Source organism: Phaseolus vulgaris, chromosome 2, assembly GCF_000499845.2.
Source record: "Phaseolus vulgaris cultivar G19833 chromosome 2, P. vulgaris v2.0, whole genome shotgun sequence".
NCBI lineage: Eukaryota > Viridiplantae > Streptophyta > Magnoliopsida > Fabales > Fabaceae > Phaseolus > Phaseolus vulgaris.
In genome coordinates, this window is record NC_023758.2 from 4,026,648 (window position 1) to 4,154,703 (window position 128,056).

Sequence of the window (128,056 nt, forward strand, 5' to 3'; positions counted from 1 at the left end):
AAACAATGTTTTTGTGGGAAAGGGATATTGTGATCAATGCCTTTTTGTATTAAACATTTCTGAAATTATGAATGAATCTAAATCTTCTGCTTATATTGTCGACTCGTATGATATATGGCATGCTAGATTAGGACATGTGAATTCTTCGTATGTTATAAAATTGCAACGACTAGGATTAATCAACATGCATGACAAACAAAGTAGTAAATGTGATGTATGCGTAGAATCTAAAATAACGAAGAAAACATGTCACTCTGTAGAACGTCAAATTGAAATTCTTGGTTTAATTCATACCGATCTTGCTGATTTAAAACAAACCATGTCTAGAGGTGGTAAAAATTATTTTGTAACCTTTATAGATGATTTTTCTAGATACACCAAAGTGTATTTAATTAAACTTAAGGATGAAGCTTTTGACATGTTTTTAACTTATAAAGTAGAAGTAGAAAATCAACTAAATAAGAAAATTAAGAGAATTAGATCAGATAGAGGTGATGAATATGTTTTATTTAATGATTATTGTGTAAAAGAAGGTATTATTCATGAAGTAACCCCACCATATTCACCTGAGTCTAATGGAGTAGCTGAAAGGAAAAATAGGACTCTTAAAGAAATGATGAATGCCATGCTTATTAGTTCTAATGCTCCTGATAATTTATGGGGTGAATCTTTGCTTACTGCGTGTTTTTTACAAAATAGGATACCACATAGGAAAACTGGTAAAACACCCTATGAGTTGTGGAAAGGTTATCAACCTAATCTGAAATACCTAAGAGTGTGGGGGAGTTTAGCTAAAGTGATGTTACCTGATCCTAAGAAAAGGAAAATAGGCTCTAAAACATCTGATTGTATGTTCTTAGGATATGCAGAACATAGTGCTGCCTATAGGTTTCTAGTTCTTAATAGTGATATAATTGAACGCAACACTATAGTAGAGACAAAAAATGTTGAGTTCTTTGAACACATCTTTCCTCTAAAGAGTAGTGGTACATCTGAACAACATATAGATAGTGTTAGTGATACCTTGAGTGAAGATGTTAGGAGAAGTAAAAGACAGAGGAAGGAAACATCTTTTGGATATGACTTTTTTACTTATCTAGTTGAGAATGATCCAATAAGTTTTGTAGAAGCTACTAGTGCTCCTGATGCTAAACATTGGGATAAGGCCATTAAAACTGAGCTTGATTCAATAAAGAAAAATAATACGTGGACCTTAGTAGATATGCCTAAAGGAGTAAAACCCATTGGTTGTAAGTGGATCTTTAAGAAGAAGTACCATCCTGATGGATCCATAGAGAAATATAAGGCAAGGTTAGTTGCTAAAGGGTTTACTCAAAAACATAACATAGATTACTTTGATACTTTTGCACCTGTTACTAGGATTTCCTCTATCCGTGTATTGTTAGCCTTAACATCTATCCATAAGTTAGTAATTCACCAAAGGGATGTTAAAACAGCTTTTCTGAATGGTGAATTAGAAGAGGAAATTTATATGACTCAACCTGAAGGTTGTGTAGTCTCAGGTCAAAAGGAAAAGGTATGCAAACTTTTAAAATCTTTGTATGGTTTGAAACAAGCACCAAAACAATGGCATGAAAAACTTGATAATGTTTTACTTTGTGAAGGTTTTTCTACCAATGATGCTGATAAATGTGTGTATTCTAGATCTGAAAATGGTGAATATGTCATTATATGTTTGTATGTGGATGACATGCTAATATTTGGTACATGCAATGATATAGTTTTTAAAACAAAATTGTTTCTTGGATCTAAGTTTGAGATGAAAGACATGGGTGAAGCAAGTGTGATTCTAGGAGTTAAAATCATAAGGAAGGGAAATAGTATATTACTATCCCAAGAAAAATACACTGAGAAACTTCTAAAGAAGTTTGGTTACTATGACTTTAAGTTAGTGAGTACCCCTTATGATGCTAACTCTAAATTAAAGAAGAACAAAGGAGAATCTATTTCTCAAACTCAGTATGCTAAGATAATTGGGAGCTTATTGCATTTAATGAGCTTTTCTAGACCAGATATTGCTTATGCAGTAGGTAGATTGAGTAGACACACTCAATGTCCTAGTCAGGATCATTGGGAAGCACTTGCGAGACTCATGAAATACTTGAGAGGTACAATGGATTATGCCATTGAATATAGTGGATTTCCCGCTGTGCTAGAAGGGTAAAATGATGCTAACTGGATCTCTGATTCAGATGAGACAAAATCCACTAGTGGTTATGTATTTACACTTGGGGGTGGTGCAGTTACATGGAGATCAGCCAGGCAAACTATTATTGCAAGATCAACAATGGAATCTGAGTTTGTTGCTCTAGAAATGGCTGGTAGTGAAGCTGAGTGGTTGAAAAACTTCTTAGCAAACATTCCTTTAGGAATGAAACCAACCCCATCTGTATCAATGCATTGTGATTGCCAATCGGCAATAGCTATAGCTAAAAATAAAAGCTATAATGGAAAGAATAGACATATACAATTGAGACACAATTTGGTGAAACAGCTGTTAAAGAGTGGAATGATTTCTATTGACTATGTCAAGTCAGAACGGAATTTGGCAGATCCTCTAACAAAACCCCTAGGGAGAAAAATGATTTTAGAAACATCAAGGGGAATGGAACTTAAGCCACTTGCAAACAAACAAGTGATGGAAACCCAACCTTTGTGATTGGAGATCCCATGAATAAGGTTCATATGGGTAAAAACAAGTCACTTGTTAGTTTTGCTAGCACTAATATTGATTTTAAATCAATTTTGTCCATTCCTATGGTGTGTGTGAAAGTGCTAGATACTGCATTATCGAGAGGATAAACTTTGTGGTTAAAATTCAGAGGTAAAAGAGTTTTAACGATTTACAAAGTTTTAATGATTTTCATATCCCTTATGGGTGGTGTATAATTTGCAGTATACACTTGATGAAATCACCTATATGAGTGTCAAGTGGGGCCGCTTGCATGAGATATTGGCAAGATCTCTATAGCACTCATGAATACCGGGCACGCGCATGGTCTAGTAGCGCAACACAGCGATAACAGCAAGTAATGTGGGGGTGTATTGTGATTGATAAACCTCTAACACATACTAAGTGTCTTGGTTCATATAGCTTGCTATACCAACTACACTATGTGTTACGTTCATCAATCTAAGACTGGTTCATATAGCTTGCTATACCAGATTTGATGCATTACATCTTAGATGAACCCAATTTTTTTTCTTTTTCTCTTTATCTTTATCTTTTGCAATATGTGGGGGATTGTTGCAAAACAGATCCATGATATTGCAAAATAAAAAACATAAAAAAACAGAGTATGTGCAGATCTTTCGGAGGTAGTGGAAAATGTTACCGTTGCAGAGTTTCTCGGAGGTAGTGGAAGGGAGGTTGTGGAAGAGGTTGTGGAAATGCAACAACTCTGCGAAATATCCGAAATCCCTTACCGTTGCGAGATAGGGTTTCCCTTTTTCGTTTGCAAGTTGGGTCTTCCACCTTTACCGGCACGTCTCCGGCGTCACCTCCACCTGAACCGCACTCTCCTCTTCTAGTGGGTTGTTGAGCTTCTCACCTTGCCTATAAATAAGAGGCACGAGAATCTTTACCTCTCCTTTTTCAGCAACTAAAAGCTGCAACCTTTCCTCTTCCTCCCCTTATTCACACTTTTCTCTTTCTCTCTCTTCATTCATTATTTTACTTTATTATATATTTTTTTTCTGGATACATTGGGTTCTTACTCTATCAGGAGTAACCTGCTAGTTCTGATCTTCGGAAATCTCCGAGAAGTTCCTGTTGAATTCTGGGAGACTTGCGCAATACACCGCGAATAAGTCCTTACGGACAGTGATTACTCACGCTTCGGGAAACCAATTTTGTTCGTTTTTAAGCCTATATTACTACAATTTGTTTATAGTTGATTTTTATTATGTAAATTGTCTAACATCATCTAACATGTAGTTCGTCTATAAATTGTTCGTATAAATCTTTAGTAGATTTTTTAACATTTAGACTATCTATTCCTGATTTTTCTTTCTTGTGTTTTATGGTTTGGTGGTTACCAATTTTTTAATGATTATAGGTTTTTTATGGTGTCATTATTATTCTTTAATACCATATTACGCAATAACACGTGTTTTCACTGTACTTTATTTTCTTCTTTTCTATGTTTTCTGAATTTTAATTTCTTCTCGTTTTTAAATCAAGTTTTCAAATTATTTTACCATTTTTCTTTGCTATCAATGTTGTTAATGTTTCATTAGTTTTTTCCTTGGCAATCCTTATTCCTCTAATGCAAAGAAACATGTTAAGTAGCTTTTCAGACAAAAATGGACAATATCATTCATTAACAAATTATTAAAAATGTTATAAAAATTTGTTATCAATGCATCATTTCAATATTTTTTCGATTATAAATATTAATATTTATTGTAATTGTAGTTTGAGGATATATACCTTTGAAACATGGAAAGCCATTGAAGCCTTTCTTGTTTGTTAATGATCTCAAAGACACCTTTATCGGTGAAATCATTAATCATGTGCCAAGAGTCAGAAATTGAGGAGTGGAGGCTTAACAATAATTAACTAAACTTTCTTTTTCCTTTGTAATTACAATTTCTTTTTCATCACTTTTGCAATCAGTGTAAGAAGTATACATCGAAATTCATTGTTCTCTGCACTCGAAACAAAAAAGTTATACCCTAATGATTATGTTGAGGAACTTTTCAACTTAGTTATACATCATGAATATTCTCCAAAAACAACTAAAGAATCATTAATCAAATAAAAAAGGGTCTCTTTGGGCCTCCTGCACAACAAAAAAGCAAGAACAAAAGCTTTGGTCATGAGTATGCGTGCGGCGTGCGTATCACTAGTAATTTATAGAAACAGAAGGCAACAATAACAAGAAAAGAATAATGCAGTACCCAATCATTGTGCAGGAGACACTGTAAAGTTGTGTGTTTGTTAATTGGCTATCAAATAATTAGTACTTAAGTTGATGTGAGATGCTACCGAGATGATGATTAATGTAGCACAGATACTCTTACGATACATAGATATAAACACGGAGATACGTATTTAAGAGTTCTTTAGCTGTATACTGTGCAACAAAATTACATGTTAGCACCTCACAATAATGAAAAAGTAAAGTTGAAAATTAAACAAAAAGAGGTTGAGAACAAAAGCAGAAGCAAGAAAAGCATTAAAGAGAAAAACAGACTACACTGACCTTTTTCGGTATGTGGGAAATGGTTTGTTTTATCAATCTCCATGAATAGAGTTCTTCAAACTGAAGTGACTCCCTTTTGTTGACCAAGTTCTGAACAGTGATAGGTGCATGCATGTAAGATTTTGGATTCTTAAGGGGTAAATAATTGTGATGATGACAATGACAAGAGAGAAGGGGGAAGAACATAAAACCAGAAAAGGTTGAGAGAGACTCATCATACAATGCAGTGAACGTATTCTGATTATTTTGTGTTCCAGAAATCTGTAGGCAATCTTAGACTTAGAATATTCAAGGTGGTCCAGAAGAAGTGCTCTTAACCTAGTGTATTATCTGTCTCCTCTTTATCTTCTTTTATATATATATATATATGTTATCGCTGAATCTGGCTTTGTTTACGTGATAAATACTCTTCTTTACTCTTCTGTTGATAATTCAGAATTTTCTTAATTTGCTTTATAAAACCTCTTTAATACCAAGATCTGTGGACCATCGTTCTGCCTTTTACCTCGGACCAGATCCAATACTCTACATTTTGGCTAATGGGTTGATGAAATCAGTTTGTGTATGTTCAAAAGAAGGGTGAAACTAGTAGCATTGAACATATCAAGCAAGAATCTTGTATTTTGGAATTGAGAATGTACCTGAAATCCCATATTCAGTCCTTCTAACATCAGAAAAAACTTAGTTCGGTATATCCATGGGAATATGGCAAGAGTTCCTCCACCTCGATTCTGTTCTTAGAACAACAACTCATACTTTTCTTCAACCTTCCATGACTTGTCTCAACCTCTGCAGAAAATATGCCATAAACAGGCTTGTGATCCGAAAACCTTGATTCTCCACGGACATAAGATAATTGATGGAGACCTTCTCCATACCACAGTATACGATCACACCTATACAAAGGAAAATATCCACAATGGAATAAGTTGCAACACTTAAAAAAAATCTTTTCATAATTGCTAAATTTCAAATGGGATTGGGATCTTTCTGCTTAATTCTTATGACTGAAGATGATCTTACCAAGCAGGTGTTCTCTTTTTCTCCTTTGGGTGCATGTCATCTCCTGCATATCTATCTGAATTAGTTGAATATTTGTATGTTGGAGGGAAATAAATCTTCCCTTCATTCCATCCCACGAATGCACGACCTCTCTTTTGCTCTATTCTCAACTGCCATGAATAACAATATAGATAATATAGATGATATAGATAATATAGATAAACTGTTTTTTTTTAAGATTTAGAGTTTAAGGTTTAAGATAAAAGAGAGAATTATAAATTATAGTTATATCAGCATACCTGGTCGTTTTCCAATAATGCTCTCCAGTTCTGCATCTCAACAAGAGCCTTAGCAGAACGGTAGGAGAGGACAATTCGATAATTCAAGTCTCCAAGCCATATAATTCGACTGAGGAAATGAATCCAAAGTTAAAACATGATGCAAAATTAGGCAAATGGAAGAAGGGTATCAAATTACATAAGCATGCTATGCTACTATTATTAGTCATACTACTATATGTAACAAGACACAAACACTGATACGGACACACTATTTAAAAGGCGTGTTTGAGTTTCATATTGTATACAAGCAAGTTCTTACTCATGCTGGAGGATTGTCTCCAGAGACTTCTCATTGTCAGCACCATGGACACGAGGAAACCTTGTCTTCTTAAGAATCTCAATCACATCAGAGTTTCTTCTTAGTTCATCACCTTCCTTCTGTCCTGAGGTTAAGTGGCTACAAATGAAGCAAAAGCTTGTTTCATGCAGAGACATGCTAATTGAGATGGATCCCTGAAAACACACAGGCAGATTAATAACTCTCATGTGAACCAACAATTTCAATCATTCAACAAATTTTCCATGAATATATGAAACCAAAAGTTAAAACATTACCTTGTTTCCAAGATAACCCATCAATCCTCTGCCAACACATGATACTTTAATGTTTTTAACATGATCCTTCAATTCACTCCTCACCCATATGGTAAGAAATATTCCCACCATTTGCTTACTTGCAACAAGGCAGTGCCTGCCATGTCCATCTTCAGTAGTGGCAGGTCCACCATGAGACAAGGGTGAAAACAAGACTGTGTTTGGGGAATCTCTAAGGGCATTATCATCATCAGATAAACTCCATCTTGAATAGTCACTGGGTCTGGAGTAGTCACTTGCTCTGGAGTAGTCACTTGGCCTATAACCCCATCTGAAGCCTGGATCGAAATCACTTTTCCTATGACCAAAAATTACACGATCACAAACGCTGAATCTTCGATCTAGTTGAGGTTGCATGCTTGAAGGATCATCGTCAGTTCCCCAGCTGCTAGAACTTGTCTGGAACGATAGACGATGGAAGAATGATGGATTCTTCTGCCTAGACGATCCCTCAAAATCTGCATTTAACTCTACCACTGGCTGAGTGAGTGGAGAGGGTGTGTAATACCCTCCACCTCCACTAGAACCAGGAAGATTGTTTAAGGTCCTTCCAATGAGAGCAAGCCATTTTTTTGCAGGGTTGTTGTCTTCAGAGCCTAAGATATTACCAACATTCAAGGGAACTACCTCTTGAAATCTGTAACACAAATGTGTCGTTACTCATTAGCAACCAACCACTAGTGTTTGCTTGGAAAAAACATGACATTAACTAGTACAAAATGGTACCTAAGAAGAATTGTATAGTGATGACAGTGATGTCGAACATGAAAGCTTTATAAAAAGAAATCCTACCCAAGAACATAAATATCTGCAGGTGGTGAGGCATGAAGCCAATCATCTATACTCAAATTACTTGGTGGAGATCTTCCAGCCACATTCCATGTAGCAACAAAAACACTGCTCATAAGGTAAGTGAAGTGAGAAATTGGACTCATCAAAGCAAGATTTGTTTTCATGGTGAAAAAGTAAGGTCAAAGAAAAAGCATACCTGTAGTTATGGACATCGACAATTCGAGGATGGTCAAGACTAGCTCTGCCTCGCCTGACCTGCTCCGTGTTCCTCCCAATCTTCTCTGCACAATACAATGAGGATTGTAATTTGTAAACAGCTAAACACTTTGTAAAAATGTTAAGCTAAAAAGAACAAGACAAAAGAAAGAGGAAATTTCAAATGGGTAATTGTAGTGGGTAATTCATAAATAATTGTGTACCTGTTTTGCTCTTTTTGATTGTGCAAGGCTCTCTCTCAGAGAAGCTTTTCCTGCTTCTGTATTCTACTTCACCTCCTGGAGAAGGAATTAAGTTACAATGCATCAAATTACAATGCACTGAGTAATTTTTTTTCAAGAAAACAAAACGAGAAACCAACCTCCATAAGCAACACCATTTGATTGGAAGGAGTCCTCCTCTTTGCTTCTGATATTGAAGAACTTTCTGGCCATTCTCTTCGACCATGAGAGCTTCACAAGGCCCAAACACACAAAACAATCAACAAGTTGCCAAAAATTGAAAGATGCAAACGACAACATGATCAAAACGATGAATTCCATTTCCCAAAGAACATAAAAACAAAACCGACAAGGACAACAAGAGTGTAAAAAACCTTGCTTTTTTTGGAATTCTGGTCTCCCATTGTTAATCTTGTACCTCACACAGCCCCTTATGCTAAATTCTCTTCCTGTGAAATCCCTTTTTCGGATTTCCACCCTCTTTCTTTCTTTGAGAGAATAGAAGAAAAGGAGAGACAACAAAATAGGTAGGTGAGTGTGGTGTTGTGTTTTGCTCTCTTGTGATGGCACAACCACACTCTTAAAAATGCAAGAACAAGGAAACAAGGTCCCAGTAAATATGCCACCAACTAGAAGCTTTTAGTATTTAATGCCTTTAACTGAGACGAGGAACAACACAATGCGACAAGCAAAGCAATAGAGAGAGTTGTGTTTCTCTCTCTTGGAAAAAACAGAGTTTCCTCATTCTCTGCAAAAACAACAATAGCATAAAATTTGAACAAAATAAAGCAGTGTGAGAGTTAAATATATATATTTATTGAAATGGTAACGATTGGGTCAGATGAACAAAGGCTGCCCCTGGTCAACAAAGTGAGTTTTTTTCTTTTCTTTACAGTCTTAGGCACCGTCCAAGCTGCTTTTGAATTCCTAGACCGTTCTTGGATACGGCTCTTAAATGGTATGTTAGTATTGAACGCACGTTTCAGACACCGACACTTATAGGACAAGTGTATTTGTATCTGTGTCGTATCAGTATTTAACACACATTTTAGACACAGACACTTATAGAACACGTGTATTTGTATCAGTGTTTAAGCTACATCTTAAGCTACGTCTTAGACACCGACACTTATAGAACACGTGTATTTGTATCCGTGTCGTATAGTGTTTAAGTTTCGAAAATTGTCAATTTCTTCGGGAAGTTGATGCGATAACAGACAAAATGGGAGGGCAATTGGAATCCCTTTTTTGCCTCGTGAACTTTTCAAAGACATGAGTAATGAGTGAACTTCCTGAGTGATCAAATCAAGTGTCCTTATCAAGAAGCACAATCTTCTCTTTACGTCAATATGGTAATTGCACATATCTAATGTCTAAAGCAAAAAAGAAGTGGTCCCAAAGTTTCTCTTCTGTCTTTGAGTATTGTTGGCAACCTAAAACAATATCTTCTTCGGTGCTATCTAACCTTCAAACAACGTTTTTGGATTTAAAAGGATATGATGAAAAAGGGTGCATCATATTTGGATGTGCAATTCATCGATGCATCATTCTCAGGAGAAGAGACAGCTTTTTTTTTCTATACCATTATAAGTTGATTGATTTTAGGAGTAAGATAGAATTTGTGTTAGTCTTTTGTCCAAAAGAGAGCAAAAATATGTGTTAGTGGACTTAGCATGTATTTGGTTCTGTTGTCTGGTGAAGGAAATTAGAATAAATTTTCGTGTTTACAGTAAAAGCAATTTCTTATGAGTTTTTTTTTTCTCTTGCAGAGTCGAGCATACACTCGGTCTAAGTGACATATATGTTTTTGACACTTGTTCATGATCTTCTTGTTTAACCTCCTCATCCCTATATATTAACCTTTGTTTTGTATAACGTGACTCTTTTATAAACATTGTTGTAATGATCGAAAACATATGCTAATAACACATGCTAGTATATATGGTATGTGCTCGACATTATCAAGATAAAATATATATCACTTGCTAAATAAGTCCTTTGTTATTCTTAATTTTTCAATATTTTAAAAGTACTTTAACTATACACCTATAGGTCGGTAATAATATATAATTTGGGATGATCTCCACTTCCAAACTGAATTGTTACTCCACATTAATGATCACCATGAATAAAATGATCTAATTAATTAATCTTAAATGATAAGCAGCTATTTATGGAGAAATAGATTGTAGTTACGTGACTAATCTAAGGGACTCATAACAGTCCACTTAAAGGATATCATCTCATTAACCTACAAATATTCACTCAATCTATCTTATCTAATATTTTAAACTCTCATAGTACAGAAAACTTAGTTGTACTCCTACTGACCTAAGCATTGCAGAATTATTTTCAAATAAATCTTTCATTTACTGTTGAAGACTAACTGGAACTCAATCTCAAAAGACAATGCATACTCTTCGAGTTACACTTCCTAACTCATTTATAATAAGAACAAATACAATATCCAACTAATTTATATCCATCCAATTTCATGAAAAACTCAAACTTAGTTAAGAAACATTAAATATATTTTGTATTAAAAAAAATAATCTTGAAAATTAATACATAAGATATTTTTAAAAATAATATATTATATTATAATAAAATAATAATTTATTAAGTGTGAAAATGAATGTAATGGGTAAATTTTATTTAACAAAAATGTTTCTTTGTTAAACTAGTTTAATCTTGAATTCATTGTCGTGTGTATGATTGATCATTTACAGGTGATTCAGTAGTTGGAATATGTTATTAGTTACTTGATTTTAGCGTCCCATCAGTACCTTTTGGCCATATTTCTTATTTTGGCTCAAGTATAATAAGGTTCCAAAACTATTTTTAACCCAATAATCAAAAAGAGAAAGTTGTTTATGCAATGATTGTCTTCTTCATTTTAGATTAATGATACTCACATTTTTTTTACATAACCACTTTATAACCTTAATATTATTAATATATATTTTTCATAAATTTATTTTTAAGATAATAATAAGTTTTCCATTTTTTATACAATCAAAAATACAACTCTTCAATATATTATTTTAATATTTTTTCATATAATTTAATTTCAAATTTATCATTTATTATATATTTATTTTTAAATCATCACATCAAAATTTTTTATACAACTTTAAAAATTGTAAAAGTATTATTTTATTTTTTTAATATATATTTATATCTAAATTTATCACATTAGTGATATATAACTCAACTCTAAAGAATCATGATATTTTGACAATCGTATTTCATCCCACAACTGTAATAAATAAATAAAAACCTTAAGAAAAATACACGTAAATAATTAAAATATAATATTTATTGATAACATTTTCTTAAAAAAAAAAGTAGGAGTGTTGCAAATCAATTCAAAGAACAAAGGTGGGAGAGTGTTGCAAAAACAGGTGGCAGAGTGTTTGCCCCCGGATCCAGCGACATGATTACAACAATAATAGCTACACATGCTAAATCACCTAACATCTGTGAACTGGATCCAAAGCCTAACACAGAAGTAGCTCAAGAATATCAATGAAAATCTGACCAACCAAATTGCAAATTGCAAATAGCAAGGAATTGAGGTTACAGTAAAAGCCCTAGGATTCTACACTGTTGGATTCTTCATCAAGAAAAGGGTAGTCACTGTACCCAACAAGAGGATCAGAATTCAGGTGATAGAATGTGAGGCGATTATACTTGTTGAGAGGAGCATTGAGAGCAAATCTCTTTGGCAAATCTGGATTAGCCAAGAACAAACGACCATAGGCAATGAGATCAGCTCTGTTTTCAGCAATGGCTCTGTTCCCATCTTCACGGTCATACCCTCCAGCAGCAATAAAAGTGCCATTGAAAGCCTTCCTCATAGGCGTCAAGTTTTCATCTGGACCTCCAACACTTCCTACTCTGGGTTCCACCGCGTGACAGTACACAATGTTGAACTTGTTCAGTGCATTCACCATGTAAAGCCCCAGTTGCAGGGGATTTGAGTCTCCAGACTCCGAAAAGTCTGCAAAAGGTGATAACCTGATTCCAACTCTATCAGCCCCTACCTCATCCACAACAGCTTCAACAACCTCCAGAGGAAGCCGGCACCGGTTCTCCAGAGATCCACCGTATTGATCTGTTCGGTCATTCACCTTGTCTTTCAAAAATTGATCAAGTAGATAGCCATGTGCCCCATGGACCTCAACCCCATCAAAACCTACAATTTGCACAACCACAGACTTTGTGAAATAATGATAAGAGGATGTTCTGAATCATTTTGCTGCTAATAAAATCTAGCAACTATAAACATTGACACTGACACTCTGATACGACCTAAATACAGTATACATGAATACATGTATAATCTCTTAAATATAGAATATTAGATACAGATCTATATATTATATAACTATGAATATAATTATGAATGATCTAAATTGGTAATAAAGATTTATGTGTCTAAGTATATTTCAATTTTTTTAAACACAGATAAATGTTTTTCATTGGTTTAAAATATTTATTTTTTATTTTTATAATTATACTAAAAATTTATACGATAAATTTAAGTTTTTAAAAAATTAATATATTTTTTATTTTTAAAATTATAATAAAATTATTAGAAATCTAACAAATATTTATTAAATTTTACACATCACATATACAAGTCCGACAAATGTGTATTATGTTACCGATATGTGTATTATGGTATCCGAGTCACGTCACTTAAGAGAAGTGTTTAAGAGAAAGAGAAGTGTTTAAGAGAAGTGTTTGAGCATTATAGAATGAAATAACTTACCAGCTTCGATGGCATTCCTCGCAGCAAGTCTGAAGTCATTGATAATACCAGGAATTTCATCGGTCCTGAGTCGGCGTGGGGGCGTATGTTCGGTATGTCCAAGGCCGTCAACTCGAGGTGTTGGCGAGATTCCCTTGTCCGTAGAGGAAATGGGTGCTTGCCCATTTGGCTGATAACCTGCACAAAAACCACAATGCTAAGTAATCAATCAACAACCCAACCGTGTTAAGCTTGAAATCAATTACAGAAAAAAAATGAATCTGAATAGGGAAAACAATACCTGTATTTGAAACCCTTCCGACGTGCCAAATCTGGCAGAAGAAGATACCGCCTTTGGCGTGGACGGCATCGACGATGGGTTTCCATGCTTCGACTTGCTCTTTCGTCCATATCCCGGGCGTTTCCGGGTAGCCTTGAGCGGTGTCGGAAACTCCGGTAGCTTCGGCGATGAGAAGGCCGCCGTTGGAGGTTCTCTGAGAGTAATAGAGGACGGCGTGGGGCTGCGGAACGTTCTTGTAGGACCTCTCTCTGGTGAGCGGAGCCAAGACAACTCTGAAAAAAGGATGAAAAATTAGGAATGAATTGAAAAAGGAAGGGGAGAATGGAGAGAGACAGAGACAGAGAAAGAGATACCTGTGAGATAGATTGAATTTTCCCATCTTGTAGGGAGTGAGAAGAGGGGTTGGTTGGTGAGAAGGAGCGGTGGCGGCGGCGGTGGCGGCCATGTGGTGGTGCTAGGGTTGAGGTTGATTCCGATTGGATTTGAAGTGGGAAGGAGTGGTGGTGAAGGTAGAGTTATAAATAGAAGAGAATTGAATAAGAGGAAGAAGGTGACGTGTGCCATTGCGTAGCAGAGGTCACCTTCTTCGTCACGGCAAACCCCATTTTATTCTGATTTCCCTGTCCTACTAGAAGACAGTTACGCATTAATGTAACTGATTTATGCTAGGGTACACACATTACTGAATCCTTTCAAAGGACACATGTGTTAGGAGTTGTTTTTTTTTACCACCATGTTTTTTTTTTTTACTAAAATGTGGCTAAATTTTTTTAAATTTAGATAAGTCCTATCATGTTGGTATTATTTCATATGAACAAAATGTGTTAATTTGATATGATTTTAACCATGTTAACCTAAAATTGTATTAACTTGATACGAGTTTTATGGTTTATATTGAATTTAAGATAATTTGAACATTGATTTTAGGAAAACCTTTGCTAGATCTGTATTGTATTCAAATATAGGTTTACGTAATTTTGTATCAATTTGGTGAAATCATCTTACATTGACAATATTTTATTAATTTTTTTTTAAAAGCAGTTATCCTTTGATAAAAAAAAATCATCGTGTTAAAAAATTCTAAGGAGTCTGAGTGACAATTTTTATTAAAATTATCCTAATTTTTTGCCCACATTATCTTAAAATTACATAAATATCTTTTGAGTTTAAATAATTAGAGTTGATAAATGGGTAAAACAAAACAGACCGTTGAAATGAAGCTGTTCAATTGAGTTTGACTGAAACCCAAACCTTTTTAAAAAGTAAAATGAAAGTTTGATAATTTTTGGAGTTTTACATAATTAAAATTATGCAATAAATTTAAAAATAAATATATATAATAAAAAATAAATTTGTAATTAAATTATATAAAAAAATATTAAAATAATAATATTGAAATTGAAATTATCGATGTAGTATTACCTTTAAAAATACCCAAATTCTTTTCTTTTACACTTGTGTATATTTTCCATACATACATGTTTCTTTCTCTCAATGTGAACCACGTGTGTGATGTCATTCATGTCTTTTCTGCACCCTTCATATCTTTTTTTAAGCTTGAAAAGGCAAAACAAATACTGTTACAATTTTATTTACGCTTTGTTTCGATGATTGCGACCAATAAAATTTTTAGGTACGGATAATCAATTATCAATTATGCATCTATTTAAATATTTTCTGAATTTATTGAATTTAAATTTTACTTAATAATATAAGTTGGAAATTCATTTTTATCATTCATTTACTTCTATGTTCAATAATGAATTAGTATTAACTTAAACGACACGATTAGAGTTAACCTTTTTAATAAATTAGTACATATAATTTTAAAATTAACTTTATGTTCGAATATAAACGTGATGGTATGCTGATAAAAATAATAATAAATAAATAAATAAATAAATAAACGTGATGGTATTGGTTAATTAACATAAACTTTTAACGTACCTTAAATACTTGTAGAAATTTTTTCTTTATTTGAATACAGAAACCACGTGACTTCACAGACACTACTTAAAGTTAGCCTCTGACAATAGAAATTAACATATAATTTTTTTGAATCTACTCCATGTGCAATGTAGATCTAACCTTATTGTTTAATTAGCATCATTTTTTTACTAACTAGGGTTAACTTCCGATTTACATCGATTTACGCTAAATATTTATTTTTTATATTTTTTTATAGAATTTTTTCTTTATTGGATGATGAACCGACTTTAGGGGTTCATGGAATAAATATTCTAATACTAAATATATTTTCCTTAATACTAAAGATCTTAGCTTAGTACAAGATCTTGTAAAATACTGATTTCTGATTTAAGATCTCACCTCAAAATTTTGCATCAAAAGTGTTGTTATAATATAGTTACTTGATTTTTCTTCCCACGCGTGCTAAAGATCTTGTTAACTTATTATAACAAGATCTTGTTAACTTTCCATTAGCCTACATTTATCACTCCATTGAAGTGCATGGAAGTTGTTTAAATTTATTTTCGTACGAGTAAAATAGTTTCACATCGCTTAGCAATCAAAGTCAATGATGATTTTAAATATAACTTCCTTCCTTCACTTACAAATTTGTTTTGGTACTGTCAAAATATAATCTCACATTGTTTGAGAGTCGAGATCAATGACAGTTTAAATACACTTTTCTTCTTTCACCCACAAATTTGTCCTGATAACACCAAAATATAGTCTTATATAGCTTAGGAGTCGAGGTCAATGACAATTTCATTCCCTCACCCACGGAGACGCCGACAAAACCGTCACAGAGCATCAACCACCAAAACAAACAATACCTCAAATGCAATGATTGACTCTAGCGATCGATGTTATCTCTCAAACTTTTACCAGACTGGGTTAAAATTAACACTGATGGGACTGTTAGGGGTATCTTGGTCTTGCTACTCTTGGAGGGATTTTCCGTGGTAGTATGGAGGAATTTATTGGTGCTTTTTTAGGTTTCTTGAAGTTTAGACTGCTTTGGTTGTTGAGTTGTGTAGAGTTATACATGCTATGAAGGAAACTCAAAAGATGGGGCTTACTAATGTTTGGCTTGAATATGATTCTGCCCTTAGTTTGTGTTGCGTTTAGTGTTAAGACTAATGTTCCGTGGATGTTTCGTAATCAATGGAATACTTATCTTAATTTTTGTTGAACAATTAGGTTTAGGATTACTCATATTTTTCGTGAAGGGAACACGTGTGCTGGTTAGTTTAGGATTTATTCAGAGAGAATCATTTTATTTCATTGGTATAATAGATATAATAGAATTCCATATAGTTTGTTATTATAATTCTTTAAGAATAGTATAGTCTACTTATGTGTATCGCTTTTGTTAACATACGGGCTTGGTCTACTCCCCTCATATTTTTGTTTTTTCTTTTTTTTTCTTCTTTTTTTATTAATATTTTTTTTCATGGGGGTGACAAATAATGATATTTTTTATTAATATGTCAAGTTGCATAATGATATTTAACATGAAAACTTTTATAAAAAAAATAGTAAAAAGAAATCATAACAAAATTATTATTGATTTAATTATTAAAGCACTAATCAAACCCCTCGAAGTACGATTAAGAATAAGATGAAATAAGATGTGCTTCATTTCGAAGAACAAAGCCATATTATTACAACAATAAAAGTTCCAAAACACTACATTGCCTAACAACTTAGAACATAATTGTGTTAAACTGAACTAATTCTTTGCAGAGAAGTATCTGAAGAATATTATGTGGATGAAATGACCAGCCAAATAGCAAATCAGGTAGAAATTTGCAGGATAAACCCTAGGATCTTACAGTGTTGGATTCATCATCATCAAGAAAAGGGTAATCATTGTACCCAACAAGCGGATCAGGATGCCCTCCGATGTAGAATGTGGGACGATGATACTTGTTCAGAGGAGCATTCAGAGCAAACCTCTTGGGCAAATCTGGATTAGCCAAAAACCAACGACCATAAGCAACAAGATCAGCTCTGTTTTCACCAATGGCTTTGATCCCATCTTCCCTGTCGTAACCTCCAGCAACCATAAAACTCCCATTGAAGGCATTTCTCAGAATCACCATGCTCTCAGGGTTTTGAACTTTCCCTCCAATGCTTCCCATTCTGGGCGCCACCACGTGACAGTAAGCAATGTTGTACCTGTTCAGGGCATTCACCATGTAAAGCCCCAGTTGCAGGGGATTTGAGTCTCCAGACTCTGAGTAGTCTATGAAAGGTGATAGCCTTATTCCAACTCTGTCAGCTCCTATCTCGTTAACAATGGCTTCAACAACCTCCAAAGGAAACCGGCAACGGTTCTCAAGGGATCCGCCGTATTGATCTGTTCTGTCATTCACCTGGTCTTTCATGAATTGATCCAGTAGGAAGCCGTGTGCCCCATGGATCTCAACCCCATCAAAACCTACAATTTCCACAATCACAAGATAAAGCATTTGTAAGACTGGACACTGTGCGAAACACGTGTCAGAGACCGATATTCGTACGAGAACAGATGAGTGTCGAATTCAAGAATTTATTTTTTTATTTCTAATAATTATAAGAGAGTTTTAACACAATTATAAAAATCTAACCTACAATTTTGACAATCACAAGATAAAGTATGTTTTGAAGAATTTGTAAGAGTAAAATCTATGAGGTTCAACATGTGTAGACACTTGAAAATCACTTTTATTTGTTGGATTTCTAATAATTCTAGTTCAAACATAAAGAGTTCTAACATAAGTTTTTTTTTTAAAAAGATATTAATCTTCTAAAAATTTAAATTTATTATAAATTTTGATAAATTTTTATTGTAAATTTACTATATTTCTTCGTGTCTGTATCATGTGGTAACAATTTCTGATTCAGTGTTTATGTTATATGAAACAAAATGTGAAGGAAATTAATTACCAGCTTCAATGGCATTCCTTGCAGCAATTCTGAAGTCATTGACAACATTAGGAATTTCATCGGTCCTGAGACGCCGTGGTTGCGTGTATTCCGTGGATTTGAGTGCCTTGTCCGTTGAGGAAATCGGTTGTTGGCCATTCGGCTGATAACCTGTTCCAAAATCAGAATGCAGAGTAAGTAATGAATGAAGCGTGATGAATATGAATATGAAGATGGAAGAAGAAGATATATACCTGTATTTGAAACCCTTCCAACGTGCCAAATCTGACAGAAGAAGATGCCGCCTTTGGCGTGAACGGCGTCGACGATGGGTTTCCATGCTTCCACGTGCTCTCTGGTCCATATGCCGGGCGTGTCCGGGTAGCCTTGAGCGGTGTCGGAGACTCCGGTGGCTTCGGCGATGAGAAGGCCGCCGTTGGAGGTTCTCTGAGAATAATAGAGGACGGCGTGCGGCTGCGGAACGTTGTTGTAGGACCTCTCTCTGGTGAGTGGCGCCAACACCACTCTGTGAGAGAGGTTGAATCTCCCCATCTTGTAGGGAGTGATCAGAGGATTCGGTGGGTGAGTGGAAGAGGGTGCAGCCATGGTGGTGTGAGAGTTGAATTTGATTCGATTTGGATTTGGATTTGAATTGAATTTGAATTTGAAGTGGGAAAAATGGAGGTGCAGATATAAACAGAAAGATTCGAAGGAAGAAGAAGAAGATTGACGTGTGCAATTGCGTAACAGTAGAGAAGTTGACCTCTTATTCATCACGTTTTCTTTGTAACTTCCCTGCTCTACCTACATTCAATATAAAATCACTTAAATCGGAAAGAATCACTTCACAAGTGCAGCGTTGTGATGGGTAAATGTATCACTGCAGATGTTTCCGTCACGAGACACGGTCCCATGCCACAATAAACAGATTACCTGTCACAAAAACAAATGAACCTGTCCCAAAAACAGGTCACAATTGAGTTTGCATTTTCTGTTTTAATATTACTAGCCGTCTACAGCACGGGTATTTTATTAAAAAAAAAATTACAATACCTAACTGACTATATATTTATTCATAAATGAAATAATTTATGCAATCTTTTATGTTTTAATACAAAAATTATATTTTCAAATATGTTATTATAAAAACATTATAAATATTATATTATTGTAAATTTAATTATTATTAAAACATGATAAGAAATAAAAATATGTAAAATAAATTGTTTAATGGGTAGTTTGTCTATAGATTGTTTAACATATAGTATATTACCGGATAGCTGAGAAGGCTGACATGACCGAATGGTCAAGAAGGTCAAATGACTCTCTTAGTCTAAACATAGTCCGTAAACCTATAATTAACCACAATTAATTCAATTTAGTGTAAATCGTGATTAAGGTATGATTTAATCATCTTTTGATCCCACAAGCATACCCATTATAGTTGAGGTCCATCGAAAAAGTATAAATACCAGAGGAAATCAGCCAAGACCAAGGTAATTTTTTTCATCTCAACTCACCTGTACATTTTACTCATACTAACTTGATTGTCAAGTGCCTTTGCATGTGCTCCCCACTCATCTCGGTGAAAAGAATAACCAATTGGAGAACACTGCATCTAGTGCCTATGAAGATTGGAAAAAGAAGACAAAAGGAGTCACTCTAGAAACAACCCAACCTTATAAGAACATATAACTTGTCTATTTATCGTCCATACCTAATTTTTATATATGCTTTAGGTTAGATTTCTAACATGGAAATAAATTTTTTGAAATATAATGGACATTCAATGATGAAAACACCAAAAACTTGTGATATCTTTCTTGGTTATTATTTCACGCATGACATGCATCAAATTCTTCACTGAATTCATTGATATATGAAAGAAAATGTGACTCCAATTATTAGAGTTCGTCTTATCTATTTCCTGTTGAGAATAAAAGAATGAAAGATAATACAACACAAAATTTAGGAAGAACAATATGGAGAATATAAAAAGGGTACAACTTGTACAAAAATCCAAAGCTAGCATAGAAGTGATGAAAAGTTTCACTTGTTATGTTTGCACATAGTTGATATTTAGTGCAAACACCTTCGTCAGAATCAGAACATTTACATGAATATGGTTTGCAAAATTGAACAACTTCATGAATTTATTTTTGTTCCCTTTAGACACTTTTTGGAACAATTATATGTACTATCATCACAATTAATTATGAGACTCCATAAAAACTGTATTTGTTTCAGGCTAGTGTTCATAGAAAAAGTACAAATTGTGTTATTTTGGATCTAATGATTAGAGTTACCTTTTTTTCAGAATAGTATTCAAAATGTTACAAAGTCATCTTCATCTGTCACTATCTTTTGCATTAAAGAAGATGACATACACAACCCATTTGTACAATACAATAATATATTTGTTTAATGGTAGAATTTACTTCTCTTTATCACTTCAGTCAAACATCTACATGACTCAGTACACAAATCATGAACATATATTTTAATCACAAAAGTTATGAAAACCCATGTGTCTTTGTGATGAAAATTAATGATGTGGTAAAAAGTATTAAATAATTTGGATGACTTTATACATTAGTTTTTATTATTTTTAATAGTCATTATAAATAAAACGACTTATTTAATATTTTAATGATGAATGATTATTTGTGATGCAATGAAAATTATATGGTCAAACCAAAAGTCATCACTTAGAATATGTGTAAATATTATTTTTTAGAAAATACAATTTATCTTATTTTTATACTCTTAACTTTAGTATATTTTTAAAAATTTATTATTTTTATATTTTTATTGACTTAAATATCAAAAAGTTTTTTTATGTGAACAATTTTTTTCACCGAGATCAACTGAAAACTTATTTCTTAAAAAACTCGTTGTCCTCATCGAGTTACATACATTTCGATAGAAATGCGTATATATATTATTTCTGACTAGACTGTAATAGAATTTTCACTACAAGAAAACTATTAAATAAAAATCAATTTTAGAGACAAAAAATAATTAATTGTTATATTGACTAAATTAGATATTATTTTAGAGACTAAAAAAAATTTTGATTTCTAAATTAGTTTCTATTCTTGATAAATAATTTTTAAATTGGTATCTAATTACCTACCAAGGTTTTAACTACCTAATATTTAGATTCTAAATTTGGTAGCAAAAACTTTAGTAGCAAATAATATACCAATTTATAAACTATTTATCAATAATAGAAACTAATTTAGAAACCAATAATTTTTTAGTATATAAAATAATATCTAATTTAGTCACTATAACAACTAATTATTATTTTTCTCTAAAATTAATTTTTATTTAATCAGTGTATAATTACATAAAAATAAGAATAGATCATCATAATTAGTTTTTGGTTGCAATTTTATTAGGTAGTTGAACAGCATATCCCATTTGCCAACATGGTTTTCTTTGATTATTTAAATGAATCTATAACAATAACAAATATTACGAGAAAAACATTAAATAAAAAATAATTTTAAATATATAATTAAATTAAAATTTATTTTATAAATTAAAAAAATTATTGGTATATAAAATAATTTTTATTATTGATAACATTTATAAAATAATTTCTAATTATGTATTTATACCAAATTTTTAACTACTAACTACTTTATATTTTAAATTAGTTTTTATTATTAGTTTTTTAAAAATTAATTTATAATATAAAATATTAGTAATTAAAATCTTGGTAACTAATTTATAGATTATTTATAATTTTTATTAATAATAAAATCAACTATCAGTTTATTATTCGTATTATCTGCACAATAAATGGATCGTGTTTCCTATGCACAAACCTTGCATATGACAAGTTTTAAAAATTATGAGAGTAATCATGTGTTACAACGTTTCTATCATCTACCTAAAAGGAAGCTAGAAAAGAGAAGGAAAAAAAGGAAAAAAATAATAATATTTAACTCTTCTATGAAAATTCTAAAAAACCATGTATAACTTTTCTCTTAAAAATTATGTAAAAAGGCTCCACTATTAGCTAAATTTAGAATGATATATTTAAATTTTTTATTGATAAAAAATAAATTAAATAAAAATAAATATTTAAACGATATTCGAACTCTATTACACAAAAAATATTCCAATAGTCCAATAATGTCTAACCCATGCTAAAAAGGTATAGCGTGACCTATTTTTATTTATTTGCTTATTTTCCAAACAGAATATACACTTGATAATGTATGTTGTATTTGTCTTTTATGGGACTTTTTATTACTCTCATAACTACACTTTATTTATTTGTTGCTTCTTTGAGTTAAGAATATGCACTTCTTTTGCCATATGTTGTGTTCTGGTAATTTTCCAAGCATTGAAGTTGTAATTCAGCTTAAATTATGATTGTATACAATTTAATACAGGAGCAAATTAAATAAAAAGTATAATTTATTTTAGTTAGTGCATTAATAAGAAATGTCACAAATAGCAACCGAAATGAGATTATTATTTCTGTTCTAAAATTGTGATTTTAAGTTATAGAATAAACTAGTTTAATTATTTCTTTCTACAGCTGATTTAAGTGATGAAAATATGTTAGTTAATTTATAACTCACAATTTTATACTACCACATTATAACCTTTAATATTATTATTTTGGATTCAGTGTTTTGGAGGTGCTTCTATGGTGGAGGAATGAATAACTTTCATTTTTCATTCTTCTTTCATATGGAGAGATTGAAGATGATGTCCCGCAAGATCAAAATAATTTACTCACATATCTTTACAGATGTTATCTCTAAGACGAGACATTGTCATTGCATGCATGAGAAAGAAGAAGAAAAAAAGATTGGAAAAACATTAAGGCACTAAGAAAGAGGAAAAAGAGAATCGATTGTCATGCATGTGTTACTTGAGGGAGAATAAATTCTCGTGCATGTGTTATTCATGAAAGAATCGATTTTCATTCCTGTGTTATTCAAGGGAGAATCGATTCTCATTCATGTGTTATTCAAGAAAATTGATTCTCATTCATATGTTATTAAAGAAAGAATAGATTCTCACTCATGTGTTAATCAAGATTCTCATATACTTAAAATTAATTTTATTGGCATTGAGAATCTATTCTCATATTAAATATTATATAATTTTATGTAACAAAAATATTTAATTATACTATTAATAACAATATATAATTATAAATAATGATAATAATAAAATAAAATTATAATATAAACAAAATATATATAGTTATATAGAATGACAAATGTAGGCTCAATTCCCTATCTAGTACCATTTACATCTTTATTTCCCTATCTAGCACCCTTTTGTTTTTATTTCCCTATCTAGCACTCTTTTATTTTTTATTTCCCTATCTAGCAACATTTAAAAAATAAATAAATAAATAATAAATTATTATTTTTTTATAATTTTAATTTTGAATGCATTAAAAAATAAATATTTTTAATGTTTAAAATAATTAGAAATATAATTAATGAATAAATAAATGAGTTTTTACAAAATAAAAATAAAAAAGTAATAAATTAAAAATGTTTAGTTTAAAATTATTTTTTTTAAAAATGAAGAAAATAAAAAATTAAACTCTACAACAACATAAAAGTTGAATCTATAAACATAAATTAGTATTTATTTATATTATTATTTATTATGTAATCATGTTAATTTCAAGTAAAAAATACATGACATATTTATAAAAAAACCAAAGTCAATTAGTATTAATTAATAGTGGACACATAAATAATATTGAAGTGTTTACCTAAATGCAAAATTCTAAAAAAAACTAATACAAACGTTACACTTAATGCTTAAAAATGAGAAGAAAAAAATTCAAAAATAAATAAGTCTAGAAAATAAAAACAACAACAATAAAATAAAAACAAAAACCATAAATAAATAAAGATTGACAGAAAAAATAATAATAACTAAAAACATAAAAGGTATAAAATAAAGGAAAAACAAAATAAGATAAAGATAAAAGATATAAAAAAAATCAAATAAATCAAAACAAGATAAATATAAGAGATATAAGGCGATATTAAATAAGTATATGTTGATCATAAAAAGGAAAATAAATGAGAGATGATCATTCATTTAATATGTTATTCAATGGTACATTAAATAGTTTGTGCAAAATGAAACATAATTAATGACGAAAAGTAGACGGTCTACTAATGTTGGGACACGTTCTTTTTGTAGACCGTCTACTTTTCGTCATTAATTATGTTTCATTTTGCACAAACTATTTAATGTATCACTTAAGAAAATATCAAATGAATGATCATCTTTTATTTATTTTCCTTTTTATGATCAACATATACTTATTTAATATCGCCTTATATCTCTTATTTTTATTTTGTTTGAATTTTTTTTATATCTTTTATCTTTATCTTATTTTGTTTTGCCTTTATTTTATATCTTTTATGTTTTTAGTTGTTATTTTTTTTATGTCATTCTTTATTTATATTTATTTTTTGTTTTTATTTTATTGTTGTTGTTTTTATTTTCTATACTTATTTAGTTTTGCATTTTTTTGGTCTCATTTTTAAGCATTAAGTGTAGCATTTGCATTAGCTTTTTTTTAGAATTTTGCATTTAGGGTAGACACTTCAATATTATTTATGTGTTCACTATTAATTAATACTAATTTACTTTAGTTTTTTTATAATTATGTCCTGTATTTTTTACTTGAAATTAACATGATTATATCATCAATAATAATAAAAATAAATGTTAATTTATGTTTATAGATTCAACTTTTATGTTGTTGTATAGTTTAATTTTTTATTTTCTTCATTTAAAAAAAAAATAATTTTAAACTAAACATTTTTAATTTATTACTTTTTTATTTTTATTTTGTAAAAACTCATTTATTTATTCATTCATTATATTTTTAATTATTTTAAACATTAAAAATATTTATTTTTTAATGCATTCAAAATTAAAATTATAAAAAAAAATTATTATTTATTTATTTATTTTTAAAATGGTGCTAGATAGGGAAATAAAAAATAAAAGAGTGCTAGATAGGGAAATAAAAACAAAAGGGAACTAGATAGGGAAATAAAAACAAAAGGGTGCTAGATAGGAAAATAAAGATGTAAATGGTGCTAGATAGGGATTTGAACCGACAAATGTATATAATAATAATTATTATTATTATTTTCATAAATGATAATATATTTAATAATATTTTTAAGTTTAATACAAAATTATTTTGTATCGTATGTTTTTTTCAACATTTTTCAATTTGTACAAAAATTTTCGATCCAAAAATATCAAAAACAATATTTTTATTACAATCAATAAACTATATATTTTTTTTCATGTAATTGCTTTTGATAAATTTATTTTGATATAATTAATTTAAATCTAAAAATAAAAATAGATCATAATTTATTGTTCAAATATTTTTTAATAACAAATGAAAAATTATAAACTTATATTTTACAACTTTAACAAAAAATTCTAGATTTTCTCTAACCATTATATCATGCAAAATTTTTAATAAATCATTATCTATTCTTTAATTCAAACAACCTCAAAACAACTTCTTATATCCTTACATATTCAATCCTCAAATCTCCATAAATCCTCTCTCCAATTCAATGAAACTTAAAAAAGCTATGATGCTACACCCCATTGGATACCTGATCAAGAAAAGGGTAATCAGTGTAGCCAAGAACCGGATCATTGTCGTAGAATGTCTCCCTGTTATACTTGTTCAGAGCAGCATTCAGAGCAAATCTCTTTGCCAAATCTGGATTAGCCAAGAACAAACGACCATAAGCAACAAGATCAGCTCTGTTTTCACCAATGGCTCTGTTCCCATCTTCCCTGTCATACCCTCCAGCAGCAATAAAAGTGCCATTGAAAGCCTTTCTCATAGGCACCAAGCTCTGAGACCCCTCAACCTTTTCTGCAACCCTTCCAATTCTGGGTTCCACCATGTGACAGTACAGAACACCATACTTGTTCAGAGCATTCACCATGTAAAGCCCCAGTTCTTGGGGATTCGAGTCTCCACATTCTGCATACTCTGCAAATGGTGATAACCTAATTCCAACTCTATCACCCCCAATCTCATCAACAACAGCTTCAACAACCTCCAATGGAAACCGGCACCTGTTCTCCAAGGATCCACCGTATTCATCTCTTCTGTCATTCACCTTGTCTTTCATAAACTGCTCAAGCAGGTACCCGTGCGCCCCGTGGATCTCTACCCCATCAAAACCAGCTTCCACGGCATTCCTTGCTGCAACTCTGAAATCGTTCACAATAGGAGCAATCTCATCGCTGCTCAAGCGCCGCGGCGGCGTGTGATGCACTTCATCAATGCCGTTACTTCGAATTTGCGGCGAGAGTGGCTTGTCCGTGGACGACACCGGCGCTTGCCCGTTTGGCTGGTAAGCTGAATTGGAAACCCTTCCCGCGTGCCAAATCTGAGAGAAGAAGATGCCGCCTTTGGCGTGAACGGCGTCGACGATGGGTTTCCATGCTTCGACTTGCTCTCTGGTCCATATGCCGGGCGTGTTCGGGTAGCCTTGAGCGGTGTCGGAAACTCCGGTGGCTTCGGCGATGAGAAGGCCTCCGTTGGAGGCTCTCTGAGAGTAATAGAGAACGGCGTGGGGTTGTGGAACGTTGTTGTAGGACCTCTGTCTGGTGAGCGGTGCCAAGACAACTCTGTGGGATAGATTGAATTTTCCCATCTTGTAGGGAGTGATGAGAGGATTTGATTCGTGGGAAGTGGCGGGTGTGAGGGTTGAAAGTGGTTGGGTTTGAAATTGAAGCGGCGGAGGGTGGTGGCGTTATATAGAGAGTGGAGTGAGCAGAGGAAGGAGAAGGATCGCAGAGAGTTGAAGGTGACGTGTGCCATTGCGTAGAATGAGTGAGCTTTGTTTGACCTATATCATACCATTTTTGACCTACACCCAAAACACTGTCTCAAATGTTCTTAACTATGTGAAGTGTTTATTGTATTTCTAATGAAATAAAAATTAAGTTTTCACTCCTCTAATGCATCTTCTACATTAGTGAGTTTAACTCCTCTAATGTCACGGAGGATGAGAAGATATGTGGTTGTGGGAACTGACATGCATTATAGTAAGTTTTCGTAAATTCTGTGATTTCTAGATATCTATATCTAAAAGTGTTTTTTTCATAGTTGGGATTGGACCGAATACTTGTATTCAAAAGATTATAGTTAATCTTTTTCTGGATATGGATATCCATAGTTAAAGAGTACGATTTTGGATGAGAGTATCTATACAAGTATGACACTTTCGGATATCAATATCTACAGATAAAATTGACATTTTTGAATGTTAATATCTATAGATGAATATGTGACGAAAAACGAGTTGAATCTAAAAATTTATGTTGGTTGCATATAATATAGGAGAAATAGTCTAATTCACAACTTTTTTTTTGAATTAATAAATATTGAATAACCAATATCTGTACATAAGTTTACAATATATTTTAGTAAGGAAAAGTAATTTCACTAATTATCTAGTTAATAAATATTTCAATGATTTTAATAAAAGATGATTAAATTATTGTTTTTGACATAATAATGAAATAGCCGTCGACGTTAATCAATTAAAACACAATACAAACACTTTATCTCCAAAAAGCCGTCTTCATTCATTCATCTTTTTCTATTGATGTGATTAGTTGTCACCACAGTACTTAAGAGGGAAAATGTAGGTAGCAAGTGTAATTTTGATCAATTATTGTGAAAATGGATAAAAAAAATTATTTTAAAAGGTACGTAAATTATGTCAATAAAATACAACTTTATCATATTGAAATTAAATTGTGTAAAACTGAAATAACTTTGCTTTAACAATTAAGTTGTGTGAGGATAAATCAATTTTGATTAATATTTAAGTGAGATCCTGATATTGTGTGAGGATAAATCAATTTTGATTAATATTTAAGTGAGATTCTGAGAGGTAAAAACGATTTTAGTGTATTGAATAATTGAAAAAGTCACTGTACTATCACACTGCTTTCAGTAATTTTTTTTTATATAAGAGTCGTGGATGGTAGCAACGACTTTGGTACTTCTTTGAATTGCTTTAACATATGTTCCAATATATTTGACTCACTTCATGCCATTAAATATAAAAAAAAAACATACAAAATTTAATAAATTTGTGTTAGTGATGAGTGAGGAAGACAGTACCAATTTAATTGCTAATAATGTGGTAATTTAAGTTGTCAATTTTTTAAACATATTAAATATTATTTGACTAATTTAATTGAAATTATAACTATAATTGAAAATATAATTAAAACCGTGTAGTAACGTGAATGATTATTATCTGTGTGCATTAAAATGTTTTTATCAATGTCCAACAATTCTCATTATTCTTTGTTTTTTCAGATCAACACCTCTTTAGTGTGAATGCACAAGTGTTTCACTTTTTGGTGATCTTTAGATAATTTATTTTCTCTTGTCAAAATTATTGGTACCTTCCACGATTTTTATATAAATATTTTTGAACTAAAATAGTATAATTCAATACACTGAATTTGTATTTTTTTTCTCATAATTTAACTATTTTACTTAAATATTAATTAAAGTCGTTTTAATCCTGTACGACTTCATTATGTAACCAAAGTCATCACACCCTCACACAACTTTATTCTCGTCAAAATAAAGTCGTTTCAGTTCTACACGATTTTAATGTATTTTAATGTGAAAGAGTTGTGTCTTGTTAACATGACTTACCTATATTCAAAAATAATATTTGCAATATATATTTTTAGAGTCAATTTAAGTTGAAAGTAGTATATTAAAGAAATAGTAAAATAAATAATATATATAAAATATTTATTGTTCTTACTGAATTTGAGATTTGAATATTTCGAGTTGTTAATTACATATGATTTCGTACTTAATGAATTGTCGAGTTTTAACACCAAAATTGAGTGATTTTTAGAAAAAATTTCAACATTCTATTAGACCATTAGTTACAACTGTTAGCTGTTCTAACGACGATTTACTGTTTCTCTCCACCTCCATTCTTCTCACTCTGTATATAACTCCTTCTTGGTGTTTCATCAAGAAGATTTTCTTTCTCTTTCTGTTATTCTAATATGGTATCCTGAGCCAATTTTTTTTCTCCATGGCCTCTTCCTCTTCCTCTTCCTCGTCTTCTTCAACCTCTGTCCGGACCACCTCTGTTGTGGCTACGTCTCTCCTGGCTCATCAGTTCAATACCCCTATCTCTCTCAAATTAAATGATGAGAACTTCCTCATATGGAAGCAACAAGTCCTCGCCACCTTGCGCGGTCTTGATCTCATGCATTTTCTGGATAGCAGTCATACTCCATTGGAGTTCCTACAAACTTCCGAAACCCCACCTACGGAAAATCCAGTGTTTCACTCTTACCACAAACAAGATCAGTTGATCGTTGCATGGCTTCTCGCTGCCATGACTTCTCCGCTTCTGACAAAAATGGTGGGTCTGGAAACCTCCGCACAGATCTGGCATCGTCTTCTCACTCACTACGCTTCCCACACTCGTGCCATGGTCAAGAAGTTTCGAATGCTTCTAAAGACGCCCAAGAACGACAAATCCATCTATGCGTATCTCAATGACATCAAGAAAGTTGTTGATTCTTTGGCTGCAGTGGGTTCTCCGCTATCAACTGCCGATCACATTGATGCCATTCTTGATGGTCTGTCTGCGGATTTTGATGGGTTCATCACGTCTGTTCTTTCCCGCAGTGACCCATACAGTGTTGACGATCTAGAAGCACTCTTGCTGGCTCAAGAAGCACGGTTTGATAAACACAAACTATCGCATGATACTCTTCTTCAGGTAAATACTGTCTCTACTCCTACTCCTTGGCAATTCAAAACTCAAAATAAAAAGAAGTTCCATTCCTATACTTCGCGTGGAGGCAGCTCTACAAATTCTTCTGGACCTAGCTTTTCTAGTTCGCGCACTCGTCCTTCCTCACCTCAACTGATGGCAAATTTCATGAAGGTCTTCTTGAATCATGTAAGAAAATGGTGCGGAAGCTATGGAGGTGTGTGTGCAAGATCCTCCTAAGAGTGATGTTGATCTTGAAGGTGCATGATAAGTATGAACATTGGGAGGTTCGGCCAGCCCAAGGAAAGATGAAGGATGTGAAGTTTAGAGCCTAGAGTTCTAGGGAGAAGCAAAGCTTGGCACAAAATGGCAGCATAACTTTACTCACAATAAACTTGAAAATACAAGGTGTAGGCTCCTCCTTTTATAGGCTAAGGAGGACCATAATGCAACCCTAATGCTAGCAAAATGAAATGTAAATGTGAAGCACATGGGTGCACATGGCACATGGGTGCACAAATGAGCACATGGGGAGGGGTGTGTCTAGTTTTTATGCTCATCCCCTCCATGGGCTTTCTAGACCGGCCTTGGTAAATTTAAAGGTTTTTTTAGAAACTCTAAGTTTACCTAGGTTGGTGTTTTAGGTGCCAAAATTAATTCTAAGAAAATTACAAATAAAGTTCCTATGCTAATTTTGACAAGAAATTAAAGTCTACTCTACACTAGAGTTTATGGCATTTGAACATGTAAAAGAACGTCTTCTTGGATCCTCTTGGCCATAACTCTATGGTTGGCCCAAATCTACCCTTTGGTGAGCTTGCATGTGGGCTTGTGCTTGGGCCTCTTCCATCATTAACCCTCTCCCTGGACTTCTATCAAGTTATCCTGTCAGATTTGTCATAAACCAGGTCATACTGCAGACACTTGCTGGCACCGTTATGAACCACCTGCTACACATCACTTTCATGCCAACGTCTCACAGTATGCACCTTCTTTTGACCAAGATTCCACTCTATCCATTCTTGGCGCTCCTTCTACCATTGACGACCCTCTATGGTACCCTGATACTGGTGCCACCCACCACGTCACAAAAGACTCAAAGATTTTCTTACAGAAACTGATGGAGGAGGGCCAAGCACATCTAGCCATGGGAGCCAAAGCCCAAACCATGAAGAGCGTCTAGACCAAGGAGAGCGTCTAGCTCCAAGGAATGAGCGTCTAGGACGTGAAGAAGGGAAGCTACCCATGGAGCGTCTAGATGTGGAACTAGACCGTCTAGGTCCTCTCACAAGATCAATGGCTAAGCATGTACAAGCACAAGTGGAAGAAGCCACGGATGGAAGAGAGAAAGCCTTGTATATGTTGCATAAAGGCCCAATAGGGGTACTTAGTAGATAGGGTAGTGTAGAAAGCACATTTGAAGGAAACATTCTAGAACCTTGCTAGGTGTGACCGGTCATAGCACATGGCCTATGCTTTGCATTTCATTTGGTTTACATTTCATTATGTATTAGCTTAGTTCCTACGTCCAAATAGCCTATAAATAGGGAGGCTATCTCATGTATTTTCCAAGTTTATTGTGAGTAAAGTTATGCTGTCAATTTGTGCTCAACTTTGCTTCTCCCTAGAATCCTAGGCTCTAAACTTCAATTCCTTCATCTTTTCCCTTGGGCTGGCCGAACCACCCAATACCCACACTTATCATGCACCTACAAGATCAACACCACTCTTAGGAGGATCTTGCTCACTCTCATTCATTGCTTCCGCCCCATACTCTACATTGATTCAAGAAGACCTTCATGAAAATGCCATCATTTGGTATCATGAGCTTTGGTTCTTCAAGATGAGTAGCTCTTTGTCTTTTCAATTTTAGTTCTTCTTTATTTCATATTGTCATTTAATTTCCATACTTGTCTTGCTATTTTTTTACATTTTAATTTGTTCTTGGTGTGCTTTGTGGAAGATCCAACCGAAGCACTCTTGTTCAATTGATCTTGAACAAGTTCTTGTGCAATTTGTGATAGGATTCCATACACCTTTGAGTTGCTATTTTCTTTTAGGCTTTTGAGTCTTTATTGCTTTCATTATTTGGTTCATATTATGCTTTGAGTCTTTAATTTTCTGAATCTATACATGTTTTGTCAAGTCATGTTCATCCATATTGTCAACAATTCATAGTAGTCCTTTTATTTGGCTTGATTGTTTCTTGATTTTGGGTCTCTTTTTTTTGTTTGAATCTGCTGTTCTTTGCTCCTTTGGTGCCTTTTTAATTTTAGTTTGAGTTCATATTGTGTTTAGATTCTACACAATTCTATTTCACAAATTTCCATTGTGTCTAAACTTTGGTATCTTGCTGTTTTTGTTTCCAGTTTTCAGATTCCCCTGTTTTCACCTTCTCTGTTTTGGCTGTTTTAACCCAGAAAAATATTTCCACTCATAGGAAAATTTTGATTCTCTGGAAAATGCAAGTTTAAAGTGTTATAGAAAGGACAAAAAAAGAATTAGGTCAAAAGAAGCAACAGAAAAAAAATGATAAATCTTTTAAAATCAGAGTGCAAATCTGAAGCGCTCCAGCTGGCCTAACCGAACACCAAAATTGCAAAATTTATTAAAAAAAAATGGTGCATGCGTTTTGAGTGATTCCAAAGCCAGATTTTAGATAAGATCCTAAATATCTTGCATAACAAATTTCAGAGTCAAATTTTAAAAATACAGCTCAGCATAAATCGGGGAACAAACACGTTTCTGGCCCACAACATTTTCCAGTGGTGCTGTTTTTTTTATTTGGTCATCTAATCTAGTGCTTTTCTTTAGGAATTCTTTTGTGTGCCAACCTTTAATTGAGTACCTTTATTTGTTTGCTTTAATTACTTGACTCTCTTTCTAGTTGTCATAATCTAAATCCTTTTGGTGGTACTGTTTTATTCAATTAAATTTGTTTCTTGCTTTTGTTCTTTGACCTCTAATTTGGGTGCTGAAATTTATTCTTCTTTGGTGCTTATGTGAATGGGAACTTGATTTGGTTAAGGTTTAGCCCTTTGTTAGGTGCTGGAAATTGGAGAATTAAAGACCATCATTCTAAGGAGAAGACAAGGCCAAAGCCGAAACAAGCATTCTTGAAAAACACTACAAACACTTGGAAGATCAACAAGCAAAGACAACAAGGAAGTGTACTAACCAAAAAGAGGATCAACAAAGGGAGTTCTCTTATTTCCTTTGCAACTTGGTTTATTGTTAATTACCTTTTTAATTACGTTTTAGACGGTGAGTGTGTCTTCAAGGGCTCTAAGTGTCCAAGAAGCCTCACCTAGGGCCGAATAGTATAGCATTCTTGTTTAGTAATTGTTACTTGTTTGAAATTGCTATTCTATTGCTTTAGTAGAAGCGCTTTGCATGTTTAATTTTGTTTAAATTTTGTGCTAAACCGACTAGCTTTGTTGCATAGTTAGCTTACATTGTTTTCTTGCATTTATTTCTCAACTTATTTGTGTTCTAAGTGTTTCACTAAGAGAAAGTCTTGTGTGAAGATATTGGGGGATAGTTTTTGGCAAGGAAAAGGCTTGGTACTTAAGTAGTCCTTTGTGACTCACCTCCCTTACCTGGAAAACTACCTTCTTTAACTTTCCTAAACTTTCTCAAAGTAAAACACCTATATACACAAAGTTTTAGCCATGTCTTCTTCTTCTCACTCTCCAAAGTCTATAGAAAGTGAAGTAAAATCTTTGAAAACTATTTTAAAAGAAGTATCCCAAGCGGTACAATTGATATCTTTTAGACAATTGGAGAATGAGAACAAAATCAATGAGTTGGCTAAAGCTCAAGAAGAGAAATCACAAAAAACACAAAAATAAAAAAAAACGCTTACTCATGCATCTCAAAGTATTGAGTCTCTAGGGGAGGGAAGCCGTAGAATCAATGATTATTACCAACCACCCCCTAGAAGAACTAGGCAAAGGGAACAAGAGGTGCCAAGGGAAACTAGAGTAGACCTACCTCATTTTCATGGAAAGGAAAATGTAGAAATATATCTAGATTGGGAGATGAAGGTAGAGCAACTCTTTGCTTGCCATAGGGTAAGTGAGGAACGTAAGGTACCCTTAGCCACCCTTAGTTTCCAAGGGAACGCCATGTATTGGTGGACCTCTCTCGAAAGAGAAAGACGTCTTCATAGGGAACCTTCCATTACATATCGGAATGACCTTAGGGGAGCCCTAAGACGTCGACATATACCTTCCTACTACCATAGAGAGTTGATGGATAAGCTCCAAAGACTCCAACAAAAGAACATGAGTGTGGAAGAGTATAGGCAAAAAATGGAGCTCTACATGATGAGAGCATCCATTAGAGAAGAGGAGGAAACCACCATAGCTAGGTTCCTTAGTGGCCTATCACTTGAGATAAGAGATAGAGTAGAGCTCTTACCTTATCAAGACTTGAATGATTTGGTTCAACTTTGCATTAAAGTTGAGCAACAAAACTTGCGCAAAACATCAAGTCAAAAGGTGAGCCCCTATTCTAGCTTTTATCCCAAGAAAGAGTTTAGAAGGGAGGGTAGTACATCCAAGGAAAAACCAAAAGAGCCTACCAAGCCCTTCACCAAAGAAACCTCAACCCCACCCATCCGAGCTAGAGATGTTAAGTGTTTCAAGTGCTATGGTAGGGGGCATGTGCAAGCACAATGTCCAAACCAAAGGACTTTGTTTCTTAAAGGTGTAGATGAGTACACTAGTGGCGAGGATGAGCCTAGTGAGAGAGAGGAAGGGGGAGAGGATGAGAGGGTAGCTCCACTAGAGGGAGAATTGCTTATGATTAGGAGAACCCTCAACAATCACCCTAGCACATCCATTGAAACACAAAGAGAGAACATATTTCATACAAGATGCAATGTTTTAGAAAACATATGCTCTCTCATTGTGGATAGTGGATCTAGTTGTAATTGTTGTAGTGCTAGGATGGTTGAAAAGCTTAAGCTACAAGTGGTTCCTCACCCAAAACCTTACAAACTTCAATGGCTTAATGAAAATGGGGAACTACATGTAGACAAGCAAGTGGAAATCAAGTTTTCCATTGGGAACTACAAGGACAAAGTTTTATGTGATGTAGTGCCTATGGAAGCTTGTCATATTTTATTAGGGAGACCATGACAATTTGATAAGAAAACCTTGCATGATGGTCTCACTAACGAAATTTCCTTCACCCATAAGTATAAAAAGTTTGTACTTAGTCCTTTACCACATTCTCAAGTGGTAAAAGACCAAATACAAATGAAGCAAAAGAGGGATGAGGAAAACAAAAAAAAAAGAGCGCTAGAAAAAGAGAAAATCCTTAGGGATAGGAAGGCGTGGGAGAAGAGTGTTCCTTCCCACAAGGTTGGTCAACAAGAAAAGCCTCTTGAAAACGTTTTTGAAAATTTGCTTCTTGTTGAACAACCAAGTCTTATCTTTTGTAAAGGAGCACTTACATGCACTGCCACAAGTAGTGAACTTATGAATTTACCTCCTCAAATCGAAAATCTTTTGAGTGAATTTGAAGATCTATTCTCACAAGAGGGACCAATTGGGCTTCCTCCTCTAAGGGGAATAGAACATCAAATTGACTTTATCCCGGGGGCAAGCCTACCAAATAGGCCTGCTTATAGAACCAACCCCGAGGAAACTAAGGAGATAGAATCACAAGTTCAAGACTTGTTGGAGAAGGGTTGGGTTCAAAAGAGCCTAAGCCCTTGTGCTGTACCTGTCTTGTTGGTGCCAAAAAAAGATGGAAAATGGCGCATGTGTTGTGACGGTCGAGCAATCAACAACATCACCATCAAGTATAGGCATCCAATTCCAAGGCTTGATGATATGCTTGATGAATTGCATGGGTCAACTCTATTCTCCAAAATTGATCTTAAAAGTGGATATCACCAAATTCGAATCAAGGAGGGTGATGAGTGGAAAACCGCTTTTAAGACCAAATTTGGATTATACGAGTGGTTGGTGATGCCCTTTGGGCTTACTAATGCCCCAAGTACATTCATGAGGCTTATGAATCACACCTTGAGGGATTGTATAGGTAAATATGTAGTAGTTTACTTTGATGATATTTTAGTATATAGTAAAACCCTAGAAGACCATCTAAGTCACCTTAGGGAAGTTCTTCTAGTTCTTAGGAAAAATAGTCCTTTTGCAAATAGGGATAAGTGTACCTTTAGTGTAGATAGTGTAGTCTTCTTAGGCATCATAGTAAACAATAAGGGGGTGCATGTAGATCCCGAAAAAATCAAAGCCATCCGAGAGTGGCCAACTCCACAAAATGTAAGTGATGTAAGAAGTTTTCATGGTTTAGCTAGCTTCTATAGAAGGTTTGTGCCTAATTTTTATAGCCTAGCATCTCCTTTGAATGAACTTGTTAAAAAAGATGTTGCATTTTGTTGGAATGAAAAGCATGAGCAAGCCTTTCAAAGGCTAAAAGCTCAACTCACCAATGCACCCATCCTATCTCTTCCAAATTTTTCCAAAACTTTTGAGATAGAGTGTGATGCATCGGGAGTAGGCATAGGTGCGGTTTTGTTGCAAGGTGGACACCCCATTGCTTATTTTAGTGAAAAACTCCATGGTGCCACCCTCAACTACCCCACATATGACAAAGAGCTCTATGCTCTTGTGCGAGCCCTAAAAACTTGGGAACACTACCTTGTGTCCAAAGAATTTGTCATCCATAGTGATCACGAGTCTTTAAAATATTTAAAGGGCCAACACAAGCTCAACAAGAGACATGCTAAATGGATGGAATTTCTTGAACAATTTCCTTATGTAATAAAATACAAGAAAGGAAGCACCAATATAGTGGCCGATGCTCTTTCAAGACGGCATACACTCCTTTCAAAATTGGGTGCCCAAATTCTTGGATTTGACCACATAAGAGAGCTTTACCAAGACGATCAAGAACTCTCATCCATCTATGCCCAATGTCTACATAGAGCGCAAGGAGGTTACTATGTGTCCGAGGGATATCTTTTTAAAGAGGGAAAACTTTGCATTCCCCAAGGAACACATAGGAAACTCCTTGTCAAAGAATCACATGAGGGGGGACTCATGGGCCACTTTGGAGTTGATAAAACTCTAGATCTTTTAAAAGCAAAATTTTGTTGGCCACACATGAGGAAAGATGTCCAACGACATTGTTCTAGATGCATCTCATGTTTAAAAGCAAAGTCTAGAACAATGCCGCATGGACTCTACACCCCTTTGCCGATTGCAAATGCTCCTTGGGAAGACATTAGCATGGATTTCATTTTAGGACTTCCTAGGACTGCAAGAGGCCATGACTCTATCTTTGTGGTAGTGGACCGTTTTAGCAAAATGTCCCATTTTATTCCATGCCACAAAGTAGATGATGCTCAAAATATTTCTAAACTCTTCTTTAGAGAAGTGGTGAGACTCCATGGTCTCCCTAGAAGTATAGTGTCCGATAGAGATCCCAAGTTTATCAGCCACTTTTGGAAAACTCTTTGGTGTAAACTTGGAACACGACTACAATTTTCAACTTCTTGTCATCCTCAAACGGATGGACAAACCGAAGTAGTCAATAGATCTCTTGGAACTATGCTTAGGGCTATCATGAAGGGCAACCACAAATCTTGGGATGAGTACCTTCCCCATATTGAATTTGCTTACAATAGAGTAGTTCACAAGACTACTAATGCTTCTCCTTTTGAAGTAGTATATGGCTTTAATCCTCTCACACCCATGGATTTGATACCCCTTCCTAATCCACAAGATTTTGTGCATAAGGAAGGCGTAATCAAAGCTGATTTTGTAAAGAAAATGCATGAGAAGATTAAACTCCAAATACAACAACAAAATGAGAAGTACACAAAATACAACAATAAAGGGAAGAGAGAAATAATTTTTGAGGAGGGAGACTTAGTTTGGCTTCACCTTCGCAAAGATAGATTTCCAACTCAAAGGAAGTCCAAACTAAGTCCCCGAGGAGATGGACCTTTCCAAGTTCTCAAGCGAGTCAACAACAATGCATATAAATTGGACCTACCTCTTGAATATGGAGTACATGACACTTTTAATGTAATTGATCTTTCTCCATTTGTAGGTACCAATGACGATGACGAGCTGGATTTGAGGACAAATCCTTTCCAAGGGGGAGGGGATGATGGAGGAGGGCCAAACACATCTAGCCATGGGAGCCAAAGCCCAAACCATGAAGAGCGTCTAGACCAAGGAGAGCGTCTAGCTCCAAGGAATGAGCGTCTAGGACGTGAAGAAGGGAAGCTACCCATGGAGCGTCTAGATGTGGAACTAGACCGTCTAGGTCCTCTCACAAGATCAATGGCTAAGCATGTACAAGCACAAGTGGAAGAAGCCACGGATGGAAGAGAGAAAGCCTTGTATATGTTGCATAAAGGCCCAATAGGGGTACTTAGTAGATAGGGTAGTGTAGAAAGCACATTTGAAGGAAACATTCTAGAACCTTGCTAGGAGTGACCGGTCATAGCACATGGCCTATGCTTTGCATTTCATTTGGTTTACATTTCATTATGTATTAGCTTAGTTCCTACGTCCAAATAGCCTATAAATAGGGAGGCTATCTCATGTATTTTCCAAGTTTATTGTGAGTAAAGTTATGCTGTCAATTTGTGCTCAACTTTGCTTCTCCCTAGAATCCTAGGCTCTAAACTTCAATTCCTTCATCTTTTCCCTTGGGCTGGCCGAACCACCCAATACCCACACTTATCATGCACCTACAAGATCAACACCACTCTTAGGAGGATCTTGCTCACTCTCATTCATTGCTTCCGCCCCATACTCTACATTGATTCAAGAAGACCTTCATGAAAATGCCATCAGAAACAACCCTACTATGGCCCAGATGATCTTAAACTAGGTAATGGTCAAGGTACGCACATCTTACACACTGGCTCTGCTGTTTATACTTCTCCACATACGCACACTGCTTTTACTCTTAATAACTTGCTTCATGTTCCTGCTATAACTAAAAATCTCATAAGTGTTGCTTAGTTTGCCAAGGATAACCATGTCTATTTTGAGTTTTTCCCTAACGTTTGCTATGTTAAAAATCAGGCCACTCATCAGATTTTTCTTCAAGGATTTCTTAAAGATGGTCTGTATGTGTTCCCACCATCACCCTCTGATTCCAATCACTACACTGCTAACTCTGCTTCTTACAAACCTTCTATTCCGCAATTACAACTATGGCACAACAGGCTTGGTCACTGTAATATGTCTATTGTTAAACGTATATTGAATACCTGCAACATTTCTTTTAAGTCAAACAATCATTTATGTGATCCTTGTATTCGCGGGAAGCACCATCAACTTCCTTTTCATAAATCTGATACACATTACACACACCCTTTACAGCTTGTTTTCATTGACATTTGGGGTCCTGCCCCCGTGTGCGCATCTAATGGTGCAAAATACTATATGTTGTTTTTAGATGCTACTACCAGATATACGTGGTTATTTTTGTTGCATCAAAAGTCTCAAGCTTTAGATACGCTTATTTGCTTTAAACAGTTTGCTGAAAATCAAACAGGCTTTAAACTTTGTGCTATTCAATCCGATAATGCAAAAGAATTCATTTGTTTTAAACCTTTCACTCAAAAATTTGGAATCCTTCATCGCTTTACTTGTCCTCACACACATGAACAAAATGGTTCTATTGAACGTAAGTACAGGCACATCACTGATATGGGGCTAACCCTTCTTGTTGCTGCATCTCTCCCCATTAAATTCTGGGGTGAAGCTTTCACTACTGCTGTGCATATCATAAATATTATGCCTACTCCTGTTCTATCAAATAAAACACCACATGCACCACCGTTTAACACTGAACCTGATTATCGCACGTTAAAAACTTTTGGTTGTGCATGCTATCCATTACTGAGACCTTATAATCAACACAAACTTGATTTCAAGTTTACATGCTGTCTCTTTCTTGGTTACAACGCTCAAAACAGGGGCTACATTTGCCTCTCACCTAGTGGTAAAGTATACATCTCTCGTCATGTTGTTTTCCATGAAGATTTATTTCCCTATAATATGCCTGAATATCGTTTTCACACTTCTGCTACTGATGTTCCTATTTTAGCATCTCCCGTTTCTCCTCTCATTGTGCTTGCTGATCCTGTTGATAATTCAGCGTCTCATCCTTCTACTCCCTCTGACCCTTCTATGTTTACACATTCTAATACTTCGCCTCTGCCTGTGCAATCTTTGTCCCCTAACAATAAACCCGTTAATCATCATCTCATGACCACACGATCAAAGGCAGGTATCTTCAAACCAAAAACTTTTCATACCGCAGTTAGTCACCACTCTGCTGTTCCTACATCTGTCCAAGAAGCACTATCCTCTCCCTCCTGGCTTCAAGCAATGCACGATGAGTACACGACTCTTCTCCGCAATCACATGTGGTCTCTTACATCTCTTCCAGCTGGTGCTAAAACCGTTGGGTGCAAGTGGATATTCAAAAACAAGTTTCATTTCAAAGACATAAAGCTCGTCTTGTAGCAAAAGGTTTCCATCAAACTGCAGGTTGTGATTATAATGAGACATATAGCCCTGTTGTAAAGCCCTCCACCATTCGTTTGGTGTTATCGCATGTTGTCACTGCCGCATGGCCCATCCATCAAGTTGACGTCAATAATGCATTCCTGAATGGTGATCTTAAAGAGGATGTTTATATGACCCAACCACCAGGTTTTGTGTCTTCTTCTCCACACCTCGTTTGCAAACTTCACAAAGCTTTGTATGGCTTAAAGCAAGCACCCAGGTCATGGTTCCAAAAGCTAAGCACCACTCTTCAAAACTTTGGTTTTCATTCTACAAAAAGCGATAACTCTCTGTTTGTTGTTACACCTCTGCACATACTATTTTTATCCTAATCTATGTTGATGACATTATCATCACAGGTTCTTCCTTGCATGAAGTTCAAAAACTCATATCCAAACTCAGTTCATGTTTTGCTCTCAAGGACCTAGGCCCTCTACATTACTTTCTCGGCGTTGAAGTAAAGCACCTCCATCATGGTGGACTGCACTTGTCTCAGCAAAAATACATCATTGACCTGCTTCACCGCACCAACATGCACAGTGCCAAATCGCTGCCCACACCCATGCAGACCAACCTCCGCCTACAAAAGGATGCTTCCCCTGCTCTCCATGATCCCTCACAGTTTCGCTCTGTCGTGGGTGCACTCCAGTATATCCTCATCACTTGTCCAGAACTATCCTTTGCAGTGAATAAAGTATGCCAATTCATGCACAACCCTCAAGAACACCATTGGAAGGCAGTGAAACGCATCCTTCGTTATCTTGTTGGCACTAGTTCTCATGACTTATTCATTCAACCCAGTTCTACCACAGATATCCGTGCCTTCAGTGATGCTGATTGGGGCAATGATGTTGATGATAGGAAGTCCACTACTGGTTATTGTTGTACTATGGTCTTAATCTCATTGCTTGTCGTCCCACAAACAACGTGTTGTTTCGCGCAGCAGTACTGAAGTTGAATACCGAAGTATTGCCGCTGCACTAACTAAAGTCATATGGCTACAATCTCTCTTACATGAGCTCCATATCCAAACCAAGCAACCTCAGTTGTTTTCAGATAATTTGGGAGTTGTCTTACTAAGCGCGAATCCTATCCTACACTCTCACACCAAACACTTTGAATTAGACCTTCATTTCGTTCGGGACTATGTTCAACAAAATAGGCTTTCCTTACTTCATCTTCCTGCTAGATTTCAAGTAGCCGACATTCTTACCAAGCCCATCTCCGGTCCTTCCTTTTTAGACTTTAGACGTAAACTTATGGTTGGTGTTCCACCCACATAAGTTTAAAGGAGGGATATTAGACCATTAGTTACAACTGTTAGCTGTTCTAACGGTTTACGGTTTCTCTCCACCTCCATTCTTCTCACTCTGTATATAACTCCTTCTTACTGTTTCATCAAGAAGATTTTCTTTCTCTTTCTGTTATTCTAATACGTTGAATTCAATAAGAATATAATATTTCAGAATAGGAGATGAGTATATAACATGAGTTAAAATAAAAATAAGTAGTATCTAGATTTATATATATAAACTATAAGACCTAATATATCATTTAAACGTCTGAATTCTCTTATCTTAGAAAATCTTTTGCTAATAACAATAAACAATTAATAATAAAATAAGAATTTTATCTACTATTTATATTATTTGATTATTAAATATGAATTTAACTTACCCTTTACAAATATATTATCTTAATATTTAAAGTTTGAAATAATATTTTATTTTTTAAAGGGTCTTTTAAAACCAACTTACAAGTTAGGAACCAAAGGCACCTAAAATAGTGGAAAGAGTGGTGTTTGGAGGTGGAAGAGGCGCGGAGTGAGGTTCGCAGGTTGTGTGGTCAAAGGGAGCAACGTTTTGGATCCATTCACCGCCATACCTTTTTCTTCTCTTATTCTTCATTCCATTTGACCCTTTTTTCTTCACACTCTCTTCTCATCAATGGCTTCCTTTCTTCTTCGCCGCAACGCCAACCTATTCGCTCGCTCTCTCCTCGGTTCGCTCCCTCCACCTTTCACTTTTCCTTTCTTCGTTCTTTCTCTTCATTTCTGCTTTTGCTCAAAAAATTACCACCAAATAATTCTGAATTAGAATTCTTAGGTATAGAGCACAACACGATTTTCTGTTGCAATTGGCTTTAACTGTATTCGTTTCTCATAATTAAGAACCATTGGTTGCATAACCCAACTTCTGACTAAATCATCTATGCAGTACGACACTAACACACAGAAATACACGTATAATTTCTCACGAAAATACACGTTTAATCACGCACATAATTTATATATTATATAATTATGAATTATATAAATTGACAATAAAAATTTATGATATCATCTTTAAAAAAATTTGATTTTATTTTTTGTAATTATAATAAAAATTTATACAAATATTGAATTTTTAAAAAATTAATATTTTATATTATATTAGAATTATTCAAAATCTAATAAGTATTTTTTGAATTAAATACTAATGTTCTATTACAAATACGATTTTCTTAAGAGTATGGTGTCTGATAGTGTATAGTGTATCCCGATACGTATTCCAGAGGAGTGTCCAACTCTCATAGCTAAATAGGTAAATATTAAAGAGGCTGTGACTAAGGATTAAAACGCTAAATTCAACATGCTCATATGTTTTTCCTCGTTTGAATTGTAATATAGACTTCTTTGTTTGTATGGTGTTGATGACATCTCATCACCCATCCAGGTAATAAGGAGCCTTCTCGTCTATACTTTCAGTTCAAGTTTCAAAGTTTAGGTGGTGCTGCAAACATGGTGCATTCATATAGCAGCTCTAGTGGCCGCATCAGAAATGATTTTACTGACTTGACGTAAGTAAACAGCATGCTCCATATCTTATCAGTGCTAAGTAAAGTTGTTTGTTTACCCTCAAATACTGTTAAACAAACTTTATATTTGATTATAAAACTCTACGACACTGGTTGTGACTATGTAATTTTAGTCACGTTTAATGTTTCTGAACGCTGATGCTTGATTACTGGTTGTTTTAGCTGCCCTCATTCATGGTATCCAAAGGCCCGAAAGAAACACCGCAGGGTTATCATGCATGTTGGTCCAACAAATAGTGGTAAAACACATCATGCTCTGAAGCAGCTTGAGTCAAGTGCTTCTGGTAAGTTATCCTTCTTTTGCTGTGGTAAAGGTAAATAATAATGTGTGAGGATGAAACTTAGCAAGGAGATTAAGTATTTTTGTACCTTGCAGGAGTATATTGTGGTCCTTTAAGATTGTTGGCTTGCGAGGTAGCAAAACGGTTGAACAAGGCACAAGTTCCCTGTGATCTCGTTACAGGTCAGGAAAGAGAGGAAGTTGACGGTGCAAATCATAAAGCTGTTACAGTTGAAATGGCTGATGTATCAGCTGATTATCAATGCGCTGTTATTGATGAAATTCAGGCTAGTAAAATTTGCATTTGGAAATTCCTTTTTTTTTTTTTTGTATTATATATAAAGTAATTCCTAGAATAAGTTGGTTTCATATGAACTGTCATAAATAAATTTTACATTCACAATCCTGTCATGTCACTTGTTCAATTTTATCAGTATTACTAATTGAGAATTGGAATGACTGAAACATCTACATTCGAGGAGGCATGGGTGGCATTCTGGGCTTTGCGTGTTGTTATTCTATATCTTGTGATTCCATGTTGTGCTTGTCATTGTGATTTTTTCCCCATCTAACCCTTTTCTCTCTTTATGCATCCAGATGATAGGTTGTACTACAAGGGGATATTCGTTTACACGTGCTTTATTAGGAATTGCTGCTGATGAACTTCACCTTTGTGGTGATCCGGCTGCTGTTCCCCTTATTCAGGAGATATTGAAAATTACTGGTGATGAAGTTGAGGTACTGAAACTCTCTGAACAACTTGTGGGGATGGGATGAGGGCATATACATTAAACCAGTAATTTCATTCTCATGAATTTTCCATGGTGGACTGCTTATTCATTATGTTTTCATCAAAATGTTCTTTGAATTCTCTCACAGTTTTCTTCATGGGTGCTGCAGGTTCAATTTTATGAGAGACTGTCACCTTTAATCCCACTGAATGTTCCTCTTGGATCTTTCTCTAATGTAAGAAATGGTGATTGCATTGTAACCTTTTCACGTCAGGAGATTTACGGGTTGAAGGTGAGCTTTTACATGTTTTAACTGTTCTTGAAATTAACTTGTATCCTTTCATATTTTGTTTTATGCGCAAACATTCTTGAAATTAACTGTTTACATGTTTTAACTGTTTACGGGTTGAAGGTGAGCTTTTACATGTTTTAACTGTTCTTGAAATTAACTTGTATCCTTTCATATTTTGTTTTATGCGCAAACATTCGTGGCTATCCATTTTCACTGTTCCCTTTTGTTTTTCACATCAAATACTTCTGAAAAAAGAGGTAATCCATTTTTGAAGAGTTTATTTTGAATATTAAGGAAATGCATGTCAAACTTCAACATCAACAATTCACCAAAGACTGCTACTTTTTTCTGTCATTTGCCTCATTAGTTTTCTCTATTTTACAATGATCCATATTTTTTACTTGGATAGATTTTTATGAAGCTGCTGACCATTTTCTTTCCTAAATTAAGTAAAAGCTGAGCCGTGGTACCTGATCTAAAGAAGCAATTGGTTTTTAAACTCTTTTCATAGTGACTTGTTTTCACTGTAATGAAAGTGAACAAAAAACAAACTAATGAAAATGAGCAAAAGATTGACAATTTGTTTCTTGGCTTTGGCATGAGATCCAAGAGATAAGTAGGTAACTTGTGGAAACATTGATTTTTCTTTAACTGTGTTGATACTTCTGAATTTATAACGGCATTGAGCTTTTGTCTTTGATTATAGATTCGTTTTTGCACTTTGCATTCTCCCCCTTACAAAGTTGACCCTTCTACTGACTTTAGTGAGAACTGGATTGTGGTTGTGTGATCTCCACTATGATATAATTCGCATGTCATGACTATAATCAAATCTTAATTGACTCCAATCCTTTATCTTTCTAATCAAACATTCGAGCCTAAGTTTTTATGATAAGATGCAATTGATTGAATGTAAGATTTTGGAAACAAAGAACAAGGCATTGATGTGAGCCTGTATTTTATTAAATGTCTATAGATCAAAATGTGACCAAGGCATACAACGAGGTTTGTTTTCCCCCTGTATAAGCCATACACTCTTAACCACTGGTATCCTATCATTTTAACCATGTTCCTAGGGCTATTTTCATTGACAATATGTATGGAATGGGATGATAGATACAGTGTCTAATCACGCCCCTCCCTCCCTTCATTTTGGTTAGCATAAGAAGAGAATGACACTTGTAATGATATTTTATGAAACAAATAATGTAAGCTGCTAATGAATTATGCAAATTCAATTGTATGTTTTGTATAGTTTCTGCACTGCACACTAACTAGTAAGAGTTGATATTTGTATTGCTCAGAAAAGAATTGAGAAAGAAGGAAAGCATCTTTGTTCAGTAGTTTATGGTTCACTACCTCCCGAGACTCGAACAAGGCAGGTGTGAGCACCTCCTCTGTCTTAAGTAATTTTTGGTTTTCCTTTTGATTTACAATTGTTTCATGGTAATGTAATCTTTTGGAATTTAACCTTTATGGCCCATATGCACATTCTGCCATTTATTTTGTTCTTTTATGATTTTTTATTTTCTCATTCATTGGCAGAAATGTTCACGCTGACCATAACCTTTTTATGCAGTTTCAATGTTATTTCATGGTTCTGTTTGAAAATTCCTTCTCTTCTTTTTGTCCATAGTTTTTAGTTTTACAGTTTACTGCTATTTTTATTGGCATATGTTGATAAATATTTCCCATTTCCATCTCATTGCCCCCCTCCATGCCAAGAATTTGCTGAGTTTAAAGTTTCATTAGGACTGCAGGCAAGCATGTTCAATGATGCAAGTAGTGAGTTTGATGTTCTTGTGGCCAGTGATGCCATTGGAATGGGTCTTAATCTAAACATCTCTAGAATCATATTTTCCACTACAAAGAAGTTTGATGGATTTGAGGTGCGGGATCTGACTGTACCCGAGATCAAACAGATTGCAGGTAGCATGAAATTCTTATAATTGAATTGGTCTTGTTCTGGAATTTTGATTAGAGGATTATATTGACACTGGTGTTTTACGTTGTTTTAAACTTTTTGTCAATAAAAAAAATTATGTTTAAACAAGCATATATTGGGCATTAGCTTTGGATAGTTTTTCTTATTTTATCTTTTGTCATGAGGTATGCAGCTGTACCTAAGTATTGAATTTGATAGCTTGGGTAAGTAGACGTCAGAACATCATTTTTATTTATATATTATCCTGGTTGGATGCTGAATTTGCCGGAAAATCCGGGGCAGGTACTTTCGACTGTATATAATAAATTCATTTTTTGACTAAAATCTTCTAGGATACAGTTCAGACATGTCAAGATTCTGTGGGACCATCAAAAGATTTTTTTGGCAAAATCAGTGCTACATTATTAAACAGAATTTAAACTTCTGTTAACTTTGTTCATGTTTCCAGTTTTTGTGGCTTTAATATGCCCCCCTTAAAATCTCTCTTTATCTCTATTCAAGCTATCCCTTTTCCTTCAGACAGCAGGAATATCTTAATTAATGTTGATTTTTATAAATTATTTTTGAGATGTTCATTGATTTAACATTGATGTTTATTTAAGTACTGATTAGGAATCCACTTAGGTACAAAATACTTGAATAAATATCCACGATTTACTGTTCTAATAGATATTTTTCTATTCTATTATTATGTGGAAATGTTGAAGCGTGGACTAATGTCCTGTCTATTTGGATCATATTTTATTCTCGGTTGCAATGAATGCATTTCTACTTGCAGGGAGAGCTGGGAGATATGGGTCTAATTTTCCTGAGGGAGAAGTGACCTGCTTGGATGAAGAGGATCTACCCTTGCTCCATTCGTCATTAAATTCTCCATCACCCATTTTAGAGGTAACCTAAAACTTAACTACCCTATACTAAATATGCAACCTAGGCGAAACTGAAATCTAGAAAGCTTGTAATAGATATGCACTTTTATCTGAACTTTTTACTTTATTCATTATTGATGATTTATGTATACTAATTGTGATACAGCGTGCTGGCTTATTTCCTACCTTTGATTTGATGTATATGTATTCCCGATTACACCCGAGAAATGGTTTCTATCAAATACTGGTAAACTATATCTGCCTTTTGCATTATCATTCATTCTGTCATCCATATAGTACTCTGTAAATTGTATTATTTGTTATTGTCCCCTGCAATTGCAAAGAAAATTATGTGATTGCTAGTTATTATCAAGTGGGCAAGCATTGTTTTCCACTCAACTTCATCTTTCAAATCATTGAATATGAAAATTCTTAGGTGTCTTAACATATTGTACTATTATATCACAACAATACATTATTTACCTTTTATCTTTAAATATTGCAGGCACATTTTCTTGACAACGCGAAATTATCTGAAAATTATTTCATTGTTAACTGTGAACAATTACTGGTATGTCTTTTAATAGCTGCCTTGCCATTGAATTGTGGATATTTCATTAGTAATATTAGTATCGAATGCCTTCATTATTTGATTATTATTTACTGGGGGTTCCCTCTTGTTTGGTGGGTGTTGTTTGTACATGCTGGTACTAGAAAGTTGCTGCTGTCATTGATGAGCTTCCCCTGGGATTACATGAGAAATACCTTTTCTGTATCAGGTGCATTCTTATCTTTTCAGGAAATAACAATTTCAGAATGCAATATCCATGTAATGTAGGAAAATTCTATAAATTGAAAACCTAGAGAATTAATAAATCACTGTGTCTGTAGTTTGTCTGTTCATCTTTTCAGTTAATTTTTAACTGATAGTTCTAATATTCAGTCCAGCTGACATGGATGACGAGATTTCATCTCAAGGCCTAACACAGGTAATTATCACATTGTTAGTTAGTATGACATATTGATGTTGGTTTGAATGATCATAAAAATGACAACTTCTGATAAATCAGTTTGCAGAGAATTATGCAAAGAAAGGTCTTGTCCGACTTCGAGAAATATTTACACCAGGCTCGCTCAAAGTGCCCAAGACTGCGGCTGCTCTTAAGGAGCTGGAATCCATCCACAAGGTTTCTTTGGTTACTTTTCTTTTGTTATTTCAATTCACTTGAATGGTCCAGCGCTCATGTGTAATGTCACGACTTCAATGATCATTTGAAGAACTATGAGCCATGTAATCAGTTGGAGGTTATTATTGGTCTGTTTGGGAGAGGGGGTTATCTTTCTGTATAAGAGTTGGATCGTCCTTGAAGTGGTTTACATTTTTTTGCTGATATAAAAAAATGAGCCATGTACATTGTTGTTTATATTTTTTTCTTCACTGACTTTGAAGCACTTCTGATTGGTACTAAAACTGCAGGTCTTGGATCTGTACGTTTGGTTGAGCTTTCGGTTGGAAGAATCTTTCCCGGACCGTGAGCTGGCTGCATCCCAAAAAGCCATTTGCAGCATGTGCGTGTTACTACTTTTCTTTTCTCCCTTTACAATCTATAAAACTATATATTTATCAGTTTGAATTTATAGGTTGATTGAGGAATTCCTAGAGAGACTTGGGTGGCAGAGGCCAATGGGTAGAAGAAGATTACCTTCACATAAAATGTCAACTTCTCTATTATCCCAACACGTGAGGCAATACCTTTGATGCCATGTTTGGATATGCATTTTCAAACAACCCAACCCATCACATCTGCTCAGAAGCTACTCTTAGTTGCATCTGCATCTTTTCTCAATTTGACGTGAAAATAACAAAGTAGTGCCAGTGCCACAACACAATCTCCGTTCAGCATTCTACAAGTTTCACTAACAAGGTCAAATATGCTGTACATTCTAGGTTGTTTTCTACCTCTTACGGATCCACACTGCTTCATCTAAATGATTATTGACTATTTTTCCCCACAAACTTATCTCTGTTCATTTTCAAGCTCCACTGGACTTTAACCCTAATGGTTATCACACTGCTTCTTGTGTTATCCCCATGTGAAAATAACTTTTTATCATTATTGTGAAACACCATAGATTTATAAAATCCAAAAACAATTTAATATATATATATATATATATTCTGGATTATGTAATCCAGAAGTTAATCTCGATTTGGAAATAACTTACGAATTATGTAATTCGGAATATATTTTTAAGAAATGGTATTCTGAATTATATAATCTGAAAATAGCTTACAGATTATGTAATTTGAAATATATTTTTTAAAAAATGGTATTTTGAATTATATAATTTGAAAGTTTTTTCTGGATTAGAGAGTAGCTTTTGGATTATGTAACCTTTGAAAAAAAAAACTTTTAAATTACATAATTTGGAAGCTAATTTTATATTAGAAAAGACTTTTGGATTATGAAATCTGAAAATAATAACGTAAAAAGGTTTTCAGATAGCATAATCTAGAAGCTAATTATATTATGTATTTGGAATCCAGAATATACACAAATTTAAGGAGGTGTGAAAAGAGCATATGAAGGTATACAGTTATCGATCTTACTCAAGCCTGTCTTCTGCGATTATCATGCGCCCTTGCTGTTATAGCAGAGTTTACAAACTTTTTGGTTGCGGCAACGTTTGAAAACTTAATACTCGTTCATATTATCACATTACTGTACTATTACGTCTCTCCAAAAAATTAATTCCATAACAAATGAATTATGTCAGATTATTATAAAAATCTAAAATGTGATTTTTCATATAATCGTTTCTTAAAAAAATCACTATTTGTACACCTAAATTATTTTAAGCTTATTTTAAAAATGGGAGGCCTTTAGAGAAAACAATAATTTTGAAACATACACAAGGTCGAAGCAATCTATTGGACCGTAGTTAATATCAGTGTTTTTGAAAGTTGGATTGGTAAATTGGCTCATGCTTTAACGATTCAACTGCCACTAAATAGACATAAAAATAACACAATTGTAATATAAAACTATGTTGTAAAAAAACTCTAGGAAAACTTAGTATACAATGCAACTAGGGTAAAATAAGAATAAAAATTACACTCATTTGCTTCTCCTTAATTGGTAATCATGTCTACTAGTACGAAGAAAGCATGCATAAATCACTTGAGTCAATTCATAGAGCACATAAACTGTTAAAAATGTGTCATCTGTCATCTGAATGGGACAAAATGTAGAATTGTACTAAAATATGCCTGCATTTAAGAAGGGAAAAACAAAAACAAAATCTTCCCATCATATAATCTTGTAAAAATAACACGAGGATTCATTCGCAAAGATCGTTTCCATGTTCTATCATGACATGGGATGAGATGAAGGACAAATGACAGGCACATATCGCTGACTTGGAAATAACTTCATCTTATGCCAAAACCACTAAACACTTCGTTTCTGCAAGAAACGTTCCATTAATTTCTCAATACGCTCTTTCTCCTCTGACATGCTCTTGGACTCAAGAGCTTCAATCAATCGCTTGAGTGTGGTGGGCTTTGGAGTCAATCCCAGCGAGACCATTTCCTCTAAAAACGAGTAAGCATCCTCAACTCTCCCACTTTGACACAGTTCACTCACCAAGAGCGAGTAAGTAGCCGCATCAGGGCTTATATCGTTCTTCAACATGTGATCCAACAAAAATTTGAGCACCTTCATTCTCTTCTTTTTGCAGCACATCCTGAGCAACGGATGGTAAGTCTCAACATTCGGCTTGCACGATCCGTCTTCCATTTCCTTAAGCAACCTCAGAGCAGTCTCTTCCCGCGAGTGTGCACAAGCAATAGAAATCATAGTATTGTATGTCACCACATCTCTCACAACCCCTTGCTTAGGCATATCCTCAAACACTTGGCGAGCATCCTTTAGCCTTCCAGCTTTGCCAAGGATGAATATCAAAGAGCTGTAAAATGGAGTGTCAGCCACACATCCATCACTCTTCATTTGCCCATAAACCTCCAAAGCTTTAGCTACTTGCCCTGCTTTCCCCAGATTAAGCATCACACTAGTGTAAGTCACAGCATTAGGGGTGCACCCATTTGCTCTCATTTCCTCCAAAACTTGATCCACCTTGCGGAAATCTTTCTCGTGGCAATACGCTTCAATGAAATTAGTGTACGAGAATACATCAGGCTCAAACCCCTGCACCTTCATGTCCTGCATCGCTTTCCTGGCATTGTCAAAGTTCCTTGCTTTGCACCACCCATGCATCAAAACATTGAAAGAATGAGAACTCAAAGGAATGCTACTCTTAAACTCCAAAACAACCTTGTGGGCATGTTCAACACTGTTTCCTTTCACCAACGCATCAATGAGAACATTCAACGCTGCAGTATCCTTCTCAACACCAAACTCCCCCATTCTACGAAATGCTTCTATAGCATCTTCATGCTTGCGAGCCTTGGCAAGCCTTCTAATTACCTTAGTCATTGTATCCAATGTGACGTACCCTTCGAGTTGTGACATTTCCTTCACCAAGTCCCACATCGAATCAAAGGTTCTGCACTTTCCCATGATGTCAACCATCAAGTTGTACACTTCGGGAGAATGCCGATAACCTGTTTGAGCTTTTGCCCATTTGAAAAACCCCAAAGCAGAGACCCAATCGTTGCTGAATCTCTTGAGAACCTTCAAAACCAAATCGCTTGAAGGCTGAAAACCGCGTCCTTGAAGCGCTGCAGCCACTAGCTCGGGGGAAGGATAGCGTTTTTTGAGAAGTGTGGATACTGCATCGACGTGGTCGATGCTGTTTTGCTTGGAGGATTGTACGGGGAGTTTGGGCTTGGAGGTGAGGATGTGGGTGTCGACCCAATTGGCGAGTGAAGGGATAACGAAGTTGTCGTCTGACTCGGCGTCCAGAGAGGTCGGGGTGTCGGAGAACTTGAGCCACGGTGGGAGCTCAGGTGACTCCACGGCGGTGCAAAGAGGGTTGCCGTAAAGGAAACGGTAAGAGGCATTGGCGGCGGTGATTCTGGGAGAGAAACGGTGAGCCAAGAGTTTCAGCATTCCGAACTTGAGCATTTTTTTGGGGGTATGATTAAGCCAAGGGTTCATCAAATTTAAGGCTTTGGATGGAGAGAAAAAAAAATTAGGAAAGTCTAAATCTTAAACCATAAACTTTAAATACTCTTACGAAAATCATTTCTAATTAAAATAATATTTATTAAATTCTTTTAACAATTTTAATATAATTTAACGTAATTTTAAAAATAAAAAATATATTATTTTTTAAAAACTCAAATTTTTATTTTATAAATTTAAAATCATAAATAAAGAACGAATTAATAATGTAAAACATCGTTCTGTCATAAAAAAAATTATTTATATATATAAATATTTATTATCAATTTATATAATTCATGCATGTATTTTATCAGTATTTTATCAGTATGGTTTATATAGTCTGTCTAAAATCTAAAAATAAAATTGTATGCAAAAATATATTTTTATTATTTAATTATGTAAATCACTTAGTTTATTTCACTATAAAATTATTTAAAGTAACATTAAAACATAATTAAAATATAAAATTAAAAACAACTACACATAACCTGAAATCATTCAAATATAAATCACAACGAAGTTACTTTATTTTTATTTAAATTAAAAAAATAATTACTCATAATAAATATTAATTATATTGTAATCTTTATCCTTGCAACTAAGAGAGATAAGAACGCGAAAAGATGGTTTTGATGTGAGAATGAAGAGTTGAATGCGCGAGGGTTTGCATTTGCAGAGAGCATTTAGATGAACAACTCATATAACTCTTCACTACATTCCACCCTTTCAATTCTGGTACTTCCTTCCACACTCCACTTCTAGGGTTCTTGATTTGTTTTATTCAATGCACTCTCATTTCAATTTCATTTATATTCATATTGATATTCGCATGTATTCAGCAGTAACAGAACCTGCTTCGCTCGCCATGAAGAGGTCATTTCCATGGGATAATCAAATTGATGTCTCCTCTTCACCAAACTCCATAGGTATACCTATCTCCCTCTTTTATAGCCATACATGCATATTACCTGTTTGTTCGAGTACATCAAATCAAAATTACTTCTCAATTGAAGAATTCAAATGTATACATGTGTGAATTGTGACATATCAGTGTAGTCATGCATAGGCGTGATGATTATGAGGTAAATGGCTACAATGTTGAACTGTATGTGTGATTCATAGTTATGTTTTAAGACATTTCTTTTTTCTTAGATTTTAGTTGTTAGTGAGAGGTCAAATTTGCTGTATAATGCCAATAACATGGATTTAACCTTCGGTTAGATCCTTTTTTTTTTGTATTTTGTCACCTCGTTTTGTTCAAAATATACACATTGAAAAATTTTCATTTCTAGCTCCATAAAAATTGGGAGACCTTACCTTGTTTTGTTCAAAATATACACATTGAAGATTTTTCATTTCTAGCCAGTGTCCTTTGGTTTCTAGTTGGCTTGTATGCTACTTTTTTAATCTTATGTTGCTTGCCATTCTGATGCATGAGGTCATGCTTGTAAGCAGATGCACTGATGAGACGGGCAGAAATGTATCAGGATTACATGAAGCAGATCCCAATCCCAAGTCATCGAGGTTCTGTGATACCATTTACCTCGTGGATGGGATTGGGCAGATCCATGAAGCAGTTATATGGGCAGCCCCTTCACTACCTCACAAATATTCTGCTTAAACAATGGGATCAGTTGAGAATTGGCAGTGAGGACGAATACAAGCCCTTGGACATCATTATTCATCCACACAAAGCTGAGGCCAACATCTGGCTCATTGAAGAAATCCACCGGCAAACCTCATCGCATTTTCATATTGCTAATCTCTGGAAGGTGGACACTATGTACAGTGGTTTTGTTGATCCCATTTTCCCAAGATTACAGCACACATCATGAAGACATGAAACCATTTAGTTTTGAGACTTTGTACTCTATCCTGGAAATAGTTTCAGCTTTGTTGTCCTTTTGTTAAAGCAAAATTGAATAACTTTGCTTCTAACTTTTTTCTGGCTTTGACTATTTTCTGTGTTATCCATGGCTCCATCTCAGTATGCCTCCAGGAGGCCAGGCCATGTGATATTTCATTCCAAGTAAAAGATACTGTACCGAAGATTGCATTAGCACATCAGACACTTTTGTTCCACACAGACCTCCTTAAACATGTTTTTCATAATAAATGTTGTTTTAATTTTGAAACAATACTTCCTTGCATAAAGAATTTAAAACAAGCAGATGTTATGTTTGCTTGAATTAGAATTTGCAAAGTTGATTTCAGAACAATTGACTTATTATCGAACACATTTTTTCATAAGAGATGTTGTTTGAATGGTATTAATGAACATTATTTTTTATTTATTTGATATTATTAAATAACAATATAATATTAAACTAAAAGGATACTTTGCCATCACATTTTATTCAACATTAAGGTGGCAAAATGTTGCATATGAAGGATATCAAAATTAAATTACATATCCAACTTATTCTTACAAGTTTTCTTTCACAATAGGAGAAAACAAATCCATACTTCCTTCTCACACAATTTAATTTGGAAAGATTTCTTCACAATTACTTGTAGACAAAAAAGAAAATTGAAGTATATTTTTCCATTATATGAAAGTAAAATTAACTCAAATATAAGTTAAAAGCAAATTAAGGTTAATTTAGGTCAGAACTTATTTTTATTTCTTTCCTTTAAGGATAAGTTTATCTAAATAGATCGTAATTCATTTAATTCCTGCTTATGCTCTGGGGAAATTTTCCCAAGAGTGGTTCAAGTGTTGCTTGGTGTTTTCTCCATATGTTTAAGTCCCGTCTTTAAAGAAAAATAGAAAGCCAAAAGTATGTAAGTTGATTTGTAAACCAGAGGCAAGAAGTTCCCTCTTATAAAATCTATTACCAATAATCTCCACAAGAACAAAATCCTTCCTTGAAAAAATGATATCTGTTATTGTCTCTAACTGTCATTTCCCTATTGTATAGTTTTGACACTAATTTTGCAAATGAATGACAATCAGAACACATTCGAAGATTTTTCACTACCCTTATGGGTATACCTTGAGAAGTAGTGATTAGTCCATAAGCCATGGCTAGCTTCTCACTATGTCTGCTGAGTAAGTGCTCTTTCTCCTGCTCATCAACATCAAGTAAGACGTTGGTTGTGTCAGGAACATATCCTATCCCTCTTAACCTGCAGTTTATTTCCTGCAGCATTAGTTCAATCTGGGTGTTCTCTGTGTGTGATTCATCACCCGAGGTAAACTCGTGAACCAATCCGTGAACCTCTATGGAGCTTGATCCAGGCACTTTCTGGATCCCCTTCTCCTTCATTTGCAACCTCACTCTTGCTACATCAGTCCATTTCCCAGCTGATGCATATATGTTGGATAACAGCACATGAATTCCAACTCTTTCAGGGGCCAACTGTGTTAACTTTTCGGCTGCATAATGTGCCAATTCAACATTTTTATGTTTTCGACAAGCTGCCAGCAGAGATCCCCACATAACCTCGTTAGGTTCCATTGGCATGCTTTGTATGAGATGCAGAGCTTCTTCCAACAACCCAGCTCGACCAAGCAAATCAACCATGCATCCATAGTGGACAATCTGAGGGCTTGTTCCGTGGGTTTTTTCCATTGACCAAAAAACCTGCCTTCCTTGGTCCACAGAACCACCATGGCTACATGCTGACAATAGTGCCACAAAAACAACATCATCTGGTTTCACCTTTTGTTTGAGCATCTCGTTGAAAAGCTCAATAGCCCCTTCTGTATTTCCCTCCATTGCCATAACTCCAATGGCAGCAGTCCAGGCAGACACATCCCGTTTCTCCATTCTTCTGAAAACATGCAGAGCACTCGAGGGATCACCACATCTAGAAAACATGTCAACCAACGCTGTGCCAAGCTGCAAGTCCATGTGAATGTCATTTTTCTCAATGTAAGTACAAACCCACTTGGCAAGATCAAGAGCTCCTAAATATCCACAGGCAGAAGCAATGCCCACCATCGTCACTCTATCTCCTTCTATCCCTTGGTTTTGCATCTCTCTAAATAGCTCAATTGCTTCCTCGAACATGCTTGCTTGAACCAATGCACTGATCATTGTGTTCCAAGATACAAGATCCCTCTCCAGCATCTCATCAAAGATTCTCAGAGCTAATTCCACATCACCATCTCTACCCAAACCTGCAATCAGTGAATTCCATGTCACCACCGTCTTGTTTGGCATGTGCTCAAAAGCTTTGCAAGCTGCTCCTCTTTCGCCACATTTCATGTACATGTCAATGATGGCATTGAGAATGTTATCCCAACCTTCAAGTCCATTCCGTAAGACATAAGCATGGGATGACTTCCCAACAGAAAGATCACCCAACTGTGCACAGGCTGCAATAGTAGATAACATGGTTACCTTATCCGGTCGTGGTCCTTTTTGCAGCATTTCATCCAAAATCACGAGCACATCACCGGCCCTCCCATGGTACACATAATTTGACATGATAGTATTGTACGTAACCAAATTCTTATCAGTACATTCATCAAAAATCCGCCTTGCCGAACATATATCCCCACATTTCATGTACATGTCAACTAATGCATTCACCATGAGTGCATTAAGTTCCACACCCGACTCACCTATGTAAGCGCACACTTTTTTACCCAATTCAAGGTCCTTCAACTTGGCACAAGCAGATATAACACAAACCATGGTCACCGGATTGGGTTCCACACCAGCCTCAACCATCTGAAAGAACAGAGAAACAGCCTCCTTTGCCAAGTCCCTCCCAGCATAACCATTTATCAAACTAGTCCAAGACACCACATTTCTTTCAAGCATTTTGTCAAACACCTTCCGCCCTAAGTCAACCTTCCCGCATTCAGCATAAAAATGTATAAAAGAGTTGCTGACAAAGATATCCCCATCCAAACCCATCTTAACAACCACCCCATGAACTTGAACACCCTCAGAAAGCGCCGTAGTCTTGGAGCACGCACTCAGTAAAAACGGGAAAGTGTAGTTATCAGGCACAATGCCCATCCCCACCATCTGAATGTAAAGCAAGATTGCTTTTTCACATAACCCTGCTGAGGCATAACCTCTAATGAGACAATTACACACATAAACGGAAGGGATGCCATCATCATCATCCTGAAAAGCATTTCCAGCGTAGTCCAAACTCTCAAGGGTACCTATCTGAACACAAGCAGCAATGAGCTTGTTAATGTGATCACCACCAGGCTTGTGACAGAGCCCTTTCTTCATCATGTCACAGTGCAACTGCTTCAGTTCATTCAGGGTTTTGCAGTTTGCTAGTAACTTTTGGGATGAGTTTGTGGTTAAGGGTTTAGCTTCCTTCAAGCTTGTGGGAACTAAAACAATAGAAGATGGATGAAGGGTAGTGGCCATTGCCATATCAGTATTGCTCTGTGATGATGCAACAGCAACTAACATATATTAAACATTTCTATAAATTAGAATACCATAATTCTTACTGCTTCAAATTCAGAAAAATATTAAAAACAAAAACAGTGCTATCATCATTGTGTATGAAGCTCAGATAAGTGTCTTCAATCTTCAATGGTGTACTTGTCTCATACTCACATATTATTACTATTCAATTGTCAAATTCAAAAAATATTTATTTGATTTTTAACAATTTTACCATATTTTTTAAATTTAAAAAATAAAATACATTAATTTTCTAAAAACTCAAATTTATTGTATAAATTTTTACTATAATTATAAAAATAAAAAACAAAGCATTTTGAATTAGTTATAAAAAATATCTTTCTGCTACAAAACAAAAACTAGAATACACATAAATTTTTATTGTCAATTTATATAATATATAACTTTGTGTCCTACATTTTAGATATTATACATATATTCATGTCCAAATATATCCGTGTTAATGCTGTATCGGTGTTTGTAGTATAAATTATTCTCCTTTTTTCTAATGCAAACCCAAGTAAATGTTTTCTAAGCAAAGTTAAGAAAAGAAAATAAGGAGAGATAAAATTGGTTTTCAAATTAATGTTAATTTATATTTTTATTAAAAAATAATTTTTAGAAAAGCTATAACGTAGAAAAAGTAAGGATTTGTTAAGATTCTTTTTCATAAATACATATAAAAGAAGAAAGGAAAAAATAAATTTCTTATAAACATTTTTATGAAAACAAAATAAAAAAGATAAAATAGTTTTTTTTATAAAATATGAGTTTATATGCAAATAAAAGATCGCCTTGTTAGAAAAACAAAGGATAATTTTTACAATATTTAAACTTCTAAAGAATTTCACACTATTATTTTTATTTTTTAAAATTTTTATGGAAATTTTTACCAAAAATCTTACAAAGTCTATTATTACAAGCTGAAATTGGATGAAGATACAAGTAGTTTGGTTGAAAAGTTTCATTATTATTATTATTATTATTTATTTATTGTAGTATTAACTTTAGGATATCTTATAATATAAAAGCAATATAATTATGACATTTATTTCATGTATATAGTCTTGTGGATTATGAATCTATATCTATAAAAATAAACCATGTGCTATAAGAACACTCGTGAGTATTCATAAATAAATAGTGTAGAATGATTATTGCACAAACAATAGTGTAGATTGTTGAAGGTAACAGCAACAACCTAAAATAAGAATTTAGAGTTTAAAATTAACATCTAAATTTATAAAATATCACCAAATTTATATATGGTTGAATAACTCATTCATGTATGTATTACACATTTTGGCCAGAAAATGTTACTTCTCCACAACAGAATTCACTTAACTCCTCACAAAAAACAGAATTTGTGAACATTATGTTCATTTTGATGCTGAAAAGAATCCAGTTTTCAGTACTAAATACAGTATGTAAGAGGTGATGGAATCACCCCTTAAGCCAAAAATTAATAAAATAAAATACAATGATCTTCCTTTCTTTCTTTCTTTCTTTCTCACAATCAATCTGGCCAAAGGAAAGGATGTTGAGAGCTGTGAACTGCCAAAAATAGAAATACCAATTGGCAGTTACAGTGATTCAGTTCATCTCTTGAACACATAACATAAGGACATTGGGTTCAAGAATCAAGGGCCACGAGTTGGAGCAAAACAGAAGCACCCTGGACTCTGATCTTCTGGTATCATTCCACCACCTTTGCTCGTATCAAGTGCTTCCAGCATTTTCACCACCTCTTCCATTTCTGGCCGCTTGTTCGGATTCGCATCCCAACATTTCCGCATGATGTTTGCCAAGGAACTTGGACAGCACCTTGGAATGTCTGGTCGTAAATTCTGTGCAAGAATACAAGCAATTTGAGATCATATATGTATCATGGCCAACACTACACTGAGGCTCAGACACGTCTCTTAAATGGTGTGTCCGTGTCGAATACACGTATTGGACACCGACACTCGTAAGATACGTATCGGTGAAGTGAAGTGTCTAATTCAAAAAATATTTGTTGGATTTATGACAATTCTAGCATAGTTCTAACAATTTTTAAAAACTCAAACTTATTGTATTTTTATTATGATTATAAAAATAAAAAACAAATCATTTTGAATCAGTCATGAGAAATTTATTCTGTTCCATAAAAAAACTGAAGCATAATTGTGCACATAAATCTTTATTGTCAATTTATATAATTCATAATTATATAATATATAGATTTATGTCCTTCTATCCTACATTTTAGAGAGATTATATGTATCTTTGTGTCCGTGTTCGTGTCTGTATCGTATTAATGTCCGTGTCTGTGCAACATAGACATAGTGTTTACATAAATCATATGTTAACTTACATGGCGAACAACTGCAGATGAAACATCAGCAAAGCTTAGATCTGGATAAGGCATATCACAGCAGTAAATTTCCCACAAGCAAATGCCAAAGCTATAGACATCACATCTCCTGTTGTAAGGCTTCCCATCCAGAACCTACATTTATGTAATCCTATGATTAAAGCTGATAACCGGAAGTGATTATGTTCAGAAGAAGAAACAGTGGCATGCAATGCAAGTAACTTGAATATGTATGTGAAAATTGAAATCATTCTAGAAAAGGCTAATACCTCTGGAGCCATATATCCAAGGGTTCCTGTTTCACCTGTCATGTCACTTGGATTCATAGCTTCAACCCGAGCAACTCCAAAATCAGCTATTTTTAGATTCCGACTAGGATTTAGTAACATATTCTCTGATTTAACATCTCTATGAACAATTTTCTTCGAGTGTAGATAACTAAGACTGCATTTTTGGGAAAACAATGTGTTTGTATTAAGAAAAGATATGCAATTTTGTTACTGTGGAGATGAGATGATCAAATAGGACATACCCCCTTGCAAGGTCCAAAGCCAGCTGAACCACAACCTTGTAAGCAAGCTTCTTCCTCCTATTTTTTATCAAGTATTGCTTTAGTGTCCCAGCAGAGATAAACTCAACAATGACACAGCATGCCCTAGAAGGAAGGGACTCTTCCTCTCCATAAGGAGCGGTTTTTGTGGGAATCTTAAGATTTGAAGTTCCCATTGAAGCTCCAACAAACTGTTTTGCACAGATGAATCCAACACAATTACTAATCTGAAAATTTATGCATCAAAACAAAATTGCTGTGCAGAGCTATGGATTTAATCCTTATCTCCTCCTAAACAGGTATCAAGAACAGAAATCATGCTGAAGAGAGCAGTTGTCATTACTAACAGCAGTGTTCTATCAGTAACAATCGCTTCTTTCTTCAACTTTGTCAGGTATCAAGTAGTACTCATTAATTTAAATAAATAAGATTGAACACCATGAGTTCTTACTTTTGTCACATTAGGATGGTCAAGTTTGTGCCAGACAGCAACTTCCTGTCTAAAAGATGCCCTTAAAGCAGCAGCTTCAGCAGGAGTAGCTACACCATCCTCACCCCAGTCCAATACTTTCACTGTAAAATTCAAGATGACAATCCTCCAGTCACAGAAATGATCTCTCATCTTCCCCACTCTTACAGACCAAAAGGATAGAAGACTTGGTGTACCATAAATTTATCATACACATTCATAAAAATATAGTTTGGAAAAATGTGGAAATGAGGAGTGAATTTTTAAGTTTGATGAATTCTACTACTTTTAAAATATAGTAAGTTTTTTACTTATATTACCTAGCTGATGTTCAGCCACCCAGCAAAGTGGCTTTCAAACACCATCTCAGCATTTAGCTTCATTGCTAAAAAACTGGATATGTCATTAGACCAGCATCTAACAGCATGGAGAAAAAAAATGCCAAAACGTGCCTCATTCTCTCATTGGTTATTTTCATTCAATACTATGCTGAAGCCATGTTCTCTCACCCACAGCATCATCAAACCCAGACAGAGATTTAAATAATCATATCATATTGCAATGACTATAAGATTGATTTAAGAGAAAAAAATTAAACTCCAGACTCAGGCTATGAGTAAATCAGCCAACTTTGTCAAAAACAAGAAAGAATGCAGTCTAAATAGAAATACTGAACAACATTCAACCTCTTTTCCCAAACTTTTTATGAAAAAAAATCATCCAGAATAAAAGTGAGGAGCACAAACAACATATAAAATAATAAAATAAATGAATGAATGAATGAAGTGCATATACCAGCAACATCTTGGGTATCATAGGTGCCCCTGTATACAGTACCATATGCTCCATGAGCCACAACATATCGAAGATCCAATTTGGCCAAATCAACCTCCCACTCTTCTTTGGGGCGTTTTGTCTCAGTGCTCCTTGACCAAACCCTGCTCAAGTGCTTTTCCAGCTGGGCATCCAAACTCTTGAGATCAATCTTATCAGCTCTGAATATCATATCCTTACTGCTTATGTTTCCAGAACCCTTCATCTTTGAATTCAGAACCCCTTCTGCTTCCAATTCCCTCTTTGGTGTCCTAACAATCCCACCTTCTGAATCCATCTTCACCACTCACCACTTCAAATTCCAAAACCAATAAGCACAACCCCCACGATGTCAAATAATTTATCAAAAAAAGGCTGCCATAAAATTTTAATGAACCAAAAAAGTTTCGAAATTTATGTAAAATTTATAGGTGCAAGGAGCACCCCCAAAAGAGTGTGCCTTCCTCTGTTCACCATATCATGTCTAGAAAATTGACTTTTCGTTATTCAAACCCAAAATTTTCTCCTGCCAAACAATTGTTTTATTGACTAGTTCCCGTGGGAAAAATAGTACCAGAATAAAGAAAACAATAGCTATCAGAAAACGACCCAATTAGCACTATTCATATTCCACTACCAAGGCCAATGAACCAGAAAAAAAAAATTCTTTTTTTTAGGTGCAAAAATAAAAATAAAAGAAGAGGTATCTGCCAAAGCACAAACCTTGACAGCAGCAACTAGGAAATGACGGCCAGCTGAAGCATCAAACGAAACAAGCAAAATCAAAATCAGATTAAGAATTACGCTAAATGTGAGAATAGGCACAGACGAAAAAATTGACCATTTTTGTTTGGTCCCAATAAAAACACAGAAGAAAGAGTTGGTGGGTGAGTGTGTGGATACCCTTTTAGCTTTTGTAAGAATCAAAGGCTTTTGGGTTTTGATGCATTGAGCATTGCAGAGGTTGTCATCACCAACTCTGAGATGCCAACAGGAACCCGATCCCAACAATCCATCGCTCAAATTTTGTTAGAGGAGCGATTTTGAAGGGTGAATCCACAGAAAAAGCAAAACCAAACCAGCAAATAAACAACCCCAAAATTGAAACTAAAAAATTAAAAAAAAAAAATTATACTAAAAACGAAACAGAGTAAGCGTCCCAGAAAGATGCGCGGGTGTTCCCTGAAATGTGGTGGAGGAGAGAGAGACAGAGAGAGAGACAGAGAATGTTTGAAAATAGTTGAAACAATGAAAGGCATCAAATAACCTCAATATTATATCATTTCATATCTCAGCTTACCCTTCTTTTTCGTTGCTCTGTTTCTGATTTTTCTGTATGAAATTAATGTATATATGTATTTGTCCCAACACTTAAGATCTCTGATACTATAATCAAATACAATGTACGGCTTGTTTGGTAGTTGACAACTTCTGATTCTGATTATTCAGTTACAAAAGACAGACATATTCATTGTTAATGTTCCTCTGTAGTTCTAGTTCTAGTTGTCCTCTGTTTTTTTCTCTATCTCATAAATCTTTTAATATATAAGTAATCATATAATCACAAACTACAATTTTTATATAATTATATCACAACAAATTATAATATTATTATTTTAGTATCTTTTTATATCATTTAATTATAAATTTATGAAAAAAAGTTTGTTGACACTATAAACAATAAAAAATATACCTTTTAACAATAATATAATAATTTTAAATTAAAAAATAAAATATTAATTTATTAAAATATGAAATGTATATTTTTACTAATATATCAGTATCCTAAATTTATCTTTTATTATATATATTTAATTATAAACCTATTATCACATGCAATTCTTGAACTTATCAAAACCATGATTTTTCTTATTATAATATATACACTTATTATTGAAATAATTAATTGTAATGAAAATATATCCAAACAATGAGAAAGAGTGTAGATAAAAAAATCAGAAGAATATGAGAATGTAGGATTATATAGGATTAATATTGTAAAATTAAGATGAGAATATTAAATAAATTGTATTCATTTTATTATTATTTATTTAATGAATTGCATTGGCATTTAAGTGAGTTCCATACACAATTTACAAAATGAAAAATTATACTTTGGAAAATGTAGTTGTTTTAGTTCAGTACATGTTTATTAAGAAAACATTAATTATTTGTTGACTAAAACAATCGTATTTAATATTATATTTTGAAAAATGTAATGTTTTAGTAGGCATAAATAAGATGATAAATGAGAGAGAAAACACTAGAAATTTTAGAAATTGGGGGAATGTAATGTTTATAGGAATTTTAATAATGTTATTATTGCGTGTTTGAATTTGTGTATTCATTTATTATATTTATGAATTTTGCTTTTAAAAATAAAAATATTATCTGAGAATTGGAATAAAATAAAGGTTATGAATATTTATTATTTCATTTCTCATTTTGTACTTATTTATAGTGTAAAAGTTTGAACTTATTTAAAAAACTATTACTACTTAATTATCAGTAATGCTGTATATGTGTATCTGTCTTGCATAATATCTATAGAAGAATTTATTATATTAATAATTATTGCGAAAAATAAATATTTTATATATAAGTTTAAGTCAATTTGTGAAGAAGTTAAACAAACTTTTATGCATAAATTAATCTGAACTTATTAGAAAATAACTCATTTTTAGAAAATACTATTGAAAATGTGATAATCAAACACACTATTAATTTATTTTAGATAAAATTCACGTTCTTTCTTATATTTATTAAGAAAGAGATTTTAAATTAGTTTAACTTTAACAAACTCGACTTGTTATAAAATAATTTATATGTTTATTTATATATTATAAAATACTTTTATTTATAGTTAATGTAAAAAATTGAATAATATTTTTGTTTTGATGATGTTGAATTTTAATTTTAAATATTTTTTTAATAAAGAGTATGACATGTGACCTAATATATTATTTGACTTAATTTAGTTTCATAAAATAAACTACCATTTGTAACATAAAGATAAGAATCTCTTTGATGTTATAAACCAGGTTAAAAGTCAACAGTAGCATGCTTTGATGCGTCAATTTAAAAAGTCAACGATGTAAGTGTGGTCCATAATATGGATTATTAATTAAAGATAAAGTATAAATGAGAATATAGTAAATAATTGAAAACATGTTATGAAAATGTCAATACCCAATGCACATAATATAATATCATATCATATGGAATTTAATTTTGTCAACGGAAACCCTAATCTCAATTGACCACTAAAACAATATTGGTATAAAACTTGTATCTTTACTTATGGTAATTAAAAAAAAAATTAGATTTTATAAGTTGGAAAAATGCCAGTGTTAATGAATTATGATTTTCTTTCGGTATATAGTTTTATATCGTTTAAGAATTAAAGCCAAAATTAATTTATATATTTTTTATTTAACTTATTGAAACATCTTTTAAAAATAATTTTGTAATTATTTTTTAAATTTGAAATCAAAATATGTTTTTTTATAAAAAAAATGAGTGGAAGGTGATAGAAAGAAGGAAGAATAGACAAGAAAATTGTAAAGAACAATAAGGAATAATAATATACCTAATATTCTGCACATCAAATTTCATACTCACCAAAGGACTATACTTAGGAATATTATTATATACCAAAATAAAAGGGGAATTATTATTGGTTTATACCATTTTCCATCTACAATTTACTGTATTCTGGTATCCTTATCTCAATAATTTCTTTTATTTTTTAACATTGGTTTTAATCTTGGGCTCAAAGCACCCAACACTTTTGATCCAACCAACATAATTTCAAAAATTCTAAAAATACTCTTTATTTTGGAAATGAAAATAATGCATTCTGGAAAAATAAATCTGGAAGAGATTTTTGTGTTTTGGATATAAAAATCCAGAAAAAAAAATTAAAATCTCATTCTGAATAAAAAAATCCAGAACTGAAAATAATACATTTCAAAAAAATTTATCCAAAAGAGATTGTGTTCCGGAAAAGAAAGTCCAGAATGTAATTTTATATGCACCCCATTTTTTAAGGGTATTTTCGGTTTTTCCCCTCTAATTGGGTGCACTGATAGATGTAGGAAGCAATTGCCTAATTATTTAACGTTAGGCCCATATTGAGTAAAACTATATCATAATTCATAAACATTTACCACTTTAATCTATTTAGAATCTAACTCAACCTTTCTCAATTCTCGCTATTTTTTAATTCCAATCTTATCCTTATAAGTATATGTTAAGTTTTTTTTTATTCGTTTACTTTTTACATTCGTTTACTTTTTACATTGGATTGTAAAATTTGTAACACCATGTTAATATATATTTTGAATTATGTAATCTAAAATATATTTTTGGATTTGGAAATACATTGTAAATGGTAAAAATCATATTTTAGATTATACAATCTGATCGGTATTTTTGGATTCGAAAATACCTTTCGGATTGTACAATCCATAACACCCGTTATTAATATATATATATATATATATATATATATATATATATATATATATATATATATATATATCCAATCCCTGAAATTCTATAATTCAAAATAATTTTTTTAAAGAAAAAAAAAATATTTTGAATTATAGAATCCAAAAGATATTTATGAAAATATGTTGGAAATCCCACATCGACTAGAGATGAGGACAATTCATTGTATATAAGTGGGTGCAAACCTTAATCTCATGAGTTTTATGGGGTTGAGTTAGACTTAAAGTCTACTTCGTAATAAAATACCTTCTAGATTTTACAATCTCAAATATATAAATTATAAAAATAACATTTTCTATAAAAACATATTTTTTTAAGAACAAAATAATCTTTTCGTTTGACCTATGAGGTACCCATATAAGCTATTTAGGTGCAAGAAGAAACAGCCCTCATCTGAACCTTAAAATGGTCCATTATGAGCTATATGCATCAAATGGCCCACTCCAATATGGTCCAAATTTATTTAGAAAAAAAAAAGAGTGGTATAACACTCTTAATATAATACAACTGAATGTTCCTTTAGATGCACAGCTAAAAGTGATTTTAATTGGAAGCAGCATAAAATTGTAAACAAAGAATGGAAAAAATAAATAGCTCTGTACTGTAAAAGAGAAAACAATTAAATCAGGAAATAGTGATAATATGAGAGTGACATGAAATAAGTTTTTAGTGGTTGAAACTTTTTTACTTAAAAATAAACTGAGTGAAAGAAAGAGCAACTTAAAAAAGAATAATAGAGAAAACAAAGTTAAAAATAAGAATTTGGAGTCACGTGCTCTATTTTTTTTTCTCTTCTCTAAAAAATTAAAATCTTTCACCGTTGATTTGGTGAAAGCATTTGCAATTTGATCACACATACACATATTAACAATTATGTATTTTGTTTTACATATGGACAACACAAATCACTTTTACTTTCTTCAATATCCCGTCTACAAAGAATATGTTGGAGATCCTACATCGACTAGAGATTAAGACATTTCATTGTATATAAGTGAGTACAAACCTCACCCCATGAACCGGTTTTATGGGGTTGAGTTAGATTTAAAGTTCACTTTGTAGTAGAACACAAAAACTTTAGTGCTCTTACAATAATCCTTATCACCTCTCCAATTTGTATTTGTGAATCCAACAAGTGTAATTTTAAAATATTATTTGTGATGGTTCATTTAATTTAATGTGTCTAATAATTTGTTTATAAACTCATCTTAGAAGATAAGACACTTGAACTCCGCATGTATCTTGTTATTACTCCTCAAGCAAATTTTATATCAAGTTGTGTATGACAAAGAGCCAACAATTTTCTTTAAGTCCTTTTGCTTTAGTAATAGTCTTCATTAACAACATTTGTTATGAATAATCCTCTCCATTTAAATTTTTGGATTTGGTATTTAGTTTCTAGCGATACTTGACCATATATGACCCATTTTGTTACCGTTATAACACTTAACATCTTTTAAAAAATGGGTAATGATACATGGACAATCCCAATTTTTTATACAACCACATTACAACTCTCAATACTATTATTTGAATACTTTTTTTATATTAGTTAATTACAAATTTATCATTTATTATATATATTTATTTCTAAATCCATCACATCAAGATTACTCCCACATTCCTTAAAATCTCATAACAACTCATGTATTTTCCAATTGTCATAGTTTTTTATTTTGAGAATTGGAAGATTGGTAGGAATGAAAGTCATCTTGTTGTGGTGCAATTTTAACCCCTTCAAATCTTACTCTTAATACCAATTATTGGGACGCACACATTGAGAATAAGAGAAAAAAAGAGAAACAAACAAAGTAGATTTTAAAAGCACACCTTGATGCATTATTCACACACACAATAAAACTCAATTACAATAAAACATGCACCACTTAAAGAATGAAACTTTTTTTTATTAAAAATATTACTAATACATTTTACTATGTTTTTAATGCATTTTGAATGTAGTTTTTAATATTTTTTATAATTATTAATTTAATGAGCATGTCCTCCAAGATTCTAGTCAACATAGCTTTATTTTTAATAATATTGCTTGTAATTTGTATGAACAAATAAATACATTTTTTTAACCACTAATAAATTGGAACTTGTTATTGCCTTTCCATTTATACCAAATATTTGCCCCAACTTACATGTATGGATGGTTGGTCTTCTACAAGTTTGAAAGATTCAACTTTTATACGACCACTTTGTATACTTAGTTAAAATATAAATGTATTATACCTAAACGTTAACGGTTATGGCGACTATATAGCGGTTAGGATTATCCACACCCTCAGCCATTGAAAAGTGTGATTTTGGGAAGATTCTGTTGTGTTTTGCATTGTCCTATAATACCCCACCACGTGCCCATGTGTTTGCTTCTCATGGTTTTTCTGCATGTTACTCAACTCTATATAAATGGATTCCCACCAGAGATATATATCACCTATATCATCCATTTCTCTTTCTTTTCATCCTACAACACACACAAAATGGCTTTCAGAGCAGCGGTAACAAATCTTTTGGCTAACCCTATTTCTTGTTCTAGAAGAATGCAAAAACTATATATGATTTATGATTTTGTTTGGTTTCAATGAAAGTGATTGGAATAAGAAAACCTAGTGTGCTTCTCTTAATAAAGTTTGGAGAACAATTTGGATTGTTGTATTGTGAGATTTGGAAACACAAAAATAATGTTATTTTTAAAGGTGATGTGATTGATGTTTTAGAATTGTTCACTCTTATTCAATTAAAGGTTTGATCTTGGATTATGTCTAAGACATGACAATTTTATCTTATTCTGACTCGTGCTTTGATCATTTGCTTTATATATGAAAATGGTTAAATGATATGTAAGATTGTTGGTTAGATTTTTAGTAGGCTTTTGTTAGTGTTTTTTTTTGTTTTGATTTGTACAAGGATAGATTAATTTTTGAAGTGGTTTATGTTTCTTTATTTTTTTTACTGATAAAAAAATATGCGTGCTGTTATATATAACTGGTACGATGACATGCAGAAAAATCTTCGATCGACATTGGTTGAACTAGGAAGTGGAAGGCGAGCATTTACTAGCCCCACAACTCCAAAACATCAACTAGAGATTATATAAACCTGACTCGGTTGTATGAATTTTTTAAAATTCACTTCTTAATATATAGTATCAGAGTTATTTCGAGTTTATTTTAACGATTATTTGTTATTTTGAGTTTAATCTGACCTTTAAGACTTTTTAATAATTATGATGATGGATAGTAAGATGAGTATAAAGGCAGAGTTTGCACCAGTGTATATCGTGGGGGGAATGGTGTGTGTGGCGGTGGCAATTGGATCACACTGCGTTTCAGCAATTGGTTCGTTGTCCAACAGTTCATGTGAACAAGAACAGAAGAGAAACTTTGCCTGAGGTCTCTGATCCTGATCGCACCAGATGAGTATATTAAGGTCTCTCACATTCAGGAAAACAAGGCCACACTCAACGACCCTGTCCACCCCAATCCTTTCACCAGATACACCTATATCTATCTATGTATCTATCTATATCCATATATAGCAGCATTCATCACGTTAATTGTTGGTTGTTGCATGCAGTCCTCGAACAGTTGAGACATTGAAGACAGTGGGAGTTGAACCCAGCAGATGTTGATCATAATATATATATATATATATATATATATATATATATATATATATATATATATTGCATGTAATAATAATAATAATAATAATAATCTGAGTGGTTACGTGGTTCCATCTTTGATTTTCAGAATTTGAAAAGGAAAGATGAGAAGGTGATTTTCATTGTATTTGAGTTTTAATCAGCTAACTGTAAATAATGTAAATAAAGCATTAATGCTTCATATTGGCCCGTCTTCACTCTTGTGATAGCTCTTCAGAGTGCAAAATTCACACGGCCATATTTGCATTGTATATATATATTTATCCTTATATAAAGAGAATTTTTCTATATAATACTTGTTTTACATAATTTTTTCTGACTTTATTATTTTAAGACAATAACAAAAGGAGTAGTTATCGCACTAAATTTCACATATCAAATAAAATACTTTTCATTTATAATCATTATTTTCACTCCATTCCAAACAACTATATTTTTTGGTAAAATTATTATTATTTTGAATCTACTATCAAGTTCATCCTAACTTTAGGTGACAATCATCACACTCTTCAATTCCAAAACTATTAATGTAAGAAGGAAAAATACTCAAACCAAAAAAAAAAGGAAAAAAAAGTTAATTAATAATTCATCATTTTTCTTTTTACATATTATATTTTTTTTCCAACTTCTGACTTATAAAAAAAAAACTAAAGCCACCACGGCATCTGTAAGTCCAACCGCAACTTTTCTATGAGATTAATTCACTACAAGAAAATCATGAAATATAAACCAATTTTTAGAAACCAAAATAATTAGTTGCAATAGTAACTAAACTAGAGACCATTTTATAAATAAAAAAAAATTGATTTCTAAATTAGTTTACATTATTGTTAAATAGTTTTTAAATTGGTATCTAATTAGAAACCAAGGTTTTAGAGACCAAATTTAGAAACTAAATAATTGGTAGTTAAAACCTTGGTGGCTAATTAGATATCAATTTAGAAACTATTTAACAATAATATAAACTAATTTAGAAACCAAATTTTTGTTTAATTTCTAAAATGATCTCTAATTTAGTTACTATTGCAACTAATTATTTTAATCTATAAAGATTAGTTTCTATTTCATGTTTTTTTCTTGTAGTGATTAGTATCTACTGAAATTAGCTCTCCTTTATAAACATTTAGATATTATTTTATTACTTTAAAAGAAATTAATAATAAGATCGTTTGTCTGTTTATTTGATGTTTTTATGCAAATAATTGATATAAAATTGTCTGACATTACAAAAACTTTAAAAACCTAGTTTATCTTAAAAGATGTAATTCATCTTTCAATTTGATATATAGCGTGCCAATATTTAAACCCTAATTGTGAAATACTGATAATTAAATTTAACAAATATCAATAATTAAATAAGGTTTAGGGTTTGTGGTCTGTGGAATGAAGTTGTAATAGTTAAAAAAATTGGAATACGAAAATTTTATAATAATGTAATTGAAGGTATGATCATAAATAACTTTCAGTTACATTTAATTTGTTTTTCTTATTCAGATTGGTGTTTTGAGTCAATGATATATATGAAATGTATCAAAAAGTATTAGATGAGTGACAAATATAATTAGGTATTACAGTGTTTCTTTAAAAATCTAGATGGTTTAGTTGGTTTGAGAAACTTTACTTTCTAAAATTTTTTTTAGTAAGGAGACTTGTTTTCCTATGTTTTATAAAAATTGAAGTATCTCTAAAATATTTTTATTATTTATTTATTTTACTGTTAAAAAAATGTTTTTTTAAGTCAAAATAACATTTTTCAAATGAGAATTTGTTTGGAAAGCATAGTGGCATGTATGAAAGAAGGTTCCTGAAGAAAGTACAGAAGTCAAAGAACAATTACCCAAAACAAAAAATAATAATAATGAATTGAAGAAAAGTTAAAGGTTGGATTAAAGATAAACTGAATTAGAGTTTAATTGGAGGAAGGGTGTGTCTGTGTCTGTGGAGTGGATTATATTCCTCCTCCTGACACCACAGACACATTATCTTATCACCACCATCTTGTCTCTCACCAACACTTCACACGCGCAACTCCATATGTGAGATTTTTAAGAAACACACTTTTGGTCTTTATTTCGGACATATCTTATAACAACTAAACTAACAGACAAACTACACCATTCTATAACATTTGTCACCTCCATTTTTCTTAATAACAAATCTACAAGATCAGAACATGGGAAGTCATGAACAGTGTGTTTAATAAGGGAAAGTCCCAAAAGTGTGTGTTGGTTTTATGAGGCTCAATATAAAAGTAAAGTTCCACTGAACATGGTTGGTTTGTCAGGTGAATTAAGGTACCTAAAAACACCACTACCACATTATTATTATTAGTTTAATGCCACTGTCATATACACAGAGTAATAAGACTTTTATCGAATCACTCGTAATATGTTATCTTATATCTGTTACATTCAGTGTGAGAGTTGTGTTAAAGATTTCATATTGACTAAAGTCGATTTTATGAAATTGAGTTAAGTTTAAAGTTTCTTTCTTAATACATATTTGTTCCGACCTTAAGTCGGAGAGATAACATCGCAAGGATCAATCACCACATTCGATGTATTGTCTGCTTTAGAGATCGCTGCTCCGTCACAGTTTTATACACAAAAGACGCCTTGATAAAATGAAGAAAAAGAGAGTATTTAAACTATCATTGACCTCGACTCCCGAAAGATGTGAGATTATATTTTCGGTACCGGAACAATCCCTTGGACTCCACTTTTTAATCATTATTTATGTGCATTTTTGTGTTTATTGAATGACTTGTTTTTTGTATTGATGATGGTGGGATAAATCACGTGAGAAACACCCATGTTGTGCTATGTGACTTATAGAGGGACCACCTGCCCTGTTAAATAAGGGGAACCTCTAGATTTGGCACCCAATCTTCTGGAAAGAGGAATGGTGCATTTTGGGAGGAGAGGGATAAGGTAGACTCATGTGTGAAGCATGACATCTTAATTTTTGACCTCTGCCTCACATAAATGCAGATTCTTTATCATTATCATCACACCATCAAACCTTATACCCTACACTTGTCACTCTCTCATCACTCATCTAATCAACTAACTTTCTTACTACCACTTCATGCTCTCATGAAAAATTAAGAATAATTTATATTTTTTTTTTCTTAATTCATTTATACATCTTTTAAGACTCACATTCTTATTATATAATGTAGTTTATTATAGCAAATTGTGTATTTAGATATAGCTTTTAAGACTCACATTCTCACCAACATGATATACTATTGATTAATATTTTTATCTTTTGAAAATAAATAAATATTGTTCGAGAGATTAAGAACATTTAATAGTGTAAATTAATGTAAATCTTATTTTTTAAATTTCATTGATTTTATAAGATTGAGTTAGACTTAATATTATTTTTAAATATAATATTAAAGTTATTTAGAATCTATTAGATTAAAATATGATATCAGATATTATCAGATTACACATAAATAAATATACAAATTCTTCCACTTTTTAATAGATATTTATAATTAATTTTGCAAAGAAAGTACAAACTTTTATCTTACTATTTATGGGGTTATTAGGGTACAACCTTTCATACCTTTGGGTTTGTTCTTCTCCTTCTCTCAACTTTCTTTTTTTAAAGCATTCTCCATAATGACCCTATGCTTCTTTAATGGATAAAAAAATGCACATTATTCTTTTCATTTAAAAGAAAAACATGTCTTCGAGACGTTGATTAAAAAATATTTTCTTTCAAAGTGTAAAGATTTCCCAAGTACATTATATGGGTCTCACCAGAATACTTTTCATTAAAATAATTATTTTTTTTATCAATTTGCTTTAAACACTTAATTATATTTGGACAGTTTCAAACTAATGATGCTGGTTGTTATAGAGTTACTAGGATTCGCGTTTATAATTATGTAATAATTCTGAAGATCACATTTTATATATAATTATAAGTTATTTATAATGACAAAAAATAACACGATGGTCTAAATCTATGTACAGAGATACTGATACTGATCCAAGATAGTTTAAATCTATGTACAAAGATACTAATACTGATCCAACATGAATACAAAAATATGTATAATTTCTAAAATATAGGATAAAAAACATAACTCTATATATTACATAATTATTAATTATATAAATTGATAATAAAGATTTACGTGCATAAGTATGTTTCAATATTGTTTTTAAGTAGAAAGACAATTCAAAATGATTTGTTTCTTGCTTTTTGTAATAATAATAAAAATTTATACAATAAATTTGAATTTTTAAAAAATGAATGTTTTATCTATTTTAAAATTGTGTTAGAATCGTACTAAAATTGTCATAAATTTAATAAATATTTTTTAAATTGGATGCTTCACTGATAGGGATCCTACAAATGTGATGCAAGTATCGGTGTCTAATACATATATCCGACACGAATACCATTTAAGAGACGTGTCCAAGCTTTATAGGTCTAAGCAACTAGATAGCTAGAAAAAATTAATTTATTTTGACTAAATGAAAATGCTAAATATTTAATATGACGTCACATGATGACATGCACACGACAAAGGAATTTCATTGGTTAGTAGTAAAAAAGTTTGATGGGAAAATGAATGGTGGATACTAAATTCCATGCGTGAAAGTGCGTGCTACGGGGTTGCACTCTACGTTACAGAATGCACCTCTTGCGTTTCAACTTCTCCAAGATTCAGGTATGCACGATGAACGTACCACGTACGCGAGCCTTCACCACTTTCCCTGTACCTCACTCACACAAGAGTACTCCCTTTTCAAATTCGCAACGCGCTAAAACGCAAAGCCTTAATTAAAACGCCTTCATATCCGTGGGAGTGTCTGTGAAAGTGTCGTCTTATCTCGTATAGGCGCTGCTTATTTTGTCGTCATTAATTTAACGGCAACCCCTCTTTTTCCGTTAAAAATAACAGTGTGAAAAAAAATTATATTGTTTTAATGTGTGAAAAAATATTTAATTGTCACTATAATTTTGAGAACCCAAAACGGTAACAAATATGTATTGGGTAATAATTGTACTCAAATGGAATTAAATAATCAATCATGAATTTTCATGAGACTGAAACGTTTCCTATAAATGATTTCTAAAATAAGTTGAAAATTAAACTTTTTTGAGTTTTTGCATTAAAAATATTTAGTATTTAAAATTTAAGGTCTGAGAAGTAAATATATTACGAGTAATTCTTCGACTTAATAAAGAGAATAAAAGGGAGATAAATATTATGCAAATAGATATATAAAAAAATGATGAATACAAACGAAGTATAGAAAAATAGGTATTTATATTGATTGTGGTTGGAATATGATTATGATTGGAGTACCTACCTTTTTAATTATCTTTCCCGCAATTAAAGAAATGAATTTCAGTGAAAGATGGATGAACATATTTATGAGCATTTGATGATCATTGCAAACGAAACAGAACAACATTTGATTCTGTGGTAAAAAAAAAAAAACATCATCAGAATTAGTATCCTTATATAAGTATTGTCGTTTGTGAGAAACTTTGTTTTAATGTTTATAAAATGAGTTTGGAGCAGTTACAAGATGAAGGAAATCCGTTATAGAACATCAGCAACCCAGAGGAGCAGTTAATGAGTGTGAGAGAGATGTGGTTATAAGCATGGTTTTGGAGTCTAAAGAAACGGCGCAAAAGGAGAGAGTTGTTAGTGAGATAATGAGCGAAAGAAAAGGGTTTTTGAGTGAGTGAATGAATGAAAAGAAGAGGGTAGAAAGAAACAAGAAGAAAAACCAGAAAGAGGATGTGGGTGGTTAACTGTTTATGTGTTGCTTTAGCGACAAAATAGAAAAGAAGAGAGAGTGAGAGAGAAAAGAAGGAAGCAAAAGAGAAGAAAGAAAGAAAAGAACAGAGAGAGAGAGAGTGAGGGAAGACAGCTGTGGAAGGAGGGTTGTGGTCCCCATTACAAAATCTTTCTTCTCCCGCCTTCCCGCTTCTTGAATCCTTCTCATCTCTTCTTCTTCTTCTTCTTCTTCTTCTTCTCTCAGAGACTAATGTGGTGGTGCTACCTCTCTGGACATGGACATGGACACCCCAGAGAGGAACCAGATCAGTGCTACCCTCACCAAGTTTGAGGTTTGCTTCCACTTTCACACTCTTCAATTTCATGTCTCTTCTGGGTGTTGTCAACAACTTTCTTTCTCTGCTCCTTTTATGCATGCCTCTATTCACCACTTTGTTTCTTCTCCATTTTCGTTTCAACCCTCTCTCCATCTTAGCCAAATATATTCTCTTTGTATGTTCAAGTCATGGTCCCAGTTCTTTCCGTGGCAAAGTTTCTCTCTTTCGAAGCAAATCTTGCCAATTGTTTCACTTCTCTAGATCTCTCTTCAACTTCAATTTTAGAGGCCGTTTTTTCAGTTTGTTCTACTATTTTATTCTCTTCTTCTTCGGGCTCAAAACCTTTTGCTGATACAAGACTATACTTTGCGGGTTGCTACATACTCTTTTGTTAACAAGTTTTTGTACTTGTTTGTATCAAATTGAGAAAATTCCACACGAGCTTCTTTTCTTTTCTTTTCTTTATTTTTTGCATTTGCATAACAGCCAGTTAATTCGCTAAAACTGGATTTGACTGCCTCTAAATTTTTAAGATTAATGTTTCACCACAGACTTGTTGAGCAGTTTCTACAAACTGTTACGTACATTCTTGTAATGTTTTATAATGTTCAACGAGTAATCATTGTCAGATCTGGTCTGTTAACAATGATTTGTAAATTATTTATGTTTTGTTGTAGTTTTTGGCAAATTATGAAAAGATTTTCACCATTTTTTTTTTCTTTTGGTAGCTCAAGTTACTCTATTCCTGTGTGTGTATATAAGATTATCCTTTGAGTATGTTTTTTTAACCTTTGGTATATGCAGGATTCACCTGTTTTCAATTATATCAACAGTTTGTCTCCTATAAAGCCCGTTAAGTCTGTTCCCATCAGTCAAACTTTCAATTCACTGAGCTTTTCGTCTCCTCCATCCGTTTTCACATCACCCCACGTCAGCTGTCTCAAGGAATCTAGATTCCTCAGAAGGTAAATTTTGAAACTTTCTGATTTTTTTTTAATGTTATTTCTTGTTCTTTTGTATCATTGAGTTATCTATTTAGTAACCCAATTGTTCATCTTTAGACATATCCCATTGGGCACATCAAAGCCTAAGGTTTCTTCTGAAGATGCAAGTAAAGTTCACACAACAAGTGAAGAGACTCTTACAGATTCTACACGTCATAACTCGAGTGAATTGCAGGAAAACACTGATAAAGGGATTTCTGTAGAAGATGCTTCGATTGAGCACATAAAATTCTCAGTTGAGCCACAGCAAACTCTAAAATATAGCAGTTGTGGTAGCCCTGGCTATGATCCCCCACTTTGTGGTGATGAGGGTAACACCCTTTTGGAACTGCCCGATGAGGCAGCAGCAGATGAAACTGATTCAAGTGAAGGGCATCTTCAGAAAATGTGTCAGATGGAGCCAAAGAGTGAAGATCCAGAGTGTTATTGGGATAGTTTAGTTCCTGATGGCCCTGATATGCTGATTTTTAATTCCCCAGGTGAAGCAGAAGCTTTTAAGGGTCTGATGCACAAACCTTTGGACTCTTCTATACGGCTGAGCGATGTTATGTCTGTGCTGCCAATTTCTACCATCCATAATGGTAGGAAAATGTACTTTGTTGATTCGGTTGCTTCAGGTTCTGAACATGAAATTGGAGATCACTGTTTTGAGCCAACTACAACAGCCATGGACACAGACCAAACACAGGATAATCTTGCCGATGTCGTCTTGGTGACTAGCAATTCTAATGAGAACGCTAATGATCAGGTAGGCATGTGAAATCTGTCAGTGATAAGACATGGTTTTCTAGGCTCTGTTGCATTGATTTTGGTATGAAACATGTATATCAGTAAAAAACATTCAACTGTAAAATGATGCATTGTTTCCACATTTTTATTGTATGGTTGCTTATTATTGTTGGTTTGATGGGTTTGGCACTCTGTGTTTGGTTTACTTCTGTTTGTTTGTTGACAAGACTGAGTTTAGTTGTTAGACTTTTGTGTCTTGTTTTGAGAATGTGTTCTTTTGGAGGGTTAATGTAATTGTATAAAATGGTTGGGGGATAAGAAGCTTTGTGTAAGGGTTGGACACTCTGAATTGCCTCATTTTATTGTATTTTTTCTTTGCTGATAAAAAAAATTGTTGGTTTCTGTGGCTTGTGTTGAAGTAACATTTCTAATTTATTACTGTGGTTGTAGCCAATCAGTGCTTTATTGTAATTACATCGCAGCAATATTAAATGCATTTTTGTTTCAATTAGTATATGCTTGAGTAAAGAACCATGGTAATGGGTAATTTTGTATTCATTTTGTGGCTTTGTCTTCTTTCTACTTGTTCATAACTGTATGTAACAAATTAATCTATAAGCACTCTTGGGTGGTTTTGGTTTCAGCTTGTTTCTGTCACTCATCGTGCCATAAGGAGGCGTTGTCTAGACTTTGAGATGGCCAATGTACAAAGGAAGAACTCTGAAGATAATTCAAACGCTGGTTCAAGTACATCCAATGAAAAGCAACTGCATCCAGCAAAACTCAATGGGAATTTTCAGAGGGGAATTTTGCAGGGAATTGGTTTACACCTGAATGCACTTGCTGCCTTAAAAGAATACAAGGGCATACAAATTGAAAATTTGTCTTCTGGCACTTTGCAAATCTCTACAAGCATAGAACATCAGCATCTATCGTTGGTACCTGTCTCATCTGAAAGAGAGTTGGATTCATCAGACAATGGGCTTCAGCCTGCTGAAGATTGTTCCCAGCCATCGGTTTACATGGCTGGTGAAGACTTCAATAAGAATAGTAGCCCCAGAAAGAAAAAGCAAGTGCAGTTTTTTATTAACTGTGCATCCATTTTTTTGAATTTTTCCTTCATTAGTCTCATACCAAGTTTGATTTGCAGGCGTAAGGTGGAGACACCTGGAGAAACTGAGGGCTGTAAACGCTGCAATTGCAAGAAGTCAAAGTGTTTGAAGCTGTAAGTTTGAAAAGAATGTTGTTAATCTTCATTTTGTGATTCAGATCTATGAGATTCAGATCTATGAGGTTCGGACACTTCTCTTAAATGGTGTGTCCGTATCATACATACGTGTTGGACAACCAACACTGACAAATTCAAAAATGTTTATTGGATTAATTTTCTAAAAACTTATTTATTATGATTATAAAAATAAAGAACAAATTATTTTGAATCAGTGATGAAAAACATCTTTCTACTAAAAACATGAAACATACTTATAAAATCTGTCAATTTATATAATTCATAATTATATACTCTATATATAATCTGTATTCGTGTCGTGTGTATGATACGTAGTACAGAATATTGGTTAATGTCTTAACGTTAGACACAAGCGTTTTCTTGCAGTTATTATAAAGTTTTCATTGCATGAAAGCTTGAGAACCAAGAAAGGGAAAGAAAATGACCTCACTATATTTGAAATTTTGAAACTGACCTTATTTTCCTTCTCTTTTTTGTATCAGTTACTGCGAGTGCTTTGCTGCTGGTGTCTACTGCATAGAACCCTGCTCCTGTCAGGATTGCTTCAACAAACCTATTCATGAAGACACAGTTCTTCAAACTCGCAAGCAGATTGAATCTCGTAATCCTCTTGCATTTGCTCCTAAAGTCATCAGAAGTTCTGATTCTGTTCCTGAAATTGGGGTTAGAAAATAAACTTAACTCGGTTTTTCACTTGTACAATTTAAACCACCTTTTAAAGGGTGTTCATTATTATCTTCTTGCAGGATGATCCAAACAAAACTCCAGCTTCAGCACGACACAAAAGAGGATGCAACTGCAAAAAATCAAGCTGCCTAAAGAAATATTGTGAATGTTATCAGGTTTGCACCCTTCTCCATCATTCCATCCTGTGTATGCTTTCAGTTCCAGTTATAATATGAATTACAAATGGTATTTTTCATTTGCAGGGTGGTGTCGGTTGCTCCATTAGCTGTAGATGTGAAGGGTGCAAGAATGCTTTCGGCAGAAAAGATGGTAGGTTTTCAATCAGGATCATCGAATTGGCTATCAATTTAATCAATTAGACGTGTCTTCAGCATTTCGATGGTTTTCTACGAGACTTGGACATTCTTCTTAAATGTCAGATACACGTATTCAACACTGACTCGTAGGATATATATAGATTGAAGTGTCTAATTTAAAAAAATATTTGTTGAATTTCTGACAATTTTAACACTGTTCATGTCCTACATTTTAGAAATTATACGTATATCCGTGTCTATTTCGTATCAGTATTGTATCTGTGTTACTATTTGCTGACATTACTGTAATTAATTGACATGTTATGATTTGACACAATTCCTTAATATTTTTGGTTCAGGTTCTGCTCCTGTAGGCATAGAAACTGACTCAGAAGAGATAGAAGCAACTGAGAAGGGTGTGGCAGAAAGAGCTTCACACAAAACTGAAATTCAGAACACTGAAGATCATCCTGATTCTGCTACTGTGTCAACACCATTACGATTTTCCAGGTTTGATATGATCACTTTTTTTCAGTTGAGATGATGAACAAAAGCAATATCCCTTATTGATTGATGTTATTCCATTTCCATGGCACAGGCCATTGCTTCCATTGCCCTTTTCATCAAAGGGAAAGGCACCAATATCCTTTGTTACCACCATCTCAGGCTCTGCATTATTTTCCAGCCAAAAGCTTGGGAAACCAAACTCTCTTTGGTCTCAATCTAAGCATTTTCAAACTGCCCCAGATGAAGAAATGGCAGATATTCTCCTAGGTGATACCTCTCCTATCACATGCATCAAAACTTCTTCTCCAAATGGCAAGAGAATCTCCTCTCCCAGCTGTGACTTGGGATCATCACCTAGTCGCAGAGGTGGAAGAAAGTTGATATTACAATCCATTCCTTCATTTCCTTCTCTCACCCCTCACCCTTAGAATGTTCTTTTTTTGGTTCTAAGTTAGTTCCCCACTTCCTTGTTACTCATGGTTTTAGTTTGTTGCAATAGAAGCCACGCCTTAGGTTTTTATGTATATTGAGCTCCCTTTTACTTTGGTAATAATATGTTGCATTCCTTCCATAATGTACTATTTAAGTAATAGTTATAATCATTCCCTTTCGGTTATGATTTTGGCCATTTCTTCCTAGTGGCCACTGTTAGAGGATTCATCTTAATATAAGCTGTTGATTTGTCCCAGAAAGTGAATTGTAACTTCATCAACCAAACAAGATATATAGTTTTTAAGCAACACTGACAGAGAAATCAATCCGTTCCAAGCTATCTAACACAATCACTAATATACACACTAATATGGACATTGATACGATACAAACACAAACATATGTATAATATTTAAAATGTAGGCACAGGATACGAATCTATATATTACATACTTATGAATTATATAAATTGACAATAAAAATTTATGTGCACGAGTATATTTTAATTTTTTTTAGCAGATAATGTATTTCTCTTGTTTAAAATTGTGTTAGAATCGTACTATAATGGTTAGAAATCCAACAAATGTTTTTTGAATTGGATACGTGTCCTAGGAATGTTATACGAATGTCAGTGTTTGATATGTGTCCGATACAGAAACGCTATTTAAGAGAAGTGTCCGAATCTCTTCCAAGTCTTAAATTTGTGATGAAGTATTCGATTCATTGTTCTCCAAAAGTAATGTTGAACCTTTTAATTATCCTTCTGTCAAAAAAAACTTTCGATTAACCATATTGTATTCATATCTAGTACTTGTAGGTCTTTTGAGGAGGATTGATTGACAAGATTTTAATGCAATGAATTTTTTCTTTTATGTTCTTGTTCATTTCTAATTAGTGTGTGACTTAGACTTGAAATTGAACTCCCTTATACATTTTTATATCCTTTGGGCTCTGCAACAGTAGTGTTGCATCTTTGGTAAATACTGAAAAATAGTCTTATTTCCCTAACAAGTTCTTCATTCTCTTTAAGACTAATAAGTTTCTTTAGAATTATGCATCTTTACACACCTTCTAATTTTGATTTTGATTCAGCTCCTCTGTCTCCTTCATCTACAGTGCATTCTTTCATCATCAAACCAGAAACACTTTTAGTTTTGTTGAGAAGTTGTATATCTTTAAGAAACTTTCATATTTGTTCTTGTTTGAACAAGTCAATTTTCTTTGTTTTGAATCTATTCTTAACGTCAATGGATTAGTTATTTCCTAATTTTCAGCTAAGTTATTTATTATTAGTATGGTTGCTAGAATCATGGAATGTGAGTTCTTAAAGTTCTTACCAAACAATCACCTTGTTAACTATCTCCAATAATTTGTAAGAGTGCTCTTTCATAGTTTTGCTCTCTAATCAATTTATTATTCTTGTATTCATTTTTTAGATGGTCTTGTTTTAGCTTTTTGAACCTATGTTGATCATTCTTGTAAAAATTGTGTTTGAAACACTAGAGAAATAAAACTTAGCTTTGGACTAACTTAGCTTTCAACTTGTCTTTCTATAGAATTTTTAGAAAACTACTGCACTTCACAATCTTCTTTTTAGCCTTCAAAATGTGACATTTCAACAACTAAGGCATCATAGTTTTCCAATAAAAAAATAAAATGGGTTTTACAATTGAAACATTTGTTCAAATATGTTACTAAATTATAACCACCACTAAAACTATTTACTAATTTGATTATTTGTTTTTGTGGATTGTGCGTGTTTCAATGCACACCACAGTTATATATTACAGAAAAAGTGGCTTAGGTGAAAATGATTTGTTGTGATTTGAGGGAAGGGTGTTGGGTACTCATACATAGTCATCGGTTAGTTCAAACACCTATTCAAAGATGTGAGATTTCATTTTTTCAGTGTTCAGTGTGATATCATATGCACAAGCTTTCTTTCAAAAATCTCCACGATCAAAATATTGCCTCAACGGATACCCACAAATATTTTTTTATGTTTAAATTGGTATTGGTTTGAGTTTAGAATATGAATTTAGAATCAGAGTTTTATTACTTTTCGCTCTCGATTAAAATTTGACAATCACAGCTTCGACAGATCGTTTAGTTTCGTTTATATTTTACACAAGAATGTTCGATTATTAAGTTATTACACACTCTTTTAAGGATGACTGCTTTAGGCAAACCTTCTGATTGTCTATGCACCCTTACCTCTTTTATCACTAAACGGTTATTTAGGAACCTTAACTCGTGATCCAGACAGTTTCTCTCTTTACGATGAAGTTTATCTCTCATATATTTATTAATAAAAATTATTTTAAACGTCTCAAAAACGTTTAAATTAATATTAATTCAAGTTGAAATGAAATAAAAGTTTCAATACTTTTTACTCTTGAGATGATGATAATATTTATAGAAACTATATTGATTTAATGAACGTGGAAGATTAAAATTGACCCAATAATACCCAAATATTGGTAATCGTTTTATGAGAAATATTTATAGTGTATTATTCGGTAATTAATAGTGTTGGTAAATTAAGATTTTGCGCCGCACAACCTTTATGACCCATTTTGCACTGTGACGGTTGACCAACAATTCTGAAAAATGAGAATTATCTAAATAGGAATTGTTATATAAATAGGTTTTGAAAATTTGGTTTGACCAATGATGAACTATGTGATGACCTAGCCCTCAATGTTGAATGGGATTTGGGTATTCCTTAACATATTCCATCTTCTTATTCTTTTATTTTTAATTTACTATTTTTCATTAATTTAATGTTATATTATTGTTTGTTTACTTTACTAATATTATATACATTTATTATTTTAATAAAAAATTTATAAACCCTTCCTCCCTCCAAAAATCCACTCCTAAACACATTGGTACAAGAAAGAAAATAGGGTAGATAAAAATAGAGAAGAAAAAGTAGGTCAAAATAAGGTAGTTTTTAAGGATGTGTAATTTGAGAGAAACACAAAAATTAATAAATCATTATTCTCTTACAAATATTAACTATTTTAATATTAATTTCAACTTTGTAAGCATGAAAATTGTTCTAAGAAAAAGATTAAATATCATTTCACAATTGTAATTTCTTGAAAAGATAAATTAAACTAAATTTTGTATTTTTATTGGCTAGCAATAATAAATGTTAATTATTAACTTTTCAATATAATGATTTTATTTTAAATTAAATCAAACTATTTTTTTTTATCAAAATAATTTAATTTTGATTTCATAATTTCGGTTTAAGATTGTGTTTTCATTATTTAGGAATGACTAATGTTAATCATTAATATATTTAATATCATGTTTACATTTTAAAATTTTAATTAATTAGTTATATTTTATTTTTTATATTTAATAATTTATTTAATTAATATATTTTTAAAAAACAACCTTTTTTTTGGGAGAAATTGTTTCTCCCATACTTCCGTAATTTTATATTAATATTTAGATATATTTTCCAACAATTAAATTAATTTATTCTTATTCGTGAATCTTAGAACGTAGATAAATTTACTTTTAAAAATGAAAACAAATATTATTTAAAATTTAAAAATAATTTAAATTTAAAAAAGTTCACTTTTATGATTTGTTGATGATAACTTCTAAATTATTATTTTTCAATGTTACATTTTAATTTTTCAATTATTAATTACTAATTACTTTCTATTTTCTATGTTTTCTAAATTCTTTATTCAATATATATTAATAAAAAGTAACGTTTATTCTCGAGAGAAATTATTTATAATATACTTTCTTATTTTTATATATTAAGATGTAAAGGTAGAAGAGATATCAAATTAGGTGATGTAATATTTATAATGTGTAATTGTTGTAGAACGTATGGTAGCAGTGTTACATCATCTAGAAGTAAAGATTAAGAGAATATTCAAAATTTGTCATCTAAAATGAGAACTATGATAAAATATTTAAAACGAAATCAATTTTAAAATTTGTTTTTTCTTGCAAATGTTAATTGTAAATATTTCAATTTCATCTTTCTATTTTTCAATTATTAATTACTAATATTTTATTTTAATATTTTGTAATCACTAATTTATTCATTTACATATAGTTTTTTGGGAGAAAATTGTTTACCAACGGACCAAATAGATTCTGGACTAAGACTATTAAAATGGGGAGATGAAGTGTTAGGAGTGCCGGCATATCTGGCATAATATATGCAAAAGGTAGGAACTAGTGCGGGATGGTTGAAATTAGTGAGTGATTTGATCGATCTAATAAATTTTTGTTAGCATAAGTTCTAGAGATAACAATACGAACTGAATTTTTGTTGTTCTGTGAATTTTTTTTTATAGAAATTTAATACAAATGTTTGTTACGCAAATTCAATAATTAAAAAAAAACTAAATATAAAAAAATTCAATCAAAATATTTATTACTTTTTAAATTATTATCAGAAAAAATGAATATAAAAATTCAATAATTATAAAAAAAAAAAAAATTAAATAAACCATTTTATTTCAAACATAGTCAAACATCAATAATTCAATTAATATAAAATATCAAACATCAACTTTCTCTTTTTTCGGGTCAGGGGGTCAACCCGCCTCATTCCATTGTTGACCTACACAGACGGTAAATTATACAGGACGAGAAGTGGGTCAACAGATTGAATTATTAAGTCAGTCCCGTATTGTCTTCCCCAATGAATTCTAGTTGACTATTATAATAAGAAGTGAACTTTAAGATAATGTTTTCATATCCAGTACATGTATACCGTGTAAAAAAAAATGTCTTTATTTCTAATTAAACTGGAGTTTCAAACAAATGAATCTATAAAGAGTGTGAATGTTTAAAACGTTGGACGTTGGACCTGATTAAACTCTAGTGCTAGTATGACACATGACGTTTAATTATATTTTGGTTTAGTTATTAGTGGTAGAAGTGTATCTGAAATGAGAATGGGACCATGCATTGCACAGGGTGGCTTCTAGATTTGGGAATTGGAAGACTTGTTGGTCTTGAGGTAGGTTAGGGTTGGGCTGCTCTTGGAAGTGGAAATTAAGATGACAGGTGGATTAGATAACCTAAATTTCTCATCAATATTGTGTGTATCATTCTCAATTTTTTTTCATTTTTCCTTAAAATGAGACTTAATTTTATACTTAGATTTCTATGATTGAGTATGTGTTAGTGACAATGGTTTGCGTACAACCAATGATGTTCACACAGAATGGGAAATGTGAGGAGTAAAATCACATCATGTGGGTCGCCCTTTGCAACCTCTGCAAGTACTCTCTTCAAACCATTTCACTTTGGTTGGTTAGTAACATCAAATGAACTCCTACCACCAAAACAAATCAAAGAAATCACTTTTTTCTTTCAAGTTCTTCTTGCAACAACATTAAACATATGTAGTTCTATTTTACCAGTATAGTATCTGTACTTGTACAAATTTACAGAAGAAGAAGAAGAGAGTGTCTTCAAAATTCGTTCTGTCTTGCACTTTTCGTTCTTTCTTTCCTCTATCAACTCCTTCTCTCGATCATTTGTGTTTTTGGAATTATCTTCTGGTCTCTCGTATGGAGGTTGTACCTGTATGAATTCTCCTAAGCTTAAGTCAGTCTTTGTATTAATCACTCATCAGAAAACTAAACTATTGAACTAAATACTCTATATATTTATACTACTTGTTAATCTTGTTAATGAGCCTATTGAACCTCTCATATCATATTAAATCTTCTGCTTATCCTTTATTAACTGATTTTCTATTTTATAATTCTCTTTAACTTTGAATTAGTTTTATTTATTTTCTTTACACGTCTCTTTTTAAAACTGACACATGTATGTATTTCCACGTAAGATTTTGAGGAACGTCTTTCTTATTCTTTATTCTTTCGATTTCTCAATTTTTCAACCTTTGGACCCTTCCGGCATAGTTCAATATTATTTTCTTACATTACATCACATCATTCAAAAGTATTCCCAATTCTTCTGAAAACAAAAATCAAAAGTGTCAACTAGCTTATCTGTCATGAAAATGCAAACTCAACTTGTAATGTGTATTGTAAAATAGTAGGCTTCATAATTGTTTAAAGCATTGTATTCTACAAGAGACAAAGTCTTGCAACCACCACACCTTTTGACTTTAGAATCCCACTTTATTCCAAAATTTATCATTCTATATATATGGAGAATAGGAAGAAAAATAGATATGAAACAGCAAACCTCATAATTAAATTACAAACTTTGTATTGCAATCAAATACTCTCATAAATTGTCGGTTCAGTCAAAAACAAAAACATGTAGCTGGAAGCAACCAATGATTGTTTCTACATTAAACACTGCAAGAAACAAAGATCATTGCCACAACTTTAACAATGTCTTCAAGATGCATTAAACAAAGGTATTATTCTTCTACTGCAATCACTCTATCTTTTAATCTCTTTTCTCCTTTGAAGGACACTCCATGATTGAAAACTAAAACAACTAAACAACTTCATTAGGAAATTCCTTTGAAAACCAACTAACTTTCTAAAACTTTTACTTGTCAACCTTTCAATGACAGTGAACACAGTCAAATAAATTCAGCCTGTAAAATTTCTAATTTCTTTTAACTCCATAGGAGTTTCTTCTGATTCATGAGATAAACCACTAACACAAATAATACATAAATAGTTATTTAAACTAATCAAAAAATTCTGATAAAGTTAATGGTTATACTTATGTGTAGTAGGTTATGAAAATTCGAACACTTATCTTAAATGACGTATATGTGTCAAATACACGTATAAGATACCAACACTTATACGATACATGTAAGATACGTATTGATGAAGTGTCCAATTCTAAAAGTATTTGTTGTATTTCTGACAATTTTAAAAATAAAAAATTTATTAATATTCTAAAAACTCAAATTTATTGTATAAATTTTTATTATGATTATAAAAATAAAAAATAAATTATTTTGAAATTGTTATGAAAAATATCTTTCTACTTAAAAAAAAATTTAAAACATATTTATGCACATAAATTTTTATTGTCTGTTTATGTATATCTGTGTTCATGTCTGTATCAAGATACGGATATATCTATCAAATGTTCGTGTTTCTGTCTTTAAAATAATACGAAAGTGAACATTTTTTCCCCTGAACGTGTGAATGTATTTATATATACTGCAATTACATGATTTAGATTTAAAAAAATGATTTTCTTTTGGAAAAAGAAATCCCTTGATTCCCGGGGATGATGAGCACTGTTTATGTTTGAGAATTTCAAAGTGAGGAGAGGTGAATAATAATGCAGTCCATGACTGACAGAGCACACAAACCTGATGAATAGGACCTGTTTATAATGTTTAATTACAGTGATTAAAACATAATCATGATTTTGGATCCCATTAACGTTTGTTGAAATGGTGGAGTCTTCTTGATATGCATTTGCACGCATCCTTTCCTTAGAGGATACTGTAACACTAATTATTATAATAATCTCTCCAAAAGAACATGATTATCATCAAAACCACAGCACTCACTTTTCCGTGCTCTGTCTGTGTCCATTCTCCTTTTTTACAGTTGACGAGTCATATTTTGTCAGAGCCGACACGACACAATTCTATATTGCCAATACCCCACTTCAAAGATTGCCACTTTGTGTCTTCCAGATTGAGAAAAATGGGGTAAGATGGAAGATTTGCAGCTGCTGGGGGTTCTGTTTTCAGCATCACAGCTGCTGGTGAAGAACCAGTTCTCCGATTTCATCCTTCTGGGCTGTGCTTCATCCCAATTGCCCCAAAGAACCATACTTTTTATGCTTTTCTAGACACCCATTTGCTTGGTTTGATGGTATTTTGTTCCTTGAAGTGGTAGTTAATCAAGATCATTCGCTTGGTGAGTACTTGATCCTTTTGCTCAACTCATAAATTGTTTTGCTCATCACCACTACCTTTTGATGCACCCTTTCTTTTCCGTGACTGCAACTTTTACTGTCCATTTCTCTTTTCTCTTTTCACTATTCATGATCATCGATCAGTTTTCATAGGATCCTCCTACCTAATATTCTTTTTGTATACTTCCTCTTCTCTAACATTATATGTTGATCATAGAAATTGCTCTTGCCTGTGGACAATTTTTCATCAATTCTTTCCATACCAAATAAAGAAAAAAGTATATTCTACTTGTGGTTGGATTTTGGAACCCTTTTGCATTAAGAAGTATTTTGTTTTATCTAATGCAATTGATAATGATGAAGGATTGATGCTTCTTCTTCTAGCCATTCCATATTCCATGCTATTCTGTTACCCTCTTGTTTACTCTTTCTAGTTCCCTTCTTTGTGGCAGTCCTCCGAGATATCAAATTTTCTGAGCAGCTGAAACAAGAGGTCCCTTCACTGATCAACTAAAGCTGTGTCCAATTTGGCAGGTAATGGAACGGAAAGGGTTTGCAACTTTTATATACATTAAGCCATGGGAATTAAGTTGGACTTCTGATGAATCTGGAGCAATCCTTGTCAAATGTACTTGTGTTGATCATGACATTCATTTGATGACAGGTACACAAAATGGTGAAACAGTCCTGAAGAGTCTCAACTTAGAAAGATATGATCTTATAGTCTAGCCTGGATCCAGTATTAGGCTTTTGGCAAATCAAAACTATTTGTGTTGTTATAATTTGCTGGAGTGATGGCAACCTTGTCTCATTCTGAGTCCCGGCGCTCATATTCTTGGTGGTGGGATAGCCACCTACCAAAGAATTCAAAATGGCTTCAGGAAAACCTTACAGGTGTGTCTTCTTCCTCTTTATCTCTCCCTCTCTCTCTCCATGTGTGTGTGTGTGTCTAGTATTGGGGTGGAGGAGTCTTAGTATGTTGTTTTAAACTTGTTACATTATCTGGTTTGAAACTTTGAGTTCAATGTGCTACCATAACAAGAATACAGAAAAACAGAACCAGGGCTAATTTTCACTTAAAAGTCCAAAGAACAACTTTCTGCAGTCAGCAATAAGAGATTACAGATAGAGAGCCCAGGAAAAAATCATTCAGGTAGCTTTAAGATGAATGAACAATTTGAGACCATAATAGAGGTCCACAAACTTTCTGGCTACCCATCCTAACTTGTTCATTGTAATACAAAATTCATCACAATCATACACTTCTTCACTGTAGCAAAACTCATAAAGATCAATTGCAGTGATAACACAATAGCATGTTGCCAATCAAATCATTTTGTAAAACATCACATATCTAATTTCTCTTTCTCTCTCTGGGAGAGATGTTATGGGGGAAAAGTTAAAGAAAGTAATTCATGTAATGAGTGACGTAACGAAAGAGAAAGAGATTTGAAGAAAAATTAAATAATAGAAAAAGTGTATATGTTCATAATTATTACTATCATTATTAGTTTTTTGAAGATTCCCATTAGTTTTCTCTCACAAGCTTAGGGTTAGTGTGACCTAATTTCATTTTAGCATCTTTAGCAGATCTATCCTTGGTTGGTAATGTAATATTTTGTGTCAAAATCAAAAAATCTTGTACCATTTTATCATAAAATAAAATCATTATGTCTGTTTAGCATCATCAGTCTTCTAGAAGACAAAAGTGTGAGCCATCAACTACCCAGCAGGAATAATATATTCACTTTGCATTTTGCTGTTTGGATGCCAACATAATCATTAAATCGGAATTCATTACGTTTAAATTAATGATGAATATTGAGGCTCAAACTAATTGATGAGCATGCATATATGAACATGGTTCTTAATTTTCTACAGTTATTTTTAAAAAATAAAAAGCAACTCCAAATTCAGCAAAGCAGATATGAGATTAAATTTGTTTGTAACTCTCTTTTGTAAAACTGAAATAACAATGATACATAGCGTATCCAAGGATATAAATACGAAGACAAGCTTATTACAGATGAGTAATTAAAACTTTATCAATAAAAAGAAAGCAAATTGGCACTTGAAGGCATTACACAATATTTCCTTTTCATGGGGTGCTTGTTCTAAACACAAACCAATGTTGAACCATTTTTTTTTTATTTTCTTGGACTCGTTTTTCAACTTTGTGGCATTAGAAGTTATGCAAAATATGCCATCTAAGAAACTATATGAACCTGTGAAATAAGAAAAAGTTGTAAAGCAAGACATGAACAAAAGCGGATGCAGACATTTTTTAAATAATAAATCTCGTTGTTATGTTTTGAGGAAAATGCTATCATATGTAAGTGAGAGTAATAAGGAAATGATGTTGATTAGTGACCATGATGCATATCTTGGTTAATATATTAACTGAAGTGATGATATTTTTATACAGACATAGATAGCAAAGTGAAAGCCATGATCAAGCTCATTGATGAGGAAGCAGATTCATTTGCAAGGAGGGCAGAAATGTACTACAAGAAGCGCCCGGAGCTCATGAAATTAGTGGAGGAGTTCTACCGAGCATACCGTGCTCTAGCAGAGAGATATGATCATGCAATGGGGGAGCTACGCCATGCCCATAAAACCATGGCAGAAGCATTTCCCAACCAAGCACAGTACATGCTGAATGATGATTCACCCTGTGTTGAATCACACACCCCAGGAGTGCCTTCTGCAATAAATTCTGAGTCTGAGCATTCAGAGAAAGCAGATGGTGAAGTTCAAACCTTGAGGAAAGCCCTGGCCAAGATACAGTCCGACAAGGATGCTATCTTTCTTCAGTATCAGAAGAGTATGGAGAAACTATCTGAAATGGAAAGAAACCTTAATAAGGCACAAAAAGATGCAGGAGGCCTTGATGAAAGAGCGAGTAAAGCTGAAATTGAAACTAAAGTTCTGAAGGAAGCCTTGGTACAGCTAAATTCTGAGAAGGATGCTGGTCAAGTTCAGTACAACCAGTGTCTAGAAAGTATAGCTAAACTAGAGACTATGCTATCTCTGGCGCAGACAGATGCCAAGGAATTTGATGAGAGATTTTCTAAAGCTGAAATCGAAGCAAAAAATCTAAGGCAAGAACTAGGCCGGTTGGAAGCTCAGAAAGATGCTGGTCTTCTTATATGTAAGCAGAATCTTGAAAAGATTTCGGTTCTCGAGGCCAAGGTAACCTTTGCTGAGGAAAACTCCAGGATGTTAAATGAGCAACTTGAAAGAGCAGAAGCAGAAATTAAAGCAGTGAGAAAAAAACTTGCTGAACTGAATGAAGAGAAAGAATCTTTAGCTCTCCTTTACCATGGAAGCTTGGAGAAAATATCTAAAATGGAGAATGAAATTTTGCGTGCCCAAGAAAATTCTGAAAAACTCAGTAGAGAAATTGAGAAAGGGGCTGAAAAACTTAAGACTGCAGAAGAACATTGTGATATGTTGGAGAGATCAAATCAATCTCTTCGACTAGAGGCTGAAAATCTCTTGCAGAAGATAGCCATGAAGGATCAAGCACTTTTAGAGAGGCATGCTGAGATAGAGAGGCTGCAGACTCTAATGCATGAAGAGCATTCTCACTTTCTTGAAATTGAATCCACTCTGCAGACTCTGCAGAAGGTGTACTCTAAGTCACAGCAGGAGCAAGGAACTCTTGTTATGGAGCTTAAATATGGGCTTCAGTTGTTGAAAGACTTGGAAATTTCCAAACCAGGTTTTAAGGATGAAATTCAAGAGAGTGTGGAAGAAAACAGGATGCTGAGCGAATTTACTTTCTCTTCCACTAAGTCAGTATTCAGAAGACAGCAAATGGAAATCTCTAAATTAAAGGAGATCAAAGAGAAGCTTGAAGAAGAATTCGTTACAAACTATGAAGAAAACAATGCCCTCCAGCAGGAAGCTCATCAAATAAAGAATGATATCCAGCACTTGAATAATAGATACCATGCTATGCTGGAACAACTACAGACTTTAGGTTTGGATCCTCAGTGTTTTGCAGCGTCTGTGAAAGATTTACAAAATGAGAACTCAAATCTAAAGGAGGTCTGCAAGGTGGAACGTAATGAGAAAGAAGCTCTTCTGGAAAAGTCAAAGGATATGGATGAACTTTTGATAGAGAACGCCTTAATGGAATTTTCCCTTTCAAGTTTAAATGATGAACTAAATGGACTAAAAGCAACAGTGAAGAAATTTCAAGAGTCTTGCCATGTTCTCCAGGAAGAAAAATCTACTGTGGTTGATGAGAAATCAGCTCTACTTTCACAGTTACAAATAATCACCGAAAGTATGCAGAAGCTATTGGAGAAGAATGCCTTGCTGGAGAAGTCACTGTCTGATTCGAAGTTCGAGCTGGAAGGTTTGAAGGCGAAATCAGGTGAATTGGAAGAGTTTTGCAAGTTGCTAAATGATGAGAAGTGCAATCTTCTAAATGAAAGAAGTGTTCTAATTTCTCAGTTGGAAAGTGTTGAGTTTAAACTAAGTAACTTGGAAAAGATGTTCACAAAATTAGAAGAAAAATATGCAGACTCGGAGAAGGACAAAGAAAGCACATGCAATCAAGTACAAGAGCTCCGTGCTTCAATTTTGGTGCAAAGGGAAAAGCATTCTAATCATGAACACTTAAGTGAAGTCCGACTGACAAATTTGGAGAATATTTTTCATGCACTGCAGGAAGAACTGCGGTTGGGGAAGATAGAATTTGAGAAAGAAGTTGACAAAGCTGTAAATGCTCAGGTAGAGATGTTCATTTTGCAAAGTTGTATAGAAGATTTGGAGGAGAAGAATTTGGCCTTATTATCTGAATGTGAAAAGCATGTTGAGGCCTCAAAATTTTCTAAGGAAGTTATCTCCGAGTTGGAGACTGAAAACTTTATGCAACTGATAGAAGAAGAATTTTTGTTAAATGAAATTAGAAAGCTTAAAAAGGCTATTCATCAAGTGTGTGTGGCTCTTCAGATTGATTCATATGGTGGGCATGACAAAGGAACAAAGCAAGAGAAAATACCAATATTGCATATTTTGGACATCATTGAGGGCTTCAAAAGTTCTTGTGTGAAAAGCCAAGAGGAGAGGCAGCAGCTCCTTCAGCTACATCGATCTCAGAGAGAAAAAATGGAGTCAGAGAAAAAGATCACGGAGCAAGAGTTTGAGAACCTGAGAGAGAAGAATGCAATGTTGCAGAAAGAGAAGGTTGAACTCCTGGAGAAGAACAGCCAACTGAGGACTGAAGTGGCCAATGGAGAAGAAAGAGCCAATGCATCAAAATTCAAATTGGCGGCTTTAGATGCAGAGTTAATAGATTTGCAAAGAAAAAATCAAATTTTTCAGGAAGAAAATAGTAAGATGCTTGAGGAAAAGAATTTACTGCTTAGGAGTGTTTTGGACCTAAAAGGTGCAATGTCCGTGGCTGAAGATGAAAAAAGCATAATTCTACAAGAGGTGCTAGCTCTAAGCAACCTCAACTTGGTTTATGAAAGCCTTATCACCGAAAAAGTCATCGAGCAAAAAGCACTTTCTGAATATCTCGGCAGCAATCTTAGCCGTTTAAACAGTGATCTTCATCAGGAACTTGGTATGTTAAGGAAAAAGTTTGAGGTGAAAGAAGCAGAGAATGTTTATCTCAATGAGTCTACTGAGAGGATGGATAAAGAGCTGCAGGAAATAAAAGATTCAAATTGCCATTTAAGTCATCAAGTTAAAAATTCAGAGAATCTTCTCAAGAAGAAAGATGTAGAGCTGCTAGATATGGTAGAAAGGTTGAGGGCTGCAGAGACATCGAATGAAGAGTTTTGCAGATATATTGAGGAGCTGAAGATGGATCAAGAAGAATCAAGATTGGCCAGATTAAACCTTGACAAGCAGATTCTTGATCTATCAGAAAATTGCATGAATAAGAAAAAAGAAATTGAACACCTTCATGAAGAAAATAGAAGCTTGCAGTCTGTGATGAGATCATTACTTCATGAAATTGAACAACACAAGGCTAGGGAGCAAGCACTGAATTCCGAGTTGCTGGAAAAAACAAATGAATTTCAACTTTGTGAGGCTGAGGCTGCTGCGTTTTATTTGGAGTTTCAGATTTCATCAATCAGTGAAGAACTGTTGAAAAGCAAGGTCACTGAACTTACTGGAGTTTGCAAGAGGCTTGATGATGAAGGTGCTGCAAAAGGCTTAGTGATTGAACAGATGATAGAAAGAGTCAGTTTACTGGAAAAGGAAATTAGAGGGCTGAAGGGGCAGTTAGCTGCATATACTCCAATGGTTACTTCTTTGAAAGAGGATTTTGCATCCCTAGAGCACACTTACTTTCTTTGCACCAAAAAGTATTTTGCTGCAGGCAACAGGGGGAAGAAGGTATCATCCTTTTTCAACTAGATATTATGTACTTTTGTTTTTCTCCTCCTTCTCTTGTCAAAACAGCTTATGTAGTTCACTTATATTTTCTACTTATCTTTGTCTACCTTGAATGTTTATCCAGGATGTAGCCACTGAAACTTGTGTCCAAGAAAATAGCCATCAAAGTTTAAGAGGAAATGAAAGTATTTTAGTACCAGATGTGGTTGAAGATTTGCTAAGCATCCAGAAAAGGATTAGAGCAGTTGAGAAGTTTATGATGGAAGAAGTTGAAAGACGAACGAAGCAGGAAAATCTGACTGCAAATGTGGAAGCAGAAGCAGTATCAGAAATGACAGAGCACTCAAATTTCGAAGCTGCCACTTATCCAGAAATTGACAACAGAAAAGTGGTGATGAAAATCAAGAAAGACAACAGCACACGTGGCCATAATGCATGGAGAACAAAGTCTCAAAAACGGTTGATAATGATAGACATTCCACTTGATAGCTACAAGGATGATCCAGACTACAGCAAGTATTGCAAGAGAGAGCTCAGTAGGAGCAATGACCATATGCTTGAGCAATGTGAAACTGATCAGCATGATGTTACTGAAGATACCAAAATGGATTCTACTTCAGTAGAAGATGTAACTACATGGCATGACTCAGAAAAATGTCAAAATTACTCTTCAGAGCTGGAGAGAGAGAAGGAACTAGGGGTTGACAAGCTAGAGCTATGGAAGACTGGAAAAGAGACAAGTGAAGATGGCAAAAGGAGGATCTTGGAGAGGCTTGCCTCAGATTCTCAGAAGCTGGCCATTCTTAAAATGACTCTGCAAGACTTGAAAAAGAAACCTGAGACAAAGAAGAAAAGCAACAAGGTAAACGAGATTGAGTATGAAACTGTGAAAAGACATATAGAAGATGTTGAGGAAGTTGTCACACAACAAATTGGCATATATGATCAACTGGCAAAGGATTTTGAACAGTGCACATCCTCAGCTTCAGACACAACAAACACAAAAAAGTTGGAAAAGCAGGAAGTACTCATGCAAAGGAAAAAGTTATCAGAACAGGCTAGAAGAGGTTCTGAGCAAATAGGAAGGCTGCAGTTTGAAGTGCAGAACATCCAATATATTCTGCTAAAAATGGCTGATATTAAGAACAACCACAGAATCTGTAGACCAACAACAGGGGTGTTGCTGAAGGACTTTATTCGCATTGGGAAGAAAAATAGCAGAAGGAGGCGTAAGGGGTGTGCTTGTGGATGTTCAAAGCCTTCAACTAATGAGGAATAAGTCAGATACAGTATGTTGTGAGTACTTTCCTTGTGTTGGGATGTTTCTATAACTAGCATATCAATTGTTAACATAGCTAGTGAAATTGAAGGTTTGTCATGAGAAATAAGAGAGTATTCAATTTAGGCTTATCTGATCATAGCATCTACTTGAAGATCTGTATGTATGTATGTATGTTTTAGCTTCCCAAAGAATTGTACTGAGTGACTTGTATGAAGAATTGCATTGTAACAGTCAATAAAACTCTCCATGCAATCATTAATTTGCACTGTATCACTTGTGTTTACTTGTTGACACGTGTAAGTTTTGGTTTTTGAATAATTTTTTGTGAAAATTTCTGGACACGTTGCAAAAGTTTCCATGTGTGCTCCCTGTATGTTATAGACTGCACAAAATATTTGAAGTGGTGCATAATAATTGCACCTGATATAGGGGTTTTCTTCTTCTTGAAAGTTATTTTCAATTTAAGGTTTTTAATAAGTTTTCAATTTGAATTTTAAAATGTCAAGAAAAGTTAAACAAAAATGTTATGGATCGAATGAAAAGAAAACTGTGTGGATAAACTTCTTGTAAGTTACAAATTAACTTACAGGTCCTTCAACTAAATCACTTAAAAAATACCTTTTTGTTTTTGTTTTATGAAATAAGTTATTATTTTATAGAGAAAACTATGGGCTTTTTTTTCTGAACTTCTTCCTTTTAAGAATACAAACTAAAACAAAAGAAGTTGCACCATTCACACTCATTAAATCACACTATAAAGACTAACATAAAAATGAAGAGATGACATTATACAATATATAAGTATAAAAAGAACTCATTTGTGAGATTTGTTTGAAATATCTAACCTATCCACACTAGTTAACTGTGGACCCAGTGAGTTGAAAACATTCCCATTAATATTGAAAAATGAACATGTAACAAAATTGGATCAATAGTCAAATAAAATCTCCCAAACGTGGGGAAGAATGGAGAAACTTGTGATTTTCCAATTACAAATTCCAAAATAAAAGGGACAACAACTTTAATGACACACACTGCTCTATTATACATCCACCAATATATTACAACAAGAGTTATCAGTATTATTAGATTAGAGCTTGGATTCCATGCTTTCACATACAAAACCAGAGATATTTGCATAACTCAAACACTTCCAATATATTACAACAATCACAAAAATTATTAATTAGTATTGGTAGTAGAGCTTTGATTCTTTAAAATATTAACTTTACATAGAAAACCAGAGATAGCATAACTCAATATACATCCTCCAAGCAATATATTACAGCAACTACAAGAATGATTAGTATTGGTAGAGCTTGGATTCCAGGCATAAGTCGGCTTTCCATTGGTGAATCCCATGAGCTTCTCTGAAATCTCGTGAATGAGCATGATTAACCATTAGAGATGCAGAAGGAATTAGGTGAAGAGGTTCATCAGATTCCTTCTCCAACGCACCCAGTAGACAACCAAGGGAGGTTTGGATGCCTAACTTTTCAATGCTTCCTGCACCAAGCTCCATTTTTGTTCTGTGCTCAATGTTTCCGATATACTCACAGCATATAGGATCAAAGACATTATATATTTTCCATTGAAAGTTGCCTTTTTAAAGCAGCAGGGACCTGATTGTCAAAGACATTATAAATTTTATCACCTCCATGTCGCCTATAGGGGTTAACAAATTATTGTTGTTAATTTGAGAAAAGGAATGAAGCACAAGGATGATTCAGAAGCAAAAGGGATGCAGGTAGTGAACTAATTTTAAAATAAATAAATGTGCAAAAATACATACACGTCATCAAGATGTTCTTTGAATATTTGATCAAATGATATTTCCATGATTGAATACAACTTTCCCTGCATGTGATTTGCAGTCAATCATTTGAAAATTCAGATATAGAATGCTACATTAGGATGAAAACATACTAATAAATACATACTGATTCATAAACACACTAATAAATAGGTTCAAGTTTTCTAAGAATATTTTATATCTCGTTAAAATATAAAATTTATATAGTAAATGTCAAGGTGTAGGAATATATAATGATTGACTAAGTTCAATTTACTAAAACAATGACACAATTATTGTAGTAATAAAGGGCAGTTATTGACAAATCAGTTGCAGATGTAAATGTAATTCACGCAGACACATGCACAGTGCAATGCTCGGCACAACCATGCTGGCTGCACCAAGAGAACAAACCACACTATTTGTGTCATCAGAAGTACCTGCTATATTCATCACTTTCTACAACTGCCCCAATCAATATAACAACATATAATATAATAGTATAATAATACTTTCACTTTAACTACCACCAAATCAAAACAACACAACAATCCATACAAATGTTTTGACATTTTTTTACAAAAAAAATGAGTAGATTCAAAGATAGGCTGATAAAAGAACTCAGATGAGTAAGGAAAACATCATATCCAATACCAAATAACCACCTTCAGCAATTAACTGGGCAATTATTTTATTAGGATCTGCAACATAGATTATTCATCTTCATCATTATTCAATATACTTCAACCACTAGAGTATTTTTGCCCTCTATAACTTCAATATAAGTATATTTAGAATGATGATTCCAAGTTAAACGCAAAGAAATGAACATGTTAAAGCAATAATTCTCACAAAATAACTACAGGGCTCCATACAGCGACACTTGTACCAGCATCACTTTTGACTGCAGCATAATCAAACCATTATCAGACACATTGACTGACCCATTATGTGACCAAAACAATTAAAAATGCACCATACCTTTTGGGAAAAGGTCATTGCATTCATACTTCAATACATCAATTTTCAAAATCTGTCTGATATGAGTTATCAGTGGTATTATCTGCATTGGCCACTAAGAGTAAGTTTCTAAATAATGAAACCAAATTAGAGTAGCTCCATATTCGATGTTCTGTTATTATTACCTCAAAATTGTAGCTAAACAGATATTCACATGGTACACAAATATCCAAAACAATGTGTACCTATATTGCAAGAAATTCAACATGTTTATATATATTAGGATGGATATACTAAAGTAATTAAATGTAAACAATAAGAACAATGCAGCAAAGCAAGGTAATATGACATACTGTAGAACTAAAACCTGGATTTCTTGCAATCCTCCAACAAACATAGATTCTAGGCTGTATGATACACAAACGTGACCTCAACATGTGAGCTGACTGAACACAAACACATCCTAGGACCAATTGTATCATATCATGGCCTAATGAGGTGGTTGTCATTTGTCGAGCTCCAAAACACCATCAATAGCAACAGCCACACACCCAGACCTCCCTTCCCTTTCTATAGCACATTGCACAATCTTACCCCACATTCCCATCTTGGGCACTAACCCGTTCCTCACCATATCCCTAACAACCCACTCAACCTCCCCAACCACCCCCCTCTCACAAAACCCCTTAACCAAACCCTTATAAGAATCAAAACTAGGCACAAAACCTTGTACCTCCATCCTCTCCACAACCTTCTTAGCCTCCTCAAACCTCTCACCCTCAACCAACCCACACAAAACCTCATTATAAGACCCCCCATTAGGACGCACACCCTTCCCCATCATCCCCTCCAACACCCTCCACCCTTCATCCACCCTCCCTCCCTTCCTTAACCCCCCAATCAAAACATTGAAAACCGCCGCATCAGCATCCACACTTCCACCCTCCATCCTCTCCAGCAACGCAAAAGCCTCATCCATCCTCCCTCTCTCACACAACCCCTTCATCAGCGTCGTGTAGGTCAGCGCATTTGCCTCACACCCCAGCCCAGGAAACTCCTCCAGCACCCTAAACGCAGCATTGAACTCCCCCTGGGCACAGAGCCCCTTGATGAGGATGTTCAATGAGCAAGCATCAAGAGTCACGCCGAGCTGTGGCCCATGGAGGAAGAGGTCGTGTGCCGCGCAGTAGAGGCGAGTGTTGACAAGGAGGTTGAGGACGAAGTTGAATGTGCGTGTGGAGGGGGGGCAGGGCATTTCGTGGAGGGTGCGAAGCACGTGGTCCACTCGATGAAAGGAGTGTGCATAGGCTTTGATGAGTGTGAAAAAAAAGTTATCAGAAAAATGACGTCTCTGGGGGCGGGGGAGGGTGAAGGTGTGGTGAAGGGTGAGGAGTGGGTTGAGGTGTTGGGCCTGCGCAAGTTTGGTAACGAGGGTGGTGCAAAAAGGTTCAGTGGGGTCAAAGTCCTTGCGGGAGGTGTAGAGGTTGAAGAAGGAGAGGGTGGAGGAAGGGTCTGTGAGGGAGGTTAAGAGGGTGCTGGCTTCTTTTGGAGTGAGCCAGTCTTTGTGTTTCAGGCGCGCCAGAATGGCGGTGTCACCGTTAGGGGTTGTGGAAAATGGGGACAGTAACCTCAGCAAGGTGAGCTTCAGAGGGACAACACGACCAAGAGTTGGTGAGATCATTTCTGTTCTTGCTACGTATGTGGACTGTTCTTGGATGGATTAATACAATCATGGATACTGAAAATTTGCAGTAATGCACATTCAAAGCACATCAGACATGATGAAGAATAACTAAAAGTGCGCAACACTGAAGAAATGAGATTATGTAACAACAAAATGGAAATTAAAAAAAAAAACAAAGAGAGGAGGATTTGTTTAAAAATCGTACCCTTCAACATATGCTAAATGTAAGGGTCCACCCTCTCAGAGGACATTATACCCTGCAGTTCAAAAGAAAGAGAAGTTAGATCAATAGTCAATGAAATCTCCCAAACAACTGAGAGAAAGAGAGAAAGGTTCTTATGGTTTCAATTATCAATAAATAACACAAGTAAACAATTGAAAAACCGCATAATCCACAACCCAATGGCTGCACTACATACATAAGCTGCAAAAGAAATGAAGATTAAAAAAACTGAGATCTAAACACAACAAATATCCAGAATACAAAGAAAGGTTTATGGCACCCAACCTCACTCTTGTGAAGCAAAGTATGTGCTTCTGCCCAATCAATAACCTTTCATGCACAATTTAGTGGGGAAAAACCCATCTTTTCTAGTAAACATATAGCAATGCATTCAGCATTTGACATTCCACGGTTTGCTTCGCCGATAAAATATATTTGTGAAAACGAGATTCAGCTTAAATTGTACAGGTAAAGGGGCTAAAAACATGAAGAAGAAAAAGATAAAGTGTAGAAATAAGATCAGGGACCTTGAGGAAGAGAAAATCAGGGAAGAAATGAATTTTTCTGGGAGTGGATTATTTGTATTTGGTGGAAGTCCCAAAACGTCATCGTTTTCGGATCCATGTGAAACCCTAACCCTAAAGACACCGTAATAACTTTCATGGCACGTGTGTATATATCTATATGTATATAAATTTTAATTTCTTTAAAAAAAAATTCTATTTTATTTTTAAAAAATTTTCAAACCTCTTTTTTTAAACACTTTTATTTTGAAAAATTTAAAATTTTCAAACCTTAAAGCGTTTTTGAAACACTTTTATTTTAAAAAATTTAAATTTTTTTAAATTTTCAAAACTCAATTCACACGATAATGAATGTCTGGTCAAATTTTTAGATAAAAAAACTCCAAGGAATGAGGCGTAATAAGTCCCAGTCCGAGAATGAACAAAACTGGTTTTCCAAAAAATGAAACGTCCTGAATTAACTGGGATCAAACAACATATGAAAGTACTAGTGTGAATGTTTCCTGTTCTTACAACAAGGACCAAGAACACTAGAATAAGGTTGATAATTAACTGGGATCAAACAACATATGAAAGTACTAGTGTGAATGTTTCCTGTTCTTACAACAAGGACCAAGAACACTAGAATAAGGTTGATAAGATCAACTCCTTTACAAATCTTCCGAACTTGGGCTGGACTCTCTCGGCTTCTCCTCGAGTTGGGCTCTCGGCTTCTTCTCGGGTTGGGCTCTCGCGGCTTCTTCTCGAGTCGGGCTTTCGGCTTTTTCTCGGGTTGGGCTCTCGCGGCTTCTACTCGAGTTTGGCTCTCGGCTTCTTCTCGGGTTGGGCTCTCGCAACTCCTACTCGTTTGGCTCTCGGCTTCTTCTCCTCACAGGTGGGTGTGTGTACCTGCAAGGCGCTCCGATGCCAAAGTCAGATATAGTTTTATGTTCATCAGATCAATTGAATTTTACTTACCTCTTGAGTTGAACCTCTATTTATAAGGCTCTCTTATTGGGCTTAAGAGTTACTTGGGTCTTTTCTTTTTGCACCTAACATTTTGAAAACACACACCTGTATATTTGGGCCCATCTTATGGGCTTTGCTATAATCACTAATTTAATTTTACTTATTTACTTTTTATATTTAACCTTTCGGTTGAGACTTTCGGTACAACCTTTCGGTCGAGACTTTTGGTACAACCTTTCGGTTGACCTTTCGGCCTAGACAGTACACTAGCCCCCAGGCATGAGGATTTGAAAAAGACGTTATGCCTAATGAAAAGGAAAAAATTTGTATTTAATACCTTTCGTATCAAAGTATTGCCTTGTTTCGTATACTTTTCTTGATTATGCCGATTGACATTATGAGTTATAATTGTGATATCGTAACGCTTCGTTTGGAAGGGTTTTTTGTTTTTATTGATTCAGAAAGATTGAACTGAATACTCTCAAAAGGTATAATGTCTTCTTCAAGCTCTGTTTCTATTTCTGATGAATTTACAGAATTTTTGGACATGAGTAACGAGGCTATCAGGAAAGTAATTGAGATGAATGAGGATATTCATTCAATTATTTCATCTGCCATCATTTCTGTTGTGAAGAATAAAGCTAGTAGTGATATGAGTTCAAGTGAAGAAGCTATAGATCTTGAAGCTGAATAAAGAGTTGGTTGAATCTAGTAAGAGTCTTGAATAACATAATTTGTTCTTTTTTTGAAGGTTTACCTTTCGGATTTCCTTTCGGTCAACCTTTCGGCCTATAACTTATTGAAAATTGATAATTGTTTGAAGCCGTTTACCTTTCGGATTTCCTTTCGGCCTATAACTTGTTGAAAATTGATAACTATTTGAAGTCGTGTTTACCTTTCGGCCTATAACTTGTTGAAAATTGATAACAATTGTTTGAAGGCGTTTACCTTTCGGATTTCCTTTCGGCCAACTTTTCGGCCTATAACTTTCGGATTTTGTGCATACTAGTCCCAATGCTTCTTCTCGTGACATGTTCTCGTAGGCTACTATTCCTTCTCTTACAAATTCGGTGATTGAGCTTGCTAGTCGGACTTTACTAATTGGCAAAGCAATAAGACGAGACTAAGGATGTTGTTTCTTCTTTTGAACTTGAAAAATTGAAAAAGGAAGCAACTGAATCAAATGAGAAGATCAGATCCTTAACTTCCCAAGTTGAAGAGTTGTCTAAGGCTAAGGATTGTTATGAAGCCGAGAAAGAGTCTGAAGGATGAGATTACTGAGTTAACGGCTCATAAGTTATCCCTTGACGAGGAGATTCAACGTTTGAAAGGAAACTTCGATGATCTTTCTGCTGCGAAGAAAGTTGAAGCTGATAATAATCTTCGTTTAGAATCTGTGATAAACCAGTTGAATTCAAGGGTTACTCGAGCTGAGGGTTATTTTGTTCAGCAACACAAGTTGGGTTTTGAAAAACCTCTCCAGCAAGCCGAGTATTTTTACAAGATTCCATTGGATGCTGGAAATTTCGACATGGGCAAAGATTTTTATAATGACGAACTGATGCCCATCAGTGAAATTCCTTATGATGAAGATGAAGATGAAGATGGTGGTGCTGATGATGATAGGCATGCCGACGCCGAATAGCTTGTTTTAGTTTGTTGTTTTGTAAGAACTCCCAAGTAAAGTTCCAGGGTTCTTTAACATGTTTTGTCCCAGCCACTTGATGGTTATTTTGGATGTATAACATCAAGTTATATATAATATTCTATTTACTTTGCACGTATCCCAATTATTTGCTAGTGAATAATCTTTATTTATCACAAATGTACATGAAAGATAAAGTGAAGATGTGATTGTTCACGTTCACCGCACCATATATCACCTAATATAACCAACGTGTCGGATCCTAGCTTTCGGTTTTAGTATTTTTCCAACCTAAAATAAATACATCTTATCCTTTCGGTTTTCAAGTATAAAATTATTTAAATACATTGCAACCTGGACCTTTCGATTTTTGAGTTTGAACTGAAAATAATTGTTTATGAACTTCCTAATTAAAGTTCTCGATTTTTCTAGTTAGAGACCAATTTTGACTATTTTTATAGGTTTGAACTTTTGGACTTGATACTAATACGCCAATGTTTATTTAGACTTCTCGATTTTGTCTTAAGACCTCTCGATTTTGCATTAGAACCTTTCGGTTTTTTCCATAAGACCTCTCGGTTTTTGTTTTGTGCCATGCAAAAAATGAGACATTTCGGTTGTATTATAACCTTTCGGTTTTTTATAAGACCTCTCGGTTTTTGTTTTCTGTCATGCAAAAAATGAGACCTCTCGGTTTTGTATTGGAACCTTTCGGTTTTTTCATAAGACCTCTCGATTTTTGTATTAGAACCTTTCGATTTTTTAATAAGACCTCTTGGTTTTTGTTTTCTGCCATGCAAAAAATGAGACCTCTCGGTTTTTGTAATAGAACCTTTCGATTTTTTATAAGACCTCTCGGTTTTGTATTGGAACCTTTCAGTTTTTTGATAAGACCTCTCGGTTTTGTATTGGAACCTTTCGGTTTTTTGAGAAGACCTCTCGGTTTTTGTTTTCTGACATGCAAAAAATGAGACCTCTCGGTTTTGTATTAGAACCTTTCGGTTTTTTCGATAAGACCTCTCGGTTTTTGTTTTGTGCCATGCAAAAAATGAGACATTTCGGTTTTGTATTATAACCTTTCGGTTTTTATAAGACCTCTTGGTTTTGTATTGGAACCTTTCGGTTTTTTGATAAGACCTCTCGGTTTTTGTTTTCTGACATGCAAAAAATGAGACCTCTCGGTTTTTGTAATAGAACCTTTCGGTTTTTTATAAGACCTCTCGGTTTTGTATTGGAACCTTTTGGTTTTTTTATAAGACCTCTCGGTTTTTGTTTTCTGACATGCAAAAAATGAGACCTCTCGGTTTTTGTAATAGAACCTTTCGGTTTTTTCGATAAGACCTCTCGGTTTTGTATTGGAACCTTTCGGTTTTTTTATAAGACCTCTCGGTTTTTGTTTTCTGACATGCAAAAAATGAGACCTCTCGGTTTTTGTAATAGAACCTTTCGGTTTTTTATAAGACCTCTCGGTTTTGTATTGGAGCCTTTCGGTTTTTTGATAAGACCTCTCGGTTTTGTATTGGAACCTTTCGGTTTTTTGATAAGACCTCTCGGTTTTTGTATTCTGCCAACCTTTCGGACTATAACTTTTCGACTTCTTAAATAAGAACTCCGTTGATTGAGATTTGATTTGAATGAAACACACTCGAGAGAGGGATTTCACCTGGAGTGAAAGCATCTTGATCCGAGAGGCTTGAAGTACGAGATACACTCTCGGAAGGGATTTCACCTGGAGTGAAAACATCTTGATCCGAGAGGCTTGAAGTACGAGATACACTCTCGGAAGGGATTTCACCTGGAGTGAAAACATCTTGATCCGAGAAGCTTGAAGTACGAGATACACTCTCGGGAGGGATTTCACCTGAAGTGAAAACATCCTAGACCGAGAAGTTTGAAGTACGAGATACACTCTCGGGAGGGATTTCACTTTAAGTGAAAGCATCCAGGACCGAGAGGTTTGAAGAACGAGATACACTCTCGGGAGGGATTTCACCTGAAGTGAAAGTATCCAGGATCGAGAGGTTTGAAGAACGAGATACACTCTCGGGAGGGATTTCACCTGGAGTGAAAACATCTTGATCCGAGAAGCTTGAAGAACGAGATACACTCTCGGGAGGGATTTCACTTGAAGTAAAAGCATCCAGGACCGAGAGGTTTGAAGAACGAGATACACTCTCGGGAGGGATTTCACCTGGAGTGAAAACATCCTGGACCGAGAGGTTTGAAGTACGAGATACACTCTCGGGAGGGATTTCACTTGAAGTGAAAGCATCCAGGACCGAGAGGTTTGAAGTATGTGAAACATTGATGAATTTAACAGTTTGACTCTTCATATGAATAACTTCTTCATTAAGTGTTTCAATCTTGAATACGACTTTCTTTATACATGAAAAATCATCCTTGACCGAAAGGTTTTACATACAACGATGAGTGTTTAACTGCCTTGGACTTTGTCTGCTCCTTATCCCTTCTAACAAAGCGTTTCAACTGCCCAACTTGAATCAATTCTTCAATTCTATCTTTCAAAGCTACACATTCTTCTGTATGACGACCATGATTCTTGTGGTATTGGCAATGTTTACTCTGATATGCTCTTTTTGAAGTTCTTTCCTTCTTTGGTGGTGGGATTATCTTTACTGCCATTGCTTATTGTAAGATTCTTGCTCAATTACTACTCAACGGTGTATATTGTTGAAACTTTCGGCTACGAAATTATTCTCTTCCTTTTCTAAACGAATGTCCTCCTTCCTTTTCACTTATCTTCTTATCATTTCCATCCGCCCTCGAAATTCTCTCAACTCTTCCATCTGCATAAACTTTGATGCACGTTGTCTTAACTCATCAAGATTGGTTGCCAGTTTTTTGCAAAGACTGTCGGCAAATGGTCCCGGTTTCAGTGCTGTAATCATATGATGCATTGTGATTTTCAGACTGAGATTGCGGATACTTAGTGCTACCTTTCCAAAGCGCTCCATAAATGCTCTTAGGGATTCTCCCTTTTCTTGCCTTATATTCACTAAGGCAATTGATGTCAGATGATGTGGTCGGCTTGTAGCAAAATGAGCTCCAAACTTTTTTACTAAAGTGTTGAAACAATCAATGGATAACGGTGGCAACCGAGTAAACCAACTCAGTCCCTCCCTTCAAAGTTGTTGGGAATACTCGGCACAAAATGGCATCATTCCACGTATACAAACTTATCTGCGTTGTGTATACTGCAATGTGTTCATCAGGATCTGTACCTCTATCATATTTCTCCATGGTAAAATTCTTCCAATTTTGGGCAGTGGGGTTTCTATAATGGCTTCGGAAAATGGATGTCTCCTAACAGATATTCCGACAAAGATAACAGAAGTCTCTGGTATTCTCTTCCTTGTAGTTTCAAATCTTTCCTCATTATGTACCCTTTGGTGGATGTGTTCTTGGTTGAACAGTTTCAAATGATGTGTTTAAAATCGTCTCTTCATTCAACTTCCTTTTCATATACGCATTCTCCGCCCTTAACATACTTAACTCCTCTTCATTGCTTTTCTTTAGTGTTTCGAACTCTTTTTGTAACTGCATGAGCATAGCCATTGACATGGAATTTTGATTATCTCTCTACTCCCCAGATTGCTCTCCACCTTGTTCTTCTCTTTGATTCATCTTGTGTTCAACCTTTTTCAGTTACTTCTCGGCCCCACGGTGGGCGCCAAAATGTTCTTACAACAAGGACCAAGAACACTAGAATAAGGTTGATAAGATCAACTCCTTTACAAATCTTCCGAACTTGGGCTGGACTCTCTCGGCTTCTCCTCGAGTTGGGCTCTCGGCTTCTTCTCGGGTTGGGCTCTCGCGGCTTCTTCTCGAGTCGGGCTTTCGGCTTTTTCTCGGGTTGGGCTCTCGCGGCTTCTACTCGAGTTTGGCTCTCGGCTTCTTCTCGGGTTGGGCTCTCGCGACTCCTACTCGTTTGGCTCTCGGCTTCTTCTCGGGTTGGGCTCTCGGCTTCTTCTCCTCACAGGTGGGTGTGTGTACCTGCAAGGCGCTCCGATGCCAAAGTCAGATATAGTTTTATGTTCATCAGATCAATTGAATCTTACTTACCTCTTGAGTTGAACCTCTATTTATAAGGCTCTCTTATTGGGCTTAAGAGTTACTTGGGTCTTTTCTTTTTGCACCTAACATTTTGAAAACACACACCTGTATATTTGGGCCCATCTTATGGGCTTTGCTATAATCACTAATTTAATTTTACTTATTTACTTTTTATATTTAACCTTTCGGTTGAGACTTTCGGTACAACCTTTCGGTCGAGACTTTTGGTACAACCTTTCGGTTGACCTTTCGGCCTAGACAGTACATTTCCAAAAATTTTTAACACAATATGGACCTAGAATAAAATTAAAGAAAGTAGGGCGAAATTTCTCAATTTTTCAAAGAGGAAAGCCTTGGTTTTCACAAAATTTATGAAAAATCTTCCTGAAATAATTATTTGCTCAAATTACATGTAAGAATCTTGACTGAATTTGGAACAAAACATGACAAATTTCAGGTCAAACGGATGAATATTGACTTAGAAAAAAAATCAAACAATTTCACATACAAACGAATTTTCCTTTCAGTTCTCGCAATGATGAATAAAAAAATTATTGCAAATCTTGTAGGACGAACTTGAGGGTCAGATCTCAGTCAAAACTCCATACACACAATAACAAATGTTTGGTAAAAAATTCATACCAAAAGACTCAAGGAATAAGGCGAAATATGTGTCAGACCGAGAGTGGAAAAAACTAGCTTTTAAAAAACGAAAAGTCCTGGATTTTCTTCCTTATATCTTTTTATGTGTTTTGTTTATAGACGTGTCTCCTTAGCTGGGTGCAAACAACATATAAAAGTACTCATTTGTTTTTTTTTTGGAATTTTTGAACGCAATATGAACCAAGAATATATTTGCAGAAAGTAGGGCGAAATTTCACAACTTATGAAAGAGGAAACCCTTGGTTTTCACAAATTTTTTTAAAAGATTTTGTGAAATATTTTTTATTGAAAGTCCACGTAAGAATCTCAACTAAATTTGGAACAAAATGCGAAAAATTTCAGGTCAAACGAATGAGTATTCACTTAGGAAAAAAATCAAACAGTTTCACACACAAACAAACCTTTCTTTCAGCCCTGACAGTGATGAATAAATTTTTTATTCCAAATCTTGTGGGACGAATATCAGGCTCAAATCTAAGCCAAAACTCAATACACACAATAACAAATGTTTGGTAAAAACTTCATACCAAAAGACTCAAGGAATGAGGCGTAATAAGTCTAGCCCGAGACTAAAAAAACTGGTTTTTTGAAAACGAAACGTCCTAGCTTTTTTTCCCTATATCTCTTTTTGTGTTTTGTTTATTGACGTACCTTCTTAACTGGGATCAAACAACATATGAAATTCCACGTATGAATCTTAACTAAATTAGAAACAAAATGTGACAAATTTCAGGTCAAACGGATGAGTATTCACCTAGGGAAAAATCAAACAGTTTCACACACAAACGAACCTTCCTTTCACCCTTGACAGTGTTGAATAAAAAATTTATTGCAAATCTTGAGGGACGAATTTGAGGGTCAAAACTCAGCCAAAACTTAGCACACACAATAACAAATGTGTGGTAAATATCTCATACAAAAAGACCCAAGGAATAAGGCGTAATAAGTCCCAGACCGAGAGTGAACAAAACTGGTTTTTTGAAAAAAAAACGTCCTGGATTTTCTTCCCTATACCTTGTTTTGTGATTTGTTTATGGACATGCCTCCCTAGCTGGGTGAAAACAACATATGAAAGTACCTGTGTAAATTTTTTCGAAATTTTTCAACGCAATATAAACCCAGAATAAAATTGCAGAGAATATGGCGAAATTACACAAATTTTTGTTGAGGATACCCTTGGTTTTTCACAAAATTTAAGAAATTTTTTCCAAAATAATTTTTTACTGAAATTCCACATAAGAATCTTGACTGAATTAGGGAGAAAACGTGACAAATTAGGTCAAACAGATGAGTATTCTCCTAGGAAAAAAATCAAACAGTTTCACACACAAACGAACCTTTCTTTCACCCTCTAATAATGTTGAATAAAAAATTTATTGCAAATCTTGTGGGACGAATTTGAGGATCAAAACTCAGCACACACAATAAAGAATGTGTGGTAAATATTTCATACGAAAAGACCCAATGAATAAGGCGTAATAAGTCTCAGACCGAGAGTAAACAAAATTGGTTTTCCCAAAAAAAATGTCCTAGCTTTTCTTCCCTTTACCTTCTTTTGGGATTTGTTTATGGACGTGCCTCCCTAGCTGGGTGAAAACAACATATGAAAGTACCTGTGTGAATTTTTTTCAGAATTTTTCAACGCAATACAAACCTAGAAAAAAATTGTAGAAAGTAGGGAGAAATTACACAAATTTTTGTAGAGGATAGCCTTGGTTTTTCACAAAATTTCAGAAAAAATTCAAGAAATATTTTTTTACTGAAATTCCATGTAAGAATCTTGACTGAATTAGGGATAAAACGCGAAAAATTTCAGGTCAAACGGATGAGTATTTACCTAGGAAAAAAAATCAAACAGTTTGACACACAAAAAAACCTTCCTATCACCCCTGTCAATGTTGAATAAAAAATTATTGCAAATCATGTGGGACGAATTTGAGGGTCAAAACTCAGCCAAAACTCAGCACACACAATAACGAATGTGTGGTAAATATTTCATACCAAAAGACTCAAGGAATAAGGCATAATAAGTCCAAGACCGAGAGTGAACAAAACTGGTTTTCCGAAAAAAAATGTTTTGGCTTTTCTTCCGTATACCTTGTTTTGTGATTTGTTTATGGACGTGCCTCCCTAGCTGGGTGAAAACAGCATATGAAAGTACCTGTGTGATTTTTTTCGAAATTTTTCAATGCAATATAAACCCAGAATAAAATTACAGAAAGTAGAGTGAAATTACTCAAATTTTTGTAGAGGATAACCTTCGTTTTTCACAAAATTTCAGAAATAATTTTGTACGGAAATTTCACGTAAGAATCTTGACTGAATTAGGGACAAAAGTTGAAAAATTTCAGGTCAAACAGATGAGTATTCACCTAGGAAAAAAATCAAACAGTTTCAGACACAAACGAACCTTTCTTTCACCCCTGGTAGTGTTGAATAAAAAATTTATTGCAAATATTGTGGGACAAATTTGAGGGTCAAAACTCAGCCAAAATTTAGCACACAATAACGAATGTGTAGTAAATATTTCATACGAAAAGACTAGTGGAATAAAGCGTAATAAGTCACATATCGAGAGTGAACAAAATTGGTTTTCCGGAAAATAAAATGTCCTAGATTTTCTTCCCCCTACCTTCTTTTGAGATTTGTTTATGGACTTGCCTCCCTAGCTGGGTGAAAACAACATATGAAAGTACCTGTGTGATTTTTTTCAAAAAGTTTCAACGCAATATAAACCCATAATAAAATTGCAGAAAGTATGGCGAAATTACTCAAATTTTTTATAGAAGATATCCTTGGTTTTTCACAAAATTTCAGAAAAATTTCCCAGAAATAATTTTTTTACAGAAATTCCATGTAAGAATATTGACTGAATTAGGGACAAAACTCGTCAAATTTCAGGTCAAGCGGATGAGTATTCACCTAGGAAAAAAATCAAACAGTTTCAGACACAAACAAACCTTCCTTTCAGCCCTGGCAGTGACGAATAAAAAATTTATTTCCAAACTTGTGGAACGAATCTGGGACTTAAACCTCAGCCAAAACTGAATAGACACAGTGACGAATGTCTGGTAAAAATTTCAGACCAAAATACCCAAGGAGTAAGGCGTAGTGAGTCCCAGACCGAGAGTGAACAAAACCGGTTTTCCGAAAACAAAACGTCCTGACTATTCTTCCCCGTATCTTCTTTTTGTGATTCGTTTATGGACGTGCCTCCTTGCTTGGGAGCAAAAACATACGAAAGTGCTTGTGTGAATTTTTTTTCAGCGCAATACGGACACATAATGAAATTGCAGAAATTAGGTCGGAATTTCACATGTTTGGGTAGAGGATAGCCTTGCTTTGCACAAAATTTCTGAAAAATACTCCCAAAATAGTTTTTTCCTGAAATTCCACCCAAGAATCTCCACTGAATTTGGGACAAAACGCGACAAATTTCAGGTCAAACAGATGAGTATTCACCAACGAAAAAAATCAAACAGTTTCACACACAAACGAACCTTCCTTTCAGCCCTGGCAGTAACGAATAAAAAATTTATTGCCAATATTGTGGGAAGAATTTGGAGCTCAAACTTTAGCCAAAACACAATAGACACAGTGACGAATGTCTGGTAAAAATTTCAGACCAAAATACCCAAGGAGTAAGGCGTAGTAAGTCCCAGACCGAGAGTGAACAAAACCGGTTATCCGAAAACAAAACGTCCTGGCTCTTCTTCCCCATATCTTCTTTTTGTGATTCGTTTATGGACTTGCCTCCTTGCCTGGGTGCAAACATCATACGAAAGTGCTTGTATGAATTTTTTTTAAGCGCAATACGGACCCAGAATGAAATTGCAGAAATTAGGTCGGAATTTCACAAGTTTCGGTAGATGATAGCCCTGGTTTTGCAAAAAATATCTGAAAAATTCTCCCGAAATATTTTTTCCTGAAATTCGACCCAAGAATCTCCACTGAATTTGGGACAAAACGCGACAAATTTCAGGTCAAACGGATTATTATTCACCCACGAAAAAAATCAAACAGTTTCACACACAAACGAACCTTCCTTTCAGCCCTGGCAGTCACGAATAAAAAATTTATTACCAATATTGTGGGACAAATCTAGGGCTCAAACCTCAGCCAAAACTCAATAGACACAGTGACGAATGTTTGGTAAAAATTTCAAACCAAAATAACGAAGGAGTAAGGCGTAGTGAGTCCCAGACCGAGAGTGAACAAAAATGGATTTCCGAAAACAAAACGTCCTGGCTTTTCTTCCCCGTATCTTCTTTTTGTGATTCGTTTATGGACTTTCCTCCTTGCCTGGGTACAAACATCATACGAAAGTGCTTGTGTGAATTTTTTTCAGCGCAATACGGACCCCAGAATGAAATTGCAGAAATTAAGCCGGAATTTCACAAGTTTCGGTAAATGATAGCCTTGGTTTCCACAAAATTTCTGAAAGATTCTCCCAAAATAGTTTATTCCTAAAATTCCAACCAAGAATCTCCACTAAATTTGGGACAAAACACGACAAATTTCAGGTCAAACGGATGAGTATTCACCAACGAAAAAAATCAAACAGTTTCACACACTAACGAACCTTCCTTTCAGCCCTGGCAGTGACGAATAAAAAATTTATTGCCAAACTTGTGGAACGAATCTGGGGCTCAAACCTCAGCCAAAACTCAATAGACACAGTGACGAATGTCTGGTAAAAATTTCAGACCAAAATACCCAAGGAGTGAGGCGTAGTAAGTTCCAGACCGAGAGTGAACAAAACCGGTTTTCCGAAATAAAAACCTCATGGCTTTTCCTCCTCGTATCTTCTTTTTGTGATTCGTTTATGGACGTGCCTCCTTGCCTAGGTGCAAACAACATACGAAATTGCTTGTGTGAATTTTTTTCAGCGCAATACGGACCACAGAATGAAATTGCAGAAATTAGGCCAGAATTTCACAAGTTTCGGTAGAGGATAGCCTTGGTTTGCACAAAATTTCTGAAAAATTCTCACATAATAGTTTTTTCCTGAAATTCCACCCAAGAATCTCCACTGAATTTGGGACAAAACGCGACAAATTTCAGGTCAAACAGATGAGTATTCACCCACGAAAAAAGTGAAACAGTTTCATACACAAACGAACCTTCCTTTCAGCCCTGGCAGTGATGAATAAAAATTTATTGTCAATCTTGTGGGACGAATCTGGGGCTCAAACCTCAGCCAAAACTCAATAGACACAGTGACGAATGTCTGGTAAAATTTTCATACCAAAATACCCAAGGAGTAAGGCGTAGTAAGTCCCAGACCGAGAGTGAACAAAACCGGTTTTCCGAAAACAAAACCTCCTGGCTTTTCTTTCCCGTATGTTCTTTTTGTGATTCGTTTATGGACGTGCCTCCTTGCCTAGGTACAAACAACATACGAAAGTGCTTGTGTTAATTTTTTTCAGCGCAATACGGACCGCATAATGAAATTGCAGAAATTAGGCATGAATTTCACAAGTTTCGGTAGAGATTTGCCTTGGTTTGCACACGATTCTGAAAAATTCTCCCAATATAGTTTTTTCCTGAATTTCCACCCAAGAATCTCCACTGAATTTGGGACAAAACGCGACAAATTTCAGGTCAAACGGATGAGAATTCACCCACGGAAAAAATCAAACAGTTTCACACACAAACGAACCTTCCTTTCAGCCCTGGCAGTGACGAATAAAAAATTTATTACCAATCTTGTGGGACGAATTTGGGGCTCAAACCTCATCCAAAACTCAATAGACACATTTATGAATGTCTGGTAAAAATTTTAGACTAAAATACCCAAGGAATAAGGCGTAGTATGTCCCAGACCGAGAGTGAACAAAACCAGTTTTCCGAAAACAAATCCTCCTGGCTTTTCTTCTTCGTATCTTCTTTTTGTGATTCGTTTATGAACTTGCCTCCTTGCCTAGGTACAAACAACATACGAAAGTGCTTTTGTGAATTTCTTTCAGCGCAATACGAACCCTAGAATGAAATTGCATAAATTAGACCGGAATTTCACAAGTTTCGGTAGAGGATAACCTTGGTTTGCACAAAATTTCTGAAAAATTCTCCCAAAATAGTTTTTTCCTGATATTCCACACAAGAAGCTCCACTGAATTTGGGAAAAAACGCGATAAATTTAAGGAGAAACGGATGACTATTCACCCACGAAAAAAATCAAACAGTTTCACACACAAACGAACCTTTCTTTCAGCCCTGGCAGTGGCGAATAAAAAATTTATTGCCAATCTTGTGGGACGAATCTGGGGCTCAAACCTCATCCAAAACTCAATAGACACAGTGACGAATGTCTGGTAAAAATTTCAGACCAAAATACACAAGGAGTAAGGCGTAGTAAGTCCCAGACCGAGAGTGAACAAAACCGGTTTTCCGTAAACAAAACCTTCTGGCTTTTCTTCCCCGTATCTTCTTTTTGTGATTTGTTTATGGATGTGCCTCCTTGCCTGGGTGCAAAAAACATACGAAAGTTCTTGTGTGAATTTTTTTTAGCGCAATACGGACCCCAAAATGAAATTGCAAAAATTAGGCCAGAATTTCACAAGTTTCGGTAGAGGTCAGCTTTGGTTTGCATAAAATTTCTGAAAAATTCTCCCAGAATAGTTTTTTCCTGAAATTCCACCCAAGAATCTCCACTGAATTTGGGACAAAACGCGATAAATTTAAGGTGAAACAGATGACTATTCACCCATGGAAAAAATCAAACAGTTTCACACACAAACGAACCTTCCTTTCAGCCATGACAGTGACGAATAAAAAATTTATTGCCAATCTTGTGGGACGAATCTGGGGCTCAAACCTCATCCAAAACTCAATAGACACAGTGACGAATGTCTGGTAAAAATTTCAGACCAAAATACACAAGGAGTAAGGCGTAGTAAGTCCCAGACCGAGAGTGAACAAAACCGGTTTTCTGTAAACAAAACCTCCTGGCTTTTCTTCCCCGTATCTTTTTTTTGTGATTCGTTTATGGACGTGCCTCCTTGCCTGGGTGCAAACAACATACGAAAGTGCTTGTGTGAATTTTTTTCAGCGCAATACCCCATAATGAAATTGCAGAAATTAGATCGAAATTTCACAAGTTTCTGTAGAGGATAGCTTTGGTTTGCACAAAATTTCTAAAAAATTCTCCCGGAATAGTTTTTTCTTGAATTTCCACCCAAGAATCTCAACTGAATTTGGGAATAAACGCAACAAATTTTAGGTCAAACGGATGAATATTCACCCACAAAAAAAATCAAACAGTTTCACACACAAAGGAACCTTCCTTTCAGCCCTGACAGTGACGAATAAAAAATTTATTGTCAATCTTGTGGGACGAATCTGGGGCTCAAACCTCAGCAAAAACTCAATAGACACAGTGATGAATGTTTGGTAAAAATTTCAGACCAAAATACCCAAGGTGTAAGGCGTAGTAAGTCCCAGACCGAGAGTTAACAAAATCGGTGTTCCGAAAACAATACCTCCTGCCTTTTCTCCCTGTATCTTCTTTTTGTGATTCGTTTATGGGCGTGCCTCCTTGCCTAGGTGAAAACAACATACGAAAGTGCTTGTGTGAATTTTTTTCAGCGCAATACGGACCCCATAATGAAATTGCAAAAATTAGGCCGGAATTTCACAAGTTGCGGTAGAGGTCAGCCTTGATTTGCACAAAATTTCTGAAAATTCTTCCGGAATAGTTTTTTCCTGAATTTCCACCCAAGAATCTCCACTGAATTTGAGAATAAACGCGACAAATTTCAGGTCAAACGGATGAGTATTCACCCACGAAAAAAATCAAACAGTTTCACACACAAACAAACCTTCCTTTCAGCCCTGGCAGTGATGAATAAAAAATTTATTGCCAATCTTGTGGGACGAATCTAGGGCTCAAACCTCAGCCAAAACTCAATAGAGACAGTGACGAATGTCTGGTAAAAATTTCATACCAAAAGACCCAAGGAGTAAGGCGTAGTAAGTCCCAAACCGAGAGCATTAACTTCGAAGTTTACATTAATTTTGTGTTTTTGTGTTTTTGTATTTTTTCTTATTTTTTTCACTCTTTTTAAAAAGAACTATATTAATAGAGTGTAATTATTGATGTGATGGTTTTAATATATATATATATATATATAATAAAAGATAAATTTATAATCAAACAATAATAAGATTATTAAAATAATAACATTGAAGGATGTTAAATGGAAGCACAAGAAAAAAGTTGGATGGTATTAGAATAGGGCATTTTTCTCAAGTGGTATTTAATACATATAGGATAAAAAAATTCATACAATATTTGGAAATAGATATCAAAATTCATAATATGTATGGATAAAGTATTTAACTTAAATATATTAATTTTAATATAATATTAATCAAAAAAATATATATTAATTTTCTAAAAACTTAAATTTATTTTATAAATTTTTATTATAATTAAAAAATAAAAAATATTTCTTTTAAATAAATCACGATAAACATCTTTTTATTTAAAATAAAATAAAACATATACACATAAATTTTTATTATCAAATAATATAATTTATAATTATATACATATTCTACATTTTAAAAATTATATATATATATATATATATATATATATATATATGTATCATAGGTTGTTGTGACTTAGTTTGGGAGTGAAAAGGAATTTTTTTTCTTGATTAACAAGAAAGTATATTACAGTCATGTGTCTGGCGGCTAGAAAAGTCAACCACGGTGTCCTGCAGCCTTCCTTTAATTCCTACCACCATTCTCCCAACTATATTGTGCCCTTCTTCTTCTTCTTCTTCCATTCAAATTCCATAGATAAGCTTAAACTCAACAACCCCATCAACCCAATGGAGAGACCAGAAGGAAAAGAGATTCTGACTCGAATATCTCTTCGACCCATTCAGCTCTCTGACCTGGATGATCTCTTGGTGTGGACCTCCGATGAAAAAGTGGCAACCTTTTGCACTTGGGATCCTTACACCAGCAAAGAAGATGGCATAAACTTCATCCAAAACATAGCAACGAAGTTTGTGTGGTGCAGAGCAATATGCCTAAACGATCGTGCTATTGGGTGTGTTTCTCTTTCCTCCAATTCAGAGCATGATAAAAGCAGGAACAGATCCGTGGAACTTGGGTATGTTCTTGGTTCCAAATACTGGGGCAAAGGGGTTGCTACGCTGGTTGTGAAACAGGTGGTTAAGGTTGCTTTCACTGAGTTGCCATTGCCAAACATGGAGAGGGTTGAAGCTCTTGTTGATGTGTTGAATGTTGGGTCTCAGAGAGTGCTGGAAAAGGCTGGTTTCCAGAGGGAGGGAATTCTGAGGAAGTATTCCTTCTTGAAAGGGAAAAGCAGAGATATGGTCATGTTCAGTCTTCTCTCTACTGATTCTCACCTTCAATTTCCTTAATTGCTTTTACTCTTCAATTTTATTTCATTTCCATTGCAAAGTTTAAGAGCCAATTCTTTCTACCAAGAGCTTTTTGGCTGCTGATCACAACCTATGTTATGCATTTCCCTAATAAATACTAGTTTATACATGCTTTCAAAATTGAAATTGAAAAAAAAAAACTATCTCAAAATATATCACAACTATTTACCTCTTGAATGATATGATATATATATATATATACATACACATACAATATGGTTAAATTCATAATCGCACACGAATTTCAATGTAAATTTCAGTAAAAGGTTAAAAAACGATCTACATTCAGAAGTACAGACAAATTAAATAAATAAATCACAGAAAGAGGTGTCCGGAAAAAAAAGGCTATTATAAAAATATTGAGGAAAAAAAAATAAGTTAAACATTTACAAAAATTTATAAATATGGTGGTAAAAAATAATTTATTAAGATTTTTAAAGATGCAAATAGACGACAATTTAATCTTAAATACTTATTCATTTTTTTGTCTGCTCAAAATTACAAAAGCCAAAGTAACATTCTTATATTATTTTGCAGAATAATATATAATAAAAATACAGTGTCACTATTCTCAGTTCTAAATTTAACAAATAAGTAACTTCCCTTAATGATAATTTTGTAAAACAATAAAAAATTAAAGAAATTAAAGTTCAAATACTAAAATAAAACATTTAAATAGTTATATTTAAATCACCTCGCATAGAAATAGAAAAAGTAAAACATAAGGATGAATTTAACAATAAAATAATGAATTCTACGCATTTAAAAACCATCAAATCATTCTCTTTCAGGAACAAAATTAAAACACTTAACTAAACCAGACTTATTCTCTAATGAACTTATTCATAACCTAGTTACGCTCACAAAGACAAACGACCATTCATCCCAAACACGGAGTTTATACTTACAAAGACAATCAATCATCCAACCCAAACATGCAAATCAAAAGGAGTAGGAAAAATCAGGTTTATTTGTATACCAATTCAAAAATGTTTGATCCAATGTCTGAGGAACTAGTAAATACGAAAAATACGGGTTTGACTAACAGCTGTGAAAATGCAAACTAATGCAAGATAGCCTGAGCATGGGCATGAAATCTCATCCCATTATGGATTATGGGATGGGAGGTAAAAATAATAGGCAAAGAATGCACAAATTATCAGCGGGATGAGAAAATGCACACAAAATAAGCCAAGAAATTTTAGTCTCCAATAAAACTTAAGAAACCGAATATCCAGATCGAAAAAACAAATGCTCTTCTAAATACCAAAACAGAATTTAAGTATAAATATTAGTAAATGCAACAGGAATTCTAAACAAACAAAAATTCATTATGAGCCAGTTCAAGCTCCAACTACTTCAGTGGCTCCCTCCACCACTGTTTCTTCAGCAGGTCTCTCAACCTTTGTTCCAACATCTTCCGAGTAATCCCCGTGAACCTACAAGTATAAAACACAAATGTAACATATCAGAATACTTATAAAGTTTTAAATCACCCGATTGTGCGCTAAAAAAAAAGTAACAATTTTCTACAAATATTGCTTCATATACATACCAAACAAGAATTACTCGTCAATAACAAAAAGGTCAATGATGAAAAGGAAAGAATAAAAACTTTATAGCAAATAAGGAATCGCATGAGTAAGAAACACTTTGGAGAAAACCAGCTTGGCAATACCACTAATACAAAGATAATTCAAATAATGCTTGGCAGAATACTTCAATGAGGTACGACCATCATGAACTAAGTGAAAATATATTCAAGGAAAGAAAAACAGAAGGCAAAAACTTCAACAGAAGGCAAAAGGACATACCTCCATCAATTTGCCAAGATCAAACTTTGGAGCTTTCAGGATCTTAACTTTACGGATGAACACATTTTGTAGGGGATAGATGCTTGATGTTGCTTTCTCGATCTCTTTGCCAATCATCTCAGGGATGAACTTGCGGACCAGTTCTTTCAAATCACAGGCTGTTGCCTGGTTAACCATTATCTCTCTCATTTTCCTGCGGATCTGAACAGACAATGGTGAGCTTTACACGGTCAGATATGTAACACGTTTATCCCATAAACAATATATTAAACATAAGAAACCAAGAGGGCAAAATTCCAGAAAACATGTTAAAAAAATTGAAGGCAATTTGTAATAGGAGAACATGTGCTGAAGGGCAACGCCTAGGAGCAAACAAAAACAAACGGTGATATAACCTGGTTCACCTCCTTTAAATTTATATTACTATCTTGGGTACAATAGAGATAAATGCAATTAAAAAATGCCCAATTTAACATAATTCAGGAACATACCCCTATATATTTAAAGACTAAATTGAAAACAAAACATTCTTGCATACAACCTATAAAGAGTTGGTACCTGTCTAATTTGGCTCGATTGGGCGTAGCAAGTCCTCTTTACTTGGTTACTGCGTCTCTTAGTGAAGCCAATGCAGAACATCCTCAGGGTGTAACTATCGGTGGTCTTCACATCTACATGAGCTTCAATCAAAGTTTGCCATTTTCGAACCAAAGACCTCAGCTTGTCAGTTGTGAAATCCATTCCCTAAAAAGATACAATACCAAATTAAATTGAAATAATCTGAGTCAATAAGGCCGTACAAAAAAAAAACTCAGCACCATCATACCCAAAAGTTTGTCAAAACATTCTTTCCTTGAACATCCTCAGCTCTCAAACGAATCTTCTTGAAGGAGTGGTCCTCGTCCCCTTGAAGATCAGCCAATGAGACCTCAAACACTCTGTGTTTGAGTCCTTCAGAAGCAATCTGTTATTAAAATAGCCATCCCGTCATCATCCATATAAGCCCACGCTAAGTTCAGCAATTTAAAGCACACGCACACAGAATAACTCTTCCCACATATTATTATAACTACAATACTCAACATCATAGACACAATCACAAACTATAAAGAGAACATCGACTAGCCCACTATACTAAAAGAAAACACCGAATACAACGCTAAAACAGCAACCGATATTGTAGAGATACATAACCAAATACAACATCCAACTTTTTATTTATACATACACAATTCTACTTTTTTTACTGTATAAATATACGCAGATCCAACACCGCAGCATTCAATCCTAAGCACATTCCATCTATCAAAATATAACTACATAGCTACATACATAAAAAGAATGAATATATATATATGCGTTCGTGAAATTCGAGATAAAAACCTTGGTGCCCTGGGTACGACTGACGAGAGTCTTGCCAACATTCTTGACCTGGAACACGGAAGGGGCCTTGATATCGTACCAATCCTTCTTGGAGAAGGGATCGGCGCTGTGGATTGATGGAAGAAGAAGTTAAAAAACGCGATTGAAACAAAACAGTTAAAGAGAAAAAGGAGAAGAAAATGGGACTAACGCCTTCTTCTTGCCACCCTTCTTTCCCTTGGAAATCCTCTTATTCTTTCCGACCGCCATGGTTGCTCTTCCGCTGCTGCTTCAAGGTCTGGTCAGGTCTGGTCTTCTCCGCAGCCGTAAGATAAAACCGGAACCCTAACTTCTCTCTCAGTACCACTATCGCTAGTTACTCCATCTTATATTCCTTAAAACCCTTATTGGGCTTGGGCTTTCGTTGGGCCAAGTCCACTCAAAGACACGCTATTCCAGATTTTAATAAAAATAAAACAAATATTATTCTTATTATTCTCTTTAAAAAAATTATTATATTTATAACATAATATAGTCTATATTAATATATAATTCAGTATAAAGGATACCTATATTTTAATTGATGACAATATATAATGAGATATATTTATTTGGTGATAATTATAATGTAATTGCTTAGTCTCCCCACTGTTTCTCTCTTATTATTACCTTTTACCTAATTTAAAATATTATTAAAAATAAAATAGAAAAATATACTTGAAACCAAAAAAATCTATATATAATTGATATTTTAGTTATTTTTTACTATAATTAAGTTGAAATTTTTAAAAATAAGTATTTGATGTTTTTTACAACAATGAAATGGTGATATTTTTGTCCTGGGTAAAAGAAATATATGACTTGACCATTCGGAACAAGTTTTGAATATGAACATTGATCAAGTTTTGAATTTATTTTAGTGATCTTTGTGATTAACATCAATCATCTTAATTAGGTATACACCACTTTGATCAATTTTAGCAATGCTATGAGAGAAATAATTAGAGAGAAAAATTAAATTAATTATGTGGATTAGCTAATCAAAACTGTGAGTGTGAAGCTCTGAGCCAGAATTGGGCCAGGCCTTTATGGCCCACGAGCATGAAAAGTGTGGGTTATTTTTTTCTGCACCTCCTTAGTTTCTCTCTTATCCCATAGTTCAGACGAAGAAATTATTTTATATTTAAAAATTATATCTTAAAATCTATATTTTGAAAATGCTTTTTTTTATCTACACCTTTCAGATTGAAAAAATTGAAAGGTATTTTTAAATTCATAAATACCTTTTATATTCTTGATTATAAAAATGATAAGGTTTATTGGATCCGAAAATAACTTATGGATTTTATAATTCATAAATACCTTTTTTGATTTTATAATTTCAGAATATCTGAAATTTGTGATGAAACTCAAAGAAGAATCTTTTAAGTGATTTAAAATTCTATTGATGTGAAACTTGTGAAACTCTGAAGTGTGAAAATATTAATATTCAGTTTTTGGGACATACTGTAATCATAAAAACAATGATACTAACTCAAAATCTTCCCAAATGAACACTTAAATAAGCATGTAGAGGTTCACTATTTTAGTTTTAATGCTTAAATAATTTTATTTATTTATTTATTTATTTATTTATTAATAGAGTTCAACACTTCATTACAATTTCTTCCCTGCTAATCATTTAAACTAAGACCAGAGAAATAATGAGTCGTGCAATGTTTTTTTCTCACCACATCTTTGTGATACATGTATGCACAATTATATCAATTTCTGAAGATATTTCATTTGTGGACCATAATTGAGCTTTTGCTGTCATTATCATATACTTAGAGGTCATGGAAACTAAAAAGTGGGAAAAATTAAAATAAATAAATAAAAACAAAATTTGTTTGAATTAAATAAAATTAAATAAAAGTTTGTAAAAATATTAAATTAATTTGAAACGATATAAAAAAAATATGGTAATAGATTTTTGAATAAAAAAATAAAATATGTCCTTATGTTAAAGACACAATTACATTACAGTGAATATCTAATAAAAATGTTTTTTTAGACATTCATAATTAATTTTGTTTGTGCATAATAATTATGTAGACAAACACCGAATACGTGGGATTTAGAAAAGTATATAATCATAATCATAATTCATTATATAGCTTTATTTTAGCTAAACCAAATAAACTTTCAAATAACATTTTAAAAAAGAAGCAAAACTATATGACGTACCAAAATCTTTTCATTATTACTTCTTCAAATCAATAGGAAAAGATTGATTTGATGAATTTTACACTATAAAAAAATATTAAATAAAATATTTTAAAAATAAAAAATAATTAGTTAATATATTAATTAAATTAGATACAATTTAATAAATTAAAAAATTATTAATATATAAAGTAGTTTATATTATTAATAAAAAATTATAAAGTATTTTTTATTTTCCATTACTACTATTTTAAATTCTAAAATACTTTAATATAATCATTACTATTATTTTTTTTTTAATTTAAATATATTTTTTCAAAATTATTTATAACAATAACCATCATATTTTAATTTCAAATGTTTTTTTAGATTTTATCGTTAATATAGTTATTAGTTTAACTGTAACCTTTTACTCGTGAAAGTAATTTTTGTTTCTTTTTAGTTAAAACCAGTTATTTTTACACACACGTGTCTTTATCACAACCCACCAAACCAGTTTCTGTTGTACCCTCACTCACTCTTCTCCTATATGGGCCATTTTTTGAGGTTTTCTTCATCCCACACTCTGAAGTTTCCACCATTACTGCTGAAAACACTTCTTTATCATTCAGATTTACCATTCTTCCTTCTTCTCTCTTTCTTCTTACTATTACTCTGAATTTGTGATGTGTTTGGGAAATAATGGCCCTCCCAGATACAAACGCAAAAGAAATTGAAAGGTAGCGAAAAGAAGGAGCAAAAATCCAAACAACCCTCCTTTGTTTCTGATGTGTGATGCATGTACCTCTGGTCCCTTGATCATGACCACTGAGACCCTCTTTGCATGTCGTTTCTGAATACCCTTTTGATTCTATTGCCATTCTAATTCAGTTCTTTCTTTATTTTTCCCCCAATTTTCTCACTGCTTTAGGAATGAATGTCACCCTGGTAGTATAATCTTTAAACAAGAGAGAGAAAGGGGTTTCATGGAAATTTGTTCCCAGTTTCTGGGTTCTCACTCTGCATATGAAGTGAATTTTTTTTTACTGCAGTTTTGGACATGTGTTGCAGAACCTAGAGCCTAGTAGTTTGTTGTTGTGGTTAATGTAGTCTTACATGGAAACATTTTTTAAAGACAAAACTGTTTGACTGAACATCGAATTCCAAAACAGATAATATCACAGATGCGGTGATTGACCCTAATATGCTATCCTTTGAACTTGAGATTGGAATAGAAGTACAATACAAGTCTCCAACACTTCAGACAAGCATAAAATTGGTTTTTTGATGACGTTTAGTAGTTCATCATCGTCTATACCAGAAAAATACAAGAAACTGGTATCATCTTTCTTCAGTTCTCCCAAGTTATTCGCGAATTTCACATCCAAAGTGTTGTGTGAAACTGAGACTGTGATGAGTCCAACCTCAATACTCAAAAACCCTTTTAGATCAGAAACGAACAGCCCCAGAACCCCAGTTGGAGAACACAAGCGTTATTGGGAGAAATTGGATTCAAAGGGTCTTGTTGATGCTCTTGTTGATGACACCAAGCCTGAAGAAATATCATCAAAGTCACAAAGCAGACTTGTTCTCTTTGGATCCCAGCTCAAGATTCAGAATCCTCCACTGCCTCATTCAACAACAGTTTCTCCTTCTCAATCGCTTGAATCTGTGTTTGGTTCTGCCAATTCAGCTCTTAAACCCTCCAAATCCTCAAGAGTTTTCATGGGGTCTCTCTCTGCCAGTGAGATGGAGATTTCAGAGGATTACACTCGAGTGATTTCCCACGGGCCTAACCCAAGAACTACCCACATATTTGATAACTGCATCGTTGAGAGTGGCTGTTTTGATTTTGGATGCTCTTCTTCTCCCATGGAAAGTGTGTTTCTTCCTCCTCACACCAGTTATTCAACTGAGAGCTTCATGAGCTTCTGTTTTTGCTGCAACAAAAATCTTGGGCAGGACATGGACATCTACATTTACAGGTAATTGTTTTTTGTTTTTCTGTGTCCATCCCCATGAACACCATTGTATTAATTTATAGAATTTTGACAACCTTTTTAAACCTTTGCTACTTGTTTTGGAAGCGCATATCTCATTAGCATGTAGGATTTGGATGTGAATTAAACTTGGTAGCATAAACACTAATGCTACATAAATAAGAACACACGGATTTATATATTATATAATTATGATTATATGACTTGTTAATAACAGTTTTTTCTGTAACAGGTGATAACTGATTCAAAAGAATTTGTTTCTTATATTTATAATCGTAATAAAAAATTTATACAATAAATTTGAACTTTTAAAAAAATAATGTATTTTTTCTTTTAAAATTGTGTTATAACCATGTTAGAATTCTCAAAAATCCAACAAATATTTTTGAAATTAACATTTCATCGATACGTGTCGTACGAGTGTCTGTCGGAATTTAAGTGTCTGATACGGATATATCATTTAAGATACGTGTCCAAGCATCATACAAATTACAGAAAATTTGACGTGTTTGTGTATGCATGCCAATTTAATCTCTGCATGAAATTCAAGGTGATGTCATAACTTGATGGAGAATCATGGAGAGAAACCTTGGCTTTTGATCACTTGGCAGAGTTAAATTTGATATTATGGTCATAATGGATGAAAATTTATTGACATTCATCTTTGGCTGGTCCCAGTAGAATGTGAAGACATATTTGATTTAAGGAAAACACTCTGATGAAGTTTTTTATAGGTTTTTGTACTACTACTTTTGAATTAGAATTTGAGTTTGATCTAAATAAGGTGTATAATTAAACTTTATACAAAATGTGAGCATGAATGAGTGAGTTGAAATTTGAATTTGGATTACAGAATGACAAAAATATGAGCTTATATTAATGAGTGGAATGAGCTTATGAGTGTAGTTGTGTGGTTAAAATTCAGGGGTGAGAGAGCATTTTGCAGCTGTGAATGCCGTGACCAGGGAATGCTGTTGGAAGAAGGAATGTGCAAATTGAAAGCTGGAGATGTATATGGGACATCATAGTAAAGTGTGGATTCTGTAATATATAAAATAAAATATCTAATTTAATATCTATCATTCATGTCAAATATATGAGTCTCCATATCATTGAAAAGATCAATAATATTTTGTTGAAATAGAGTAATTTTGAGATTATATCTTTCATATAATTATAAACTATATCTTTCAATATAATTATAAACTGTTATCTTCATAATTGTAAATTAGTGTTTTTCAATCTAATTGTAAACTAGTGTTTTCAATGTATAATTGTGAAACTACAAATTTTCATTATACATGTCCTATTTAGTCTAGTATTTGTCTTTGGGATTTTTAAGTGGATTCTATTTATATACAACACTGGTCTTTATCCCTTTCATCTTTTTTTTTTGAAAGGATTGTCCTTTTCAAAACACCTCATAAATATCATTTTCTCTGATCTACCACTTTTTACAAACCCCACCATTAACTTACATCTTTACATTTCATCTTTACTACATAATAATATTTCAAATGTTTCGTAATTTTTAATTTTGTACCTTTTATGGTAGTATTAAAAAGTATATTACTTTAGACTTTACATCAAAATAATTGACGATGAGTTACTTGAAAGTATTTTTAAATTTAAATATAATATTTAAAATTATAGAACACAT

At 33.8% G+C, this 128,056-nt stretch overlaps 16 protein-coding genes across 27 annotated transcripts; 6 read left to right on the forward strand and 10 right to left on the reverse strand.

Moving 5' to 3' along the window:
• Nucleotides 1-4,578: 4,578 nt before the first annotated feature.
• Nucleotides 4,579-9,639, reverse strand: LOC137810357 (type IV inositol polyphosphate 5-phosphatase 7-like). Of its 3 annotated transcripts, XR_011080888.1 has the most exons (13): nucleotides 8,769-9,639; nucleotides 8,535-8,625; nucleotides 8,377-8,451; nucleotides 8,154-8,238; nucleotides 7,958-8,062; nucleotides 7,127-7,802; nucleotides 6,831-7,024; nucleotides 6,530-6,638; nucleotides 6,252-6,400; nucleotides 5,870-6,124; nucleotides 5,229-5,318; nucleotides 4,924-5,099; nucleotides 4,579-4,805 (listed from the first exon to the last, which is right to left on the reverse strand). XR_011080888.1 is itself a non-coding variant. In XM_068611584.1 (11 exons), exons 1-10 carry the CDS (start codon nucleotides 8,796-8,798, stop codon nucleotides 5,899-5,901), a joined length of 1,740 nt encoding a protein of 579 aa, XP_068467685.1. In that variant the 5' UTR covers nucleotides 8,799-9,590; the 3' UTR covers nucleotides 4,579-5,318; nucleotides 5,870-5,898. The 3 variants fall into 3 exon arrangements, 1 of the variants encoding a protein (XP_068467685.1); XR_011080889.1 differs by having other exon boundaries at nucleotides 4,579-5,099; nucleotides 8,769-9,590; XM_068611584.1 differs by having other exon boundaries at nucleotides 4,579-5,318; nucleotides 8,769-9,590.
• A 2,056-nt stretch (nucleotides 9,640-11,695) lies between these two features.
• Nucleotides 11,696-14,073, reverse strand: LOC137810358 (putative 12-oxophytodienoate reductase 11). Its single transcript, XM_068611585.1, has 4 exons — nucleotides 13,805-14,073; nucleotides 13,452-13,723; nucleotides 13,172-13,348; nucleotides 11,696-12,592 (listed from the first exon to the last, which is right to left on the reverse strand). Exons 1-4 carry the CDS (start codon nucleotides 13,894-13,896, stop codon nucleotides 11,988-11,990), a joined length of 1,146 nt encoding a protein of 381 aa, XP_068467686.1. The 5' UTR covers nucleotides 13,897-14,073; the 3' UTR covers nucleotides 11,696-11,987.
• Nucleotides 14,074-17,038: 2,965 nt separating this feature from the next.
• On the reverse strand, nucleotides 17,039-19,215 carry LOC137810359 (putative 12-oxophytodienoate reductase 11). The gene is made up of 3 exons (XM_068611586.1): nucleotides 18,581-19,215; nucleotides 18,348-18,497; nucleotides 17,039-17,859 (listed from the first exon to the last, which is right to left on the reverse strand). The coding sequence occupies exons 1-3, from the start codon at nucleotides 19,098-19,100 to the stop codon at nucleotides 17,240-17,242; spliced, it is 1,290 nt and encodes a 429-aa protein (XP_068467687.1). The 5' UTR covers nucleotides 19,101-19,215; the 3' UTR covers nucleotides 17,039-17,239.
• A 6,508-nt stretch (nucleotides 19,216-25,723) lies between these two features.
• Nucleotides 25,724-27,278, reverse strand: LOC137810360 (12-oxophytodienoate reductase 2-like). Its single transcript, XM_068611587.1, has one exon. It carries the CDS (start codon nucleotides 27,035-27,037, stop codon nucleotides 25,961-25,963), a length of 1,077 nt encoding a protein of 358 aa, XP_068467688.1. The 5' UTR covers nucleotides 27,038-27,278; the 3' UTR covers nucleotides 25,724-25,960.
• Nucleotides 27,279-42,481: 15,203 nt separating this feature from the next.
• Nucleotides 42,482-49,721, forward strand: LOC137810362 (DExH-box ATP-dependent RNA helicase DExH16, mitochondrial). The gene is made up of 16 exons (XM_068611589.1): nucleotides 42,482-42,732; nucleotides 43,446-43,569; nucleotides 43,750-43,871; nucleotides 43,964-44,154; nucleotides 44,465-44,605; nucleotides 44,768-44,890; nucleotides 46,195-46,272; nucleotides 46,651-46,819; nucleotides 47,614-47,726; nucleotides 47,871-47,951; nucleotides 48,210-48,275; nucleotides 48,419-48,483; nucleotides 48,648-48,693; nucleotides 48,775-48,891; nucleotides 49,182-49,273; nucleotides 49,346-49,721. Exons 1-16 carry the CDS (start codon nucleotides 42,678-42,680, stop codon nucleotides 49,461-49,463), a joined length of 1,701 nt encoding a protein of 566 aa, XP_068467690.1. The 5' UTR covers nucleotides 42,482-42,677; the 3' UTR covers nucleotides 49,464-49,721.
• A 1,259-nt stretch (nucleotides 49,722-50,980) lies between these two features.
• Nucleotides 50,981-52,823, reverse strand: LOC137810368 (pentatricopeptide repeat-containing protein At3g22670, mitochondrial). The gene has a single exon (XM_068611595.1). It carries the CDS (start codon nucleotides 52,789-52,791, stop codon nucleotides 51,157-51,159), a length of 1,635 nt encoding a protein of 544 aa, XP_068467696.1. The 5' UTR covers nucleotides 52,792-52,823; the 3' UTR covers nucleotides 50,981-51,156.
• Nucleotides 52,824-53,429: 606 nt separating this feature from the next.
• LOC137810374 (protein RDM1-like) lies at nucleotides 53,430-54,971 on the forward strand. Of its 2 annotated transcripts, none has more exons than XM_068611604.1 (3): nucleotides 53,430-53,568; nucleotides 53,676-53,759; nucleotides 54,289-54,971. In XM_068611604.1, exons 2-3 carry the CDS (start codon nucleotides 53,699-53,701, stop codon nucleotides 54,666-54,668), a joined length of 441 nt encoding a protein of 146 aa, XP_068467705.1. In that variant the 5' UTR covers nucleotides 53,430-53,568; nucleotides 53,676-53,698; the 3' UTR covers nucleotides 54,669-54,971. The 2 variants fall into 2 exon arrangements, with proteins under 2 accessions (XP_068467705.1, XP_068467704.1); XM_068611603.1 differs by having other exon boundaries at nucleotides 53,434-53,568; nucleotides 53,673-53,759.
• A 651-nt stretch (nucleotides 54,972-55,622) lies between these two features.
• On the reverse strand, nucleotides 55,623-58,246 carry LOC137810364 (pentatricopeptide repeat-containing protein At3g22690). Its single transcript, XM_068611592.1, has one exon. It carries the CDS (start codon nucleotides 58,221-58,223, stop codon nucleotides 55,668-55,670), a length of 2,556 nt encoding a protein of 851 aa, XP_068467693.1. The 5' UTR covers nucleotides 58,224-58,246; the 3' UTR covers nucleotides 55,623-55,667.
• Nucleotides 58,247-59,459: 1,213 nt separating this feature from the next.
• Nucleotides 59,460-63,747, reverse strand: LOC137810370 (serine/threonine-protein kinase 54-like). Of its 2 annotated transcripts, none has more exons than XM_068611599.1 (8): nucleotides 63,709-63,747; nucleotides 63,132-63,163; nucleotides 62,391-62,721; nucleotides 61,578-61,699; nucleotides 61,109-61,317; nucleotides 60,846-61,020; nucleotides 60,577-60,711; nucleotides 59,460-60,067 (listed from the first exon to the last, which is right to left on the reverse strand). In XM_068611599.1, exons 3-8 carry the CDS (start codon nucleotides 62,704-62,706, stop codon nucleotides 59,861-59,863), a joined length of 1,164 nt encoding a protein of 387 aa, XP_068467700.1. In that variant the 5' UTR covers nucleotides 62,707-62,721; nucleotides 63,132-63,163; nucleotides 63,709-63,747; the 3' UTR covers nucleotides 59,460-59,860. The 2 variants fall into 2 exon arrangements, with proteins under 2 accessions (XP_068467700.1, XP_068467699.1); XM_068611598.1 differs by having other exon boundaries at nucleotides 63,312-63,733.
• A 12,195-nt stretch (nucleotides 63,748-75,942) lies between these two features.
• On the forward strand, nucleotides 75,943-81,774 carry LOC137810366 (protein tesmin/TSO1-like CXC 2). The gene is made up of 10 exons (XM_068611593.1): nucleotides 75,943-76,701; nucleotides 77,491-77,651; nucleotides 77,748-78,438; nucleotides 79,064-79,488; nucleotides 79,570-79,644; nucleotides 80,151-80,331; nucleotides 80,415-80,510; nucleotides 80,598-80,664; nucleotides 81,011-81,161; nucleotides 81,250-81,774. Exons 1-10 carry the CDS (start codon nucleotides 76,645-76,647, stop codon nucleotides 81,584-81,586), a joined length of 2,241 nt encoding a protein of 746 aa, XP_068467694.1. The 5' UTR covers nucleotides 75,943-76,644; the 3' UTR covers nucleotides 81,587-81,774.
• A 6,997-nt stretch (nucleotides 81,775-88,771) lies between these two features.
• Nucleotides 88,772-97,371, forward strand: LOC137810363 (protein NETWORKED 1A-like). Of its 2 annotated transcripts, XM_068611590.1 has the most exons (5): nucleotides 88,772-89,458; nucleotides 89,909-89,990; nucleotides 90,121-90,350; nucleotides 91,882-95,819; nucleotides 95,944-97,371. In XM_068611590.1, the coding sequence occupies exons 3-5, from the start codon at nucleotides 90,251-90,253 to the stop codon at nucleotides 97,096-97,098; spliced, it is 5,193 nt and encodes a 1,730-aa protein (XP_068467691.1). In that variant the 5' UTR covers nucleotides 88,772-89,458; nucleotides 89,909-89,990; nucleotides 90,121-90,250; the 3' UTR covers nucleotides 97,099-97,371. The 2 variants fall into 2 exon arrangements, with proteins under 2 accessions (XP_068467691.1, XP_068467692.1); XM_068611591.1 differs by lacking the exon at nucleotides 89,909-89,990 and having other exon boundaries at nucleotides 88,892-89,458; nucleotides 89,991-90,350.
• Nucleotides 97,372-98,211: 840 nt separating this feature from the next.
• On the reverse strand, nucleotides 98,212-102,376 carry LOC137810369 (putative callose synthase 8). 7 transcript variants are annotated; one of them, XR_011080895.1, is made up of 8 exons: nucleotides 102,046-102,370; nucleotides 101,743-101,794; nucleotides 100,221-101,591; nucleotides 100,039-100,098; nucleotides 99,875-99,956; nucleotides 99,746-99,797; nucleotides 98,894-98,958; nucleotides 98,212-98,723 (listed from the first exon to the last, which is right to left on the reverse strand). XR_011080895.1 is itself a non-coding variant. In XM_068611597.1 (8 exons), exons 3-8 carry the CDS (start codon nucleotides 100,248-100,250, stop codon nucleotides 98,590-98,592), a joined length of 423 nt encoding a protein of 140 aa, XP_068467698.1. In that variant the 5' UTR covers nucleotides 100,251-101,591; nucleotides 101,743-101,794; nucleotides 102,046-102,376; the 3' UTR covers nucleotides 98,212-98,589. The 7 variants fall into 7 exon arrangements, 2 of the variants coding, with proteins under 2 accessions (XP_068467698.1, XP_068467697.1); XR_011080894.1 differs by having other exon boundaries at nucleotides 100,207-101,591; XM_068611597.1 differs by having other exon boundaries at nucleotides 102,046-102,376.
• A 4,099-nt stretch (nucleotides 102,377-106,475) lies between these two features.
• Nucleotides 106,476-107,210, reverse strand: LOC137809871 (uncharacterized). Its single transcript, XM_068610933.1, has 2 exons — nucleotides 106,871-107,210; nucleotides 106,476-106,738 (listed from the first exon to the last, which is right to left on the reverse strand). The coding sequence occupies exons 1-2, from the start codon at nucleotides 107,208-107,210 to the stop codon at nucleotides 106,476-106,478; spliced, it is 603 nt and encodes a 200-aa protein (XP_068467034.1).
• Nucleotides 107,211-118,232: 11,022 nt separating this feature from the next.
• On the forward strand, nucleotides 118,233-119,210 carry LOC137810373 (uncharacterized). Its single transcript, XM_068611602.1, has one exon. It carries the CDS (start codon nucleotides 118,302-118,304, stop codon nucleotides 119,013-119,015), a length of 714 nt encoding a protein of 237 aa, XP_068467703.1. The 5' UTR covers nucleotides 118,233-118,301; the 3' UTR covers nucleotides 119,016-119,210.
• Nucleotides 119,211-120,223: 1,013 nt separating this feature from the next.
• Nucleotides 120,224-122,645, reverse strand: LOC137810372 (small ribosomal subunit protein eS1). The gene is made up of 6 exons (XM_068611601.1): nucleotides 122,424-122,645; nucleotides 122,234-122,339; nucleotides 121,677-121,814; nucleotides 121,409-121,594; nucleotides 120,851-121,051; nucleotides 120,224-120,475 (listed from the first exon to the last, which is right to left on the reverse strand). Exons 1-6 carry the CDS (start codon nucleotides 122,480-122,482, stop codon nucleotides 120,380-120,382), a joined length of 786 nt encoding a protein of 261 aa, XP_068467702.1. The 5' UTR covers nucleotides 122,483-122,645; the 3' UTR covers nucleotides 120,224-120,379.
• Nucleotides 122,646-124,863: 2,218 nt separating this feature from the next.
• LOC137810371 (FCS-Like Zinc finger 8) lies at nucleotides 124,864-127,556 on the forward strand. Its single transcript, XM_068611600.1, has 2 exons — nucleotides 124,864-126,381; nucleotides 127,322-127,556. Exons 1-2 carry the CDS (start codon nucleotides 125,684-125,686, stop codon nucleotides 127,422-127,424), a joined length of 801 nt encoding a protein of 266 aa, XP_068467701.1. The 5' UTR covers nucleotides 124,864-125,683; the 3' UTR covers nucleotides 127,425-127,556.
• Nucleotides 127,557-128,056: the final 500 nt, after the last annotated feature.

Excerpts from the sequence above, each read along its gene's own strand:
- LOC137810357 (XM_068611584.1), bottom strand. The coding sequence starts at position 8,798 with ATGGGAGACCAGAATTCCAAAAAAAGCAAG. Across the intron at positions 7,025-7,126 it reads TGGGTTATCTTGGAAACAAG|GGATCCATCTCAATTAGCAT; the intron begins GTAATGTTTTAA and ends GTGTGTTTTCAG. Across the intron at positions 6,125-6,251 it reads AAAAAGAGAACACCTGCTTG|GTGTGATCGTATACTGTGGT; the intron begins GTAAGATCATCT and ends TCCTTTGTATAG.
- LOC137810358 (XM_068611585.1), bottom strand. The coding sequence starts at position 13,896 with ATGGCCGCCACCGCCGCCGCCACCGCTCCTTCTCACCAACCAACCCCT. Across the intron at positions 13,724-13,804 it reads AAATTCAATCTATCTCACAG|AGTTGTCTTGGCTCCGCTCA; the intron begins GTATCTCTTTCT and ends TCCTTTTTTCAG. Across the intron at positions 12,593-13,171 it reads GAGGAATGCCATCGAAGCTG|GTTTTGATGGGGTTGAGGTC; the intron begins GTAAGTTATTTC and ends TGCAAATTGTAG.
- LOC137810359 (XM_068611586.1), bottom strand. The coding sequence starts at position 19,100 with ATGAATAAGAGGTCAACTTCTCTACTGTTACGCAATTGCACACGTCAA. Across the intron at positions 18,498-18,580 it reads TGGAAGGGTTTCAAATACAG|GTTATCAGCCGAATGGCCAA; the intron begins GTATATATCTTC and ends ATTTTGGAACAG. Across the intron at positions 17,860-18,347 it reads AAGGAATGCCATTGAAGCTG|GTTTTGATGGGGTTGAGATC; the intron begins GTAATTAATTTC and ends TGGAAATTGTAG.
- LOC137810360 (XM_068611587.1), bottom strand. The coding sequence starts at position 27,037 with ATGGGAAAATTCAATCTATCCCACAGAGTTGTCTTGGCACCGCTCACC.
- LOC137810362 (XM_068611589.1), top strand. The coding sequence starts at position 42,678 with ATGGCTTCCTTTCTTCTTCGCCGCAACGCCAACCTATTCGCTCGCTCT. Across the intron at positions 43,570-43,749 it reads AATGATTTTACTGACTTGAC|CTGCCCTCATTCATGGTATC; the intron begins GTAAGTAAACAG and ends TGGTTGTTTTAG. Across the intron at positions 49,274-49,345 it reads CAAAAAGCCATTTGCAGCAT|GTTGATTGAGGAATTCCTAG; the intron begins GTGCGTGTTACT and ends TTGAATTTATAG.
- LOC137810368 (XM_068611595.1), bottom strand. The coding sequence starts at position 52,791 with ATGCTCAAGTTCGGAATGCTGAAACTCTTGGCTCACCGTTTCTCTCCC.
- LOC137810374 (XM_068611604.1), top strand. The coding sequence starts at position 53,699 with ATGAAGAGGTCATTTCCATGGGATAATCAAATTGATGTCTCCTCTTCA. Across the intron at positions 53,760-54,288 it reads CTCTTCACCAAACTCCATAG|ATGCACTGATGAGACGGGCA; the intron begins GTATACCTATCT and ends GCTTGTAAGCAG.
- LOC137810364 (XM_068611592.1), bottom strand. The coding sequence starts at position 58,223 with ATGTTAGTTGCTGTTGCATCATCACAGAGCAATACTGATATGGCAATG.
- LOC137810370 (XM_068611599.1), bottom strand. The coding sequence starts at position 62,706 with ATGGATTCAGAAGGTGGGATTGTTAGGACACCAAAGAGGGAATTGGAA. Across the intron at positions 61,021-61,108 it reads GCTTTGGACCTTGCAAGGGG|TCTTAGTTATCTACACTCGA; the intron begins GTATGTCCTATT and ends CCAAAAATGCAG. Across the intron at positions 60,068-60,576 it reads CATCTGCAGTTGTTCGCCAT|AATTTACGACCAGACATTCC; the intron begins GTAAGTTAACAT and ends ATTCTTGCACAG.
- LOC137810366 (XM_068611593.1), top strand. The coding sequence starts at position 76,645 with ATGGACATGGACACCCCAGAGAGGAACCAGATCAGTGCTACCCTCACC. Across the intron at positions 77,652-77,747 it reads GAATCTAGATTCCTCAGAAG|ACATATCCCATTGGGCACAT; the intron begins GTAAATTTTGAA and ends GTTCATCTTTAG. Across the intron at positions 80,665-81,010 it reads TGCTTTCGGCAGAAAAGATG|GTTCTGCTCCTGTAGGCATA; the intron begins GTAGGTTTTCAA and ends TTTTTGGTTCAG.
- LOC137810363 (XM_068611590.1), top strand. The coding sequence starts at position 90,251 with ATGGCAACCTTGTCTCATTCTGAGTCCCGGCGCTCATATTCTTGGTGG. Across the intron at positions 90,351-91,881 it reads GCTTCAGGAAAACCTTACAG|ACATAGATAGCAAAGTGAAA; the intron begins GTGTGTCTTCTT and ends ATTTTTATACAG. Across the intron at positions 95,820-95,943 it reads CAGGCAACAGGGGGAAGAAG|GATGTAGCCACTGAAACTTG; the intron begins GTATCATCCTTT and ends ATGTTTATCCAG.
- LOC137810369 (XM_068611596.1), bottom strand. The coding sequence starts at position 100,362 with ATGACAACCACCTCATTAGGCCATGATATGATACAATTGGTCCTAGGA. Across the intron at positions 99,798-99,874 it reads CAATGACCTTTTCCCAAAAG|TCAAAAGTGATGCTGGTACA; the intron begins GTATGGTGCATT and ends ATTATGCTGCAG. Across the intron at positions 98,959-99,745 it reads TGGAGCCCTGTAGTTATTTT|GGAAAGTTGTATTCAATCAT; the intron begins GTGAGAATTATT and ends AATCACATGCAG.
- LOC137809871 (XM_068610933.1), bottom strand. The coding sequence starts at position 107,210 with ATGAAGAGTCAAACTGTTAAATTCATCAATGTTTCACATACTTCAAAC. Across the intron at positions 106,739-106,870 it reads CCTGGATACTTTCACTTCAG|GTGAAATCCCTCCCGAGAGT; the intron begins GTGAAATCCCTC and ends TTTTCACTTCAG.
- LOC137810373 (XM_068611602.1), top strand. The coding sequence starts at position 118,302 with ATGTGTCTGGCGGCTAGAAAAGTCAACCACGGTGTCCTGCAGCCTTCC.
- LOC137810372 (XM_068611601.1), bottom strand. The coding sequence starts at position 122,482 with ATGGCGGTCGGAAAGAATAAGAGGATTTCCAAGGGAAAGAAGGGTGGC. Across the intron at positions 122,340-122,423 it reads AAGGGTGGCAAGAAGAAGGC|CGCCGATCCCTTCTCCAAGA; the intron begins GTTAGTCCCATT and ends ATCAATCCACAG. Across the intron at positions 121,052-121,408 it reads AATCGAGCCAAATTAGACAG|ATCCGCAGGAAAATGAGAGA; the intron begins GTACCAACTCTT and ends TTGTCTGTTCAG.
- LOC137810371 (XM_068611600.1), top strand. The coding sequence starts at position 125,684 with ATGACGTTTAGTAGTTCATCATCGTCTATACCAGAAAAATACAAGAAA. Across the intron at positions 126,382-127,321 it reads ATGGACATCTACATTTACAG|GGGTGAGAGAGCATTTTGCA; the intron begins GTAATTGTTTTT and ends GTTAAAATTCAG.